Consider the following 144,179-nt stretch of genomic DNA (forward strand, 5'->3'; position numbering starts at 1 on the left):
ACCAATACAACGCCCACCCGGAAGAATATATAAAGCTAAACGAACCGTTCACTGGGTACTTATCCGTACGAAAAACCCTATTGATTTACCTGTTTTTACAAGGAAGTAAATGTGAAAAAAATATTTCTACATCCCATGGCCTTTCCCAACCATTTAAATTTTTCTCTTACAGGTCTAACACTTCCGAAAAACCAAAACAACGCCCACCCGGAATAATATATAAAGCTAAACGAACGGTTCACTGGGTACTTATCCGTACGAAAATCCCTATTGATTTTCCTGTTTTTACAAGGAAGTAAAATGTGAAAAAAATATTTCTACATCCCATGGCCTTTCCCAACCATTTAAATTTTTCTCTTACAGGTCTAACACTTCCGAAAAACCAATACAACGCCCACCCGGAAGAATATATAAAGCTAAACGAACCGTTCACTGGGTACTTATCCGTACGAAAAACCCTATTGATTTACCTGTTTTTACAAGGAAGTAAATGTGAAAAAAATATTTCTACATCCCATGGCCTTTCCCAACCATTTAAATTTTTCTCTTACAGGTCTAACACTTCCGAAAAACCAATACAACGCCCACCCGGAACAATATATAAAGCTAAACGAACCGTTCACTGGGTACTTATCCGTACGAAAATCCCTATTGATTTTCCTGTTTTTACAAGGAAGTAAAATGTGAAAAAAATATTTCTACATCCCATGGCCTTTCCCAACCATTTAAATTTTTCTCTTACAGGTCTAACACTTCCGAAAAACCAATACAACGCCCACCCGGAAGAATATATAAAGCTAAACGAACGGTTCACTGGGTACTTATCCGTACGAAAAACCCTATTGATTTGCCTGTTTTTACAAGGAAGTATATGTGAAAAAAATATTTCTACATCCCATGGCCTTTCCCAACCATTTAAATTTTTCTCTTACAGGTCTAACACTTCCGAAAAACCAAAACAACGCCCATCCGGAACAATATATAAAGCTAAACGAACCGTTCACTGGGCACTTATCCGTACGAAAATCCCTATTGATTTACCTGTTTTTAAAAGGAAATAAAATGTGAAAAAAATATTTCTACATCCCATGGCCTTTCCCAACCATTTAAATTTTTCTCTTACAGGTCTAACACTTCTGAAAAACCAATACAACGCCCACCCGGAACAATATATAAAGCTAAACGAACCGTTCACTGGGTAATTATCCGTACGAAAAACCCTATTGATTTACCTGTTTTTACAAGGAAGTAAATGTGAAAAAAATATTTCTACATCCCATGGCCTTTCCCAACCATTTAAATTTTTCTCTTACAAGTCTAACACTTCCGAAAAACCAATACAACGCCCACCCGGAACAATATATAAAGCTAAACGAACGGTTCACTGGGTACTTATCCGTACGAAAAACCCTATTGATTTGCCTGTTTTTACAAGGAAGTATATGTGAAAAAAATATTTCTACATCCCATGGCCTTTCCCAACCATTTAAATTTTTCTCTTACAAGTCTAACACTTCCGAAAAACCAATACAACGCCCACCCGGAACAATATATAAAGCTAAACGAACGGTTCACTGGGTACTTATCCGTACGAAAAACCCTATTGATTTGCCTGTTTTTACAAGGAAGTATATGTGAAAAAAATATTTCTACATCCCATGGCCTTTCCCAACCATTTAAATTTTTCTCTTACAGGTCTAACACTTCCGAAAAACCAAAACAACGCCCATCCGGAACAATATATAAAGCTAAACGAACCGTTCACTGGGCACTTATCCGTACGAAAATCCCTATTGATTTACCTGTTTTTAAAAGGAAATAAAATGTGAAAAAAATATTTCTACATCCCATGGCCTTTCCCAACCATTTAAATTTTTCTCTTACAGGTCTAACACTTCTGAAAAACCAATACAACGCCCACCCGGAACAATATATAAAGCTAAACGAACCGTTCACTGGGTAATTATCCGTACGAAAAACCCTATTGATTTACCTGTTTTTACAAGGAAGTAAATGTGAAAAAAATATTTCTACATCCCATGGCCTTTCCCAACCATTTAAATTTTTCTCTTACAAGTCTAACACTTCCGAAAAACCAATACAACGCCCACCCGGAACAATATATAAAGCTAAACGAACCGTTCACTGGGTACTTATCCGTACGAAAAACCCTATTGATTTACCTGTTTTTACAAGGAAGTATATGTGAAAAAAATATTTCTACATCCCATGGCCTTTCCCAACCATTTAAATTTTTCTCTTACAGGTCTAACACTTCTGAAAAACCAAAACAACGCCCACCCGGAACAATATATAAAGCTAAACGAACCGTTCACTGGGCACTTAACCGTACGAAAAACCCTATTGATTTACCTGTATTACAAGGAAATAAAATGTGAAAAAAATATTTCTACATCCCATGGCCTTTCCCAACCATTTAAATTTTTCTCTTACAGGTCTAATACTTCCGAAAAACCAAAACAACGCCCACCCGGAACAATATATAAAGCTAAACGAACGGTTCACTGGGTACTTATCCGTACGAAAATCCCTATTGATTTTCCTGTTTTTACAAGGAAGTAAAATGTGAAAAAAAATATTTCTACATCCCATGGCCTTTCCCAACCATTTAAATTTTTCTCTTACAGGTCTAACACTTCCGAAAAAACAATACAACGCCCACCCGGAACAATATATAAAGCTAAACGAACGGTTCACTGGGTACTTATCCGTACGAAAAACCCTATTGATTTACCTGTTTTTACAAGAAAGTAAATGTGAAAAAAATATTTCTACATCCCATGGCCTTTCCCAACCATTTAAATTTTTCTCTTACAGGTCTAACACTTCCGAAAAACCAATACAACGCCCACCCGGAAGAATATATAAAGATAAACGAACCGTTCACTGGGTACTTATCCGTATGAAAATCCCTATCGATTTTCCTGTTTTTACAAGGAAGTAAAATGTGAAAAAAATATTTCTACATCCCATGGCCTTTCCCAACCATTTAAATTTTTCTCTTACAGGTCTAACACTTCCGAAAAACTAATAAAACGCCCACCCGGAAGAATATATAAAGATAAACGAACCGTTCACTGGGTACTTATCCGTACGAAAATCCCTATTGATTTTCCTGTTTTTACAAGGAAGTAAAATGTGAAAAAAATATTTCTACATCCCATGGCCTTTCCCAACCATTTAAATTTTTCTCTTACAGGTCTAACACTTCCGAAAAACCAAAACAACGCCCACCCGGAACAATATATAAAGCTAAACGAACGGTTCACTGGGTACTTATCCGTACGAAAATCCCTATTGATTTTCCTGTTTTTACAAGGAAGTAAAATGTGAAAAAAATATTTCTACATCCCATGGCCTTTCCCAACCATTTAAATTTTTCTCTTACAGGTCTAACACTTCCGAAAAACCAATACAACGCCCACCCGGAAGAATATATAAAGCTAAACGAACCGTTCACTGGGTACTTATCCGTACGAAAAACCCTATTGATTTACCTGTTTTTACAAGGAAGTAAATGTGAAAAAAATATTTCTACATCCCATGGCCTTTCCCAACCATTTAAATTTTTCTCTTACAGGTCTAACACTTCCGAAAAACCAATACAACGCCCACCCGGAACAATATATAAAGCTAAACGAACCGTTCACTGGGTACTTATCCGTACGAAAATCCCTATTGATTTTCCTGTTTTTACAAGGAAGTAAAATGTGAAAAAAATATTTCTACATCCCATGGCCTTTCCCAACCATTTAAATTTTTCTCTTACAGGTCTAACACTTCCGAAAAACCAATACAACGCCCACCCGGAAGAATATATAAAGCTAAACGAACGGTTCACTGGGTACTTATCCGTACGAAAAACCCTATTGATTTGCCTGTTTTTACAAGGAAGTATATGTGAAAAAAATATTTCTACATCCCATGGCCTTTCCCAACCATTTAAATTTTTCTCTTACAGGTCTAACACTTCCGAAAAACCAAAACAACGCCCATCCGGAACAATATATAAAGCTAAACGAACCGTTCACTGGGCACTTATCCGTACGAAAATCCCTATTGATTTACCTGTTTTTAAAAGGAAATAAAATGTGAAAAAAATATTTCTACATCCCATGGCCTTTCCCAACCATTTAAATTTTTCTCTTACAGGTCTAACACTTCTGAAAAACCAATACAACGCCCACCCGGAACAATATATAAAGCTAAACGAACCGTTCACTGGGTAATTATCCGTACGAAAAACCCTATTGATTTACCTGTTTTTACAAGGAAGTAAATGTGAAAAAAATATTTCTACATCCCATGGCCTTTCCCAACCATTTAAATTTTTCTCTTACAAGTCTAACACTTCCGAAAAACCAATACAACGCCCACCCGGAACAATATATAAAGCTAAACGAACCGTTCACTGGGTACTTATCCGTACGAAAAACCCTATTGATTTACCTGTTTTTACAAGGAAGTATATGTGAAAAAAATATTTCTACATCCCATGGCCTTTCCCAACCATTTAAATTTTTCTCTTACAGGTCTAACACTTCTGAAAAACCAAAACAACGCCCACCCGGAACAATATATAAAGCTAAACGAACCGTTCACTGGGCACTTAACCGTACGAAAAACCCTATTGATTTACCTGTATTACAAGGAAATAAAATGTGAAAAAAATATTTCTACATCCCATGGCCTTTCCCAACCATTTAAATTTTTCTCTTACAGGTCTAATACTTCCGAAAAACCAAAACAACGCCCACCCGGAACAATATATAAAGCTAAACGAACGGTTCACTGGGTACTTATCCGTACGAAAATCCCTATGGATTTTCCTGTTTTTACAAGGAAGTAAAATGTGAAAAAAATATTTCTACATCCCATGGCCTTTCCCAACCATTTAAATTTTTCTCTTACAGGTCTAACACTTCCGAAAAAACAATACAACGCCCACCCGGAACAATATATAAAGCTAAACGAACGGTTCACTGGGTACTTATCCGTACGAAAAACCCTATTGATTTACCTGTTTTTACAAGAAAGTAAATGTGAAAAAAATATTTCTACATCCCATGGCCTTTCCCAACCATTTAAATTTTTCTCTTACAGGTCTAACACTTCCGAAAAACCAATACAACGCCCACCCGGAAGAATATATAACGATAAACGAACCGTTCACTGGGTACTTATCCGTATGAAAATCCCTATCGATTTTCCTGTTTTTACAAGGAAGTAAAATGTGAAAAAAATATTTCTACATCCCATGGCCTTTCCCAACCATTTAAATTTTTCTCTTACAGGTCTAACACTTCCGAAAAACTAATAAAACGCCCACCCGGAAGAATATATAAAGATAAACGAACCGTTCACTGGGTACTTATCCGTACGAAAATCCCTATTGATTTTCCTGTTTTTACAAGGAAGTAAAATGTGAAAAAAATATTTCTACATCCCATGGCCTTTCCCAACCATTTAAATTTTTCTCTTACAGGTCTAACACTTCCGAAAAACCAAAACAACGCCCACCCGGAATAATATATAAAGCTAAACGAACGGTTCACTGGGTACTTATCCGTACGAAAATCCCTATTGATTTTCCTGTTTTTACAAGGAAGTAAAATGTGAAAAAAATATTTCTACATCCCATGGCCTTTCCCAACCATTTAAATTTTTCTCTTACAGGTCTAACACTTCCGAAAAACCAATACAACGCCCACCCGGAAGAATATATAAAGCTAAACGAACCGTTCACTGGGTACTTATCCGTACGAAAAACCCTATTGATTTACCTGTTTTTACAAGGAAGTAAATGTGAAAAAAATATTTCTACATCCCATGGCCTTTCCCAACCATTTAAATTTTTCTCTTACAGGTCTAACACTTCCGAAAAACCAATACAACGCCCACCCGGAACAATATATAAAGCTAAACGAACCGTTCACTGGGTACTTATCCGTACGAAAATCCCTATTGATTTTCCTGTTTTTACAAGGAAGTAAAATGTGAAAAAAATATTTCTACATCCCATGGCCTTTCCCAACCATTTAAATTTTTCTCTTACAGGTCTAACACTTCCGAAAAACCAATACAACGCCCACCCGGAAGAATATATAAAGCTAAACGAACGGTTCACTGGGTACTTATCCGTACGAAAAACCCTATTGATTTGCCTGTTTTTACAAGGAAGTATATGTGAAAAAAATATTTCTACATCCCATGGCCTTTCCCAACCATTTAAATTTTTCTCTTACAGGTCTAACACTTCCGAAAAACCAAAACAACGCCCATCCGGAACAATATATAAAGCTAAACGAACCGTTCACTGGGCACTTATCCGTACGAAAAACCCTATTGATTTACCTGTTTTTACAAGGAAGTAAATGTGAAAAAAATATTTCTACATCCCATGGCCTTTCCCAACCATTTAAATTTTTTTCTTACAGGACTAACGCTTCCGAAAATCCAATACAACGCCCACCCGGAACAATATATAAAGCTAAACGAACCGTTCACTGGGTACATATCCGTACGAAAAACCCTATTGATTTACCTGTTTTTATAAGGAAGTAAAATGTCAAAAAAATATTTCTACATCCCATGGCCTTTCACAACCATTTAAATTTTTCCTCTTACAGGTCTAACACTTCCTAAAAACCAATACAACGCCCAACCGGAACAATATATAAAGCTAAACGAACCGTTCACTGGGTACTTATCCGTACGAAAATCCCTATTGATTTACCTGTTTTTAAAAGGAAATAAAATGTGAAAAAAATATTTCTACATCCCATGGCCTTTCCCAACCATTTAAATTTTTCTCTTACAGGTCTAACACTTCTGAAAAACCAATACAACGCCCACCCGGAACAATATATAAAGCTAAACGAACCGTTCACTTGGTAATTATCCGTACGAAAAACCCTATTGATTTACCTGTTTTTACAAGGAAGTAAATGTGAAAAAAATATTTCTACATCCCATTGCCTTTCCCAACCATTTAAATTTTTCTCTTACAGGTCTAACACTTCCGAAAAACCAATACAACGCCCACCCGGAACAATATATAAAGCTAAACGAACGGTTCACTGGGTACTTATCCGTACGAAAAACCCTATTGATTTACCTGTTTTTACAAGGAAGTATATGTGAAAAAAATATTTCTACATCCCATGGCCTTTCCCAACCATTTAAATTTTTCTCTTACAGGTCTAACACTTCCGAAAAACCAAAACAACGCCCACCCGGCACAATATATAAAGCTAAACGAACCGTTCACTGGGCACTTATCCGTACGAAAAACCCTATTGATTTACCTGTATTACAAGGAAATAAAATGTGAAAAAAATATTTCTACATCCCATGGCCTTTCCCAACCATTTAAATTTTTCTCTTACAGGTCTAATACTTCCGAAAAACCAAAACAACGCCCACCCGGAACAATATATAAAGCTAAACGAACGGTTCACTGGGTACTTATCCGTACGAAAATCCCTATTGATTTTCCTGTTTTTACAAGGAAGTAAAATGTGAAAAAAATATTTCTACATCCCATGGCCTTTCCCAACCATTTAAATTTTTCTCTTACAGGTCTAACACTTCCGAAAAAACAATACAACGCCCACCCGGAACAATATATAAAGCTAAACGAACGGTTCACTGGGTACTTATCCGTACGAAAAACCCTATTGATTTACCTGTTTTTACAAGAAAGTAAATGTGAAAAAAATATTTCTACATCCCATGGCCTTTCCCAACCATTTAAATTTTTCTCTTACAGGTCTAACACTTCCGAAAAACCAATACAACGCCCACCCGGAAGAATATATAAAGATAAACGAACCGTTCACTGGGTACTTATCCGTATGAAAATCCCTATCGATTTTCCTGTTTTTACAAGGAAGTAAAATGTGAAAAAAATATTTCTACATCCCATGGCCTTTCCCAACCATTTAAATTTTTCTCTTACAGGTCTAACACTTGCGAAAAACCAAAACAACGCCCACCCGGAATAATATATAAAGCTAAACAAACGGTTCACTGGGTACTTATCCGTACGAAAATCCCTATTGATTTTCCTGTTTTTACAAGGAAGTAAAATGTATAAAAAATATTTCTACATCCCATGGCCTTTCCCAACCATTTAAATTTTTCTCTTACAGGTCTAACACTTCCAAAAAACCAATACAACGCCCACCCGGAAGAATATATAAAGATAAACGAACCGTTCACTGGGTAATTATCCGTACGAAAATCCCTATTGATTTACCTGTTTTTAAAAGGAAATAAAATGTGAAAAAAATATTTCTACATCCCATGGCCTTTCCCAACCATTTAAATTTTTCTCTTACAGATCTAACACTTCTGAAAAACCAATACAACGCCCACCCGGAACAATATATAAAGCTAAACGAACCGTTCACTGGGTACTTATCCGTACGAAAAACCCTATTGATTTACCTGTTTTTACAAGGAAGTAAATGTGAAAAAAATATTTCTACATCCCATGGCCTTTCCCAGCCATTTAAATTTTTCTCTTACAGGTCTAACACTTCCAAAAAACCAATACAACGCCCACCCGGAACAATATATAAAGCTAAACGAACCGTTCACTGGGTACTTATCCGTACGAAAATCCCTGTTGATTTACCTGTTTTTAAAAGGAAATAAAATGTGAAAAAAATATTTCTACATCCCATGGCCTTTCCCAACCATTTAAATTTTTCTCTTACAGGTCTAACACTTCTGAAAAACCAATACAACGCCCACCCGGAACATTATATAAAGCTAAACGAACCGTTCACTGGGTACTTATCCGTACGAAAAACCCTATTGATTTACCTGTTTTTACAAGGAAGTAAATGTGAAAAAAATATTTCTACATCCCATGGCCTTTCCCAACCATTTAAATTTTTCTCTTACAGGTCTAACACTTCCGAAAAACCAATACAACGCCCACCCGGAACAATATATAAAGCTAAACGAACCGTTCACTGGGTACTTATCCGTACGAAAAACCCTATTGATTTACCTGTTTTTACAAGGAAATAAAATGTGAAAAAAATATTTCTACATCCCATGGCCTTTCCCAACCATTTAAAATTTTCTCTTACAGGTCTAACACTTCCGAAAAACCAAAACAACGCCCACCCGGAACAATATATAAAGCTAAACGAACGGTTCTCTGGGTACTTATCCGTACGAAAAACCCTATTGATTTACCTGTTTTTACAAGGAAGTTAATGTGAAAAAAATATTTCTACATCCCATGGCCTTTCCCAACCATTTAAATTTTTCTCTTACAGGTCTAACACTTCCGAAAAACCAATACAACGCCCACCCGGAACAATATATAAAGCTAAACGAACCGTTCACTGGGTAAGTATCCGTACGAAAAACCCTATTGATTTACCTGTTTTTACAAGGAAGTAAATGTGAAAAAAATATTTCTACATCCCATGGCCTTTCCCAACCATTTAAATTTTTCTCTTACAGGTCTAACACTTCCGAAAAACCAATACAACGCCCACCCGGAAGAATATATAAAGATAAACGAACCGTTCACTGGGTACTTATCCGTATGAAAATCCCTATCGATTTTCCTGTTTTTACAAGGAAGTAAAATGTGAAAAAAATATTTCTACATCCCATGGCCTTTCCCAACCATTTAAATTTTTCTCTTACAGGTCTAACACTTGCGAAAAACCAAAACAACGCCCACCCGGAATAATATATAAAGCTAAACAAACGGTTCACTGGGTACTTATCCGTACGAAAATCCCTATTGATTTTCCTGTTTTTACAAGGAAGTAAAATGTATAAAAAATATTTCTACATCCCATGGCCTTTCCCAACCATTTAAATTTTTGTCTTACAGGTCTAACACTTCCAAAAAACCAATACAACGCCCACCCGGAAGAATATATAAAGATAAACGAACCGTTCACTGGGTAATTATCCGTACGAAAATCCCTATTGATTTACCTGTTTTTAAAAGGAAATAAAATGTGAAAAAAATATTTCTACATCCCATGGCCTTTCCCAACCATTTAAATTTTTCTCTTACAGATCTAACACTTCTGAAATACCAATACAACGCCCACCCGGAACAATATATAAAGCTAAACGAACCGTTCACTGGGTACTTATCCGTACGAAAAACCCTATTGATTTACCTGTTTTTACAAGGAAGTAAATGTGAAAAAAATATTTCTACATCCCATGGCCTTTCCCAGCCATTTAAATTTTTCTCTTACAGGTCTAACACTTCCAAAAAACCAATACAACGCCCACCCGGAACAATATGTAAAGCTAAACGAACCGTTCACTGGGTACTTATCCGTACGAAAATCCCTATTGATTTACCTGTTTTTAAAAGGAAATAAAATGTGAAAAAAATATTTCTACATCCCATGGCCTTTCCCAACCATTTAAATTTTTCTCTTACAGGTCTAACACTTCTGAAAAACCAATACAACGCCCACCCGGAACAATATATAAAGCTAAACGAACCGTTCACTGGGTACTTATCCGTACGAAAAACCCTATTGATTTACCTGTTTTTACAAGGAAGTAAATGTGAAAAAAATATTTCTACATCCCATGGCCTTTCCCAACCATTTAAATTTTTCTCTTACAGGTCTAACACTTCCGAAAAACCAATACAACGCCCACCCGGAACAATATATAAAGATAAACGAACCGTTCACTGGGTACTTATCCGTACGAAAAACCCTATTGATTTACCTGTTTTTACAAGGAAATAAAATGTGAAAAAAATATTTCTACATCCCATGGCCTTTCCCAACCATTTAAATTTTTCTCTTACAGGTCTAACACTTCCGAAAAACCAAAACAACGCCCACCCGGAACAATATATAAAGCTAAACGAACGGTTCTCTGGGTACTTATCCGTACGAAAAACCCTATTGATTTACCTGTTTTTACAAGGAAGTAAATGTGAAAAAAATATTTCTACATCCCTTGGCCTTTCCCAACCATTTAAATTTTTCTCTTACAGGTCTAACACTTCCGAAAAACCAATACAACGCCCACCGGAACAATATATAAAGCTAAACGAACCGTTCACTGGGTACTTATCCGTACGAAAAACCCTATTGATTTACCTGTTTTTACAAGGAAGTATATGTGAAAAAAATATTTCTACATCCCATGGCCTTTCCCAACCATTAAAATTTTTCTCTTACAGGTCTAACACTTCCGAAAAACCAAAACAACGCCCACCCGGCACAATATATAGAGCTAAACGAACCGTTCACTGGGCACTTATCCGTACGAAAAACCCTATTGATTTACCTGTTTTTACAAGGAAGTAAAATGTGAAAAAAATATTTCTACATCCCATGGCCTTTCCCAACCATTTAAATTTTTCTCTTACAGGTCTAACACTTCCGAAAAAACAATACAACGCCCACCCGGAAGAATATATAAAGATAAACGAACCGTTCACTGGGTACTTATCCGTATGAAAATCCCTATCGATTTTCCTGTTTTTACAAGGAAGTAAAATGTGAAAAAAATATTTCTACATCCCATGGCCTTTCCCAACCATTTAAATTTTTCTCTTACAGGTCTAACACTTCCGAAAAAAACAATACAACGCCCACCCGGAACAATGTATAAAGCTAAACAAACCGTTCACTGGGCACTTATCCGTACGAAAAACCCTATTGATTTACCTGTTTTTAAAAGGAAATAAAATGTGAAAAAAATATTTTTACATCCCATGGCCTTTCCCAACCATTTAAATATTTTTCTTACAGGACTAACGCTTCCGAAAATCCAATACAACGCCCACCCGGAACAATATATAAAGCTAAACGAACCGTTCACTGGGTATATATCCGTACGAAAAACCCTATTGATTTACCTGTTTTTATAAGGAAGTAAAATGTGAAAAAAATATTTCTACATCCCATGGCCTTTCCCAACCATTTAAATTTTTCCTCTTACAGGTCTAACACTTCCAAAAAACCAATACAACGCCCACCCGGAACAATATATAAAGCTAAACGAACCGTTCACTGGGTACTTATCCGTACGAAAATCCCTATTGATTTACCTGTTTTTAAAAGGAAATAAAATGTGAAAAAAATATTTCTACATCCCATGGCCTTTCCCAACCATTTAAATTTTTCTCTTACAGGTCTAACACTTCTGAAAAACCAATACAACGCCCACCCGGAACAATATATAAAGCTAAACGAACCGTTCACTGGGTAATTATCCGTACGAAAAACCCTATTGATTTACCTGTTTTTACAAGGAAGTAAATGTGAAAAAAATATTTCTACATCCCATGGCCTTTCCCAACCATTTAAATTTTTCTCTTACAGGTCTAACACTTCCGAAAAACCAATACAACGCCCACCCGGAACAATATATAAAGCTAAACGAACCGTTCACTGGGTACTTATCCGTACGAAAAACCCTATTGATTTACCTGTTTTTACAAGGAAGTATATGTGAAAAAAATATTTCTACATCCCATGGCCTTTCCCAACCATTTAAATTTTTCTCTTACAGGTCTAACACTTCCGAAAAACCAAAACAACGCCCACCCGGAACAATATATAAAGCTAAACGAACCGTTCACTGGGCACTTATCCGTACGAAAAACCCTATTGATTTACCTGTATTACAAGGAAATAAAATGTGAAAAAAATATTTCTATATCCCATGGCCTTTCCCAACCATTAAAATTTTTCTCTTACAGGTCTAATACTTCCGAAAAACCAAAACAACGCCCACCCGGAACAATATATAAAGCTAAACGAACGGTTCACTGGGTACTTATCCGTACGAAAATCCCTATTGATTTTCCTGTTTTTACAAGGAAGTAAAATGTCAAAAAAATATTTCTACATCCCATGGCCTTTCCCAACCATTTAAATTTTTCTCTTACAGGTCTAACACTTCCGAAAAACCAATACAACGCCCACCCGGAACAATATATAAAGATAAACGAACCGTTCACTGGGTACTTATCCGTACGAAAAACCCTATTGATTTACCTGTTTTTACAAGGAAATAAAATGTGAAAAAAATATTTCTACATCCCATGGCCTTTCCCAACCATTTAAATTTTTCTCTTACAGGTCTAACACTTCCGAAAAACCAAAACAACGCCCACCCGGAACAATATATAAAGCTAAACGAACGGTTCTCTGGGTACTTATCCGTACGAAAAACCCTATTGATTTACCTGTTTTTACAAGGAAGTAAATGTGAAAAAAATATTTCTACATCCCATGGCCTTTCCCAACCATTTAAATTTTTCTCTTACAGGTCTAACACTTCCGAAAAACCAATACAACGCCCACCCGGAACAATATATAAAGCTAAACGAACCGTTCACTGGGTACTTATCCGTACGAAAAACCCTATTGATTTACCTGTTTTTACAAGGAAGTATATGTGAAAAAAATATTTCTACATCCCATGGCCTTTCCCAACCATTTAAATTTTTCTCTTACAGGTCTAACACTTCCGAAAAACCAAAACAACGCCCACCCGGCACAATATATAAAGCTAAACGAACCGTTCACTGGGCACTTATCCGTACGAAAAACCCTATTGATTTACCTGTTTTTACAAGGAAGTAAAATGTGAAAAAAATATTTCTACATCCCATGGCCTTTCCCAACCATTTAAATTTTTCTCTTACAGGTCTAACACTTCCGAAAAAACAATACAACGCCCACCCGGAAGAATATATAAAGATAAACGAACCGTTCACTGGGTACTTATCCGTATGAAAATCCCTATCGATTTTCCTGTTTTTACAAGGAAGTAAAATGTGAAAAAAATATTTCTACATCCCATGGCCTTTCCCAACCATTTAAATTTTTCTCTTACAGGTCTAACACTTCCGAAAAAAACAATACAACGCCCACCCGGAACAATGTATAAAGCTAAACAAACCGTTCACTGGGCACTTATCCGTACGAAAAACCCTATTGATTTACCTGTTTTTAAAAGGAAATAAAATGTGAAAAAAATATTTTTACATCCCATGGCCTTTCCCAACCATTTAAATATTTTTCTTACAGGACTAACGCTTCCGAAAATCCAATACAACGCCCACCCGGAACAATATATAAAGCTAAACGAACCGTTCACTGGGTATATATCCGTACGAAAAACCCTATTGATTTACCTGTTTTTATAAGGAAGTAAAATGTGAAAAAAATATTTCTACATCCCATGGCCTTTCCCAACCATTTAAATTTTTCCTCTTACAGGTCTAACACTTCCAAAAAACCAATACAACGCCCACCCGGAACAATATATAAAGCTAAACGAACCGTTCACTGGGTACTTATCCGTACGAAAATCCCTATTGATTTACCTGTTTTTAAAAGGAAATAAAATGTGAAAAAAATATTTCTACATCCCATGGCCTTTCCCAACCATTTAAATTTTTCTCTTACAGGTCTAACACTTCTGAAAAACCAATACAACGCCCACCCGGAACAATATATAAAGCTAAACGAACCGTTCACTGGGTAATTATCCGTACGAAAAACCCTATTGATTTACCTGTTTTTACAAGGAAGTAAATGTGAAAAAAATATTTCTACATCCCATGGCCTTTCCCAACCATTTAAATTTTTCTCTTACAGGTCTAACACTTCCGAAAAACCAATACAACGCCCACCCGGAACAATATATAAAGCTAAACGAACCGTTCACTGGGTACTTATCCGTACGAAAAACCCTATTGATTTACCTGTTTTTACAAGGAAGTATATGTGAAAAAAATATTTCTACATCCCATGGCCTTTCCCAACCATTTAAATTTTTCTCTTACAGGTCTAACACTTCCGAAAAACCAAAACAACGCCCACCCGGAACAATATATAAAGCTAAACGAACCGTTCACTGGGCACTTATCCGTACGAAAAACCCTATTGATTTACCTGTATTACAAGGAAATAAAATGTGAAAAAAATATTTCTATATCCCATGGCCTTTCCCAACCATTAAAATTTTTCTCTTACAGGTCTAATACTTCCGAAAAACCAAAACAACGCCCACCCGGAACAATATATAAAGCTAAACGAACGGTTCACTGGGTACTTATCCGTACGAAAATCCCTATTGATTTTCCTGTTTTTACAAGGAAGTAAAATGTCAAAAAAATATTTCTACATCCCATGGCCTTTCCCAACCATTTAAATTTTTCTCTTACAGGTCTAACACTTCCGAAAAACCAATACAACGCCCACCCGGAACAATATATAAAGATAAACGAACCGTTCACTGGGTACTTATCCGTACGAAAAACCCTATTGATTTACCTGTTTTTACAAGGAAATAAAATGTGAAAAAAATATTTCTACATCCCATGGCCTTTCCCAACCATTTAAATTTTTCTCTTACAGGTCTAACACTTCCGAAAAACCAAAACAACGCCCACCCGGAACAATATATAAAGCTAAACGAACGGTTCTCTGGGTACTTATCCGTACGAAAAACCCTATTGATTTACCTGTTTTTACAAGGAAGTAAATGTGAAAAAAATATTTCTACATCCCATGGCCTTTCCCAACCATTTAAATTTTTCTCTTACAGGTCTAACACTTCCGAAAAACCAATACAACGCCCACCCGGAACAATATATAAAGCTAAACGAACCGTTCACTGGGTACTTATCCGTACGAAAAACCCTATTGATTTACCTGTTTTTACAAGGAAGTATATGTGAAAAAAATATTTCTACATCCCATGGCCTTTCCCAACCATTTAAATTTTTCTCTTACAGGTCTAACACTTCCGAAAAACCAAAACAACGCCCACCCGGCACAATATATAAAGCTAAACGAACCGTTCACTGGGCACTTATCCGTACGAAAAACCCTATTGATTTACCTGTTTTTACAAGGAAGTAAAATGTGAAAAAAATATTTCTACATCCCATGGCCTTTCCCAACCATTTAAATTTTTCTCTTACAGGTCTAACACTTCCGAAAAAACAATACAACGCCCACCCGGAAGAATATATAAAGATAAACGAACCGTTCACTGGGTACTTATCCGTATGAAAATCCCTATCGATTTTCCTGTTTTTACAAGGAAGTAAAATGTGAAAAAAATATTTCTACATCCCATGGCCTTTCCCAACCATTTAAATTTTTCTCTTACAGGTCTAACACTTCCGAAAAAAACAATACAACGCCCACCCGGAACAATGTATAAAGCTAAACAAACCGTTCACTGGGCACTTATCCGTACGAAAAACCCTATTGATTTACCTGTTTTTAAAAGGAAATAAAATGTGAAAAAAATATTTTTACATCCCATGGCCTTTCCCAACCATTTAAATATTTTTCTTACAGGACTAACGCTTCCGAAAATCCAATACAACGCCCACCCGGAACAATATATAAAGCTAAACGAACCGTTCACTGGGTATATATCCGTACGAAAAACCCTATTGATTTACCTGTTTTTATAAGGAAGTAAAATGTGAAAAAAATATTTCTACATCCCATGGCCTTTCCCAACCATTTAAATTTTTCCTCTTACAGGTCTAACACTTCCAAAAAACCAATACAACGCCCACCCGGAACAATATATAAAGCTAAACGAACCGTTCACTGGGTACTTATCCGTACGAAAATCCCTATTGATTTACCTGTTTTTAAAAGGAAATAAAATGTGAAAAAAATATTTCTACATCCCATGGCCTTTCCCAACCATTTAAATTTTTCTCTTACAGGTCTAACACTTCTGAAAAACCAATACAACGCCCACCCGGAACAATATATAAAGCTAAACGAACCGTTCACTGGGTAATTATCCGTACGAAAAACCCTATTGATTTACCTGTTTTTACAAGGAAGTAAATGTGAAAAAAATATTTCTACATCCCATGGCCTTTCCCAACCATTTAAATTTTTCTCTTAAGGTCTAACACTTCCGAAAAACCAATACAACGCCCACCCGGAACAATATATAAAGCTAAACGAACCGTTCACTGGGTACTTATCCGTACGAAAAACCCTATTGATTTACCTGTTTTTACAAGGAAATAAAATGTGAAAAAAATATTTCTACATCCCATGGCCTTTCCCAACCATTTAAATTTTTCTCTTACAGGTCTAACACTTCCGAAAAAAACAATACAACGCCCACCCGGAACAATGTATAAAGCTAAACAAACCGTTCACTGGGCACTTATCCGTACGAAAAACCCTATTGATTTACCTGTTTTTAAAAGGAAATAAAATGTGAAAAAAATATTTCTACATCCCATGGCCTTTCCCAACCATTTAAATTTTTCTCTTACAGGTCTAACACTTCTGAAAAACCAATACAACGCCCACCCGGAACAATATATAAAGCTAAACGAACCGTTCACTGGGTAATTATCCGTACGAAAAACCCTATTGATTTACCTGTTTTTACAAGGAAGTAAATGTGAAAAAAATATTTCTACATCCCATGGCCTTTCCCAACCATTTAAATTTTTCTCTTACAGGTCTAACACTTCCGAAAAACCAATACAACGCCCACCCGGAACAATATATAAAGATAAACGAACCGTTCACTGGGTACTTATCCGTACGAAAAACCCTATAGATTTACCTGTTTTTACAAGGAAATAAAATGTGAAAAAAATATTTCTACATCCCATGGCCTTTCCCAACCATTTAAATTTTTCTCTTACAGGTCTAACACTTCCGAAAAACCAAAACAACGCCCACCCGGAACAATATATAAAGCTAAACGAACGGTTCTCTGGGTACTTATCCGTACGAAAAACCCTATTGATTTACCTGTTTTTACAAGGAAGTAAATGTGAAAAAAATATTTCTACATCCCATGGCCTTTCCCAACCATTTAAATTTTTCTCTTACAGGTCTAACACTTCCGAAAAACCAATACAACGCCCACCCGGAACAATATATAAAGCTAAACGAACCGTTCACTGGGTACTTATCCGTACGAAAAACCCTATTGATTTACCTGTTTTTACAAGGAAGTATATGTGAAAAAAATATTTCTACATCCCATGGCCTTTCCCAACCATTTAAATTTTTCTCTTACAGGTCTAACACTTCCGAAAAACCAAAACAACGCCCACCCGGCACAATATATAAAGCTAAACGAACCGTTCACTGGGCACTTATCCGTACGAAAAACCCTATTGATTTACCTGTTTTTACAAGGAAGTAAAATGTGAAAAAAATATTTCTACATCCCATGGCCTTTCCCAACCATTTAAATTTTTCTCTTACAGGTCTAACACTTCCGAAAAAACAATACAACGCCCACCCGGAAGAATATATAAAGATAAACGAACCGTTCACTGGGTACTTATCCGTATGAAAATCCCTATCGATTTTCCTGTTTTTACAAGGAAGTAAAATGTGAAAAAAATATTTCTACATCCCATGGCCTTTCCCAACCATTTAAATTTTTCTCTTACAGGTCTAACACTTCCGAAAAAAACAATACAACGCCCACCCGGAACAATGTATAAAGCTAAACAAACCGTTCACTGGGTACTTATCCGTACGAAAAACCCTATTGATTTACCTGTTTTTAAAAGGAAATAAAATGTGAAAAAAATATTTTTACATCCCATGGCCTTTCCCAACCATTTAAATATTTTTCTTACAGGACTAACGCTTCCGAAAATCCAATACAACGCCCACCCGGAACAATATATAAAGCTAAACGAACCGTTCACTGGGTATATATCCGTACGAAAAACCCTATTGATTTACCTGTTTTTATAAGGAAGTAAAATGTGAAAAAAATATTTCTACATCCCATGGCCTTTCCCAACCATTTAAATTTTTCCTCTTACAGGTCTAACACTTCCAAAAAACCAATACAACGCCCACCCGGAACAATATATAAAGCTAAACGAACCGTTCACTGGGTACTTATCCGTACGAAAATCCCTATTGATTTACCTGTTTTTAAAAGGAAATAAAATGTGAAAAAAATATTTCTACATCCCATGGCCTTTCCCAACCATTTAAATTTTTCTCTTACAGGTCTAACACTTCTGAAAAACCAATACAACGCCCACCCGGAACAATATATAAAGCTAAACGAACCGTTCACTGGGTAATTATCCGTACGAAAAACCCTATTGATTTACCTGTTTTTACAAGGAAGTAAATGTGAAAAAAATATTTCTACATCCCATGGCCTTTCCCAACCATTTAAATTTTTCTCTTAAGGTCTAACACTTCCGAAAAACCAATACAACGCCCACCCGGAACAATATATAAAGCTAAACGAACCGTTCACTGGGTACTTATCCGTACGAAAAACCCTATTGATTTACCTGTTTTTACAAGGAAGTATATGTGAAAAAAATATTTCTACATCCCATGGCCTTTCCCAACCATTTAAATTTTTCTCTTACAGGTCTAACACTTCCGAAAAACCAAAACAACGCCCACCCGGAACAATATATAAAGCTAAACGAACCGTTCACTGGGCACTTATCCGTACGAAAAACCCTATTGATTTACCTGTATTACAAGGAAATAAAATGTGAAAAAAATATTTCTATATCCCATGGCCTTTCCCAACCATTTAAATTTTTCTCTTACAGGTCTAATACTTCCGAAAAACCAAAACAACGCCCACCCGGAACAATATATAAAGCTAACCGAACGGTTCACTGGGTACTTATCCGTACGAAAATCCCTATTGATTTTCCTGTTTTTACAAGGAAGTAAAATGTCAAAAAAATATTTCTACATCCCATGGCCTTTCCCAACCATTTAAATTTTTCTCTTACAGGTCTAACACTTCCGAAAAAACAATACAACGCCCACCCGGAAGAATATATAAAGATAAACGAACCGTTCACTGGGTACTTATCCGTATGAAAATCCCTATCGATTTTCCTGTTTTTACAAGGAAGTAAAATGTGAAAAAAATATTTCTACATCCCATGGCCTTTCCCAACCATTTAAATTTTTCTCTTACAGGTCTAACACTTGCGAAAAACCAAAACAACGCCCACCCGGAATAATATATAAAGCTAAACGAACGGTTCACTGGGTACTTATCCGTACGAAAATCCCTATTGATTTTCCTGTTTTTACAAGGAAGTAAAATGTATAAAAAATATTTCTACATCCCATGGCCTTTCCCAACCATTTAAATTTTTCTCTTACAGGTCTAACACTTCTGAAAAAACAATACAACGCCCACTCGGAACAATATATAAAGCTAAACGAACGGTTCACTGGGTACATATCCGTACGAAAAACCCTATTGATTTACCTGTTTTTACAAGGAAGTAAATGTGAAAAAAATATTTCTACATCCCATGGCCTTTCCCAACCATTTAAAATTTTCTCTTACAGGTCTAACACTTCTGAAAAACCAATACAACGCCCACCCGGAAGAATACATAAATATAAACGAACCGTTCACTGGGTACTTATCCGTATGAAAATCCCTATCGATTTTCCTGTTTTTACAAGGAAGTAAAATGTGAAAAAAATATTTCTACATCCCATGGCCTTTCCCAACCATTTAAATTTTTCTCTTACAGGTCTAACACTTCCGAAAAAACAATACAATGCCCACCCGGAACAATGTATAAAGCTAAACAAACCGTTCACTGGGCACTTATCCGTACGAAAAACCCTATTGATTTTTCTGTTTTTATAAGGAAGTAAAATGTGAAAAAAATATTTCTACATCCCATGGCCTTTCCCAACCGTTTAAATTATTCTCTTACAGGTCTAACACTTCCAAAAAACAAATACAACGCCCACCCGGAACAATATATAAAGCTAAACGAACCGTTCACTGGGTAATTATCCGTACGAAAATCCCTATTGATTTACCTGTTTTTAAAAGGAAATAAAATGTGAAAAAAATATTTCTACATCCCATGGCCTTTCCCAACCATTTAAATTTTTCTCTTACATATCTAACACTTCTGAAAAACCAATACAACGCCCACCCGGAACAATATATAAAGCTAAACGAACCGTTCACTGGGTACTTATCCGCACAAAAAACCCTATTGATTTACCTGTTTTTACAAGGAAGTAAATGTGAAAAAAATATTTCTACATCCCATGGCCTTTCCCAGCCATTTAAATTTTTCTCTTACAGGTCTAACACTTCCAAAAAACCAATACAACGCCCACCCGGAACAATATATAAAGCTAAACGAACCGTTCACTGGGTACTTATCCGTACGAAAAACCCTATTGATTTACCTGTTTTTACAAGGAAGTATATGTGAAAAAAATATTTCTACATCCCATGGCCTTTCCCAACCATTTAAATTTTTCTCTTACAGGTCTAACACTTCCGAAAAACCAAAACAACGCCCACCCGGAACAATATATAAAGCTAAACGAACCGTTCACTGGGCACTTATCCGTACGAAAAACCCTATTGATTTACCTGTTTTTACAAGGAAGTAAAATGTGAAAAAAATATTTCTACATCCCATGGCCTTTCCCAACCATTTAAATTTTTCACTTACAGGTCTAACACTTCCGAAAAAACAATACAACGCCCACCCGGAAGAATATATAAAGATAAACGAACCGTTCACTGGGTACTTATCCGTATGAAAATCCCTATCGATTTTCCTGTATTTACAAGGAAGTAAAATGTGAAAAAAATATTTCTACATCCCATGGCCTTTCCCAACCATTTAAATTTTTCTCTTACAGGTCTAACACTTCCGAAAAAAACAATACAACGCCCACCCGGAACAATGTATAAAGCTAAACAAACCGTTCACTGGGCACTTATCCGTACGAAAAACCCTATTGATTTACCTGTTTTTAAAAGGAAATAAAATGTGAAAAAATATTTTTACATCCCATGGCCTTTCCCAACCATTTAAATTTTTCTCTTACAGGTCTAACACTTCTGAAAAACCAATACAACGCCCACCCGGAACAATATATAAAGCTAAACGAACCGTTCACTGGGTACTTATCCGCACGAAAAACCCTATTGATTTACCTGTTTTTACAAGGAAGTAAATGTGAAAAAAATATTTCTACATCCCATGGCCTTTCCCAGCCATTTAAATTTTTCTCTTACAGGTCTAACACTTCCAAAAAACCAATACAACGCCCACCCGGAACAATATATAAAGCTAAACGAACCGTTCACTGGGTACTTATCCGTACGAAAAACCCTATTGATTTACCTGTTTTTACAAGGAAGTATATGTGAAAAATATATTTCTACATCCCATGGCCTTTCCCAACCATTTAAATTTTTCTCTTACAGGTCTAACACTTCCGAAAAACCAAAACAACGCCCACCCGGAACAATATATAAAGCTAAACGAACCGTTCACTGGGCACTTATCCGTACGAAAAACCCTATTGATTTACCTGTTTTTACAAGGAAGTAAAATGTGAAAAAAATATTTCTACATCCCATGGCCTTTCCCAACCATTTAAATTTTTCTCTTACAGGTCTAACACTTCCGAAAAAACAATACAACGCCCACCCGGAAGAATATATAAAGATAAACGAACCGTTCACTGGGTACTTATCCGTATGAAAATCCCTATCGATTTTCCTGTTTTTACAAGGAAGTAAAATGTGAAAAAAATATTTCTACATCCCATGGCCTTTCCCAACCATTTAAATTTTTCTCTTACAGGTCTAACACTTCCGAAAAAAACAATACAACGCCCACCCGGAACAATGTATAAAGCTAAACAAACCGTTCACTGGGCACTTATCCGTACGAAAAACCCTATTGATTTACCTGTTTTTACAAGGAAGTAAATGTGAAAAAAATATTTTTACATCCCATGGCCTTTCCCAACCATTTAAATTTTTTTCTTACAGGACTAACGCTTCCGAAAATCCAATACAACGCCCACCCGGAACAATATATAAAGCTAAACGAACCGTTCACTGGGTATATATCCGTACGAAAAACCCTATTGATTTACCTGTTTTTATAAGGAAGTAAAATGTGAAAAAAATATTTCTACATCCCATGGCCTTTCCCAACCATTTAAATTTTTCCTCTTACAGGTCTAACACTTCCAAAAAACCAATACAACGCCCACCCGGAACAATATATAAAGCTAAACGAACCGTTCACTGGGTACTTATCCGTACGAAAATCCCTATTGATTTACCTGTTTTTAAAAGGAAATAAAATGTGAAAAAAATATTTCTACATCCCATGGCCTTTCCCAACCATTTAAATTTTTCTCTTACAGGTCTAACACTTCTGAAAAACCAATACAACGCCCACCCGGAACAATATATAAAGCTAAACGAACCGTTCACTGGGTAATTATCCGTACGAAAAACCCTATTCATTTACCTGTTTTTACAAGGAAGTAAATGTGAAAAAAATATTTCTACATCCCATGGCCTTTCCCAACCATTTAAATTTTTCTCTTACAGGTCTAACACTTCCGAAAAACCAATACAACGCCCACCCGGAACAATATATAAAGCTAAACGAACCGTTCACTGGGTACTTATCCGTACGAAAAACCCTATTGATTTACCTGTTTTTACAAGGAAGTATATGTGAAAAAAATATTTCTACATCCCATGGCCTTTCCCAACCATTTAAATTTTTCTCTTACAGGTCTAACACTTCCGAAAAACCAAAACAACGCCCACCCGGAACAATATATAAAGCTAAACGAACCGTTCACTGGGCACTTATCCGTACGAAAAACCCTATTGATTTACCTGTATTACAAGGAAATAAAATGTGAAAAAAATATTTCTATATCCCATGGCCTTTCCCAACCATTTAAATTTTTCTCTTACAGGTCTAATACTTCCGAAAAACCAAAACAACGCCCACCCGGAACAATATATAAAGCTAAACGAATGGTTCACTGCGTACTTATCCGTACGAAAATCCCTATTGATTTTCCTGTTTTTACAAGGAAGTAAAATGTGAAAAAAATATTTCTACATCCCATGGCCTTTCCCAACCATTTAAATTTTTCTCTTACAGGTCTAACACTTCCGAAAAAACAATACAACGCCCACCCGGAACAATATATAAAGCTAAACGAACGGTTCACTGGGTACTTATCCGTACGAAAAACCCTATTGATTTACCTGTTTTTACAAGGAAGTAAATGTGAAAAAAATATTTCTACATCCCATGGCCTTTCCCAACCATTTAAATTTTTCTCTTACAGGTCTAACACTTCCGAAAAACCAATACAACGCCCACCCGGAAGAATATATAAAGATAAACGAACCGTTCACTGGGTACTTATCCGTATGAAAATCCCTATCGATTTTCCTGTTTTTACAAGGAAGTAAAATGTTAAAAAAATATTTCTACATCCCATGGCCTTTCCCAACCATTTAAATTTTTCTCTTACAGGTCTAACACTTCCGAAAAACCAAAACAACGCCCACCCGGAACAATATATAAAGCTAAACGAACGGTTCACTGGGTACTTATCCGTACGAAAATCCCTATTGATTTTCCTGTTTTTACAAGGAAGTAAAATGTGAAAAAAATATTTCTACATCCCATGGCCTTTCCCAACCATTTAAATTTTTTTCTTACAGGTCTAACGCTTCCAAAAAACCAATACAACGCCCACCCGGAACAATATATAAATCTAAACGAACCGTTCACTGGGTACATATCAGTATGAAAATCCCTATTGATTTTCCTGTTTTTATAAGGAAGTAAAATGTGAAAAAAATATTTCTACATCCCATGGCCTTTCCCAACCATTTAAATTTTTCTCTTACAGGTCTAACACTTCTGAAAAACCAATACAACGCCCACCCGGAACAATATATAAAGCTAAACGAACCGTTCACTGGGTACTTATCCGTACGAAAAACCCTATTGATTTACCTTTTTTTACAAGGAAGTAAATGTGAAAAAAATATTTCTACATCCCATGGCCTTTCCCAACCCTTTAAATTTTTCTCTTACAGGTCTAACACTTCCAAAAAACCAATACAATGCCCACCCGGAACAATATATAAAGCTAAACGAACCGTTCACTGGGTACTTATCCGTACGAAAAACCCTATTGATTTACCTGTTTTTACAAGGAAGTAAATGTGAAAAAAATATTTCTACATCCCATGGCCTTTCCCAACCATTTACATTTTTCTCTTACAGGTCTAATACTTCCGAAAAACCGATACAATGCCCACCCGGAACAATATATAAAGCTAAACGAACCGTTCACTGGGTACTTATCCGTACGAAAAACCCTATTGATTTACCTGTTTTTACAAGGAAGTATATGTGAAAAAAATATTTCTACATCCCATGGCCTTTCCCAACCATTTAAATTTTTCTCTTACAGGTCTAACACTTCTGAAAAACCAAAACAACGCCCACCCGGAACAATATATAAAGCTAAACGAACCGTTCACTGGGCACTTATCCGTACGAAAAACCCTATTGATTTACCTGTTTTTACAAGGAAATAAAATGTGAAAAAAATATTTCTACATCCCATGGCCTTTCCCAACCATTTAAATTTTTCTCTTACAGGTCTAACACTTCCGAAAAACCAAAACAACGCCCACCCGGAACAATATATAAAGCTAAACAAACCGTTCACTGGGTACTTATCCGTACGAAAATCCCTATTGATTTTCCTGTTTTTATAAGGAAGTAAAATGTGAAAAAAATATTTCTACATCCCATGGCCTTTCCCAACCATTTAAATTTTTCTCTTACAGGTCTAACACTTCCGAAAAACCAATACAACGCCCACCCGGAAGAATATATAAAGATAAACGAACCGTTCACTGAGTACTTATCCGTATGAAAATCCCTATCGATTTTCCTGTTTTTACAAGGAAGTAAAATGTTAAAAAAATATTTCTACATCCCATGGCCTTTCCCAACCATTTAAATTTTTCTCTTACAGGTCTAACACTTCCGAAAAACCAAAACAACGCCCACCCGGAACAATATATAAAGCTAAACGAACGGTTCACTGGGTACTTATCCGTACGAAAATCCCTATTGATTTTCCTGTTTTTACAAGGAAGTAAAATGTGAAAAAAATATTTCTACATCCCATGGCCTTTCCCAACCATTTAAATTTTTTTCTTACAGGTCTAACGCTTCCGAAAAACCAATACAACGCCCACCCGGAACAATATATAAATCTAAACGAACCGTTCACTGGGTACATATCAGTATGAAAATCCCTATTGATTTTCCTGTTTTTATAAGGAAGTAAAATGTGAAAAAAATATTTCTACATCCCATGGCCTTTCCCAACCATTTAAATTTTTCTCTTACAGGTCTAACACTTCTGAAAAACCAATACAACGCCCACCCGGAACAATATATAAAGCTAAACGAACCGTTCACTGGGTACTTATCCGTACGAAAAACCCTATTGATTTACCTTTTTTTACAAGGAAGTAAATGTGAAAAAAATATTTCTACATCCCATGGCCTTTCCCAACCCTTTAAATTTTTCTCTTACAGGTCTAACACTTCCAAAAAACCAATACAATGCCCACCCGGAACAATATATAAAGCTAAACGAACCGTTCACTGGGTACTTATCCGTACGAAAATCCCTATTGATTTACCTGTTTTTAAAAGGAAATAAAATGTGAAAAAAATATTTCTACATCCCATGGCCTTTCCCAACCATTTAAATTTTTCTTTTACAGTTCTAACACTTCTGAAAAACCAATACAACGCCCACCCGGAACAATATATAAAGCTAAACGAACCGTTCACTGGGTACTTATCCGTACGAAAAACCCTATTGATTTACCTGTTTTTACAAGGAAGTAAATGTGAAAAAAATATTTCTACATCCCATGGCCTTTCCCAACCATTTAAATTTTTCTCTTATAGGTCTAACACTTTCAAAAAACCAATACAACGCCCACCCGGAACAATATATAAAGCTAAACGAACCGTTCACTGGGTACTTATCCGTACGAAAATCCCTATTGATTTACCTGTTTTTAAAAGGAAATAAAATGTGAAAAAAATATTTCTACATCCCATGGCCTTTCCCAACCATTTAAATTTTTCTCTTACAGGTCTAACACTTCTGAAAAAACAATACAACGCCCACCCGGAACAATATATAAAGCTAAACGAACGGTTCACTGGGTACTTATCCGTACGAAAAACCCTATTGATTTACCTGTTTTTACAAGGAAGTAAATGTGAAAAAAATATTTCTACATCCCATGGCCTTTCCCAACCATTTAAATTTTTCTCTTACAGGTCTAACACTTCTGAAAAAACAATACAACGCCCACCCGGAACAATATATAAAGCTAAACGAACGGTTCACTGGGTACATATCCGTACGAAAAACCCTATTGATTTACCTGTTTTTACAAGGAAGTAAATGTGAAAAAAATATTTCTACATCCCATGGCCTTTCCCAGCCATTTAAATTTTTCTCTTACAGGTCTAACACTTCCAAAAAACCAATACAACGCCCACCCGGAACAATATATAAAGCTAAACGAACCGTTCACTGGGTACTTATCCGTACGAAAAACCCTATTGATTTACCTGTTTTTACAAGGAAGTATATGTGAAAAAAATATTTCTACATCCCATGGCCTTTCCCAACCATTTAAATTTTTCTCTTACAGGTCTAACACTTCCGAAAAACCAAAACAACGCCCACCCGGAACAATATATAAAGCTAAACGAACCGTTCACTGGGCACTTATCCGTACGAAAAACCCTATTGATTTACCTGTTTTTACAAGGAAGTAAAATGTGAAAAAAATATTTCTACATCCCATGGCCTTTCCCAACCATTTAAATTTTTCTCTTACAGGTCTAACACTTCCGAAAAAACAATACAACGCCCACCCGGAAGAATATATAAAGATAAACGAACAGTTCACTGGGTACTTATCCGTATGAAAATCCCTATCGATTTTCCTGTTTTTACAAGGAAGTAAAATGTGAAAAAAATATTTCTACATCCCATGGCCTTTCCCAACCATTTAAATTTTTCTCTTACAGGTCTAACACTTCCGAAAAACCAATACAACGCCCACCCGGAAGAATATATAAAGCTAAACGAACCGTTCACTGGGCACTTATCCGTACGAAAAACCCTATTGATTTACCTCTTTTTACAAGGAAGTAAATGTGAAAAAAATATTTCTACATCCCATGGCCTTTCCCAACCATTTAAATTTTTCTCTTACAGGTCTAACACTTCCGAAAAACCAATACAACGCCCACCCGGAACAATATATAAAGATAAACGAACCGTTCACTGGGTACTTATCCGTACGAAAAACCCTATTGATTTACCTGTTTTTGCAAGGAAGTAAAATGTGAAAAAAATATTTCTACATCCCATGGCCTTTCCCAACCATTTAAAGTTTTCTCTTACAGGTCTAACACTTCCAAAAAACCAATACAACGCCCCCCCGGAACAATATATAAAGCTAAACGAACCGTTCACTGGGTAATTATCCGTACGAAAATCCCTATTGATTTACCTGTTTTTAAAAGGAAATAAAATGTGAAAAAAATATTTCTACATCCCATGGCCTTTCCCAACCATTTAAATTTTTCTCTTACAGGTCTAACACTTCTGAAAAACCAATACAACGCCCACCCGGAACAATATATAAAGCTAAACGAACCGTTCACTGGGTACTTATCCGTACGAAAAACCCTATTGATTTACCTGTTTTTACAAGGAAGTAAATGTGAAAAAAATATTTCTACATCCCATGGCCTTTCCCAGCCATTTAAATTTTTCTCTTACAGGTCTAACACTTCCAAAAAACCAATACAACGCCCACCCGGAACAATATATAAAGCTAAACGAACCGTTCACTGGGTACTTATCCGTACGAAAATCCCTATTGATTTACCTGTTTTTAAAAGGAAATAAAATGTGAAAAAAATATTTCTACATCCCATGGCCTTTCCCAACCATTTAAATTTTTCTTTTACAGGTCTAACACTTCTGAAAAACCAATACCACGTCCACCCGGAACAATATATAAAGCTAAACGAACCGTTCACTGGGTACATATCCGTACGAAAATCCCTATTGATTTACCTGTTTTTACAAGGAAGTAAATGTGAAAAAAATATTTCTACATCCCATGGCCTTTCCCAACCATTTAAATTTTTCTCTTACAGGTCTAATACTTCCGAAAAACCGATACAACGCCCACCCGGAACAATATATAAAGCTAAACGAACCGTTCACTGGGTACTTATCCGTACGAAAAACCCTATTGATTTACCTGTTTTTACAAGGAAGTATATGTGAAAAAAATATTTCTACATCCCATGGCCTTTCCCAACCATTTAAATTTTTCTCTTACAGGTCTAACACTTCTGAAAAACCAAAACAACGCCCACCCGGAACAATATATAAAGCTAAACGAACCGTTCACTGGGCACTTATCCGTACGAAAAACCCTATTGATTTACCTGTTTTTACAAGGAAATAAAATGTGAAAAAAATATTTCTACATCCCATGGCCTTTCCCAACCATTTAAATTTTTCTCTTACAGGTCTAACACTTCCGAAAAACCAATACAACGCCCACCCGGAAGAATATATAAAGATAAACGAACCGTTCACTGAGTACTTATCCGTATGAAAATCCCTATCGATTTTCCTGTTTTTACAAGGAAGTAAAATGTTAAAAAAATATTTCTACATCCCATGGCCTTTCCCAACCATTTAAATTTTTCTCTTACAGGTCTAACACTTCCGAAAAACCAAAACAACGCCCACCCGGAACAATATATAAAGCTAAACGAACGGTTCACTGGGTACTTATCCGTACGAAAATCCCTATTGATTTTCCTGTTTTTACAAGGAAGTAAAATGTGAAAAAAATATTTCTACATCCCATGGCCTTTCCCAACCATTTAAATTTTTTTCTTACAGGTCTAACGCTTCCGAAAAACCAATACAACGCCCACCCGGAACAATATATAAATCTAAACGAACCGTTCACTGGGTACATATCAGTATGAAAATCCCTATTGATTTTCCTGTTTTTATAAGGAAGTAAAATGTGAAAAAAATATTTCTACATCCCATGGCCTTTCCCAACCATTTAAATTTTTCTCTAACAGGTCTAACACTTCTGAAAAACCAATACAACGCCCACCCGGAACAATATATAAAGCTAAACGAACCGTTCACTGGGTACTTATCCGTACGAAAATCCCTATTGATTTACCTGTTTTTAAAAGGAAATAAAATGTGAAAAAAATATTTCTACATCCCATGGCCTTTCCCAACCATTTAAATTTTTCTCTTACAGGTCTAACACTTCTGAAAAAACAATACAACGCCCACCCGGAACAATATATAAAGCTAAACGAACGGTTCACTGGGTACTTATCCGTACGAAAAACCCTATTGATTTACCTGTTTTTACAAGGAAGTAAATGTGAAAAAAATATTTCTACATCCCATGGCCTTTCCCAACCATTTAAATTTTTCTCTTACAGGTCTAACACTTCTGAAAAACCAATACAACGCCCACCCAGAAGAATATATAAATATAAACGAACCGTTCACTGGGTACTTATCCGTATGAAAATCCCTATCGATTTTCCTGTTTTTACAAGGAAGTAAAATGTGAAAAAAATATTTCTACATCCCATGGCCTTTCCCAACCATTTAAATTTTTCTCTTACAGGTCTAACACTTCCGAAAAAACAATACAACGCCCACCCGGAACAATGTATAAAGCTAAACAAACCGTTCACTGGGCACTTATCCGTACGAAAAACCCTATTGATTTTCCTGTTTTTATAAGGAAGTAAAATGTGAAAAAAATATTTCTACATCCCATGGCCTTTCCCAACCATTTAAATTTTTCTCTTACAGGTCTAACACTTCCAAAAAACCAATACAACGCCCACCCGGAACAATATATAAAGCTAAACGAACCGTTCACTGGGCACTTATCCGTACGAAAAACCCTATTGATTTACCTGTTTTTACAAGGAAATAAAATGTGAAAAAAATATTTCTACATCCCATGGCCTTTCCCAACCATTTAAATTTTACTCTTACAGGTCTAACACTTCCGAAAAACCAAAACAACGCCCACCCGGAACAATATATAAAGCTAAACGAACGGTTCACTGGGTACTTATCCGTACGAAAATCCCTATTGATTTTCCTGTTTTTATAAGGAAGTAAAATGTGAAAAAAATATTTCTACATCCCATGGCCTTTCCCAACCATTTAAATTTTTCTCTTACAGGTCTAACACTTCCGAAAAACCAATACAACGCCCACCCAGAAGAATATATAAAGATAAACGAACCGTTCACTGAGTACTTATCCGTATGAAAATCCCTATCGATTTTCCTGTTTTTACAAGGAAGTAAAATGTGAAAAAAATATTTCTACATCCCATGGCCTTTCCCAACCATTTAAATTTTTCTCTTACAGGTCTAACACTTCCGAAAAACCAAAACAACGCCCACCCGGAACAATATATAAAGCTAAACGAACGGTTCACTGGGTACTTATCCGTACGAAAATCCCTATTGATTTTCCTGTTTTTACAAGGAAGTAAAATGTGAAAAAAATATTTCTACATCCCATGGCCTTTCCCAACCATTTAAATTTTTTTCTTACAGGTCTAACGCTTCCGAAAAACCAATACAACGCCCACCCGGAACAATATATAAATCTAAACGAACCGTTCACTGGGTACATATCGGTATGAAAATCCCTATTGATTTTCCTGTTTTTATAAGGAAGTAAAATGTGAAAAAAATATTTCTACATCCCATGGCCTTTCCCAACCATTTAAATTTTTCTCTTACAGGTCTAACACTTCTGAAAAACCAATACAACGCCCACCCGGAACAATATATAAAGCTAAACGAACCGTTCACTGGGTACTTATCCGTACGAAAAACCCTATTGATTTACCTTTTTTTACAAGGAAGTAAATGTGAAAAAAATATTTCTACATCCCATGGCCTTTCCCAACCCTTTAAATTTTTCTCTTACAGGTCTAACACTTCCAAAAAACCAATACAATGCCCACCCGGAACAATATATAAAGCTAAACGAACCGTTCACTGGGTACTTATCCGTACGAAAATCCCTATTGATTTACCTGTTTTTACAAGGAAGTAAAATGTGAAAAAAATATTTCTACATCCCATGGCCTTTCCCAACCATTTAAATTTTTCTTTTACTGTTCTAACACTTCTGAAAAACCAATACAACGCCCACCCGGAACAATATATAAAGCTAAACGAACCGTTCACTGGGTACTTATCCGTACGAAAAACCCTATTGATTTACCTGTTTTTACAAGGAAGTAAATGTGAAAAAAATATTTCTACATCCCATGGCCTTTCCCAACCATTTAAATTTTTCTCTTATAGGTCTAACACTTTCAAAAAACCAATACAACGCCCACCCGGAACAATATATAAAGCTAAACGAACCGTTCACTGGGTACTTATCCGTACGAAAATCCCTATTGATTTACCTGTTTTTAAAAGGAAATAAAATGTGAAAAAAATATTTCTACATCCCATGGCCTTTCCCAACCATTTAAATTTTTCTCTTACAGGTCTAACACTTCTGAAAAAACAATACAACGCCCACCCGGAACAATATATAAAGCTAAACGAACGGTTCACTGGGTACTTATCCGTACGAAAAACCCTATTGATTTACCTGTTTTTACAAGGAAGTAAATGTGAAAAAAATATTTCTACATCCCATGGCCTTTCCCAACCATTTAAATTTTTCTCTTACAGGTCTAACACTTCCAAAAAACCAATACAACGCCCACCCGGAACAATATATAAAGCTAAACGAACCGTTCACTTGGTAATTATCCGTACGAAAATCCCTATTGATTTACCTGTTTTTAAAAGGAAATAAAATGTGAAAAAAATATTTCTACATCCCATGGCCTTTCCCAACCCTTTAAATTTTTCTCTTACAGGTCTAACACTTCCAAAAAACCAATACAATGCCCACCCGGAACAATATATAAAGCTAAACGAACCGTTCACTGGGTACTTATCCGTACGAAAATCCCTATTGATTTACCTGTTTTTACAAGGAAGTAAAATGTGAAAAAAATATTTCTACATCCCATGGCCTTTCCCAACCATTTAAATTTTTCTTTTACAGTTCTAACACTTCCGAAAAACCAATACAACGCCCACCCGGAACAATATATAAAGCTAAACGAACGGTTCACTGGGTACTTATCCGTACGAAAATCCCTATTGATTTTCCTGTTTTTACAAGGAAGTAAAATGTGAAAAAAATATTTCTACATCCCATGGCCTTTCCCAACCATTTAAATTTTTTTCTTACAGGTCTAACGCTTCCGAAAAACCAATACAACGCCCACCCGGAACAATATATAAATCTAAACGAACCGTTCACTGGGTACATATCGGTATGAAAATCCCTATTGATTTTCCTGTTTTTATAAGGAAGTAAAATGTGAAAAAAATATTTCTACATCCCATGGCCTTTCCCAACCATTTAAATTTTTCTCTTACAGGTCTAACACTTCTGAAAAACCAATACAACGCCCACCCGGAACAATATATAAAGCTAAACGAACCGTTCACTGGGTACTTATCCGTACGAAAAACCCTATTGATTTACCTTTTTTTACAAGGAAGTAAATGTGAAAAAAATATTTCTACATCCCATGGCCTTTCCCAACCCTTTAAATTTTTCTCTTACAGGTCTAACACTTCCAAAAAACCAATACAATGCCCACCCGGAACAATATATAAAGCTAAACGAACCGTTCACTGGGTACTTATCCGTACGAAAATCCCTATTGATTTACCTGTTTTTACAAGGAAGTAAAATGTGAAAAAAATATTTCTACATCCCATGGCCTTTCCCAACCATTTAAATTTTTCTTTTACAGTTCTAACACTTCTGAAAAACCAATACAACGCCCACCCGGAACAATATATAAAGCTAAACGAACCGTTCACTGGGTACTTATCCGTACGAAAAACCCTATTGATTTACCTGTTTTTACAAGGAAGTAAATGTGAAAAAAATATTTCTACATCCCATGGCCTTTCCCAACCATTTAAATTTTTCTCTTATAGGTCTAACACTTTCAAAAAACCAATACAACGCCCACCCGGAACAATATATAAAGCTAAACGAACCGTTCACTGGGTACTTATCCGTACGAAAATCCCTATTGATTTACCTGTTTTTAAAAGGAAATAAAATGTGAAAAAAATATTTCTACATCCCATGGCCTTTCCCAACCATTTAAATTTTTCTCTTACAGGTCTAACACTTCTGAAAAAACAATACAACGCCCACCCGGAACAATATATAAAGCTAAACGAACGGTTCACTAGGTACTTATCCGTACGAAAAACCCTATTGATTTACCTGTTTTTACAAGGAAGTAAATGTGAAAAAAATATTTCTACATCCCATGGCCTTTCCCAACCATTTAAATTTTTCTCTAACAGGTCTAACACTTCTGAAAAACCAATACAACGCCCACCCGGAACAATATATAAAGCTAAACGAACCGTTCACTGGGTACTTATCCGTACGAAAATCCCTATTGATTTACCTGTTTTTAAAAGGAAATAAAATGTGAAAAAAATATTTCTACATCCCATGGCCTTTCCCAACCATTTAAATTTTTCTCTTACAGGTCTAACACTTCTGAAAAAACAATACAACGCCCACCCGGAACAATATATAAAGCTAAACGAACGGTTCACTGGGTACTTATCCGTACGAAAAACCCTATTGATTTACCTGTTTTTACAAGGAAGTAAATGTGAAAAAAATATTTCTACATCCCATGGCCTTTCCCAACCATTTAAATTTTTCTCTTACAGGTCTAACACTTCTGAAAAACCAATACAACGCCCACCCGGAAGAATATATAAATATAAACGAACCGTTCACTGGGTACTTATCCGTATGAAAATCCCTATCGATTTTCCTGTTTTTACAAGGAAGTAAAATGTGAAAAAAATATTTCTACATCCCATGGCCTTTCCCAACCATTTAAATTTTTCTCTTACAGGTCTAACACTTCCGAAAAAACAATACAACGCCCACCCGGAACAATGTATAAAGCTAAACAAACCGTTCACTGGGCACTTATCCGTACGAAAAACCCTATTGATTTTCCTGTTTTTATAAGGAAGTAAAATGTGAAAAAAATATTTCTACATCCCATGGCCTTTCCCAACCATTTAAATTTTTCTCTTACAGGTCTAACACTTCCAAAAAACCAATACAACGCCCACCCGGAACAATATATAAAGCTAAACGAACCGTTCACTGGGCACTTATCCGTACGAAAAACCCTATTGATTTACCTGTTTTTACAAGGAAATAAAATGTGAAAAAAATATTTCTACATCCCATGGCCTTTCCCAACCATTTAAATTTTACTCTTACAGGTCTAACACTTCCGAAAAACCAAAACAACGCCCACCCGGAACAATATATAAAGCTAAACGAACGGTTCACTGGGTACTTATCCGTACGAAAATCCCTATTGATTTTCCTGTTTTTATAAGGAAGTAAAATGTGAAAAAAATATTTCTACATCCCATGGCCTTTCCCAACCATTTAAATTTTTCTCTTACAGGTCTAACACTTCCGAAAAACCAATACAACGCCCACCCAGAAGAATATATAAAGATAAACGAACCGTTCACTGAGTACTTATCCGTATGAAAATCCCTATCGATTTTCCTGTTTTTACAAGGAAGTAAAATGTGAAAAAAATATTTCTACATCCCATGGCCTTTCCCAACCATTTAAATTTTTCTCTTACAGGTCTAACACTTCCGAAAAACCAAAACAACGCCCACCCGGAACAATATATAAAGCTAAACGAACGGTTCACTGGGTACTTATCCGTACGAAAATCCCTATTGATTTTCCTGTTTTTACAAGGAAGTAAAATGTGAAAAAAATATTTCTACATCCCATGGCCTTTCCCAACCATTTAAATTTTTTTCTTACAGGTCTAACGCTTCCGAAAAACCAATACAACGCCCACCCGGAACAATATATAAATCTAAACGAACCGTTCACTGGGTACATATCGGTATGAAAATCCCTATTGATTTTCCTGTTTTTATAAGGAAGTAAAATGTGAAAAAAATATTTCTACATCCCATGGCCTTTCCCAACCATTTAAATTTTTCTCTTACAGGTCTAACACTTCTGAAAAACCAATACAACGCCCACCCGGAACAATATATAAAGCTAAACGAACCGTTCACTGGGTACTTATCCGTACGAAAAACCCTATTGATTTACCTTTTTTTACAAGGAAGTAAATGTGAAAAAAATATTTCTACATCCCATGGCCTTTCCCAACCCTTTAAATTTTTCTCTTACAGGTCTAACACTTCCAAAAAACCAATACAATGCCCACCCGGAACAATATATAAAGCTAAACGAACCGTTCACTGGGTACTTATCCGTACGAAAATCCCTATTGATTTACCTGTTTTTACAAGGAAGTAAAATGTGAAAAAAATATTTCTACATCCCATGGCCTTTCCCAACCATTTAAATTTTTCTTTTACTGTTCTAACACTTCTGAAAAACCAATACAACGCCCACCCGGAACAATATATAAAGCTAAACGAACCGTTCACTGGGTACTTATCCGTACGAAAAACCCTATTGATTTACCTGTTTTTACAAGGAAGTAAATGTGAAAAAAATATTTCTACATCCCATGGCCTTTCCCAACCATTTAAATTTTTCTCTTATAGGTCTAACACTTTCAAAAAACCAATACAACGCCCACCCGGAACAATATATAAAGCTAAACGAACCGTTCACTGGGTACTTATCCGTACGAAAATCCCTATTGATTTACCTGTTTTTAAAAGGAAATAAAATGTGAAAAAAATATTTCTACATCCCATGGCCTTTCCCAACCATTTAAATTTTTCTCTTACAGGTCTAACACTTCTGAAAAAACAATACAACGCCCACCCGGAACAATATATAAAGCTAAACGAACGGTTCACTGGGTACTTATCCGTACGAAAAACCCTATTGATTTACCTGTTTTTACAAGGAAGTAAATGTGAAAAAAATATTTCTACATCCCATGGCCTTTCCCAACCATTTAAATTTTTCTCTTACAGGTCTAACACTTCCAAAAAACCAATACAACGCCCACCCGGAACAATATATAAAGCTAAACGAACCGTTCACTGGGTAATTATCCGTACGAAAATCCCTATTGATTTACCTGTTTTTAAAAGGAAATAAAATGTGAAAAAAATATTTCTACATCCCATGGCCTTTCCCAACCCTTTAAATTTTTCTCTTACAGGTCTAACACTTCCAAAAAACCAATACAATGCCCACCCGGAACAATATATAAAGCTAAACGAACCGTTCACTGGGTACTTATCCGTACGAAAATCCCTATTGATTTACCTGTTTTTACAAGGAAGTAAAATGTGAAAAAAATATTTCTACATCCCATGGCCTTTCCCAACCATTTAAATTTTTCTTTTACAGTTCTAACACTTCCGAAAAACCAATACAACGCCCACCCGGAACAATATATAAAGCTAAACGAACGGTTCACTGGGTACTTATCCGTACGAAAATCCCTATTGATTTTCCTGTTTTTACAAGGAAGTAAAATGTGAAAAAAATATTTCTACATCCCATGGCCTTTCCCAACCATTTAAATTTTTTTCTTACAGGTCTAACGCTTCCGAAAAACCAATACAACGCCCACCCGGAACAATATATAAATCTAAACGAACCGTTCACTGGGTACATATCGGTATGAAAATCCCTATTGATTTTCCTGTTTTTATAAGGAAGTAAAATGTGAAAAAAATATTTCTACATCCCATGGCCTTTCCCAACCATTTAAATTTTTCTCTTACAGGTCTAACACTTCTGAAAAACCAATACAACGCCCACCCGGAACAATATATAAAGCTAAACGAACCGTTCACTGGGTACTTATCCGTACGAAAAACCCTATTGATTTACCTTTTTTTACAAGGAAGTAAATGTGAAAAAAATATTTCTACATCCCATGGCCTTTCCCAACCCTTTAAATTTTTCTCTTACAGGTCTAACACTTCCAAAAAACCAATACAATGCCCACCCGGAACAATATATAAAGCTAAACGAACCGTTCACTGGGTACTTATCCGTACGAAAATCCCTATTGATTTACCTGTTTTTACAAGGAAGTAAAATGTGAAAAAAATATTTCTACATCCCATGGCCTTTCCCAACCATTTAAATTTTTCTTTTACAGTTCTAACACTTCTGAAAAACCAATACAACGCCCACCCGGAACAATATATAAAGCTAAACGAACCGTTCACTGGGTACTTATCCGTACGAAAAACCCTATTGATTTACCTGTTTTTACAAGGAAGTAAATGTGAAAAAAATATTTCTACATCCCATGGCCTTTCCCAACCATTTAAATTTTTCTCTTATAGGTCTAACACTTTCAAAAAACCAATACAACGCCCACCCGGAACAATATATAAAGCTAAACGAACCGTTCACTGGGTACTTATCCGTACGAAAATCCCTATTGATTTACCTGTTTTTAAAAGGAAATAAAATGTGAAAAAAATATTTCTACATCCCATGGCCTTTCCCAACCATTTAAATTTTTCTCTTACAGGTCTAACACTTCTGAAAAAACAATACAACGCCCACCCGGAACAATATATAAAGCTAAACGAACGGTTCACTAGGTACTTATCCGTACGAAAAACCCTATTGATTTACCTGTTTTTACAAGGAAGTAAATGTGAAAAAAATATTTCTACATCCCATGGCCTTTCCCAACCATTTAAATTTTTCTCTTACAGGTCTAACACTTCTGAAAAACCAATACAACGCCCACCCGGAAGAATATATAAATATAAACGAACCGTTCACTGGGTACTTATCCGTATGAAAATCCCTATCGATTTTCCTGTTTTTACAAGGAAGTAAAATGTGAAAAAAATATTTCTACATCCCATGGCCTTTCCCAACCATTTAAATTTTTCTTTTACAGGTCTAACACTTCCGAAAAAACAATACAACGCCCACCCGGAACAATGTATAAAGCTAAACAAACCGTTCACTGGGCACTTATCCGTACGAAAAACCCTATTGATTTTCCTGTTTTTATAAGGAAGTAAAATGTGAAAAAAATATTTCTACATCCCATGGCCTTTCCCAACCATTTAAATTTTTCTCTTACAGGTCTAACACTTCCAAAAAACCAATACAACGCCCACCCGGAACAATATATAAAGCTAAACGAACCGTTCACTGGGTAATTATCCGTACGAAAATCCCTATTGATTTACCTGTTTTTAAAAGGAAATAAAATGTGAAAAAAATATTTCTACATCCCATGGCCTTTCCCAACCATTTAAATTTTTCTCTTACAGGTCTAACACTTCTGAAAAACCAATACAACGCCCACCCGGAACAATATATAAAGCTAAACGAACCGTTCACTGGGTACTTATCCGTACGAAAAACCCTATTGATTTACCTGTTTTTACAAGGAAGTAAATGTGAAAAAAACATTTCTACATCCCATGGCCTTTCCCAGCCATTTAAATTTTTCTCTTACAGGTCTAACACTTCCAAAAAACCAATACAACGCCCACCCGGAACAATATATAAAGCTAAACGAACCGTTCACTGGGTACTTATCCGTACGAAAATCCCTATTGATTTACCTGTTTTTAAAAGGAAATAAAATGTGAAAAAAATATTTCTACATCCCATGGCCTTTCCCAACCATTTAAATTTTTCTTTTACAGGTCTAACACTTCTGAAAAACCAATACAACGCCCACACGGAACAATATATAAAGCTAAACGAACCGTTCACTGGGTACTTATCCGTACGAAAAACCTTATTGATTTACCTGTTTTTACAAGGAAGTAAATGTGAAAAAAATATTTCTACATCCCATGGCCTTTCCCAACCATTTAAATTTTTCTGTTAGAGGTCTAACACTTCCGAAAAACCAATACAACGCCCACCCGGAAGAATATATAAATATAAACGAACCGTTCACTGGGTACTTATCCGTATGAAAATCCCTATCGATTTTCCTGTTTTTACAAGGAAGTAAAATGTGAAAAAAATATTTCTACATCCCATGGCCTTTCCCAACCATTTAAATTTTTCTCTTACAGGTCTAACACTTCCGAAAAAACAATACAACGCCCACCCGGAACAATGTATAAAGCTAAACAAACCGTTCACTGGGCACTTATCCGTACGAAAAACCCTATTGATTTTCCTGTTTTTATAAGGAAGTAAAATGTGAAAAAAATATTTCTACATCCCATGGCCTTTCCCAACCATTTAAATTTTTCTCTTACAGGTCTAACACTTCCAAAAAACCAATACAACGCCCACCCGGAACAATATATAAAGCTAAACGAACCGTTCACTGGGTAATTATCCGTACGAAAATCCCTATTGATTTACCTGTTTTTAAAAGGAAATAAAATGTGAAAAAAATATTTCTACATCCCATGGCCTTTCCCAACCATTTAAATTTTTCTCTTACAGGTCTAACACTTCTGAAAAACCAATACAACGCCCACCCGGAACAATATATAAAGCTAAACGAACCGTTCACTGGGTACTTATCCGTACGAAAAACCCTATTGATTTACCTGTTTTTACAAGGAAGTAAATGTGAAAAAAATATTTCTACATCCCATGGCCTTTCCCAGCCATTTAAATTTTTCTCTTACAGGTCTCACACTTCCAAAAAACCAATACAACGCCCACCCGGAACAATATATAAAGCTAAACGAACCGTTCACTGGGTACTTATCCGTACGAAAATCCCTATTGATTTACCTGTTTTTAAAAGGAAATAAAATGTGAAAAAAATATTTCTACATCCCATGGCCTTTCCCAACCATTTAAATTTTTCTTTTACAGGTCTAACACTTCTGAAAAACCAATACAACGCCCACCCGGAACAATATATAAAGCTAAACGAACCGTTCACTGGGTACTTATCCGTACGAAAAACCCTATTGATTTACCTGTTTTTACAAGGAAGTAAATGTGAAAAAAATATTTCTACATCCCATGGCCTTTCCCAGCCATTTAAATTTTTCTCTTACAGGTCTAACACTTCCAAAAAACCAATACAACGCCCACCCGGAACAATATATAAAGCTAAACGAACCGTTCACTGGGTACTTATCCGTACGAAAATCCCTATTGATTTACCTGTTTTTAAAAGGAAATAAAATGTGAAAAAAATATTTCTACATCCCATGGCCTTTCCCAACCATTTAAATTTTTCTCTTACAGGTCTAACACTTCCGAAAAACCAATACAATGCCCACCCGGAACAATATATAAAGCTAAACGAACCGTTCACTGGGCACTTATCCGTACGAAAAACCCTATTGATTTACCTGTTTTTACAAGGAAGTAAAATGTGAAAAAAATATTTCTACATCCCATGGCCTTTCCCAACCATTTAAATTTTTCTCTTACAGGTCTAACACTTCCAAAAAACCAATACAACGCCAACCCGGAACAATATATAAAGCTAAACGAACCGTTCACTGGGTAATTATCCGTACGAAAATCCCTATTGATTTACCTGTTTTTAAAAGGAAATAAAATGTGAAAAAAATATTTCTACATCCCATGGCCTTTCCCAACCATTTAAATTTTTCTCTTACAGGTCTAACACTTCTGAAAAACCAATACAACGCCCACCCGGAACAATATATAAAGCTAAACGAACCGTTCACTGGGTACTTATCCGTACGAAAAACCCTATTGATTTACCTGTTTTTACAAGGAAGTAAATGTGAAAAAAATATTTCTACATCCCATGGCCTTTCCCAGCCATTTAAATTTTTCTCTTACAGGTCTAACACTTCCAAAAAACCAATACAACGCCCACCCGGAACAATATATAAAGCTAAACGAACCGTTCACTGGGTACTTATCCGTACGAAAATCCCTATTGATTTACCTTTTTTTAAAAGGAAATAAAATGTGAAAAAAATATTTCTACATCCCATGGCCTTTCCCAACCATTTAAATTTTTCTTTTACAGGTCTAACACTTCTGAAAAACCAATACCACGTCCACCCGGAACAATATATAAAGCTAAACGAACCGTTCACTGGGTACTTATCCGTACGAAAAACCCTATTGATTTACCTGTTTTTACAAGGAAGTAAATGTGAAAAAAATATTTCTACATCCCATGGCCTTTCCCAACCATTTAAATTTTTCTCTTACAGGTCTAATACTTCCGAAAAACCAATACAACGCCCACCCGGAACAATATATAAAGCTAAACGAACCGTTCACTGGGTACTTATCCGTATGAAAAACCCTATTGATTTACCTGTTTTTACAAGGAAGTATATGTGAAAAAAATATTTCTACATCCCATGGCCTTTCCCAACCATTTAAATTTTTCTCTTACAGGTCTAACACTTCTGAAAAACCAAAACAACGCCCACCCGGAACAATATATAAAGCTAAACGAACCGTTCACTGGGCACTTATCCGTACGAAAAACCCTATTGATTTACCTGTTTTTACAAGGAAATAAAATGTGAAAAAAATATTTCTACATCCCATGGCCTTTCCCAACCATTTAAATTTTACTCTTACAGGTCTAACACTTCCGAAAAACCAAAACAACGCCCACCCGGAACAATATATAAAGCTAAACGAACGGTTCACTGGGTACTTATCCGTACGAAAATCCCTATTGATTTTCCTGTTTTTATAAGGAAGTAAAATGTGAAAAAAATATTTCTACATCCCATGGCCTTTCCCAACCATTTAAATTTTTCTCTTACAGGTCTAACACTTCCGAAAAACCAATACAACGCCCACCCGGAAGAATATATAAAGATAAACGAACCGTTCACTGAGTACTTATCCGTATGAAAATCCCTATCGATTTTCCTGTTTTTACAAGGAAGTAAAATGTGAAAAAAATATTTCTACATCCCATGGCCTTTCCCAACCATTTAAATTTTTCTCTTACAGGTCTAACACTTCCGAAAAACCAAAACAACGCCCACCCGGAACAATATATAAAGCTAAACGAACGGTTCACTGGGTACTTATCCGTACGAAAATCCCTATTGATTTTCCTGTTTTTACAAGGAAGTAAAATGTGAAAAAAATATTTCTACATCCCATGGCCTTTCCCAACCATTTAAATTTTTTTCTTACAGGTCTAACGCTTCCGAAAAACCAATACAACGCCCACCCGGAACAATATATAAATCTAAACGAACCGTTCACTGGGTACATATCGGTATGAAAATCCCTATTGATTTTCCTGTTTTTATAAGGAAGTAAAATGTGAAAAAAATATTTCTACATCCCATGGCCTTTCCCAACCATTTAAATTTTTCTCTTACAGGTCTAACACTTCTGAAAAACCAATACAACGCCCACCCGGAACAATATATAAAGCTAAACGAACCGTTCACTGGGTACTTATCCGTACGAAAAACCCTATTGATTTACCTGTTTTTACAAGGAAGTAAATGTGAAAAAAATATTTCTACATCCCATGGCCTTTCCCAACCATTTAAATTTTTCTCTTATAGGTCTAACACTTTCAAAAAACCAATACAACGCCCACCCGGAACAATATATAAAGCTAAACGAACCGTTCACTGGGTACTTATCCGTACGAAAATCCCTATTGATTTACCTGTTTTTAAAAGGAAATAAAATGTGAAAAAAATATTTCTACATCCCATGGCCTTTCCCAACCATTTAAATTTTTCTCTTACAGGTCTAACACTTCTGAAAAAACAATACAACGCCCACCCGGAACAATATATAAAGCTAAACGAACGGTTCACTGGGTACTTATCCGTACGAAAAACCCTATTGATTTACCTGTTTTTACAAGGAAGTAAATGTGAAAAAAATATTTCTACATCCCATGGCCTTTCCCAACCATTTAAATTTTTCTCTTACAGGTCTAACACTTCTGAAAAACCAATACAACGCCCACCCGGAAGAATATATAAATATAAACGAACCGTTCACTGGGTACTTATCCGTATGAAAATCCCTATCGATTTTCCTGTTTTTACAAGGAAGTAAAATGTGAAAAAAATATTTCTACATCCCATGGCCTTTCCCAACCATTTAAATTTTTCTCTTACAGGTCTAACACTTCCGAAAAAACAATACAACGCCCACCCGGAACAATGTATAAAGCTAAACAAACCGTTCACTGGGCACTTATCCGTACGAAAAACCCTATTGATTTTCCTGTTTTTATAAGGAAGTAAAATGTGAAAAAAATATTTCTACATCCCATGGCCTTTCCCAACCATTTAAATTTTTCTCTTACAGGTCTAACACTTCCAAAAAACCAATACAACGCCCACCCGGAACAATATATAAAGCTAAACGAACCGTTCACTGGGTAATTATCCGTACGAAAATCCCTATTGATTTACCTGTTTTTAAAAGGAAATAAAATTTGAAAAAAATATTTCTACATCCCATGGCCTTTCCCAACCCTTTAAATTTTTCTCTTACAGGTCTAACACTTCCAAAAAACCAATACAATGCCCACCCGGAACAATATATAAAGCTAAACGAACCGTTCACTGGGTACTTATCCGTACGAAAATCCCTATTGATTTACCTGTTTTTACAAGGAAGTAAAATGTGAAAAAAATATTTCTACATCCCATGGCCTTTCCCAACCATTTAAATTTTTTTCTTACAGGTCTAACGCTTCCGAAAAACCAATACAACGCCCACCCGGAACAATATATAAATCTAAACGAACCGTTCACTGGGTACATATCGGTATGAAAATCCCTATTGATTTTCCTGTTTTTATAAGGAAGTAAAATGTGAAAAAAATATTTCTACATCCCATGGCCTTTCCCAACCATTTAAATTTTTCTCTTACAGGTCTAACACTTCTGAAAAACCAATACAACGCCCACCCGGAACAATATATAAAGCTAAACGAACCGTTCACTGGGTACTTATCCGTACGAAAAACCCTATTGATTTACCTTTTTTTACAAGGAAGTAAATGTGAAAAAAATATTTCTACATCCCATGGCCTTTCCCAACCCTTTAAATTTTTCTCTTACAGGTCTAACACTTCCAAAAAACCAATACAATGCCCACCCGGAACAATATATAAAGCTAAACGAACCGTTCACTGGGTACTTATCCGTACGAAAATCCCTATTGATTTACCTGTTTTTACAAGGAAGTAAAATGTGAAAAAAATATTTCTACATCCCATGGCCTTTCCCAACCATTTAAATTTTTCTTTTACAGTTCTAACACTTCTGAAAAACCAATACAACGCCCACCCGGAACAATATATAAAGCTAAACGAACCGTTCACTGGGTACTTATCCGTACGAAAAACCCTATTGATTTACCTGTTTTTACAAGGAAGTAAATGTGAAAAAAATATTTCTACATCCCATGGCCTTTCCCAACCATTTAAATTTTTCTCTTATAGGTCTAACACTTTCAAAAAACCAATACAACGCCCACCCGGAACAATATATAAAGCTAAACGAACCGTTCACTGGGTACTTATCCGTACGAAAATCCCTATTGGTTTACCTGTTTTTAAAAGGAAATAAAATGTGAAAAAAATATTTCTACATCCCATGGCCTTTCCCAACCATTTAAATTTTTCTCTTACAGGTCTAACACTTCTGAAAAAACAATACAACGCCCACCCGGAACAATATATAAAGCTAAACGAACGGTTCACTAGGTACTTATCCGTACGAAAAACCCTATTGATTTACCTGTTTTTACAAGGAAGTAAATGTGAAAAAAATATTTCTACATCCCATGGCCTTTCCCAACCATTTAAATTTTTCTCTTACAGGTCTAACACTTCTGAAAAACCAATACAACGCCCACCCGGAAGAATATATAAATATAAACGAACCGTTCACTGGGTACTTATCCGTACGAAAATCCCTATTGATTTACCTGTTTTTAAAAGGAAATAAAATGTGAAAAAAATATTTCTACATCCCATGGCCTTTCCCAACCATTTAAATTTTTCTCTTACAGCTCTAACACTTCTGAAAAACCAATACAACGCCCACCCGGAACAATATATAAAGCTAAACGAACCGTTCACTGGGTACTTATCCGTACGAAAATCCCTATTGATTTACCTGTTTTTACAAGGAAGTAAAATGTGAAAAAAATATTTCTACATCCCATGGCCTTTCCCAACCATTTAAATTTTTTTCTTACAGGTCTAACGCTTCCGAAAAACCAATACAACGCCCACCCGGAACAATATATAAATCTAAACGAACCGTTCACTGGGTACATATCGGTATGAAAATCCCTATTGATTTTCCTGTTTTTATAAGGAAGTAAAATGTGAAAAAAATATTTCTACATCCCATGGCCTTTCCCAACCATTTAAATTTTTCTCTTACAGGTCTAACACTTCTGAAAAACCAATACAACGCCCACCCGGAACAATATATAAAGCTAAACGAACCGTTCACTGGGTACTTATCCGTACGAAAAACCCTATTGATTTACCTTTTTTTACAAGGAAGTAAATGTGAAAAAAATATTTCTACATCCCATGGCCTTTCCCAACCCTTTAAATTTTTCTCTTACAGGTCTAACACTTCCAAAAAACCAATACAATGCCCACCCGGAACAATATATAAAGCTAAACGAACCGTTCACTGGGTACTTATCCGTACGAAAATCCCTATTGATTTACCTGTTTTTACAAGGAAGTAAAATGTGAAAAAAATATTTCTACATCCCATGGCCTTTCCCAACCATTTAAATTTTTCTTTTACAGTTCTAACACTTCTGAAAAACCAATACAACGCCCACCCGGAACAATATATAAAGCTAAACGAACCGTTCACTGGGTACTTATCCGTACGAAAAACCCTATTGATTTACCTGTTTTTACAAGGAAGTAAATGTGAAAAAAATATTTCTACATCCCATGGCCTTTCCCAACCATTTAAATTTTTCTCTTATAGGTCTAACACTTTCAAAAAACCAATACAACGCCCACCCGGAACAATATATAAAGCTAAACGAACCGTTCACTGGGTACTTATCCGTACGAAAATCCCTATTGGTTTACCTGTTTTTAAAAGGAAATAAAATGTGAAAAAAATATTTCTACATCCCATGGCCTTTCCCAACCATTTAAATTTTTCTCTTACAGGTCTAACACTTCTGAAAAAACAATACAACGCCCACCCGGAACAATATATAAAGCTAAACGAACGGTTCACTAGGTACTTATCCGTACGAAAAACCCTATTGATTTACCTGTTTTTACAAGGAAGTAAATGTGAAAAAAATATTTCTACATCCCATGGCCTTTCCCAACCATTTAAATTTTTCTCTTACAGGTCTAACACTTCTGAAAAACCAATACAACGCCCACCCGGAAGAATATATAAATATAAACGAACCGTTCACTGGGTACTTATCCGTACGAAAATCCCTATTGATTTACCTGTTTTTAAAAGGAAATAAAATGTGAAAAAAATATTTCTACATCCCATGGCCTTTCCCAACCATTTAAATTTTTCTCTTACAGCTCTAACACTTCTGAAAAACCAATACAACGCCCACCCGGAACAATATATAAAGCTAAACGAACCGTTCACTGGGTACTTATCCGTACGAAAAACCCTATTGATTTACCTGTTTTTACAAGGAAGTAAATGTGAAAAAAATATTTCTACATCCCATGGCCTTTCCCAGCCATTTAAATTTTTCTCTTACAGGTCTAACACTTCCAAAAAACCAATACAACGCCCACCCGGAACAATATATAAAGCTAAACGAACCGTTCACTGGGTACTTATCCGTACGAAAAACCCTATTGATTTACCTGTTTTTACAAGGAAGTAAATGTGAAAAAAATATTTCTACAACCCATGGCCTTTCCCAACCATTTAAATTTTTCTCTTACAGGTCTAACACTTCCGAAAAACCAATACAACGCCCACCCGGAACAATATATAAAGCTAAACGAACCGTTCACTGGGTACTTATCCGTACGAAAAACCCTATTGATTTACCTGTTTTTACAAGGAAGTATATGTGAAAAAAATATTTCTACATCCCATGGCCTTTCCCAACCATTTAAATTTTTCTCTTACAGGTCTAACACTTCTGAAAAACCAAAACAACGCCCACCCGGAACAATATATAAAGCTAAACGAACCGTTCACTGGGCACTTATCCGTACGAAAAACCCTATTGATTTACCTGTTTTTACAAGGAAATAAAATGTGAAAAAAATATTTCTACATCCCATGGCCTTTCCCAACCATTTAAATCTTTCTCTTACAGGTCTAACACTTCCGAAAAAACAATACAACGCCCATCCGGAACAATATATAAAGCTAAACGAACGGTTCACTGGGTACTTATCCGTACGAAAAACCCTATTGATTTACCTGTTTTTACAAGGAAGTAAATGTGAAAAAAATATTTCACCATCCCATGGCCTTTCCCAACCATTTAAATTTTTCTCTTACAGGTCTAACACTTCCGAAAAACCAATACAACGCCCACCCGGAACAATATATAAAGCTAAACGAACCGTTCACTGGGTACTTATCCGTACGAAAATCCGTATTGATTTACCTGTTTTTAAAAGGAAATAAAATGTGAAAAAAATATTTCTACATCCCATGGCCTTTCCCAACCATTTAAATTTTTCTTTTACAGGTCTAACACTTCCGAAAAACCAATACAACGCCCACCCGGAAGAATATATAAATATAAACGAACCGTTCACTGGGTACTTATCCGTATGAAAATCCCTATCGATTTTCCTGTTTTTACAAGGAAGTAAAATGTGAAAAAAATATTTCTACATCCCATGGCCTTTCCCAACCATTTAAATTTTTCTCTTAAAGGTCTAACACTTCCGAAAAAACAATACAACGCCCACCCGGAACAATGTATAAAGCTAAACAAACCGTTCACTGGGCACTTATCCGTACGAAAAACCCTATTGATTTTCCTGTTTTTATAAGGAAGTAAAATGTGAAAAAAATATTTCTACATCCCATGGCCTTTCCCAACCATTTAAATTTTTCTCTTACAGGTCTAACACTTCCAAAAAACCAATACAACGCCCACCCGGAACAATATATAAAGCTAAACGAACCGTTCACTGGGTAATTATCCGTACGAAAATCCCTATTGATTTACCTGTTTTTAAAAGGAAATAAAATGTGAAAAAAATATTTCTACATCCCATGGCCTTTCCCAACCATTTAAATTTTTCTCTTACAGGTCTAACACTTCTGAAAAACCAATACAACGCCCACCCGGAACAATATATAAAGCTAAACGAACCGTTCACTGGGTACTTATCCGTACGAAAAACCCTATTGATTTACCTGTTTTTACAAGGAAGTAAATGTGAAAAAAATATTTCTACATCCCATGGCCTTTCCCAGCCATTTAAATTTTTCTCTTACAGGTCTAACACTTCCAAAAAACCAATACAACGCCCACCCGGAACAATATATAAAGCTAAACGAACCGTTCACTGGGTACTTATCCGTACGAAAATCCCTATTGATTTACCTGTTTTTAAAAGGAAATAAAATGTGAAAAAAATATTTCTATATCCCATGGCCTTTCCCAACCATTTAAATTTTTCTTTTACAGGTCTAACACTTCTGAAAAACCAATACAACGCCCACCCGGAACAATATATAAAGCTAAACGAACCGTTCACTGGGTACTTATCCGTACGAAAAACCCTATTGATTTACCTGTTTTTACAAGGAAGTAAATGTGAAAAAAATATTTCTACATCCCATGGCATTTCCCAACCATTTAAATTTTTCTCTTATAGGTCTAACACTTTCAAAAAACCAATACAACGCCCACCCGGAACAATATATAAAGCTAAACGAACCGTTCACTGGGTACTTATCCGTACGAAAATCCCTATTGATTTACCTGTTTTTAAAAGGAAATAAAATGTGAAAAAAATATTTCTACATCCCATGGCCTTTCCCAACCATTTAAATTTTTCTCTTACAGGTCTAACACTTCTGAAAAAACAATACAACGCCCACCCGGAACAATATATAAAGCTAAACGAACCGTTCACTGGGTACTTATCCGTACGAAAAACCCTATTGATTTACCTGTTTTTACAAGGAAGTAAATGTGAAAAAAATATTTCTACATCCCATGGCCTTTCCCAACCATTTAAATTTTTCTCTTACAGGTCTAACACTTCTGAAAAACCAATACAACGCCCACCCGGAAGAATATATAAATATAAACGAACCGTTCACTAGGTACTTATCCGTACGAAAATCCCTATTGATTTACCTGTTTTTAAAAGGAAATAAAATGTGAAAAAAATATTTCTACATCCCATGGCCTTTCCCAACCATTTAAATTTTTCTCTTACAGCTCTAACACTTCTGAAAAACCAATACAACGCCCACCCGGAACAATATATAAAGCTAAACGAACCGTTCACTGGGTACTTATCCGTACGAAAAACCCTATTGATTTACCTGTTTTTACAAGGAAGTAAATGTGAAAAAAATATTTCTACATCCCATGGCCTTTCCCAGCCATTTAAATTTTTCTCTTACAGGTCTAACACTTCCAAAAAACCAATACAACGCCCACCCGGAACAATATATAAAGCTAAACGAACCGTTCACTGGGTACTTATCACTACGAAAATCCCTATTGATTTACCTGTTTTTAAAAGGAAATAAAATGTGAAAAAAATATTTCTACATCCCATGGCCTTTCCCAACCATTTAAATTTTTCTTTTACAGGTCTAACACTTCTGAAAAACCAAAACAACGCCCACCCGGAACAATATATAAAGCTAAACGAACCGTTCACTGGGCACTTATCCGTACGAAAAACCCTATTGATTTACCTGTTTTTACAAGGAAATAAAATGTGAAAAAAATATTTCTACATCCCATGGCCTTTCCCAACCATTTAAATTTTTCTCTTACAGGTCTAACACTTCCGAAAAACCAAAACAACGCCCACCCGGAACAATATATAAAGCTAAACGAACGGTTCACTGGGTACTTATCCGTACGAAAATCCCTATTGATTTTCCTGTTTTTATAAGGAAGTAAAATGTGAAAAAAATATTTCTACATCCCATGGCCTTTCCCAACCATTTAAATCTTTCTCTTACAGGTCTAACACTTCCGAAAAAACAATACAACGCCCATCCGGAACAATATATAAAGCTAAACGAACGGTTCACTGGGTACTTATCCGTACGAAAAACCCTATTGATTTACCTGTTTTTACAAGGAAGTAAATGTGAAAAAAATATTTCACCATCCCATGGCCTTTCCCAACCATTTAAATTTTTCTCTTACAGGTCTAACACTTCCAAAAAACCAATACAATGCCAACCCGGAACAATATATAAAGCTAAACGAACCGTTCACTGGGTACTTATCCGTACGAAAATCCCTATTGATTTACCTGTTTTTAAAAGGAAATAAAATGTGAAAAAAATATTTCTACATCCCATGGCCTTTCCCAACCATTTAAATTTTTCTTTTACAGTTCTAACACTTCTGAAAAACCAATACAACGCCCACCCGGAACAATATATAAAGCTAAACGAACCGTTCACTGGGTACTTATCCGTACGAAAATCCCTATTGATTTTCCTGTTTTTATAAGGAAGTAAAATGTGAAAAAAATATTTCTACATCCCATGGCCTTTCCCAACCATTTAAATCTTTCTCTTACAGGTCTAACACTTCCGAAAAAACAATACAACGCCCATCCGGAACAATATATAAAGCTAAACGAACGGTTCACTGGGTACTTATCCGTACGAAAAACCCTATTGATTTACCTGTTTTTACAAGGAAGTAAATGTGAAAAAAATATTTCACCATCCCATGGCCTTTCCCAACCATTTAAATTTTTCTCTTACAGGTCTAACACTTCCAAAAAACCAATACAATGCCAACCCGGAACAATATATAAAGCTAAACGAACCGTTCACTGGGTACTTATCCGTACGAAAATCCCTATTGATTTACCTGTTTTTAAAAGGAAATAAAATGTGAAAAAAATATTTCTACATCCCATGGCCTTTCCCAACCATTTAAATTTTTCTTTTACAGTTCTAACACTTCTGAAAAACCAATACAACGCCCACCCGGAACAATATATAAAGCTAAACGAACCGTTCACTGGGTACTTATCCGTACGAAAAACCCTATTGATTTACCTGTTTTTACAAGGAAGTAAATGTGAAAAAAATATTTCTACATCCCATGGCCTTTCCCAACCATTTAAATTTTTCTCTTACAGGTCTAACACTTCTGAAAAACCAATACAACGCCCACCCGGAAGAATATATAAATATAAACGAACCGTTCACTGGGTACTTATCCGTACGAAAATCCCTATTGATTTACCTGTTTTTAAAAGGAAATAAAATGTGAAAAAAATATTTCTACATCCCATGGCCTTTCCCAACCATTTAAATTTTTCTCTTACAGCTCTAACACTTCTGAAAAACCAATACAACGCCCATCCGGAACAATATATAAAGCTAAACGAACGGTTCACTGGGTACTTATCCGTACGAAAAACCCTATTGATTTACCTGTTTTTACAAGGAAGTAAATGTGAAAAAAATATTTCACCATCCCATGGCCTTTCCCAACCATTTAAATTTTTCTCTTACAGGTCTAACACTTCCAAAAAACCAATACAATGCCAACCCGGAACAATATATAAAGCTAAACGAACCGTTCACTGGGTACTTATCCGTACGAAAATCCCTATTGATTTACCTGTTCTTAAAAGGAAATAAAATGTGAAAAAAATATTTCTACATCCCATGGCCTTTCCCAACCATTTAAATTTTTCTCTTACAGGTCTAACACTTCTGAAAAACCAAAACAACGCCCACCCGGAACAATATATAAAGCTAAACGAACCGTTCACTGGGCACTTATCCGTACGAAAAACCCTATTGATTTACCTGTTTTTACAAGGAAATAAAATGTGAAAAAAATATTTCTACATCCCATGGCCTTTCCCAACCATTTAAATTTTTCTCTTACAGGTCTAACACTTCCCAAAACCCAATACAACGCCCACCCGGAACAATATATAAAGCTAAACGAACAGTTCACTGGGTACTTATCCGTACGAAAATCCCTATTGATTTTCCTGTTTTTACAAGGAAGTAAAATGTGAAAAAAATATTTCTACATCCCATGGTTTTTCCCAACCATTTAAATTTTTCTCTTACAGGTCTAACACTTCCGAAAAACCAAAACAACGCCCACCCGGAACAATATATAAAGCTAAACGAACGGTTCACTGGGTACTTATCCGTACGAAAATCCCTATTGATTTACCTGTTTTTACAAGGAAGTAAATGTGAAAAAAATATTTCTACAACCCATGGCCTTTCCCAACCATTTAAATTTTTCTCTTACAGGTCTAACACTTCCGAAAAACCAATACAACGCCCACCCGGAACAATATATAAAGCTAAACGAACCGTTCACTGGGTACTTATCCGTACGAAAAACCCTATTGATTTACCTGTTTTTACAAGGAAGTATATGTGAAAAAAATATTTCTACATCCCATGGCCTTTCCCAACCATTTAAATTTTTCTCTTACAGGTCTAACACTTCTGAAAAACCAAAACAACGCCCACCCGGAACAATATATAAAGCTAAACGAACCGTTCACTGGGCACTTATCCGTACGAAAAACCCTATTGATTTACCTGTTTTTACAAGGAAATAAAATGTGAAAAAAATATTTCTACATCCCATGGCCTTTCCCAACCATTTAAATTTTTCTCTTACAGGTCTAACACTTCCGAAAAACCAAAACAACGCCCACCCGGAACAATATATAAAGCTAAACGAACGGTTCACTGGGTACTTATCCGTACGAAAATCCCTATTGATTTTCCTGTTTTTATAAGGAAGTAAAATGTGAAAAAAATATTTCTACATCCCATGGCCTTTCCCAACCATTTAAATCTTTCTCTTACAGGTCTAACACTTCCGAAAAAACAATACAACGCCTATCCGGAACAATATATAAAGCTAAACGAACGGTTCACTGGGTACTTATCCGTACGAAAAACCCTATTGATTTACCTGTTTTTACAAGGAAATAAAATGTGAAAAAAATATTTCTACATCCCATGGCCTTTCCCAACCATTTAAATTTTTCTCTTAGAGGTCTAACACTTCCGAAAAACCAAAACAACGCCCACCCGGAACAATATATAAAGCTAAACGAACGGTTCACTGGGTACTTATCCGTACGAAAATCCCTATTGATTTTCCTGTTTTTATAAGGAAGTAAAATGTGAAAAAAATATTTCTACATCCCATGGCCTTTCCCAACCATTTAAATTTTTCTCTTACAGGTCTAACACTTCCGAAAAAACAATACAACGCCCACCCGGAACAATATATAAAGCTAAACGAACGGTTCACTGGGTACTTATCCGTACGAAAAACCCTATTGATTTACCTGTTTTTACAAGGAAGTAAATGTGAAAAAAATATTTCTACATCCCATGGCCTTTCCCAACCATTCAAATTTTTCTCTTACAGGTCTAACACTTCCGAAAAACCAATACAACGCCCACCCGGAAGAATATATAAAGATAAACGAACCGTTCACTGGGTACTTATCCGTATGAAAATCCCTATCGATTTTCCTGTTTTTACAAGGAAGTAAAATGTGAAAAAAATATTTCTACATCCCATGGCCTTTCCCAACCATTTAAATTTTTCTCTTACAGGTCTAACACTTCCGAAAATCCAATACAACGCCCACCCCGAACAATATATAAAGCTAAACGAACGGTTCACTGGGTACTTATCCGTACGAAAATCCCTATTGATTTTCCTGTTTTTACAAGGAAGTAAAATGTGAAAAAAATATTTCTACATCCCATGGCCTTTCCCAACCATTTAAATTTTTCTCTTACAGGTCTTACACTTCCGAAAAAACAATACAACGCCCACCCGGAACAATATATAAAGCTAAACGAACGGTTCACTGGGTACTTATCCGTACGAAAAACCCTATTGATTTACCTGTTTTTACAAGGAAGTAAAAGTGAAAAAAATATTTCTACATCCCATGGCCTTTCCCAACAATTTAAATTTTTCCCTTACAGGTCTAACACTTCCGAAAAACCAATACAACGCCCACCCGGAAGAATATATAAAGATAAACGAACCGTTCACTGGGTACTTATCCGTATGAAAATCCCTATCGATTTTCCTGTTTTTACAAGGAAGTAAAATGTGAAAAAAATATTTCTACATCCCATGGTTTTTCCCAACCATTTAAATTTTTCTCTTACAGGTCTAACACTTCCGAAAAACCAAAACAACGCCCACCCGGAACAATATATAAAGCTAAACGAACGGTTCACTGGGTACTTATCCGTACGAAAATCCCTATTGATTTACCTGTTTTTACAAGGAAGTAAATGTGAAAAAAATATTTCTACAACCCATGGCCTTTCCCAACCATTTAAATTTTTCTCTTACAGGTCTAACACTTCCGAAAAACCAATACAACGCCCACCCGGAACAATATATAAAGCTAAACGAACCGTTCACTGGGTACTTATCCGTACGAAAAACCCTATTGATTTACCTGTTTTTACAAGGAAGTATATGTGAAAAAAATATTTCTACATCCCATGGCCTTTCCCAACCATTTAAATTTTTCTCTTACAGGTCTAACACTTCTGAAAAACCAAAACAACGCCCACCCGGAACAATATATAAAGCTAAACGAACCGTTCACTGGGCACTTATCCGTACGAAAAACCCTATTGATTTACCTGTTTTTACAAGGAAATAAAATGTGAAAAAAATATTTCTACATCCCATGGCCTTTCCCAACCATTTAAATTTTTCTCTTACAGGTCTAACACTTCCGAAAAACCAAAACAACGCCCACCCGGAACAATATATAAAGCTAAACGAACGGTTCACTGGGTACTTATCCGTACGAAAATCCCTATTGATTTTCCTGTTTTTATAAGGAAGTAAAATGTGAAAAAAATATTTCTACATCCCATGGCCTTTCCCAACCATTTAAATCTTTCTCTTACAGGTCTAACACTTCCGAAAAAACAATACAACGCCTATCCGGAACAATATATAAAGCTAAACGAACGGTTCACTGGGTACTTATCCGTACGAAAAACCCTATTGATTTACCTGTTTTTACAAGGAAGTAAATGTGAAAAAAATATTTCACCATCCCATGGCCTTTCCCAACCATTTAAATTTTTCTCTTACAGGTCTAACACTTCCAAAAAACCAATACAATGCCAACCCGGAACAATATATAAAGCTAAACGAACCGTTCACTGGGTACTTATCCGTACGAAAATCCCTATTGATTTACCTGTTTTTAAAAGGAAATAAAATGTGAAAAAAATATTTCTACATCCCATGGCCTTTCCCAACCATTTAAATTTTTCTTTTACAGTTCTAACACTTCTGAAAAACCAATACAACGCCCACCCGGAACAATATATAAAGCTAAACGAACCGTTCACTGGGTACTTATCCGTACGAAAATCCCTATTGATTTTCCTGTTTTTATAAGGAAGTAAAATGTGAAAAAAATATTTCTACATCCCATGGCCTTTCCCAACCATTTAAATCTTTCTCTTACAGGTCTAACACTTCCGAAAAAACAATACAACGCCCACCCGGAACAATATATAAAGCTAAACGAACGGTTCACTGGGTACTTATCCGTACGAAAAACCCTATTGATTTACCTGTTTTTACAAGGAAGTAAATGTGAAAAAAATATTTCTACATCCCATGGCCTTTCCCAACCATTTAAATTTTTCTCTTACAGGTCTAACACTTCCGAAAAACCAATACAACGCCCACCCGGAAGAATATATAAAGATAAACGAACCGTTCACTGGGTACTTATCCGTATGAAAATCCCTATCGATTTTCCTGTTTTTAACAGGAAGTAAAATGTGAAAAAAATATTTCTACATCCCATGGCCTTTCCCAACCATTTAAATTTTTCTCTTACAGGTCTAACACTTCCGAAAATCCAATACAACGCCCACCCCGAACAATATATAAAGCTAAACGAACGGTTCACTGGGTACTTATCCGTACGAAAATCCCTATTGATTTTCCTGTTTTTACAAGGAAGTAAAATGTGAAAAAAATATTTCTACATCCCATGGCCTTTCCCAACCATTTAAATTTTTCTCTTACAGGTCTAACACTTCCGAAAAAACAATACAACGCCCACCCGGAACAATATATAAAGCTAAACGAACGGTTCACTGGGTACTTATCCGTACGAAAAACCCTATTGATTTACCTGTTTTTACAAGGAAGTAAAAGTGAAAAAAATATTTCTACATCCCATGGCCTTTCCCAACAATTTAAATTTTTCCCTTACAGGTCTAACACTTCCAAAAAACCAATACAACGCCCACCCGGAAGAATATATAAAGATAAACGAACCGTTCACTGGGTACTTATCCGTATGAAAATCCCTATCGATTTTCCTGTTTTTACAAGGAAGTAAAATGTGAAAAAAATATTTCTACATCCCATGGTTTTTCCCAACCATTTAAATTTTTCTCTTACAGGTCTAACACTTCCGAAAAACCAAAACAACGCCCACCCGGAACAATATATAAAGCTAAACGAACGGTTCACTGGGTACTTATCCGTACGAAAATCCCTATTGATTTTCCTGTTTTTACAAGGAAGTAAAATGTGAAAAAAATATTTCTACATCCCATGGCCTTTCCCAACCATTTAAATTTTTCTCTTACAGGTCTAACACTTCCGAAAAACCAATACAACACCCACCCGGAACCATATATAAAGCTAAACGAACGGCTCACTGGGTACTTATCCGTACGAAAAACCCTATTGATTTACCTGTTTTTACAAGGAAGTAAATGTGAAAAAAATATTTCTACATCCCATGGCCTTTCCCAACCATTTAAATTTTTCTCTTACAGGTCTAACACTTCTGAAAAACCAATACAACGCCCACCCGGAAGAATATATAAATATAAACGAACCGTTCACTGGGTACTTATCCGTATGAAAATCCCTATCGATTTTCCTGTTTTTACAAGGAAGTAAAATGTGAAAATAATATTTCTACATCGCATGGCCTTTCCCAACCATTTAAATTTTTCTCTTACAGGTCTAACACTTCCGAAAAAACAATACAACGCCCACCCGGAACAATGTATAAAGCTAAACAACCCGTTCACTGGGCACTTATCCGTACGAAAAACCCTATTGATTTACCTTTTTTTACAAGGAAATAAAATGTGAAAAAAATATTTCTACATCCCATGGCCTTTCCCAACCATTTAAATTTTTTTCTTACAGGTCTAACGCTTCCGAAAAACCAATACAACGCCCACCCGGAACAATATATAAAGCTAAACGAACCGTTCACTGGGTACATATCCGTACGAAAATCCCTATTGATTTTCCTGTTTTTATAAGGAAGTAAAATGTGAAAAAATATTTCTACATCCCATGGCCTTTCCCAACCATTTAAATTTTTCTCTTACAGGTCTAACACTTCCAAAAAACCAATACAACGCCCACCCGGAACAATATATAAAGCTAAACGAACCGTTCACTGGGTAATTATCCGTACGAAAATCCCTATTGATTTACCTGTTTTTAAAAGGAAATAAAATGTGAAAAAAATATTTCTACATCCCATGGCCTTTCCCAACCATTTAAATTTTTCTCTTACAGGTCTAACACTTCTGAAAAACCAATACAACGCCCACCCGGAACAATATATAAAGCTAAACGAACCGTTCACTGGGTACTTTTCCGTACGAAAAACCCTATTGATTTACCTGTTTTTACAAGGAAGTAAATGTGAAAAAAATATTTCTACATCCCATGGCCTTTCCCAGCCATTTAAATTTTTCTCTTACAGGTCTAACACTTCCAAAAAACCAATACAACGCCCACCCGGAACAATATATAAAGCTAAACGAACCGTTCACTGGGTACTTATCCGTACGAAAATCCCTATTGATTTACCTGTTTTTAAAAGGAAATAAAATGTGAAAAAAATATTTCTACATCCCATGGCCTTTCCCAACCATTTAAATTTTTCTCTTACAGGTCTAATACTTCTGAAAAACCAAAACAACGCCCACCCGGAACAATATATAAAGCTAAACGAACCGTTCACTGGGCAGTTATCCGTACGAAAAACCCTATTGATTTGCCTGTTTTTACAAGGAAATAAAATGTGAAAAAAATATTTCTACATCCCATGGCCTTTCCCAACCATTTAAATTTTTCTCTTAGAGGTCTAACACTTCCGAAAAACCAAAACAACGCCCACCCGGAACAATATATAAAGCTAAACGAACGGTTCACTGGGTACTTATCCGTACGAAAATCCCTATTGATTTTCCTGTTTTTATAAGGAAGTAAAATGTGAAAAAAATATTTCTACATCCCATGGCCTTTCCCAACCATTTAAATTTTTCTCTTACAGGTCTAACACTTCCAAAAAAACAATACAACGCCCACCCGGAACAATATATAAAGCTAAACGAACGGTTCACTGGGTACTTATCCGTACGAAAAACCCTATTGATTTACCTGTTTTTACAAGGAAGTAAATGTGAAAAAAATATTTCTACATCCCATGGCCTTTCCCAACCATTTAAATTTTTCTCTTACAGGTCTAACACTTCCGAAAAACCAATACAACGCCCACCCGGAAGAATATATAAAGATAAACGAACCGTTCACTGGGTACTTATCCGTATGAAAATCCCTATCGATTTTCCTGTTTTTACAAGGAAGTAAAATGTGAAAAAAATATTTCTACATCCCATGGCCTTTCCCAACCATTTAAATTTTTCTCTTACAGGTCTAACACTTCCGAAAAACCAAAACAACGCCCACCCGGAACAATATATAAAGCTAAACGAACGGTTCACTGGGTACTTATCCGTACGAAAATCCCTATTGATTTTCCTGTTTTTACAAGGAAGTAAAATGTGAAAAAAATATTTCTACATCCCATGGCCTTTCCCAACCATTTAAATTTTTTTCTTACAGGTCTAACGCTTCCGAAAAACCTATACAACGCCCACCCGAAACAATATATAAAGCTAAACGAACCGTTCACTGGGTACATATCCGTACGAAAATCCCTATTGATTTTCCTGTTTTTATAAGGAAGTAAAATGTGAAAAAAATATTTCTACATCCCATGGCCTTTCCCAACCATTTAAATTTTTCTCTTACAGGTCTAACACTTCTGAAAAACCAATACAATGCCCACCCGGAACAATATATAAAGCTAAACGAACCGTTCACTGGGTACTTATCCGTACGAAAAACCCTATTGATTTACCTGTTTTTACAAGGAAGTAAGTGTGAAAAAAATATTTCTACATCCCATGGCCTTTCCCAACCATTTAAATTTTTCTCTTACAGGTCTAACACTTCCAAAAAACCAATACAATGCCCACCCGGAACAATATATAAAGCTAAACGAACCGTTCACTGGGTACTTATCCGTACGAAAATCCCTATTGATTTACCTGTTTTTAAAAGGAAATAAAATGTGAAAAAAATATTTCTACATCCCATGGCCTTTCCCAACCATTTAAATTTTTCTTTTACAGGTCTAACACTTCTGAAAAACCAATACAACGCCCACCCGGAACAATATATAAAGCTAAACGAACCGTTCACTGGGTACTTATCCGTACGAAAAACCCTATTGATTTACCTATTTTTACAAGGAAGTAAATGTGAAAAAAATATTTCTACATCCCATGGCCTTTCCCAACCATTTAAATTTTTCTCTTACAGGTCTAACACTTCCGAAAAACCAATACAACGCCCACCCGGAACAATATATAAAGCTAAACGAACCGTTCACTGGGTACTTATCCGTACGAAAAACCCTATTGATTTACCTGTTTTTACAAGGAAGTATATGTGAAAAAAATATTTCTACATCACATGGCCTTTCCCAACCATTTAAATTTTTCTCTTACAGGTCTAACACTTCCGAAAAACCAAAACAACGCCCACCCGGAACAATATATAAAGCTAAACGAACGGTTCACTGGGTACTTATCCGTACGAAAATCCCTATTGATTTTCCTGTTTTTACAAGGAAGTAAAATGTGAAAAAAAATATTTCTACATCCCATGGCCTTTCCCAACCATTTAAATTTTTCTCTTACAGGTCTAACACTTCCGAAAAAACAATACAACGCCCACCCGGAACAATATATAAAGCTAAACGAACGGTTCACTGGGTACTTATCCGTACGAAAAACCCTATTGATTTACCTGTTTTTACAAGGAAGTAAATGTGAAAAAAATATTTCTACATCCCATGGCCTTTCCCAACCATTTAAATTTTTCTCTTACAGGTCTAACACTTCCGAAAAACCAATACAACGCCCACCCGGAAGAATATATAAAGATAAACGAACCGTTCACTGGGTACTTATCCGTATGAAAATACCTATCGATTTTCCTGTTTTTACAAGGAAGTAAAATGTGAAAAAAATATTTCTACATCCCATAGCCTTTCCCAACCATTTAAATTTTTCTTTTACAGGTCTAACACTTCTGAAAAACCAATACAACGCCCACCCGGAACAATATATAAAGCTAAACGAACCGTTCACTGGGTACTTATCCGTACGAAAAACCCTATTGATTTACCTGTTTTTACAAGGAAGTAAATGTGAAAAAAATATTTCTACATCCCATGGCCTTTCCCAACCATTTAAATTTTTCTCTTACAGGTCTAACACTTCTGAAAAACCAAAACAACGCCCACCCGGAACAATATATAAAGCTAAACGAACGGTTCACTGGGTACTTATCCGTACGAAAATCCCTATTGATTTTCCTGTTTTTACAAGGAAGTAAAATGTGAAAAAAATATTTCTACATCCCATGGCCTTTCCCAACCATTTAAATTTTTTTCTTACAGGTCTAACACTTCCGAAAAACCAATACAACGCCCACCCGGAACAATATATAAAGCTAAACGAACCGTTCACTGGGTACATATCCGTACGAAAATCCCCATTGATTTTCCTGTTTTTATAAGGAAGTAAAATGTGAAAAAAATATTTCTACATCCCATGGCCTTTCCCAACCATTTAAATTTTTTTCTTACAGGTCTAACGCTTCCGAAAAACCAATACAACGCCCACCCGGAACAATATATAAAGCTAAACGAACCGTTCACTGGGTACATATCCGTACGAAAAACCCTATTGATTTACCTGTTTTTACAAGGAAGTAAATGTGAAAAAAATATTTCTACATCCCATGGCCTTTCCCAGCCATTTAAATTTTTCTCTTACAGGTCTAACACTTCCAAAAAACCAATACAACGCCCACCCGGAACAATATATAAAGCTAAACGAACCGTTCACTGGGTACTTATCCGTACGAAAATCCCTATTGATTTACCTGTTTTTAAAAGGAAATAAAATGTGAAAAAAATATTTCTACATCCCATGGCCTTTCCCAACCATTTAAATTTTTCTTTTACAGGTCTAACACTTCTGAAAAACCAATACAACGCCCACCCGGAACAATATATAAAGCTAAACGAACCGTTCACTGGGTACTTATCCGTACTAAAAACCCTATTGATTTACCTGTTATTACAAGGAAGTAAATGTGAAAAAAATATTTCTACATCCCATGGCCTTTCCCAACCATTTAAATTTTTCTCTTACAGGTCTAACACTTCCGAAAAACCAATACAACGCCCACCCGGAACAATATATAAAGCTAAACGAACCGTTCACCGGGTACTTATCCGTACGAAAAACCCTATTGATTTACCTGTTTTTACAAGGAAGTATATGTGAAAAAAATATTTCTACATCCCATGGCCTTTCCCAACCATTTAAATTTTTCTCTTACAGGTCTAATACTTCTGAAAAACCAAAACAACGCCCACCCGGAACAATATATAAAGCTAAACGAACCGTTCACTGGGCACTTATCCGTACGAAAAACCCTATTGATTTACCTGTTTTTACAAGGAAATAAAATGTGAAAAAAATATTTCTACATCCCATGGCCTTTCCCAACCGTTTAAATTTTTCTCTTAGAGGTCTAACACTTCCGAAAAACCAAAACAACGCCCACCCGGAACAATATATAAAGCTAAACGAACGGTTCACTGGGTACTTATCCGTACGAAAATCCCTATTGATTTTCCTGTTTTTATAAGGAAGTAAAATGTGAAAAAAATATTTCTACATCCCATGGCCTTTCCCAACCATTTACATTTTTCTCTTACAGGTCTAACACTTCCGAAAAAACAATACAACGCCCACCCGGAACAATATATAAAGCTAAACGAACGGTTCACTGGGTACTTATCCGTACGAAAAACCCTATTGATTTACCTTTTTACAAGGAAGTAAATGTGAAAAAAATATTTCTACATCCCATGGCCTTTCCCAACCATTTAAATTTTTCTCTTACAGGTCTAACACTTCCGAAAAACCAATACAACGCCCACCCGGAACAATATATAAAGATAAATGAACCGTTCACTGGGTACTTATCCGTATGAAAATCCCTATCGATTTTCCTGTTTTTACAAGGAAGTAAAATGTGAAAAAAATATTTCTACATCCCATGGCCTTTCCCAACCATTTAAATTTTTCTCTTACAGGTCTAACACTTCCGAAAAACCAAAACAACGCCCACCCAGAACAATATATAAAGCTAAACGAACGGTTCACTGGGTACTTATCCGTACGAAAATCCCTATTGATTTTCCTGTTTTTACAAGGAAGTAAAATGTGAAAAAAATATTTCTACATCCCATGGCCTTTCCCAACCATTTAAATTTTTTTCTTACAGGTCTAACGCTTCCGAAAAACCAATACAACCCCCACCCGGAACAATATATAAAGCTAAACGAACCGTTCACTGGGTACATATCCGTACGAAAATCCCTATTGATATTCCTGTTTTTATAAGGAAGTAAAATGTGAAAAAAATATTTCTACATCCCATGGCCTTTCCCAACCATTTAAATTTTTTTCTTACAGGTCTAACACTTCCAAAAAACCAATACAATGCCCACCCGGAACAATATATAAAGCTAAACGAACCGTTCACTGGGTACTTATCCGTACGAAAATCCCTATTGATTTGCCTGTTTTTAAAAGGAAATAAAATGTGAAAAAAATATTTCTACATCCCATGGCCTTTCCCAACCATTTAAATTTTTCTTTTACAGGTCTAACACTTCTGAAAAACCAATACAACGCCCACCCGGAACAATATATAAAGCTAAACGAACCGTTCACTGGGTACTTATCCGTACGAAAAACCCTATTGATTTACCTATTTTTACAAGGAAGTAAATGTGAAAAAAATATTTCTACATCCCATGGCCTTTCCCAACCATTTAAATTTTTCTCTTACAGGTCTAACACTTCCGAAAAACCAAAACAACGCCCACCCGGAACAATATATAAAGCTAAACGAACGGTTCACTGGGTACTTATCCGTACGAAAATCCCTATTGATTTTCCTGTTTTTACAAGGAAGTAAAATGTGAAAAAAAATATTTCTACATCCCATGGCCTTTCCCAACCATTTAAATTTTTCTCTTACAGGTCTAACACTTCCGAAAAAACAATACAACGCCCACCCGGAACAATATATAAAGCTAAACGAACGGTTCACTGGGTACTTATCCGTACGAAAAACCCTATTGATTTACCTGTTTTTACAAGGAAGTAAATGTGAAAAAAATATTTCTACATCCCATGGCCTTTCCCAACCATTTAAATTTTTCTCTTACAGGTCTAACACTTCGAAAAACCAATACAACGCCCACCCGGAACAATATATAAAGCTAAACGAACGGTTCACTGGGTACATATCCGTACGAAAATCCCTATTGATTTTCCTGTTTTTATAAGGAAGTAAAATGTGAAAAAAATATTTCTACATCCCATGGCCTTTCCCAACCATTTAAATTTTTCTCTTACAGGTCTAACACTTCTGAAAAACCAATACAATGCCTACCCGGAACAATATATAAAGCTAAACGAACCGTTCACTGGGTACTTATCCGTACGAAAAACCCTATTGATTTACCTGTTTTTACAAGGAAGTAAGTGTGAAAAAAATATTTCTACATCCCATGGCCTTTCCCAACCATTTAAATTTTTCTCTTACAGGTCTAACACTTCCAAAAAACCAATACAATGCCCACCCGGAACAATATATAAAGCTAAACGAACCGTTCACTGGGTACTTATCCGTACGAAAATCCCTATTGATTTGCCTGTTTTTACAAGGAAATAAAATGTGAAAAAAATATTTCTACATCCCATGGCCTTTCCCAACCATTTAAATTTTTCTTTTACAGGTCTAACACTTCTGAAAAACCAATACAACGCCCACCCGGAACAATATATAAAGCTAAACGAACCGTTCACTGGGTACTTATCCGTACGAAAAACCCTATTGATTTACCTATTTTTACAAGGAAGTAAATGTGAAAAAAATATTTCTACATCCCATGGCCTTTCCCAACCATTTAAATTTTTCTCTTACAGGTCTAACACTTCCGAAAAACCAAAACAACGCCCACCCGGAACAATATATAAAGCTAAACGAACGGTTCACTGGGTACTTATCCGTACGAAAATCCCTATTGATTTACCTGTTTTTACAAGGAAGTAAATGTGAAAAAAATATTTCTACATCCCATGTCCTTTCCCAACCATTTAAATTTTTCTCTTACAGGTCTAACACTTCCGAAAAAACAATACAACGCCCACCCGGAACAATATATAAAGCTAAACGAACGGTTCACTGGGTACTTATCCGTACGAAAAACCCTATTGATTTACCTGTTTTTACAAGGAAGTAAATGTGAAAAAAATATTTCTACATCCCATGGCCTTTCCCAACCATTTAAATTTTTCTCTTACAGGTCTAACACTTCCGAAAAACCAATACAACGCCCACCCGGAACAATATATAAAGCTAAACGAACGGTTCACTGGGTACTTATCCGTACGAAAAACCCTATTGATTTACCTGTTTTTACAAGGAAGTAAATGTGAAAAAAATATTTCTACATCCCATGGCCTTTCCCAACCATTTAAATTTTTCTCTTACAGGTCTAACACTTCCGAAAAACCAATACAACGCCCACCCGGAAGAATATATAAAGATAAACGAACCGTTCACTGGGTACTTATCCGTATGAAAATCCCTATCGATTTTCCTGTTTTTACAAGGAAGTAAAATGTGAAAAAAATATTTCTACATCCCATGGCCTTTCCCAACCATTTAAATTTTTCTTTTACAGGTCTAACACTTCTGAAAAACCAATACAACGCCCACCCGGAACAATATATAAAGCTAAACGAACCGTTCACTGGGTACTTATCCGTACGAAAAACCCTATTGATTTACCTGTTTTTACAAGGAAGTAAATGTGAAAAAAATATTTCTACATCCCATGGCCTTTCCCAACCATTTAAATTTTTCTCTTACAGGTCTAACACTTCTGAAAAACCAAAACAACGCCCTCCCGGAACAATATATAAAGCTAAACGAACGGTTCACTGGGTACTTATCCGTACGAAAATCCCTATTGATTTTCCTGTTTTTACAAGGAAGTAAAATGTGAAAAAAATATTTCTACATCCCATGGCCTTTCCCAACCATTTAAATTTTTTTCTTACAGGTCTAACACTTCCGAAAAACCAATACAACGCCCACCCGGAACAATATATAAAGCTAAACGAACCGTTCACTGGGTACATATCCGTACGAAAATCCCTATTGATTTTCCTGTTTTTATAAGGAAGTAAAATGTGAAAAAAATATTTCTACATCCCATGGCCTTTCCCAACCATTTAAATTTTTTTCTTACAGGTCTAACGCTTCCGAAAAACCAATACAACGCCCACCCGGAACAATATATAAAGCTAAACGAACCGTTCACTGGGTACATATCCGTACGAAAAACCCTATTGATTTACCTGTTTTTACAAGGAAGTAAATGTGAAAAAAATATTTCTACATCCCATGGCCTTTCCCAGCCATTTAAATTTTTCTCTTACAGGTCTAACACTTCCAAAAAACCAATACAACGCCCACCCGGAACAATATATAAAGCTAAACGAACCGTTCACTGGGTACTTATCCGTACGAAAATCCCTATTGATTTACCTGTTTTTACAAGGAAGTAAAATGTGAAAAAAATATTTCTACATCCCATGGCCTTTCCCAAACATTTAAATTTTTCTCTTACAGGTCTAACACTTCTGAAAAACCAATACAACGCCCACCCGGAACAATATATAAAGCTAAACGAACCGTTCACTGGGTACTTATCCGTACGAAAAACCCTATTGATTTACCTATTTTTACAAGGAAGTAAATGTGAAAAAAATATTTCTACATCCCATGGCCTTTCCCAACCATTTAAATTTTTCTCTTACAGGTCTAACACTTCCGAAAAACCAAAACAACGCCCACCCGGAACAATATATAAAGCTAAACGAACGGTTCACTGGGTAATTATCCGTACGAAAATCCCTATTGATTTTCCTATTTTTACAAGGAAGTAAAATGTGAAAAAAAATATTTCTACATCCCATGGCCTTTCCCAACCATTTAAATTTTTCTCTTACAGGTCTAACACTTCCGAAAAAACAATACAACGCCCACCCGGAACAATATATAAAGCTAAACGAACCGTTCACTGGGTACTTATCCGTACGAAAAACCCTATTGATTTACCTATTTTTACAAGGAAGTAAATGTGAAAAAAATATTTCTACATCCCATGGCCTTTCCCAACCATTTAAATTTTTCTCTTACAGGTCTAACACTTCCGAAAAACCAAAACAACGCCCACCCGGAACAATATATAAAGCTAAACGAACGGTTCACTGGGTAATTATCCGTACGAAAATCCCTATTGATTTTCCTATTTTTACAAGGAAGTAAAATGTGAAAAAAAATATTTCTACATCCCATGGCCTTTCCCAACCATTTAAATTTTTCTCTTACAGGTCTAACACTTCCGAAAAAACAATACAACGCCCACCCGGAACAATATATAAAGCTAAACGAACGGTTCACTGGGTACTTATCCGTACGAAAAACCCTATTGATTTACCTGTTTTTACAAGGAAGTAAATGTGAAAAAAATATTTCTACATCCCATGGCCTTTCCCAACCATTTAAATTTTTCTCTTACAGGTCTAACACTTCCGAAAAACCAATACAACGCCCACCCGGAAGAATATATAAAGATAAACGAACCGTTCACTGGGTACTTATCCGTATGAAAATACCTATCGATTTTCCTGTTTTTACAAGGAAGTAAAATGTGAAAAAAATATTTCTACATCTCATGGCCTTTCCCAACCATTTAAATTTTTCTTTTACAGGTCTAACACTTCCGAAAAAACAATACAACGCCCACCCGGAACAATATATAAAGCTAAACGAACCGTTCACTGGGTACTTATCCGTACGAAAAACCCTATTGATTTACCTATTTTTACAAGGAAGTAAATGTGAAAAAAATATTTCTACATCCCATGGCCTTTCCCAACCATTTAAATTTTTCTCTTACAGGTCTAACACTTCCGAAAAACCAAAACAACGCCCACCCGGAACAATATATAAAGCTAAACGAACGGTTCACTGGGTAATTATCCGTACGAAAATCCCTATTGATTTTCCTATTTTTACAAGGAAGTAAAATGTGAAAAAAAATATTTCTACATCCCATGGCCTTTCCCAACCATTTAAATTTTTCTCTTACAGGTCTAACACTTCCGAAAAAACAATACAACGCCCACCCGGAACAATATATAAAGCTAAACGAACGGTTCACTGGGTACTTATCCGTACGAAAAACCCTATTGATTTACCTGTTTTTACAAGGAAGTAAATGTGAAAAAAATATTTCTACATCCCATGGCCTTTCCCAACCATTTAAATTTTTCTCTTACAGGTCTAACACTTCCGAAAAACCAATACAACGCCCACCCGGAAGAATATATAAAGATAAACGAACCGTTCACTGGGTACTTATCCGTATGAAAATACCTATCGATTTTCCTGTTTTTACAAGGAAGTAAAATGTGAAAAAAATATTTCTACATCTCATGGCCTTTCCCAACCATTTAAATTTTTCTTTTACAGGTCTAAAACTTCTGAAAAACCAATACAACGCCCACCCGGAACAATATATAAAGCTAAACGAACCGTTCACTGGGTACTTATCCGTACGAAAAACCCTATTGATTTACCTGTTTTTACAAGGAAGTAAATGTGAAAAAAATATTTCTACATCCCATGGCCTTTCCCAACCATTTAAATTTTTCTCTTACAGGTCTAACACTTCCGAAAAACCATAACAACGCCCACCCGGAACAATATATAAAGCTAAACGAACGGTTCACTGGGTACTTATCCGTACGAAAATCCCTATTGATTTTCCTGTTTTTACAAGGAAGTAAAATGTGAAAAAAATATTTCTACATCCCATGGCCTTTCCCAACCATTTAAATTTTTTTCTTACAGGTCTAACGCTTCCGAAAAACCAATACAACGCCCACCCGGAACAATATATAAAGCTAAACGAACCGTTCACTGGGTACATATCCGTACGAAAATCCCTATTGATTTTCCTGTTTTTATAAGGAAGTAAAATGTGAAAAAAATATTTCTACATCCCATGGCCTTTCCCAACCATTTAAATTTTTCTCTTACAGGTCTAACACTTCTGAAAAACCAATACAACGCCCACCCGGAACAATATATAAAGCTAAACGAACCGTTCACTGGGTACTTATCCGTACGAAAAACCCTATTGATTTACCTATTTTTACAAGGAAGTAAATGTGAAAAAAATATTTCTACATCCCATGGCCTTTCCCAACCATTTAAATTTTTCTCTTACAGGTCTAACACTTCCGAAAAACCAAAACAACGCCCACCCGGAACAATATATAAAGCTAAACGAACGGTTCACTGGGTAATTATCCGTACGAAAATCCCTATTGATTTTCCTATTTTTACAAGGAAGTAAAATGTGAAAAAAAATATTTCTACATCCCATGGCCTTTCCCAACCATTTAAATTTTTCTCTTACAGGTCTAACACTTCCGAAAAAACAATACAACGCCCACCCGGAACAATATATAAAGCTAAACGAACGGTTCACTGGGTACTTATCCGTACGAAAAACCCTATTGATTTACCTGTTTTTACAAGGAAGTAAATGTGAAAAAAATATTTCTACATCCCATGGCCTTTCCCAACCATTTAAATTTTTCTCTTACAGGTCTAACACTTCCGAAAAACCAATACAACGCCCACCCGGAAGAATATATAAAGATAAACGAACCGTTCACTGGGTACTTATCCGTATGAAAATACCTATCGATTTTCCTGTTTTTACAAGGAAGTAAAATGTGAAAAAAATATTTCTACATCTCATGGCCTTTCCCAACCATTTAAATTTTTCTTTTACAGGTCTAAAACTTCTGAAAAACCAATACAACGCCCACCCGGAACAATATATAAAGCTAAACGAACCGTTCACTGGGTACTTATCCGTACGAAAAACCCTATTGATTTACCTGTTTTTACAAGGAAGTAAATGTGAAAAAAATATTTCTACATCCCATGGCCTTTCCCAACCATTTAAATTTTTCTCTTACAGGTCTAACACTTCCGAAAAACCATAACAACGCCCACCCGGAACAATATATAAAGCTAAACGAACGGTTCACTGGGTACTTATCCGTACGAAAATCCCTATTGATTTTCCTGTTTTTACAAGGAAGTAAAATGTGAAAAAAATATTTCTACATCCCATGGCCTTTCCCAACCATTTAAATTTTTTTCTTACAGGTCTAACGCTTCCGAAAAACCAATACAACGCCCACCCGGAACAATATATAAAGCTAAACGAACCGTTCACTGGGTACATATCCGTACGAAAATCCCTATTGATTTTCCTGTTTTTATAAGGAAGTAAAATGTGAAAAAAATATTTCTACATCCCATGGCCTTTCCCAACCATTTAAATTTTTCTCTTATAGGTCTAACACTTCTGAAAAACCAATACAACGCCCACCCGGAACAATATATAAAGCTAAACGAACCGTTCACTGGGTACTTATCCGTACGAAAAACCCTATTGATTTACCTGTTTTTACAAGGAAGTAAATGTGAAAAAAATATTTCTACATCCCATAGCCTTTCCCAACCATTTAAGATTTTCTCTTACAGGTCTAACACTTCCAAAAAACCAATACAATGCCCACCCGGAACAATATATAAAGCTAAACGAACGGTTCACTGGGTACTTATCCGTACAAAAATCCCTATTGATTTTCCTGTTTTTACAAGGAAGTAAAATGTGAAAAAAATATTTCTACATCCCATGGCCTTTCCCAACCATTTAAATTTTTCTCTTACAGGTCTAACACTTCCGAAAAAACAATACAACGCCCACCCGGAACAATATATAAAGCTAAACGAACGGTTCACTGGGTACTTATCCGTACGAAAAACCCTATTGATTTACCTGTTTTTACAAGGAAGTAAATGTGAAAAAAATATTTCTACATCCCATGGCCTTTCCCAACCATTTAAATTTTTCTCTTACAGGTCTAACACTTCCGAAAAACCAATACAACGCCCACCCGGAAGAATATATAAAGATAAACGAACCGTTCACTGGGTACTTATCCATATGAAAATCCCTATCGATTTTCCTGTTTTTACAAGGAAGTAAAATGTGAAAAAAATATTTCTACATCCCATGGCCTTTCCAAACCATTTAAAATTTTTCTCTTACAGGTCTAACACTTCCGAAAAACCAAAACAAAACCCACCCGGAACAATATATAAAGCTAAACGAACGGTTCACTGGGTACTTATCCGTACGAAAATCCCTATTGATTTTCCTGTTTTTACAAGGAAGTAAAATGTGAAAAAAATATTTCTACATCCCATGGCCTTTCCCAACCATTTAAATTTTTTTCTTACAGGTCTAACGCTTCCGAAAAACCAATACAACGCCCACCCGGAACAATATATAAAGCTAAACGAACCGTTCACTGGGTACATATCCGTACGAAAATCCCTATTGATTTTCCTGTTTTTATAAGGAAGTAAAATGTGAAAAAAATATTTCTACATCCCATGGCCTTTCTCAACCATTTAAATTTTTCTCTTACAGGTCTAACACTTCCAAAAAACCAATACAACGCCCACCCGGAACAATATATAAAGCTAAACGAACGGTTCACTGGGTACTTATCCGTACGAAAAACCCTATTGATTTACCTGTTTTTACAAGGAAGTAAATGTGAAAAAAATATTTCTACATCCCATGGCCTTTCCCAACCATTTAAATTTTTCTCTTACAGGTCTAACACTTCCGAAAAACCAATACAACGCCCACCCGGAAGAATATATAAAGATAAACGAACCGTTCACTGGGTACTTATCCATATGAAAATCCCTATCGATTTTCCTGTTTTTACAAGGAAGTAAAATGTGAAAAAAATATTTCTACATCCCATGGCCTTTCCAAACCATTTAAAATTTTTCTCTTACAGGTCTAACACTTCCGAAAAACCAAAACAAAACCCACCCGGAACAATATATAAAGCTAAACGAACGGTTCACTGGGTACTTATCCGTACGAAAATCCCTATTGATTTTCCTGTTTTTACAAGGAAGTAAAATGTGAAAAAAATATTTCTACATCCCATGGCCTTTCCCAACCATTTAAATTTTTTTCTTACAGGTCTAACACTTCCAGAAAACCAATACAACACCCACCCGGAACAATATATAAAGCTAAACGAACGGTTCACTGGGTACTTATCAGTACGAAAATCCCTATTGATTTTCCTGTTTTTACAAGGAAGTAAAATGTGAAAAAAATATTTCTACATCCCATGGCCTTTTCCAACCATTTAAATTTTTTTCTTACAGGTCTAACGCTTCCGAAAAACCAATACAATGCCCACCCGGAACAATATATAAAGCTAAACGAACCGTTCACTGGGTACATATCCGTACGAAAATCCCTATTGATTTTCCTGTTTTTATAAGGAAGTAAAATGTGAAAAAAATATTTCTACATCCCATGCCCTTTCTCAACCATTTAAATTTTTCTCTTACAGGTCTAACACTTCCGAAAAACCAAAACAACGCCCACCCGGAACAATATATAAAGCTAAACGAACGGTTCACTGGGTACTTATCCGTACGAAAATCCCTATTGATTTTCCTGTTTTTACAAGGAAGTAAAATGTGAAAAAAATATTTCTACTTCCCATGGCCTTTCCCAACCATTTAAATTTTTTTCTTACAGGTCTAACGCTTCCGAAAAACCAATACAACGCCCACCCGGAACAATATATAAAGCTAAACGAACGGTTCACTGGGTACTTATCCGTACGAAAATCCCTATTGATTTTCCTGTTTTTACAAGGAGGTAAAATGTGAAAAAAATATTTCTACATCCCATGGCCTTTCCCAACCATTTAAATTTTTTTCTTACAGGTCTAACGCTTCCGAAAAACCAATACAATGCCCACCCGGAACAATATATAAAGCTAAACGAACCGTTCACTGGGTACATATCCGTACGAAAATCCCTATTGATTTTCCTGTTTTTATAAGGAAGTAAAATGTGAAAAAAATATTTCTACATCCCATGGCCTTTCTCAACCATTTAAATTTTTCTCTTACAGGTCTAACACTTCCGAAAAACCAAAACAACGCCCACCCGGAACAATATATAAAGCTAAACGAACGGTTCACTGGGTACTTATCCGTACGAAAATCCCTATTGATTTTCCTGTTTTTACAAGGAAGTAAAATGTGAAAAAAAATATTTCTACATCCCATGGCCTTTCCCAACCATTTAAATTTTTCTCTTACAGGTCTAACACTTCCGAAAAAACAATACAACGCCCACCCGGAACAATATATAAAGCTAAACGAACGGTTCACAGGGTACTTATCCGTACGAAAAACCCTATTGATTTACCTGTTTTTACAAGGAAGTAAATGTGAAAAAAATATTTCTACATCCCATGGCCTTTCCCAACCATTTAAATTTTTCTCTTACAGGTCTAACACTTCCGAAAAACCAATACAACGCCCACCCGGAAGAATATATAAAGATAAACGAACCGTTCACTGGGTACTTATCCGTATGAAAATACCTATCGATTTTCCTGTTTTTACAAGGAAGTAAAATGTGAAAAAAATATTTCTACATCCCATGGCCTTTCCCAACCATTTAAATTTTTCTTTTACAGGTCTAACACTTCTGAAAAACCAATACAACGCCCACCCGGAACAATATATAAAGCTAAACGAACCGTTCACTGGGTACTTATCCGTACGAAAAACCCTATTGATTTACCTGTTTTTACAAGGAAGTAAATGTGAAAAAAATATTTCTACATCCCATGGCCTTTCCCAACCATTTAAATTTTTTTCTTACAGGTATAACGCTTCCGAAAAACCAATACAACGCCCACCCGGAACAATATATAAAGCTAAACGAACCGTTCACTGGGTACATATCCGTACGAAAATCCCTATTGATTTTCCTGTTTTTATAAGGAAGTAAAATGTGAAAAAAATATTTCTACATCCCATGGCCTTTCCCAACCATTTAAATTTTTCTCTTACAGGTCTAACACTTCTGAAAAACCAATACAACGCCCACCCGGAACAATATATAAAGCTAAACGAACCGTTCACTGGGTACTTATCCGCACGAAAAACCCTATTGATTTACCTGTTTTAACAAGGAAGTAAATGTGAAAAAAATATTTCTACATCCCATGGCCTTTCCCAACCATTTAAGATTTTCTCTTACAGGTCTAACACTTCCAAAAAACCAATACAATGCCCACCCGGAACAATATATAAAGCTAAACAAACCGTTCACTGGGTACTTATCCGTACGAAAATCCCTATTGATTTACCTGTTTTTAAAAGGAAATAAAATGTGAAAAAAATATTTCTACATCCCATGGCCTTTCCCAACCATTTAAATTTTTCTTTTACAGGTCTAACACTTCTGAAAAACCAATACAACGCCCACCCGAAACAATATATAAAGCTAAACGAACCGTTCACTGGCTACTTATCCATACGAAAAACCCTATTGATTTACCTGTTTTTACAAGGAAGTAAATGTGAAAAAAATATTTCTACATCCCATGGCCTTTCCCAACCATTTAAATTTTTCTCTTACAGGTCTAACACTTCCGAAAAACCAATACAACGCCCGCCCGGAACAATATATAAAGCTAAACGAACCGTTCACTGGGCACTTATCCGTACGAAAAACCCTATTGATTTACCTGTTTTTACAAGGAAATAAAATGTGAAAAAAATATTTCTACATCCCATGGCCTTTCCCAACCATTTAAATTTTTCTCTTACAGGTCTAACACTTCCGAAAAACCAAAACAACGCCCACCCAGAACAATATATAAAGCTAAACGAACGGTTCACTGGGTACTTATCCGTACGAAAATCCCTATTGATTTTCCTGTTTTTACAAGGAAGTAAAATGTGAAAAAAATATTTCTACATCCCATGGCCTTTCCCATCCATTTAATTTTTTCTCTTACAGGTCTAACACTTCCGAAAAAACAATACAACGCCCACCCGGAACAATATATAAAGCTAAACGAACGGTTCACTGGGTACTTATCCGTAGGAAAAACCATATTGATTTTCCTGTTTTTACAAGGAAGTAAAATGTGAAAAAAATATTTCTACATCCCATGGCCTTTCCCAACCATTTAAAATTTTTCTCTTACAGGTCTAACACTTCCGAAAAACCAAAACAACGCCCACCCGGAACAATATATAAAGCTAAACGAACGGTTCACTGGGTACTTATCCGTACGAAAATCCCTATCGATTTTCCTGTTTTTACAAGGAAGTAAAATGTGAAAAAAATATTTCTACATCCCATGGCCTTTTCCAACCATTTAAATTTTTTTCTTACAGGTCTAACGCTTCCGAAAAACCAATACAATGCCCACCCGGAACAATATATAAAGCTAAACGAACCGTTCACTGGGTACATATCCGTACGAAAATCCCTATTGATTTTCCTGTTTTTATAAGGAAGTAAAATGTGAAAAAAATATTTCTACATCCCATGCCCTTTCTCAACCATTTAAATTTTTCTCTTACAGGTCTAACACTTCCGAAAAACCAAAACAACGCCCACCCGGAACAATATATAAAGCTAAACGAACGGTTCACTGGGTACTTATCCGTACGAAAATCCCTATTGATTTTCCTGTTTTTACAAGGAAGTAAAATGTGAAAAAAATATTTCTACTTCCCATGGCCTTTCCCAACCATTTAAATTTTTTTCTTACAGGTCTAACGCTTCCGAAAAACCAATACAACGCCCACCCGGAACAATATATAAAGCTAAACGAACGGTTCACTGGGTACTTATCCGTACGAAAATCCCTATTGATTTTCCTGTTTTTACAAGGAGGTAAAATGTGAAAAAAATATTTCTACATCCCATGGCCTTTCCCAACCATTTAAATTTTTTTCTTACAGGTCTAACGCTTCCGAAAAACCAATACAATGCCCACCCGGAACAATATATAAAGCTAAACGAACCGTTCACTGGGTACATATCCGTACGAAAATCCCTATTGATTTTCCTGTTTTTATAAGGAAGTAAAATGTGAAAAAAATATTTCTACATCCCATGGCCTTTCTCAACCATTTAAATTTTTCTCTTACAGGTCTAACACTTCCGAAAAACCAAAACAACGCCCACCCGGAACAATATATAAAGCTAAACGAACGGTTCACTGGGTACTTATCCGTACGAAAATCCCTATTGATTTTCCTGTTTTTACAAGGAAGTAAAATGTGAAAAAAAATATTTCTACATCCCATGGCCTTTCCCAACCATTTAAATTTTTCTCTTACAGGTCTAACACTTCCGAAAAAACAATACAACGCCCACCCGGAACAATATATAAAGCTAAACGAACGGTTCACAGGGTACTTATCCGTACGAAAAACCCTATTGATTTACCTGTTTTTACAAGGAAGTAAATGTGAAAAAAATATTTCTACATCCCATGGCCTTTCCCAACCATTTAAATTTTTCTCTTACAGGTCTAACACTTCCGAAAAACCAATACAACGCCCACCCGGAAGAATATATAAAGATAAACGAACCGTTCACTGGGTACTTATCCGTATGAAAATACCTATCGATTTTCCTGTTTTTACAAGGAAGTAAAATGTGAAAAAAATATTTCTACATCCCATGGCCTTTCCCAACCATTTAAATTTTTCTTTTACAGGTCTAACACTTCTGAAAAACCAATACAACGCCCACCCGGAACAATATATAAAGCTAAACGAACCGTTCACTGGGTACTTATCCGTACGAAAAACCCTATTGATTTACCTGTTTTTACAAGGAAGTAAATGTGAAAAAAATATTTCTACATCCCATGGCCTTTCCCAACCATTTAAATTTTTTTCTTACAGGTATAACGCTTCCGAAAAACCAATACAACGCCCACCCGGAACAATATATAAAGCTAAACGAACCGTTCACTGGGTACATATCCGTACGAAAATCCCTATTGATTTTCCTGTTTTTATAAGGAAGTAAAATGTGAAAAAAATATTTCTACATCCCATGGCCTTTCCCAACCATTTAAATTTTTCTCTTACAGGTCTAACACTTCTGAAAAACCAATACAACGCCCACCCGGAACAATATATAAAGCTAAACGAACCGTTCACTGGGTACTTATCCGCACGAAAAACCCTATTGATTTACCTGTTTTAACAAGGAAGTAAATGTGAAAAAAATATTTCTACATCCCATGGCCTTTCCCAACCATTTAAGATTTTCTCTTACAGGTCTAACACTTCCAAAAAACCAATACAATGCCCACCCGGAACAATATATAAAGCTAAACGAACCGTTCACTGGGTACTTATCCGTACGAAAATCCCTATTGATTTACCTGTTTTTAAAAGGAAATAAAATGTGAAAAAAATATTTCTACATCCCATGGCCTTTCCCAACCATTTAAATTTTTCTTTTACAGGTCTAACACTTCTGAAAAACCAATACAACGCCCACCCGAAACAATATATAAAGCTAAACGAACCGTTCACTGGCTACTTATCCATACGAAAAACCCTATTGATTTACCTGTTTTTACAAGGAAGTAAATGTGAAAAAAATATTTCTACATCCCATGGCCTTTCCCAACCATTTAAATTTTTCTCTTACAGGTCTAACACTTCCGAAAAACCAATACAACGCCCGCCCGGAACAATATATAAAGCTAAACGAACCGTTCACTGGGCACTTATCCGTACGAAAAACCCTATTGATTTACCTGTTTTTACAAGGAAATAAAATGTGAAAAAAATATTTCTACATCCCATGGCCTTTCCCAACCATTTAAATTTTTCTCTTACAGGTCTAACACTTCCGAAAAACCAAAACAACGCCCACCCAGAACAATATATAAAGCTAAACGAACGGTTCACTGGGTACTTATCCGTACGAAAATCCCTATTGATTTTCCTGTTTTTACAAGGAAGTAAAATGTGAAAAAAATATTTCTACATCCCATGGCCTTTCCCATCCATTTAATTTTTTCTCTTACAGGTCTAACACTTCCGAAAAAACAATACAACGCCCACCCGGAACAATATATAAAGCTAAACGAACGGTTCACTGGGTACTTATCCGTACGAAAAACCATATTGATTTTCCTGTTTTTACAAGGAAGTAAAATGTGAAAAAAATATTTCTACATCCCATGGCCTTTCCCAACCATTTAAATTTTTTTCTTACAGGTATAACGCTTCCGAAAAACCAATACAACGCCCACCCGGAACAATATATAAAGCTAAACGAACCGTTCACTGGGTACATATCCGTACGAAAATCCCTATTGATTTTCCTGTTTTTATAAGGAAGTAAAATGTGAAAAAAATATTTCTACATCCCATGGCCTTTCCCAACCATTTAAATTTTTCTCTTACAGGTCTAACACTTCCAAAAAACCAATACAACGCCCACCCGGAACAATATATAAAGCTAAACGAACCGTTCACTGGGTACTTATCCGCACGAAAAACCCTATTGATTTACCTGTTTTTACAAGGAAGTAAATGTGAAAAAAATATTTCTACATCCCATGGCCTTTCCCAACCATTTAAGATTTTCTCTTACAGGTCTAACACTTCCAAAAAACCAATACAACGCCCACCCGGAACAATATATAAAGCTAAACGAACCGTTCACTGGGTAATTATCCGTACGAAAATCCCTATTGATTTACCTGTTTTTAAAAGGAAATAAAATGTGAAAAAAATATTTCTATATCCCATGGCCTTTCCCAACCATTTAAATTTTTCTCTTACAGGTCTAACACTTCTGAAAAACCAATACAACGCCCACCCGGAACAATATATAAAGCTAAACGAACCGTTCACTGGGTACTTATCCGTACGAAAAACCCTATTGATTTACCTGTTTTTACAAGGAAGTAAATGTGAAAAAAATATTTCTACATCCCATGGCCTTTCCCAGCCATTTAAATTTTTCTCTTACAGGTCTAACACTTCCAAAAAACCAATACAACGCCCACCCGGAACAATATTTAAAGCTAAACGAACCGTTCACTGGGTACTTATCCGTACGAAAATCCCTATTGATTTACCTGTTTTTAAAAGGAAATAAAATGTGAAAAAAATATTTCTACATCCCATGGCCTTTCCCAACCATTTAAATTTTTCTTTTACAGGTCTAACACTTCTGAAAAACCAATACAACGCCCACCCGGAACAATATATAAAGCTAAACGAACCGTTCACTGGGTACATATCCGTACGAAAATCCCTATTGATTTTCCTGTTTTTATAAGGAAGTAAAATGTGAAAAAAATATTTCTACATCCCATGGCCTTTCCCAACCATTTAAATTTTTCTCTTACAGGTCTAACACTTCCAAAAAACCAATACAACGCCCACCCGGAACAATATATAAAGCTAAACGAACCGTTCACTGGGTACTTATCCGTACGAAAATCCCTATCGATTTTCCTGTTTTTACAAGAAAGTAAAATGTGAAAAAAATATTTCTACATCCCATGGCCTTTCCCAACCATTTAAATTTTTCTCTTACAGGTCTAACACTTCCGAAAAACCAATACAACGCCCACCCGGAACAATATATAAAGCTAAACGAACGGTTCACTGGGTACTTATCCGTACGAAAATCCCTATTGATTTTCCTGATTTACAAGGAAGTAAAATGTGAAAAAAATATTTCTACATCCCATGGCCTTTCTCAACCATTTAAATTTTTCTCTTACAGGTCTAACACTTCCAAAAAACCAATACAACGCCCACCCGGAACAATATATAAAGCTAAACGAACCGTTCACTGGGTACTTATCCGTACGAAAATCCCTATTGATTTACCTGTTTTTAAAAGGAAATAAAATGTGAAAAAAATATTTCTACATCCCATGGCCTTTCCCAAACATTTAAATTTTTCTTTTACAGGTCTAACACTTCTGAAAAACCAATACAACGCCCACCCGGAACAATATATAAAGCTAAACGAACCGTTCACTGGGTACTTATCCGTACGAAAAACCCTATTGATTTACCTGTTTTTACAAGGAAGTAAATGTGAAAAAAATATTTCTACATACCATGGCCTTTCCCAACCATTTAAATTTTTCTCTTACAGGTCTAACACTTCCGAAAAACCAATACAACGCCCACCCGGAACAATATATAAAGCTAAACGAACCGTTCACTGGGTACTTATCCGTACGAAAAACCCTATTGATTTACCTGTTTTTACAAGGAAGTAAATGTGAAAAAAATATTTCTACATCCCATGGCCTTTCCCAACCATTTAAATTTTTCTCTTACAGGTCTAACACTTCCGAAAAACCAATACAACGCCCACCCGGAACAATATATAAAGCTAAACGAACCGTTCACTGGGTACTTATCCGTACGAAAAACCCTATTGATTTACCTGTTTTTACAAGGAAGTAAATGTGAAAAAAATATTTCTACATCCCATGGCCTTTCCCAACCATTTAAATTTTTCTCTTACAGGTCTAACACTTCCGAAAAACCAATACAACGCCCACCCGGAACAATATATAAAGCTAAACGAACGGTTCACTGGGTACTTATCCGTACGAAAATCCCTATTGATTTTCCTGATTTACAAGGAAGTAAAATGTGAAAAAAATATTTCTACATCCCATGGCCTTTCTCAACCATTTAAATTTTTCTCTTACAGGTCTAACACTTCCAAAAAACCAATACAACGCCCACCCGGAACAATATATAAAGCTAAACGAACCGTTCACTGGGTACTTATCCGTACGAAAATCCCTATTGATTTACCTGTTTTTAAAAGGAAATAAAATGTGAAAAAAATATTTCTACATCCCATGGCCTTTCCCAAACATTTAAATTTTTCTTTTACAGGTCTAACACTTCTGAAAAACCAATACAACGCCCACCCGGAACAATATATAAAGCTAAACGAACCGTTCACTGGGTACTTATCCGTACGAAAAACCCTATTGATTTACCTGTTTTTACAAGGAAGTAAATGTGAAAAAAATATTTCTACATCCCATGGCCTTTCCCAACCATTTAAATTTTTCTCTTACAGGTCTAACACTTCCGAAAAACCAATACAACGCCCACCCGGAACAATATATAAAGCTAAACGAACCGTTCACTGGGTACTTATCCGTACGAAAAACCCTATTGATTTACCTGTTTTTACAAGGAAGTAAATGTGAAAAAAATATTTCTACATCCCATGGCCTTTCCCAACCATTTAAATTTTTCTCTTACAGGTCTAACACTTCCGAAAAACCAATACAACGCCCACCCGGAACAATATATAAAGCTAAACGAACGGTTCACTGGGTACTTATCCGTACGAAAATCCCTATTGATTTTCCTGATTTACAAGGAAGTAAAATGTGAAAAAAATATTTCTACATCCCATGGCCTTTCTCAACCATTTAAATTTTTCTCTTACAGGTCTAACACTTCCAAAAAACCAATACAACGCCCACCCGGAACAATATATAAAGCTAAACGAACCGTTCACTGGGTACTTATCCGTACGAAAATCCCTATTGATTTACCTGTTTTTAAAAGGAAATAAAATGTGAAAAAAATATTTCTACATCCCATGGCCTTTCCCAAACATTTAAATTTTTCTTTTACAGGTCTAACACTTCTGAAAAACCAATACAACGCCCACCCGGAACAATATATAAAGCTAAACGAACCGTTCACTGGGTACTTATCCGTACGAAAAACCCTATTGATTTACCTGTTTTTACAAGGAAGTAAATGTGAAAAAAATATTTCTACATCCCATGGCCTTTCCCAACCATTTAAATTTTTCTCTTACAGGTCTAACACTTCCGAAAAACCAATACAACGCCCACCCGGAACAATATATAAAGCTAAACGAACCGTTCACTGGGTACTTATCCGTACGAAAAACCCTATTGATTTACCTGTTTTTACAAGGAAGTAAATGTGAAAAAAATATTTCTACATCCCATGGCCTTTCCCAACCATTTAAATTTTTCTCTTACAGGTCTAACACTTCCGAAAAACCAATACAACGCCCACCCGGAACAATATATAAAGCTAAACGAACGGTTCATTGGGTACTTATCCGTACGAAAATCCCTATTGATTTTCCTGTTTTTACAAGGAAGTAAAATGTGAAAAAAATATTTCTACATCCCATGGCCTTTCCCAACCATTTAAATTTTTTTCTTACAGGTCTAACGCTTCCGAAAAACCAATACAACGCCCACCCGGAACAATATATAAAGCTAAACGAACCGTTCACTGGGTACATATCCGTACGAAAATCCCTATTGATTTACCTGTTTTTACAAGGAAGTAAATGTGAAAAAAATATTTCTACATCCCATGGCCTTTCCCAACCATTTAAGATTTTCTCTTACAGGTCTAACACTTCCAAAAAACCAATACAATGCCCACCCGGAACAATATATAAAGCTAAACGAACCGTTCACTGGGTACTTATCCGTACGAAAATCCCTATTGATATACCTGTTTTTAAAAGGAAATAAAATGTGAAAAAAATATTTCTACATCCCATGGCCTTTCCCAACCATTTAAATTTTTCTTTTACAGGTCTAACACTTCTGAAAAACCAAACCAACGCCCACCCGAAACAATATATAAAGCTAAACGAACCGTTCACTGGCTACTTATCCGTACGAAAAACCCTATTGATTTACCTGTTTTTACAAGGAAGTAAATGTGAAAAAAATATTTCTACATCCCATGGCCTTTCCCAACCATTTAAATTTTTCTCTTACAGGTCTAACACTTCTGAAAAACCAATACAACGCCCGCCCGGAACAATATATAAAGCTAAACGAACCGTTCACTGGGCACTTATCCGTACGAAAAACCCTATTGATTTACCTGTTTTTACAAGGAAATAAAATGTGAAAAAAATATTTCTACATCCCATGGCCTTTCCCAACCATTTAAATTTTTCTCTTACAGGTCTAACACTTCCGAAAAACCAAAACAACGCCCACCCGGAACAATATATAAAGCTAAACGAACGGTTCACTGGGTACTTATCCGTACGAAAATCCCTATTGATTTTCCTGTTTTTACAAGGAAGTAAAATGTGAAAAAAATATTTCTACATCCCATGGCCTTTCTCAACCATTTAAATTTTTCTCTTACAGGTCTAACACTTCCAAAAAACCAATACAACGCCCACCCGGAACAATATATAAATCTAAACGAACCGTTCACTGGGTACTTATCCGTACGAAAATCCCTATTGATTTACCTGTTTTTAAAAGGAAATAAAATGTGAAAAAAATATTTCTACATCCCATGGCCTTTCCCAACCATTTAAATTTTTCTCTTACAGGTCTAACACTTCCAAAAAACCAATACAACGCCCACCCGGAACAATATATAAAGCTAAACGAACCGTTCACTGGGTACTTATCCGTACGAAAATCCCTATTGATTTTCCTGTTTTTACAAGGAAGTAAAATGTGAAAAAAATATTTCTACATCCCATGGCCGTTCCCAACCATTTAAATTTTTCTCTTACAGGTCTAACACTTCCGAAAAAACAATACAACGCCCACCCGGAACAATATATAAAGCTAAACGAACGGTTCACTGGGTACTTATCCATACGAAAAACCCTATTGATTTACCTGTTTTTACAAGGAAGTAAATGTGAAAAAAATATTTCTACATCCCATGGCCTTTCCCAACCATTTAAATTTTTCTCTTACAGGTCTAACACTTCCGAAAAACAAATACAACGCCCACCCGGAACAATATATAAAGCTAAACGAACCGTTCACTGGGTACATATCCGGACGAAAATCCCTATTGATTTTCCTGTTTTTATAAGGAAGTAAAATGTGAAAAAATATTTCTACATCCCATGGCCTTTCCCAACCATTTAAATTTTTCTCTTACAGGTCTAACACTTCCAAAAAACCAATACAACGCCCACCCGGAACAATATATAAAGCTAAACGAACCGTTCACTGGGTAATTATCCGTACGAAAATCCCTATTGATTTACCTGTTTTTAAAAGGAAATAAAATGTGAAAAAAATATTTCTACATCCCATGGCCTTTCCCAACCATTTAAATTTTTCTCTTACAGGTCTAACACTTCTGAAAAACCAATACAACGCCCACCCGGAACAATATATAAAGCTGAACGAACCGTTCACTGGGTACTTATCCGTACGAAAAACCCTATTGATTTACCTGTTTTTTCAAGGAAGTAAATGTGAAAAAAATATTTCTACATCCCATGGCCTTTCCCAGCCATTTAAATTTTTCTCTTACAGGTCTAACACTTCCAAAAAACCAATACAACGCCACCCGGAACAATATATAAAGCTAAACGAACCGTTCACTGGGTACTTATCCGTACGAAAATCCCTATTGATTTACCTGTTTTTACAAGGAAGTAAATGTGAAAAAAATATTTCTACATCCCATGGCCTTTCCCAACCATTTAAATTTTTCTCTTACAGGTCTAACACTTCCGAAAAACCAATACAACGCCCACCCGGAAGAATATATAAAGATAAACGAACCGTTCACTGGGTACTTATCCATATGAAAATCCCTATCGATTTTCCTGTTTTTACAAGGAAGTAAAATGTGAAAAAAATATTTCTACATCCCATGGCCTTTCCCAACCATTTAAAATTTTTCTCTTACAGGTCTAACACTTCCGAAAAACCAAAACAACGCCCACCCGGAACAATATATAAAGCTAAACGAACGGTTCACTGGGTACTTATCCGTACGAAAATCCCTATCGATTTTCCTGTTTTTACAAGGAAGTAAAATGTGAAAAAAATATTTCTACATCCCATGGCCTTTCCCAACCATTTAAATTTTTTTCTTACAGGTCTAACGCTTCCGAAAAACCAATACAACGCCCACCCGGAACAATATAGAAAGCTAAACGAACCGTTCAATGGGTACATATCCGTACGAAAATCCCTATTGATTTTCCTGTTTTTATAAGGAAGTAAAATGTGAAAAAAATATTTCTACATCCCATGGCCTTTCTCAACCATTTAAATTTTTCTCTTACAGGTCTAACACTTCCAAAAAACCAATACAACGCCCACCCGGAACAATATATAAATCTAAACGAACCGTTCACTGGGTACTTATCCGTACGAAAATCCCTATTGATTTACCTGTTTTTAAAAGGAAATAAAATGTGAAAAAAATATTTCTACATCCCATGGCCTTTCCCAACCATTTCAATTTTTCTCTTACAGGTCTAACACTTCCAAAAAACCAATACAACGCCCACCCGGAACAATATATAAAGCTAAACGAACCGTTCACTGGGTACTTATCCGTACGAAAATCCCTATTGATTTTCCTGATTTTACAAGGAAGTAAAATGTGAAAAAAATATTTCTACATCCCATGGCCGTTCCCAACCATTTAAATTTTTCTCTTACAGGTCTAACACTTCTGAAAAACCAATACAACGCCCGCCCGGAACAATATATAAAGCTAAACGAACCGTTCACTGGGCACTTATCCGTACGAAAAACCCTATTGATTTACCTGTTTTTACAAGGAAATAAAATGTGAAAAAAATATTTCTACATCCCATGGCCTTTCCCAACCATTTAAATTTTTCTCTTACAGGTCTAACACTTCCGAAAAACCAAAACAACGCCCACCCGGAACAATATATAAAGCTAAACGAACGGTTCACTGGGTACTTATCCGTACGAAAATCCCTATTGATTTTCCTGTTTTTACAAGGAAGTAAAATGTGAAAAAAATATTTCTACATCCCATGGCCTTTCCCAACCATTTAAAATTTTTCTCTTACAGGTCTAACACTTCCGAAAAACCAAAACAACGCCCACCCGGAACAATATATAAAGCTAAACGAACGGTTCACTGGGTACTTATCCGTACGAAAATCCCTATCGATTTTCCTGTTTTTACAAGGAAGTAAAATGTGAAAAAAATATTTCTACATCCCATGGCCTTTCCCAACCATTTAAATTTTTTTCTTACAGGTCTAACGCTTCCGAAAAACCAATACAACGCCCACCCGGAACAATATAGAAAGCTAAACGAACCGTTCAATGGGTACATATCCGTACGAAAATCCCTATTGATTTTCCTGTTTTTATAAGGAAGTAAAATGTGAAAAAAATATTTCTACATCCCATGGCCTTTCTCAACCATTTAAATTTTTCTCTTACAGGTCTAACACTTCCAAAAAACCAATACAACGCCCACCCGGAACAATATATAAATCTAAACGAACCGTTCACTGGGTACTTATCCGTACGAAAATCCCTATTGATTTACCTGTTTTTAAAAGGAAATAAAATGTGAAAAAAATATTTCTACATCCCATGGCCTTTCCCAACCATTTAAATTTTTCTCTTACAGGTCTAACACTTCCAAAAAACCAATACAACGCCCACCCGGAACAATATATAAAGCTAAACGAACCGTTCACTGGGTACTTATCCGTACGAAAATCCCTATTGATTTTCCTGTTTTTACAAGGAAGTAAAATGTGAAAAAAATATTTCTACATCCCATGGCCGTTCCCAACCATTTAAATTTTTCTCTTACAGGTCTAACACTTCCGAAAAAACAATACAACGCCCACCCGGAACAATATATAAAGCTAAACGAACGGTTCACTGGGTACTTATCCATACGAAAAACCCTATTGATTTACCTGTTTTTACAAGGAAGTAAATGTGAAAAAAATATTTCTACATCCCATGGCCTTTCCCAACCATTTAAATTTTTCTCTTACAGGTCTAACACTTCCGAAAAACAAATACAACGCCCACCCGGAACAATATATAAAGCTAAACGAACCGTTCACTGGGTACATATCCGGACGAAAATCCCTATTGATTTTCCTGTTTTTATAAGGAAGTAAAATGTGAAAAAATATTTCTACATCCCATGGCCTTTCCCAACCATTTAAATTTTTCTCTTACAGGTCTAACACTTCCAAAAAACCAATACAACGCCCACCCGGAACAATATATAAAGCTAAACGAACCGTTCACTGGGTAATTATCCGTACGAAAATCCCTATTGATTTACCTGTTTTTAAAAGGAAATAAAATGTGAAAAAAATATTTCTACATCCCATGGCCTTTCCCAACCATTTAAATTTTTCTCTTACAGGTCTAACACTTCTGAAAAACCAATACAACGCCCACCCGGAACAATATATAAAGCTGAACGAACCGTTCACTGGGTACTTATCCGTACGAAAAACCCTATTGATTTACCTGTTTTTACAAGGAAGTAAATGTGAAAAAAATATTTCTACATCCCATGGCCTTTCCCAGCCATTTAAATTTTTCTCTTACAGGTCTAACACTTCCAAAAAACCAATACAACGCCACCCGGAACAATATATAAAGCTAAACGAACCGTTCACTGGGTACTTATCCGTACGAAAATCCCTATTGATTTACCTGTTTTTACAAGGAAGTAAATGTGAAAAAAATATTTCTACATCCCATGGCCTTTCCCAACCATTTAAATTTTTCTCTTACAGGTCTAACACTTCCGAAAAACCAATACAACGCCCACCCGGAAGAATATATAAAGATAAACGAACCGTTCACTGGGTACTTATCCATATGAAAATCCCTATCGATTTTCCTGTTTTTACAAGGAAGTAAAATGTGAAAAAAATATTTCTACATCCCATGGCCTTTCCCAACCATTTAAAATTTTTCTCTTACAGGTCTAACACTTCCGAAAAACCAAAACAACGCCCACCCGGAACAATATATAAAGCTAAACGAACGGTTCACTGGGTACTTATCCGTACGAAAATCCCTATCGATTTTCCTGTTTTTACAAGGAAGTAAAATGTGAAAAAAATATTTCTACATCCCATGGCCTTTCCCAACCATTTAAATTTTTTTCTTACAGGTCTAACGCTTCCGAAAAACCAATACAACGCCCACCCGGAACAATATAGAAAGCTAAACGAACCGTTCAATGGGTACATATCCGTACGAAAATCCCTATTGATTTTCCTGTTTTTATAAGGAAGTAAAATGTGAAAAAAATATTTCTACATCCCATGGCCTTTCTCAACCATTTAAATTTTTCTCTTACAGGTCTAACACTTCCAAAAAACCAATACAACGCCCACCCGGAACAATATATAATTCTAAACGAACCGTTCACTGGGTACTTATCCGTACGAAAATCCCTATTGATTTACCTGTTTTTAAAAGGAAATAAAATGTGAAAAAAATATTTCTACATCCCATGGCCTTTCCCAACCATTTAAATTTTTCTCTTACAGGTCTAACACTTCCAAAAAACCAATACAACGCCCACCCGGAACAATATATAAAGCTAAACGAACCGTTCACTGGGTACTTATCCGTACGAAAATCCCTATTGATTTTCCTGATTTTACAAGGAAGTAAAATGTGAAAAAAATATTTCTACATCCCATGGCCGTTCCCAACCATTTAAATTTTTCTCTTACAGGTCTAACACTTCCGAAAAAACAATACAACGCCCACCCGGAACAATATATAAAGCTAAACGAACGGTTCACTGGGTACTTATCCATACGAAAAACCCTATTGATTTACCTGTTTTTACAAGGAAGTAAATGTGAAAAAAATATTTCTACATCCCATGGCCTTTCCCAACCATTTAAATTTTTCTCTTACAGGTCTAACACTTCCGAAAAACAAATACAACGCCCACCCGGAACAATATATAAAGCTAAACGAACCGTTCACTGGGTACATATCCGGACGAAAATCCCTATTGATTTTCCTGTTTTTATAAGGAAGTAAAATGTGAAAAAATATTTCTACATCCCATGGCCTTTCCCAACCATTTAAATTTTTCTCTTACAGGTCTAACACTTCCAAAAAACCAATACAACGCCCACCCGGAACAATATATAAAGCTAAACGAACCGTTCACTGGGTAATTATCCGTACGAAAATCCCTATTGATTTACCTGTTTTTAAAAGGAAATAAAATGTGAAAAAAATATTTCTACATCCCATGGCCTTTCCCAACCATTTAAATTTTTCTCTTACAGGTCTAACACTTCTGAAAAACCAATACAACGCCCACCCGGAACAATATATAAAGCTAAACGAACCGTTCACTGGGTACTTATCCGTACGAAAAACCCTATTGATTTACCTGTTTTTACAAGGAAGTAAATGTGAAAAAAATATTTCTACATCCCATGGCCTTTCCCAGCCATTTAAATTTTTCTCTTACAGGTCTAACACTTCCAAAAAACCAATACAACGCCCACCCGGAACAATATATAAAGCTAAACGAACCGTTCACTGGGTACTTATCCGTACGAAAATCCCTATTGATTTACCTGTTTTTAAAAGGAAATAAAATGTGAAAAAAATATTTCTACATCCCATGGCCTTTCCCAACCATTTAAATTTTTCTCTTACAGGTCTAACACTTCCGAAAAACCAATACAACGCCCACCCGGAACAATATATAAAGCTAAACGAACCGTTCACTGGGTACTTATCCGTACGAAAAACCCTATTGATTTACCTGTTTTTACAAGGAAGTAAATGTGAAAAAAATATTTCTACATCCCATGGCCTTTCCCAACCATTTAAATTTTTCTCTTACAGGTCTAACACTTCCAAAAAACCAATACAACGCCCACCCGGAACAATATATAAAGCTAAACGAACCGTTCACTGGGTAATTATCCGTACGAAAATCCCTATTGATTTACCTGTTTTTAAAAGGAAATAAAATGTGAAAAAAATATTTCTACATCCCATGGCCTTTCCCAACCATTTAAATTTTTCTCTTACAGGTCTAACACTTCTGAAAAACCAATACAACGCCCACCCGGAACAATATATAAAGCTAAACGAACCGTTCACTGGGTACTTATCCGTACGAAAAACCCTATTGATTTACCTGTTTTTACAAGGAAGTAAATGTGAAAAAAATATTTCTACATCCCATGGCCTTTCCCAGCCATTTAAATTTTTCTCTTACAGGTCTAACACTTCCAAAAAACCAATACAACGCCCACCCGGAACAATATATAAAGCTAAACGAACCGTTCACTGGGTACTTATCCGTACGAAAATCCCTATTGATTTACCTGTTTTTAAAAGGAAATAAAATGTGAAAAAAATATTTCTACATCCCATGGCCTTTCCCAACCATTTAAATTTTTCTCTTACAGGTCTAACACTTCCGAAAAACCAATACAACGCCCACCCGGAACAATATATAAAGCTAAACGAACCGTTCACTGGGTACTTATCCGTACGAAAAACCCTATTGATTTACCTGTTTTTACAAGGAAGTAAATGTGAAAAAAATATTTCTACATCCCATGGCCTTTCCCAACCATTTAAATTTTTCTCTTACAGGTCTAACACTTCCGAAAAACCAATACAACGCCCACCCGGAACAATATATAAAGCTAAACGAACGGTTCACTGGGTACTTATCCGTACGAAAATCCCTATTGATTTTCCTGTTTTTACAAGGAAGTAAAATGTGAAAAAAATATTTCTACATCCCATGGCCTTTCCCAACCATTTAAATTTTTTTCTTACAGGTCTAACGCTTCCGAAAAACCAATACAACGCCCACCCGGAACAATATATAAATCTAAACGAACCGTTCACTGGGTACATATCCGTACGAAAATCCCTATTGATTTTCCTGTTTTTATAAGGAAGTAAAATGTGAAAAAAATATTTTTACATCCCATGGCCTTTCTCAACCATTTAAATTTTTCTCTTACAGGTCTAACACTTCCAAAAAACCAATACAACGCCCACCCGGACCAATATATAAAGCTAAACGAACCGTTCACTGGGTACTTATCCGTACGAAAATCCCTATTGATTTACCTGTTTTTAAAAGGAAATAAAATGTGAAAAAAAATATTTCTACATCCCATGGCCTTTCCCAAACATTTAAATTTTTCTTTTACAGGTCTAACACTTCTGAAAAACCAATACAACGCCCACCCGGAACAATATATAAAGCTAAACGAACCGTTCACTGGGTACTTATCCGTATGAAAAACCCTATTGATTTACCTGTTTTTACAAGGAAGTAAATGTGAAAAAAATATTTCTACATCCCATGGCCTTTCCCAACCATTTAAATTTTTCTCTTACAGGTCTAACACTTCCGAAAAACCAATACAACGCCCACCCGGAACAATATATAAAGCTAAACGAACCGTTCACTGGGTACTTATCCGTACGAAAAACCCTATTGATTTACCTGTTTTTACAAGGAAGTAAATGTGAAAAAAATATTTCTACATCCCATGGCCTTTCCCAACCATTTAAATTTTTCTCTTACAGGTCTAACACTTCCAAAAAACCAATACAACGCCCACCCGGAACAATATATAAAGCTAAACGAACCGTTCACTGGGTACTTATCCGTACGAAAATCCCTATTGATTTTCCTGTTTTTACAAGGAAGTAAAATGTGAAAAAAATATTTCTACATCCCATGGCCTTTCCCAACCATTTAAATTTTTTTCTTACAGGTCTAACGCTTCCGAAAAACCAATACAACGCCCACCCGGAACAATATATAAAGCTAAACGAACGGTTCACTGGGTACTTATCCATACGAAAAACCCTATTGATTTACCTGTTTTTACAAGGAAGCAAATGTGAAAAAAATATTTCTACATCCCATGGCCTTTCCCAACCATTTAAATTTTTCTCTTACAGGTCTAACACTTCCGAAAAACCAATACAACGCCCACCCGGAACAATATATAAAGCTAAACGAACCGTTCACTGGGTACATATCCGGACGAAAATCCCTATTGATTTTCCTGTTTTTATAAGGAAGTAAAATGTGAAAAAATATTTCTACATCCCATGGCCTTTCCCAACCATTTAAATTTTTCTCTTACAGGTCTAACACTTCCAAAAAACCAATACAACGCCCACCCGGAACAATATATAAAGCTAAACGAACCGTTCACTGGGTAATTATCCGTACGAAAATCCCTATTGATTTACCTGTTTTTAAAAGGAAATAAAATGTGAAAAAAATATTTCTACATCCCATGGCCTTTCCCAACCATTTAAATTTTTCTCTTACAGGTCTAACACTTCTGAAAAACCAATACAACGCCCACCCGGAACAATATATAAAGCTAAACGAACCGTTCACTGGGTACTTATCCGTACGAAAAACCCTATTGATTTACCTGTTTTTACAAGGAAGTAAATGTGAAAAAAATATTTCTACATCCCATGGCCTTTCCCAGCCATTTAAATTTTTCTCGTACAGGTCTAACACTTCCAAAAAACCAATACAACGCCCACCCGGAACAATATATAAAGCTAAACGAACCGTTCACTGGGTACTTATCCGTACGAAAATCCCTATTGATTTACCTGTTTTTAAAAGGAAATAAAATGTGAAAAAAATATTTCTACATCCCATGGCCTTTCCCAACCATTTAAATTTTTCTTTTACAGGTCTAACACTTCTGTAAAACCAATACAACGCCCACCCGGAACAATATATAAAGCTAAACGAACCGTTCACTGGGTACTTATCCGTACGAAAAACCCTATTGATTTACCTGTTTTTACAAGGAAGTAAATGTGAAAAAAATATTTCTACATCCCATGGCCTTTCCCAACCATTTAAATTTTTCTCTTACAGGTCTAACACTTCCGAAAAACCAATACAACGCCCACCCGGAACAATATATAAAGCTAAACGAACCGTTCACTGGGTACTTATCCGTACGAAAAACCCTATTGATTTACCTGTTTTTACAAGGAAGTAAATGTGAAAAAAATATTTCTACATCCCATGGCCTTTGCCAACCATTTAAATTTTTCTCTTACAGGTCTAACACTTCCGAAAAACCAATACAACGCCCACCCGGAACAATATATAAAGCTAAACGAACGGTTCACTGGGTACTTATCCGTACGAAAATCCCTATTGATTTTCCTGTTTTTACAAGGAAGTAAAATGTGAAAAAAATATTTCTTCATCCCATGGCCTTTCCCAACCATTTAAATTTTTTTCTTACAGGTCTAACGCTTCCGAAAAACCAATACAACGCCCACCCGGAACAATATATAAATCTAAACGAACCGTTCACTGGGTACATATCCGTACGAAAATCCCTATTGATTTTCCTGTTTTTATAAGGAAGTAAAATGTGAAAAAAACATTTCTACATCCCATGGCCTTTCTCAACCATTAAAATTTTTCTCTTACAGGTCTAACACTTCCAAAAAACCAATACAACGCCCACCCGGAACAATATATAAAGCTAAACGAACCGTTCACTGGGTACTTATCCGTACGAAAATCCCTATTGATTTACCTGTTTTTAAAAGGAAATAAAATGTGAAAAAAATATTTCTACATCCCATGGCCTTTCCCAAACATTTAAATTTTTCTTTTACAGGTCTAACACTTCTGAAAAACCAATACAACGCCCACCCGGAACAATATATAAAGCTAAACGAACCGTTCACTGGGTACTTATCCGTATGAAAAACCCTATTGATTTACCTGTTTTTACAAGGAAGTAAATGTGAAAAAAATATTTCTACATCCCATGGCCTTTCCCAACCATTTAAATTTTTCTCTTACAGGTCTAACACTTCCAAAAAACCAATACAACGCCCACCCGGAACAATATATAAAGCTAAACGAACCGTTCACTGGGTACTTATCCGTACGAAAAACCCTATTGATTTACCTGTTTTTACAAGGAAGTAAATGTGAAAAAATATTTCTACATCCCATGGCCTTTCCCAGCCATTTAAATTTTTCTCTTACAGTTCTAACACTTCCAAAAAACCAATACAACGCCCACCCGGAACAATATATAAAGCTAAACGAACCGTTCACTGGGTACTTATCCGTACGAAAATCCCTATTGATTTACCTGTTTTTAAAAGGAAATAAAATGTGAAAAAAATATTTCTACATCCCATGGCCTTTCCCAACCATTTAAATTTTTCTTTTACAGGTCTAACACTTCTGTAAAACCAATACAACGCCCACCCGGAACAATATATAAAGCTAAACGAACCGTTCACTGGGTACTTATCCGTACGAAAAACCCTATTGATTTACATGTTTTTACAAGGAAGTAAATGTGAAAAAAATATTTCTACATCCCATGGCCTTTCCCAACCATTTAAATTTTTCTCTTACAGGTCTAACACTTCCGAAAAACCAATACAACGCCCACCCGGAACAATATATAAAGCTAAACGAACCGTTCACTGGGTACTTATCCGTACGAAAAACCCTATTGATTTACCTGTTTTTACAAGGAAGTAAATGTGAAAAAAATATTTCTACATCCCATGGCCTTTGCCAACCATTTAAATTTTTCTCTTACAGGTCTAACACTTCCGAAAAACCAATACAACGCCCACCCGGAACAATATATAAAGCTAAACGAACGGTTCACTGGGTACTTATCCGTACGAAAATCCCTATTGATTTTCCTGTTTTTACAAGGAAGTAAAATGTGAAAAAAATATTTCTACATCCCATGGCCTTTCCCAACCATTTAAATTTTTTTCTTACAGGTCTAACGCTTCCGAAAAACCAATACAACGCCCACCCGGAACAATATATAAATCTAAACGAACCGTTCACTGGGTACATATCCGTACGAAAATCCCTATTGATTTTCCTGTTTTTATAAGGAAGTAAAATGTGAAAAAAATATTTCTACATCCCATGGCCTTTCTCAACCATTTAAATTTTTCTCTTACAGGTCTAACACTTCCAAAAAACCAATACAACGCCCACCCGGAACAATATATAAAGCTAAACGAACCGTTCACTGGGTACTTATCCGTACGAAAATCCCTATTGATATACCTGTTTTTAAAAGGAAATAAAATGTGAAAAAAATATTTCTACATCCCATGGCCTTTCCCAAACATTTAAATTTTTCTTTTACAGGTCTAACACTTCTGAAAAACCAATACAACGCCCACCCGGAACAATATATAAAGCTAAACGAACCGTTCACTGGGTACTTATCCGTATGAAAAACCCTATTGATTTACCTGTTTTTACAAGGAAGTAAATGTGAAAAAAATATTTCTACATCCCATGGCCTTTCCCAACCATTTAAATTTTTCTCTTACAGGTCTAACACTTCCGAAAAACCAATACAACGCCCACCCGGAACAATATATAAAGCTAAACGAACCGTTCACTGGGTACTTATCCGTACGAAAAACCCTATTGATTTACCTGTTTTTACAAGGAAGTAAATGTGAAAAAAATATTTCTACATCCCATGGCCTTTCCCAACCATTTAAATTTTTTTCTTACAGGTCTAACGCTTCCGAAAAACCAATACAACGCCCACCCGGAACAATATATAAAGCTAAACGAACCGTTCACTGGGTACATATCCGTACGAAAATCCCTATTGATTTTCTTGTTTTTATAAGGAAGTAAAATGTGAAAAAAATATTTCTACATCCCATGGCCTTTCTCAACCATTTAAATTTTTCTCTTACAGGTCTAACACTTCCAAAAAACCAATACAACGCCCACCCGGAACAATATATAAAGCTAAACGAACCGTTCACTGGGTACTTATCCGTACGAAAATCCCTATTGATTTACCTGTTTTTAAAAGGAAATAAAATGTGAAAAAAATATTTCTACATCCCATGGCCTTTCCCAACCATTTAAATGTTTCTTTTACAGGTCTAACACTTCTGAAAAACCAATACAACGCCCACCCGTAACAATATATAAAGCTAAACGAACCGTTCACTGGGTACTTATCCGTACGAAAAACCCTATTGATTTACATGTTTTTACAAGGAAGTAAATGTGAAAAAAATATTTCTACATCCCATGGCCTTTCCCAACCATTTAAATTTTTCTCTTACAGGTCTAACACTTCCAAAAAACCAATACAATGCCCACCCGGAACAATATATAAAGCTAAACGAACCGTTCACTGGGTACTTATCCGTACGAAAATCCCTATTGATTTACCTGTTTTTAAAAGGAAATAAAATGTGAAAAAAATATTTCTACATCCCATGGCCTTTCCCAACCATTTAAATTTTTCTTTTACAGGTCTAACACTTCTGAAAAACCAATACAACGCCCACCCGGAACAATATATAAAGCTAAACGAACCGTTCACTGGGTACTTATCCGTACGAAAAACCCTATTGATTTACCTATTTTTACAAGGAAGTAAATGTGAAAAAAATATTTCTACATCCCATGGCCTTTCCCAACCATTTAAATTTTTCTTTTACAGGTCTAACACTTCCGAAAAACCAATACAACGCCCACCCGGAACAATATATAAAGCTAAACGAACCGTTCACTGGGTACTTATCCGTACGAAAAACCCTATTGATTTACCAGTTTTTACAAGGAAGTATATGTGAAAAAAATATTTCTACATCCCATGGCCTTTCCCAACCATTTAAATTTTTCTCTTACAGGTCTAACACTTCCGAAAAACCAAAACACCGCCCACCCGGAATAATATATAAAGCTAAACGAACGGTTCACTGGGTACTTATCCGTACGAAAATCCCTATTGATTTTCCTGATTTACAAGGAAGTAAAATGTGAAAAAAAATATTTCTACATCCCATGGCCTTTCCCAACCATTTAAATTTTTCTCTTACAGGTCTAACACTTCCGAAAAAACAATACAACGCCCACCCGGAACAATATATAAAGCTAAACGAACGGTTCACTGGGTACTTATCCGTACGAAAAACCCTATTGATTTACCTGTTTTTACAAGGAAGTAAATGTGAAAAAAATATTTCTACATCCCATGGCCTTTCTCAACCATTTAAATTTTTTTCTTACAGGTCTAACGCTTCCGAAAAACCAATACAACGCCCACCCTTAACAATATATAAAGCTAAACGAACCGTTCACTGGGTACATATCCGTACGAAAATCCCTATTGATTTTCCTGTTTTTATAAGGAAGTAAAATGTGAAAAAAATATTTCTACATCCCATGGCCTTTCCCAACCATTTAAATTTTTCTCTTACAGGTCTAACGCTTCTGAAAAACCAATACAACGCCCACCCGGAACAATATATAAAGCTAAACGAACCGTTCACTGGGTACTTATCCGTACGAAAAACCCTATTGATTTACCTGTTTTTACAAGGAAGTAAATGTGAAAAAAATATTTCTACATCCCATGGCCTTTCCCAACCATTTAAGATTTTCTCTTACAGGTCTAACACTTCCAAAAAACCAATACAATGCCCACCCGGAAAAATATATAAAGCTAAACGAACCGTTCACTGGGTACTTATCCGTACGAAAATCCCTATTGATTTACCTGTTTTTAAAAGGAAATAAAATGTGAAAAAAATATTTCTACATCCCATGGCCTTTCCCAACCATTTAAATTTTTCTTTTACAGGTCTAACACTTCTGAAAAACCAATACAACGCCCACCCGAAACAATATATAAAGCTAAACGAACCGTTCACTGGGTACTTATCCGTACAAAAATCCCTATTGATTTTCCTGTTTTTACAAGGAAGTAAAATGTGAAAAAAATATTTCTACATCCCATGGCCTTTCCCAACCATTTAATTTTTTCTCTTACAGGTCTAACACTTCCGAAAAAACAATACAACGCCCACCCGGAACAATATATAAAGCTAAACGAACGGTTCACTGGGTACTTATCCGTACGAAAAACCCTATTGATTTACCTGTTTTTACAAGGAAGTATATGTGAAAAAAATATTTCTACATCCCATGGCCTTTCCCAGCCATTTAAATTTTTCTCTTACAGGTCTAACACTTCCAAAAAACCAATACAACGCCCACCCGGAACAATATATAAAGCTAAACCAACCGTTCACTGGGTACTTATCCGTACGAAAATCCCTATTGATTTACCTGTTTTTAAAAGGAATTAAATGTGAAAAAAATATTTCTACATCCCATGGCCTTTCCCAACCATTTAAATTTTTCTTTTACAGGTCTAACACTTCTGAAAAACCAATACAACGCCCACCCGGAACAATATATAAAGCTAAACGAACCGTTCACTGGGTACTTATCCGTACGAAAAACCCTATTGATTTACCTGTTTTTACAAGGAAGTAAATGTGAAAAAAATATTTCTACATCCCATGGCCTTTCCCAACCATTTAAATTTTTCTCTTACAGGTCTAACACTTCCGAAAAACCAATACAACGCCCACCCGGAACAATATATAAAGCTAAACGAACCGTTCACTGGGTACTTATCCATACGAAAATCCCTATTGATTTTCCTGTTTTTATAACGAAGTAAAATATGAAAAAAATATTTCTACATCCCATGGCCTTTCTCAACCATTTAAATTTTTCTCTTACAGGTCTAACACTTCCAAAAAACCAATACAACGCCCACCCGGAACAATATATAAAGCTAAACGAACCGTTCACTGGGTACTTATCCGTACGAAAATCCCTATTGATTTACCTGTTTTTAAAAGGAAATAAAATGTGAAAAAAATATTTCTACATCCCATGGCCTTTCCCAACCATTTAAATTTTTCTCTTACAGGTCTAACACTTCCAAAAAACCAATACAACGCCCACCCGGAACAATATATAAAGCTAAACGAACCGTTCACTGGGTACTTATCCGTACGAAAATCCCTATTGATTTACCTGTTTTTAAAAGGAAATAAAATGTGAAAAAAATATTTCTACATCCCATGGCCTTTCCCAACCATTTAAATTTTTCTCTTACAGGTCTAACACTTCTGAAAAACCAATACAACGCCCACCCGGAACAATATATAAAGCTAAACGAACCGTTCACTGGGTACTTATCCGTACGAAAAACCGTATTGATTTACCTGTTTTTACAAGGAAGTAAATGGAAAAAAATATTTCTACATCCCATGGCCTTTCCCAACCATTTAAATTTTTCTCTTACAGGTCTAACACTTCCGAAAAACCAATACAACGCCCACCCGGAACAATATATAAAGCTAAACGAACGGTTCACTGGGTACTTATCCGTACGAAAATCCCTATTGATTTTCCTGTTTTTACAAGGAAGTAAAATGTGAAAAAAATATTTCTACATCCCATGGCCTTTCCCAACCATTTAAATTTTTCTCTTACAGGTCTAACACTTCCGAAAAAACAATACAACGCCCACCCGGAACAATATATAAAGCTAAACGAACGGTTCACTGGGTACTTATCCGTACGTAAAACCCTATTGATTTACCTGTTTTTACAAGGAAGTAAATGTGAAAAAAATATTTCTACATCCCATGGCCTTTCCCAACCATTTAAATTTTTCTCTTACAGGTCTAACACTTCCGAAAAATTAATACAACGCCCACCCGGAAGAATATATAAAGATAAACGAACCGTTCACTGGGTACTTATCCGTACGAAAATCCCTATTGATTTACCTGTTTTTACAAGGAAGTAAATGTGAAAAAAATATTTCTACGTCCCATGGCCTTTCCCAACCATTTAAATTTTTCTCTTACAGGTCTAACACTTCCGAAAAACCAATACAACGCCCACCCGGAACAATATATAAAGCTAAACGAACGGTTCACTGGGTACTTATCCGTACGAAAATCCCTATTGATTTTCCTGTTTTTACAAGGAAGTAAAATGTGAAAAAAATATTTCTACATCCCATGGCCTTTCCCAACCATTTAAATTTTTCTCTTACAGGTCTAACGCTTCCGAAAAACCAATACAACGCCCACCCGGAACAATATATAAAGCTAAACGAACCGTTCACTGGGTACTTATCCGTACGAAAAACCCTATTGATTTACCTGTTTTTACAAGGAAGTAAATGTGAAAAAAATATTTCTACATCCCATGGCCTTTCCCAGCCATTTAAATTTTTCTCTTACAGGTCTAACACTTCCGAAAAACCAATACAACGCCCACCCGGAACAATATATAAAGCTAAACGAACCGTTCACTGGGCACTTATCCGTACGAAATACCCTATTGATTTACCTGTTTTTACAAGGAAGTAAAATGTGAAAAAAATATTTCTACATCCCATGGCCTTTCCCAACCATTTAAATTTTTCTCTTAAAGGTCTAACACTTCCGAAAAACCAATACAACGCCCACCCGGACCAATATATAAAGCTAAACGAACCGTTCACTGGGTACTTATCCGTACGAAAATCCCTATTGATTTACCTGTTTTTAAAAGGAAATAAAATGTGAAAAAAAATATTTCTACATCCCATGGCCTTTCCCAAACATTTAAATTTTTCTTTTACAGGTCTAACACTTCTGAAAAACCAATACAACGCCCACCCGGAACAATATATAAAGCTAAACGAACCGTTCACTGGGTACTTATCCGTATGAAAAACCCTATTGATTTACCTGTTTTTACAAGGAAGTAAATGTGAAAAAAATATTTCTACATCCCATGGCCTTTCCCAACCATTTAAATTTTTCTCTTACAGGTCTAACACTTCCGAAAAACCAATACAACGCCCACCCGGAACAATATATAAAGCTAAACGAACCGTTCACTGGGTACTTATCCGTACGAAAAACCCTATTGATTTACCTGTTTTTACAAGGAAGTAAATGTGAAAAAAATATTTCTACATCCCATGGCCTTTCCCAACCATTTAAATTTTTCTCTTACAGGTCTAACACTTCCAAAAAACCAATACAACGCCCACCCGGAACAATATATAAAGCTAAACGAACCGTTCACTGGGTACTTATCCGTACGAAAATCCCTATTGATTTTCCTGTTTTTACAAGGAAGTAAAATGTGAAAAAAATATTTCTACATCCCATGGCCTTTCCCAACCATTTAAATTTTTTTCTTACAGGTCTAACGCTTCCGAAAAACCAATACAACGCCCACCCGGAACAATATATAAAGCTAAACGAACGGTTCACTGGGTACTTATCCATACGAAAAACCCTATTGATTTACCTGTTTTTACAAGGAAGTAAATGTGAAAAAAATATTTCTACATCCCATGGCCTTTCCCAACCATTTAAATTTTTCTCTTACAGGTCTAACACTTCCGAAAAACCAATACAACGCCCACCCGGAACAATATATAAAGCTAAACGAACCGTTCACTGGGTACATATCCGGACGAAAATCCCTATTGATTTTCCTGTTTTTATAAGGAAGTAAAATGTGAAAAAATATTTCTACATCCCATGGCCTTTCCCAACCATTTAAATTTTTCTCTTACAGGTCTAACACTTCCAAAAAACCAATACAACGCCCACCCGGAACAATATATAAAGCTAAACGAACCGTTCACTGGGTAATTATCCGTACGAAAATCCCTATTGATTTACCTGTTTTTAAAAGGAAATAAAATGTGAAAAAAATATTTCTACATCCCATGGCCTTTCCCAACCATTTAAATTTTTCTCTTACAGGTCTAACACTTCTGAAAAACCAATACAACGCCCACCCGGAACAATATATAAAGCTAAACGAACCGTTCACTGGGTACTTATCCGTACGAAAAACCCTATTGATTTACCTGTTTTTACAAGGAAGTAAATGTGAAAAAAATATTTCTACATCCCATGGCCTTTCCCAGCCATTTAAATTTTTCTCTTACAGGTCTAACACTTCCAAAAAACCAATACAACGCCCACCCGGAACAATATATAAAGCTAAACGAACCGTTCACTGGGTACTTATCCGTACGAAAATCCCTATTGATTTACCTGTTTTTAAAAGGAAATAAAATGTGAAAAAAATATTTCTACATCCCATGGCCTTTCCCAACCATTTAAATTTTTCTTTTACAGGTCTAACACTTCTGTAAAACCAATACAACGCCCACCCGGAACAATATATAAAGCTAAACGAACCGTTCACTGGGTACTTATCCGTACGAAAAACCCTATTGATTTACCTGTTTTTACAAGGAAGTAAATGTGAAAAAAATATTTCTACATCCCATGGCCTTTCCCAACCATTTAAATTTTTCTCTTACAGGTCTAACACTTCCGAAAAACCAATACAACGCCCACCCGGAACAATATATAAAGCTAAACGAACCGTTCACTGGGTACTTATCCGTACGAAAAACCCTATTGATTTACCTGTTTTTACAAGGAAGTAAATGTGAAAAAAATATTTCTACATCCCATGGCCTTTGCCAACCATTTAAATTTTTCTCTTACAGGTCTAACACTTCCGAAAAACCAATACAACGCCCACCCGGAACAATATATAAAGCTAAACGAACGGTTCACTGGGTACTTATCCGTACGAAAATCCCTATTGATTTTCCTGTTTTTACAAGGAAGTAAAATGTGAAAAAAATATTTCTTCATCCCATGGCCTTTCCCAACCATTTAAATTTTTTTCTTACAGGTCTAACGCTTCCGAAAAACCAATACAACGCCCACCCGGAACAATATATAAATCTAAACGAACCGTTCACTGGGTACATATCCGTACGAAAATCCCTATTGATTTTCCTGTTTTTATAAGGAAGTAAAATGTGAAAAAAACATTTCTACATCCCATGGCCTTTCTCAACCATTAAAATTTTTCTCTTACAGGTCTAACACTTCCAAAAAACCAATACAACGCCCACCCGGAACAATATATAAAGCTAAACGAACCGTTCACTGGGTACTTATCCGTACGAAAATCCCTATTGATTTACCTGTTTTTAAAAGGAAATAAAATGTGAAAAAAATATTTCTACATCCCATGGCCTTTCCCAAACATTTAAATTTTTCTTTTACAGGTCTAACACTTCTGAAAAACCAATACAACGCCCACCCGGAACAATATATAAAGCTAAACGAACCGTTCACTGGGTACTTATCCGTATGAAAAACCCTATTGATTTACCTGTTTTTACAAGGAAGTAAATGTGAAAAAAATATTTCTACATCCCATGGCCTTTCCCAACCATTTAAATTTTTCTCTTACAGGTCTAACACTTCCGAAAAACCAATACAACGCCCACCCGGAACAATATATAAAGCTAAACGAACCGTTCACTGGGTACTTATCCGTACGAAAAACCCTATTGATTTACCTGTTTTTACAAGGAAGTAAATGTGAAAAAATATTTCTACATCCCATGGCCTTTCCCAGCCATTTAAATTTTTCTCTTACAGTTCTAACACTTCCAAAAAACCAATACAACGCCCACCCGGAACAATATATAAAGCTAAACGAACCGTTCACTGGGTACTTATCCGTACGAAAATCCCTATTGATTTACCTGTTTTTAAAAGGAAATAAAATGTGAAAAAAATATTTCTACATCCCATGGCCTTTCCCAACCATTTAAATTTTTCTTTTACAGGTCTAACACTTCTGTAAAACCAATACAACGCCCACCCGGAACAATATATAAAGCTAAACGAACCGTTCACTGGGTACTTATCCGTACGAAAAACCCTATTGATTTACATGTTTTTACAAGGAAGTAAATGTGAAAAAAATATTTCTACATCCCATGGCCTTTCCCAACCATTTAAATTTTTCTCTTACAGGTCTAACACTTCCGAAAAACCAATACAACGCCCACCCGGAACAATATATAAAGCTAAACGAACCGTTCACTGGGTACTTATCCGTACGAAAAACCCTATTGATTTACCTGTTTTTACAAGGAAGTAAATGTGAAAAAAATATTTCTACATCCCATGGCCTTTGCCAACCATTTAAATTTTTCTCTTACAGGTCTAACACTTCCGAAAAACCAATACAACGCCCACCCGGAACAATATATAAAGCTAAACGAACGGTTCACTGGGTACTTATCCGTACGAAAATCCCTATTGATTTTCCTGTTTTTACAAGGAAGTAAAATGTGAAAAAAATATTTCTACATCCCATGGCCTTTCCCAACCATTTAAATTTTTTTCTTACAGGTCTAACGCTTCCGAAAAACCAATACAACGCCCACCCGGAACAATATATAAATCTAAACGAACCGTTCACTGGGTACATATCCGTACGAAAATCCCTATTGATTTTCCTGTTTTTATAAGGAAGTAAAATGTGAAAAAAATATTTCTACATCCCATGGCCTTTCTCAACCATTTAAATTTTTCTCTTACAGGTCTAACACTTCCAAAAAACCAATACAACGCCCACCCGGAACAATATATAAAGCTAAACGAACCGTTCACTGGGTACTTATCCGTACGAAAATCCCTATTGATATACCTGTTTTTAAAAGGAAATAAAATGTGAAAAAAATATTTCTACATCCCATGGCCTTTCCCAAACATTTAAATTTTTCTTTTACAGGTCTAACACTTCTGAAAAACCAATACAACGCCCACCCGGAACAATATATAAAGCTAAACGAACCGTTCACTGGGTACTTATCCGTATGAAAAACCCTATTGATTTACCTGTTTTTACAAGGAAGTAAATGTGAAAAAAATATTTCTACATCCCATGGCCTTTCCCAACCATTTAAATTTTTCTCTTACAGGTCTAACACTTCCGAAAAACCAATACAACGCCCACCCGGAACAATATATAAAGCTAAACGAACCGTTCACTGGGTACTTATCCGTACGAAAAACCCTATTGATTTACCTGTTTTTACAAGGAAGTAAATGTGAAAAAAATATTTCTACATCCCATGGCCTTTCCCAACCATTTAAATTTTTTTCTTACAGGTCTAACGCTTCCGAAAAACCAATACAACGCCCACCCGGAACAATATATAAAGCTAAACGAACCGTTCACTGGGTACATATCCGTACGAAAATCCCTATTGATTTTCTTGTTTTTATAAGGAAGTAAAATGTGAAAAAAATATTTCTACATCCCATGGCCTTTCTCAACCATTTAAATTTTTCTCTTACAGGTCTAACACTTCCAAAAAACCAATACAACGCCCACCCGGAACAATATATAAAGCTAAACGAACCGTTCACTGGGTACTTATCCGTACGAAAATCCCTATTGATTTACCTGTTTTTAAAAGGAAATAAAATGTGAAAAAAATATTTCTACATCCCATGGCCTTTCCCAACCATTTAAATTTTTCTTTTACAGGTCTAACACTTCTGAAAAACCAATACAACGCCCACCCGTAACAATATATAAAGCTAAACGAACCGTTCACTGGGTACTTATCCGTACGAAAAACCCTATTGATTTACATGTTTTTACAAGGAAGTAAATGTGAAAAAAATATTTCTACATCCCATGGCCTTTCCCAACCATTTAAATTTTTCTCTTACAGGTCTAACACTTCCAAAAAACCAATACAATGCCCACCCGGAACAATATATAAAGCTAAACGAACCGTTCACTGGGTACTTATCCGTACGAAAATCCCTATTGATTTACCTGTTTTTAAAAGGAAATAAAATGTGAAAAAAATATTTCTACATCCCATGGCCTTTCCCAACCATTTAAATTTTTCTTTTACAGGTCTAACACTTCTGAAAAACCAATACAACGCCCACCCGGAACAATATATAAAGCTAAACGAACCGTTCACTGGGTACTTATCCGTACGAAAAACCCTATTGATTTACCTATTTTTACAAGGAAGTAAATGTGAAAAAAATATTTCTACATCCCATGGCCTTTCCCAACCATTTAAATTTTTCTTTTACAGGTCTAACACTTCCGAAAAACCAATACAACGCCCACCCGGAACAATATATAAAGCTAAACGAACCGTTCACTGGGTACTTATCCGTACGAAAAACCCTATTGATTTACCAGTTTTTACAAGGAAGTATATGTGAAAAAAATATTTCTACATCCCATGGCCTTTCCCAACCATTTAAATTTTTCTCTTACAGGTCTAACACTTCCGAAAAACCAAAACACCGCCCACCCGGAATAATATATAAAGCTAAACGAACGGTTCACTGGGTACTTATCCGTACGAAAATCCCTATTGATTTTCCTGATTTACAAGGAAGTAAAATGTGAAAAAAAATATTTCTACATCCCATGGCCTTTCCCAACCATTTAAATTTTTCTCATACAGGTCTAACACTTCCGAAAAAACAATACAACGCCCACCCGGAACAATATATAAAGCTAAACGAACGGTTCACTGGGTACTTATCCGTACGAAAAACCCTATTGATTTACCTGTTTTTACAAGGAAGTAAATGTGAAAAAAATATTTCTACATCCCATGGCCTTTCTCAACCATTTAAATTTTTTTCTTACAGGTCTAACGCTTCCGAAAAACCAATACAACGCCCACCCGGAACAATATATAAAGCTAAACGAACCGTTCACTGGGTACATATCCGTACGAAAATCCCTATTGATTTTCCTGTTTTTATAAGGAAGTAAAATGTGAAAAAAATATTTCTACATCCCATGGCCTTTCCCAACCATTTAAATTTTTCTCTTACAGGTCTAACGCTTCTGAAAAACCAATACAACGCCCACCCGGAACAATATATAAAGCTAAACGAACCGTTCACTGGGTACTTATCCGTACGAAAAACCCTATTGATTTACCTGTTTTTACAAGGAAGTAAATGTGAAAAAAATATTTCAACATCCCATGGCCTTTCCCAACCATTTAAGATTTTCTCTTACAGGTCTAACACTTCCAAAAAACCAATACAATGCCCACCCGGAAAAATATATAAAGCTAAACGAACCGTTCACTGGGTACTTATCCGTACGAAAATCCCTATTGATTTACCTGTTTTTAAAAGGAAATAAAATGTGAAAAAAATATTTCTACATCCCATGGCCTTTCCCAACCATTTAAATTTTTCTTTTACAGGTCTAACACTTCTGAAAAACCAATACAACGCCCACCCGAAACAATATATAAAGCTAAACGAACCGTTCACTGGGTACTTATCCGTACAAAAATCCCTATTGATTTTCCTGTTTTTACAAGGAAGTAAAATGTGAAAAAAATATTTCTACATCCCATGGCCTTTCCCAACCATTTAATTTTTTCTCTTACAGGTCTAACACTTCCGAAAAAACAATACAACGCCCACCCGGAACAATATATAAAGCTAAACGAACGGTTCACTGGGTACTTATCCGTACGAAAAACCCTATTGATTTACCTGTTTTTACAAGGAAGTATATGTGAAAAAAATATTTCTACATCCCATGGCCTTTCCCAGCCATTTAAATTTTTCTCTTACAGGTCTAACACTTCCAAAAAACCAATACAACGCCCACCCGGAACAATATATAAAGCTAAACCAACCGTTCACTGGGTACTTATCCGTACGAAAAACCCTATTGATTTACCTGTTTTTACAAGGAAGTAAATGTGAAAAAAATATTTCTACATCCCATGGCCTTTCCCAACCATTTAAATTTTTCTCTTACAGGTCTAACACTTCCGAAAAACCAATACAACGCCCACCCGGAACAATATATAAAGCTAAACGAACCGTTCACTGGGTACTTATCCATACGAAAATCCCTATTGATTTTCCTGTTTTTATAACGAAGTAAAATATGAAAAAAATATTTCTACATCCCATGGCCTTTCTCAACCATTTAAATTTTTCTCTTACAGGTCTAACACTTCCAAAAAACCAATACAACGCCCACCCGGAACAATATATAAAGCTAAACGAACCGTTCACTGGGTACTTATCCGTACGAAAATCCCTATTGATTTACCTGTTTTTAAAAGGAAATAAAATGTGAAAAAAATATTTCTACATCCCATGGCCTTTCCCAACCATTTAAATTTTTCTCTTACAGGTCTAACACTTCCAAAAAACCAATACAACGCCCACCCGGAACAATATATAAAGCTAAACGAACCGTTCACTGGGTACTTATCCGTACGAAAATCCCTATTGATTTACCTGTTTTTAAAAGGAAATAAAATGTGAAAAAAATATTTCTACATCCCATGGCCTTTCCCAACCATTTAAATTTTTCTCTTACAGGTCTAACACTTCTGAAAAACCAATACAACGCCCACCCGGAACAATATATAAAGCTAAACGAACCGTTCACTGGGTACTTATCCGTACGAAAAACCGTATTGATTTACCTGTTTTTACAAGGAAGTAAATGGAAAAAAATATTTCTACATCCCATGGCCTTTCCCAACCATTTAAATTTTTCTCTTACAGGTCTAACACTTCCGAAAAACCAATACAACGCCCACCCGGAACAATATATAAAGCTAAACGAACGGTTCACTGGGTACTTATCCGTACGAAAATCCCTATTGATTTTCCTGTTTTTACAAGGAAGTAAAATGTGAAAAAAATATTTCTACATCCCATGGCCTTTCCCAACCATTTAAATTTTTCTCTTACAGGTCTAACACTTCCGAAAAAACAATACAACGCCCACCCGGAACAATATATAAAGCTAAACGAACGGTTCACTGGGTTCTTATCCGTACGTAAAACCCTATTGATTTACCTGTTTTTAAAAGGAAGTAAATGTGAAAAAAATATTTCTACATCCCATGGCCTTTCCCAACCATTTAAATTTTTCTCTTACAGGTCTAACACTTCCGAAAAATTAATACAACGCCCACCCGGAAGAATATATAAAGATAAACGAACCGTTCACTGGGTACTTATCCGTACGAAAATCCCTATTGATTTACCTGTTTTTACAAGGAAGTAAATGTGAAAAAAATATTTCTACGTCCCATGGCCTTTCCCAACCATTTAAATTTTTCTCTTACAGGTCTAACACTTCCGAAAAACCAATACAACGCCCACCCGGAACAATATATAAAGCTAAACGAACGGTTCACTGGGTACTTATCCGTACGAAAATCCCTATTGATTTTCCTGTTTTTACAAGGAAGTAAAATGTGAAAAAAATATTTCTACATCCCATGGCCTTTCCCAACCATTTAAATTTTTCTCTTACAGGTCTAACGCTTCCGAAAAACCAATACAACGCCCACCCGGAACAATATATAAAGCTAAACGAACCGTTCACTGGGTACTTATCCGTACGAAAAACCCTATTGATTTACCTGTTTTTACAAGGAAGTAAATGTGAAAAAAATATTTCTACATCCCATGGCCTTTCCCAGCCATTTAAATTTTTCTCTTACAGGTCTAACACTTCCGAAAAACCAATACAACGCCCACCCGGAACAATATATAAAGCTAAACGAACCGTTCACTGGGCACTTATCCGTACGAAATACCCTATTGATTTACCTGTTTTTACAAGGAAGTAAAATGTGAAAAAAATATTTCTACATCCCATGGCCTTTCCCAACCATTTAAATTTTTCTCTTAAAGGTCTAACACTTCCGAAAAAACAATACAACGCCCACCCGGAACAATGTATAAAGCTAAACAAACCGTTCACTGGGCACTTATCCGTACGAAAAACCCTATTGATTTTCCTGTTTTTACAAGGAAGTAAAATGTGAAAAAAATATTTCTACATCCCATGGCCTTTCCCAACCATTTAAATTTTTCTCTTACAGGTCTAACACTTCCGAAAAAACAATACAACGCCCACCCGGAACAATATATAAAGCTAAACGAACGGTTCACTGGGTTCTTATCCGTACGTAAAACCCTATTGATTTACCTGTTTTTAAAAGGAAGTAAATGTGAAAAAAATATTTCTACATCCCATGGCCTTTCCCAACCATTTAAATTTTTCTCTTACAGGTCTAACACTTCCGAAAAATTAATACAACGCCCACCCGGAAGAATATATAAAGATAAACGAACCGTTCACTGGGTACTTATCCGTACGAAAATCCCTATTGATTTACCTGTTTTTACAAGGAAGTAAATGTGAAAAAAATATTTCTACGTCCCATGGCCTTTCCCAACCATTTAAATTTTTCTCTTACAGGTCTAACACTTCCGAAAAACCAATACAACGCCCACCCGGAACAATATATAAAGCTAAACGAACGGTTCACTGGGTACTTATCCGTACGAAAATCCCTATTGATTTTCCTGTTTTTACAAGGAAGTAAAATGTGAAAAAAATATTTCTACATCCCATGGCCTTTCCCAACCATTTAAATTTTTCTCTTACAGGTCTAACGCTTCCGAAAAACCAATACAACGCCCACCCGGAACAATATATAAAGCTAAACGAACCGTTCACTGGGTACTTATCCGTACGAAAAACCCTATTGATTTACCTGTTTTTACAAGGAAGTAAATGTGAAAAAAATATTTCTACATCCCATGGCCTTTCCCAGCCATTTAAATTTTTCTCTTACAGGTCTAACACTTCCGAAAAACCAATACAACGCCCACCCGGAACAATATATAAAGCTAAACGAACCGTTCACTGGGCACTTATCCGTACGAAATACCCTATTGATTTACCTGTTTTTACAAGGAAGTAAAATGTGAAAAAAATATTTCTACATCCCATGGCCTTTCCCAACCATTTAAATTTTTCTCTTAAAGGTCTAACACTTCCGAAAAAACAATACAACGCCCACCCGGAACAATGTATAAAGCTAAACAAACCGTTCACTGGGCACTTATCCGTACGAAAAACCCTATTGATTTTCCTCTTTTTATAAGGAAGTAAAATGTGAAAAAAATATTTCTACATCCCATGGCCTTTCCCAACCATTTAAATTTTTCTCTTACAGGTCTAACACTTCCAAAAAACCAATACAACGCCCACCCGGAACAATATATAAAGCTAAACGAACCGTTCACTGGGTAATTATCCGTACGAAAATCCCTATTGATTTACCTGTTTTTAAAAGGAAATAAAATGTGAAAAAAATATTTCTACATCCCATGGCCTTTCCCAACCATTTAAATTTTTCTCTTACAGGTCTAACACTTCTGAAAAACCAATACAACGCCCACCCGGAACAATATATAAAGCTAAACGAACCGTTCACTGGGTACTTATCCGTACGAAAAACCCTATTGATTTACCTGTTTTTACAAGGAAGTAAATGTGAAAAAAATATTTCTACATCCCATGGCCTTTCCCAGCCATTTAAATTTTTCTCTTACAGGTCTAACACTTCCAAAAAACCAATACAACGCCCACCCGGAACAATATATAAAGCTAAACGAACCGTTCACTGGGTACTTATCCGTACGAAAATCCCTATTGATTTACCTGTTTTTAAAAGGAAATAAAATGTGAAAAAAATATTTCTACATCCCATGGCCTTTCCCAACCATTTAAATTTTTCTTTTACAGGTCTAACACTTCTGAAAAACCAATACAACGCCCACCCGGAACAATATATAAAGCTAAACGAACCGTTCACTGGGTACTTATCCGTACGAAAAACCCTATTGATTTACCTGTTTTTACAAGGAAGTAAATGTGAAAAAAATATTTCTACATCCCATGGCCTTTCCCAACCATTTAAATTTTTCTCTTACAGGTCTAACACTTCCGAAAAACGAATACAACGCCCACCCGGAACAATATATAAAGCTAAACGAACCGTTCACTGGGTACTTATCCGTACGAAAAACCCTATTGATTTACCTGTTTTTACAAGGAAGTAAATGTGAAAAAAATATTTCTATATCCCATGGCATTTCCCAACCATTTAAATTTTTCTCTTACAGGTCTAACACTTCCGAAAAACCAAAACAACGCCCACCCCCAACAATATATAAAGCTAAACGAACGGTTCACTGGGTACTTATCCGTACGAAAAACCCTAGTGATTTACCTGTTTTTACAAGGAAGTAAATGTGAAAAAAATATTTCTACATCCCATGGCCTTTCCCAACCATTTAAATTTTTCTCTTACAGGTCTAACACTTCCGAAAAAACAATACAACGCCCACCCGGAACAATGTATAAAGCTAAACAAACCGTTCACTGGGCACTTATCCGTACGAAAAACCCTATTGATTTTCCTGTATTTATAAGGAAGTAAAATGTGAAAAAAATATTTCTACATCCCATGGCCTTTCCCAACCATTTAAATTTTTCTCTTACAGGTCTAACACTTCCAAAAAACCAATACAACGCCCACCCGGAACAATATATAAAGCTAAACGAACCGTTCACTGGGTAATTATCCGTACGAAAATCCCTATTGATTTACCTGTTTTTAAAAGGAAATAAAATGTGAAAAAAATATTTCTACATCCCATGGCCTTTCCCAACCATTTAAATTTTTCTCTTACAGGTCTAACACTTCTGAAAAACCAATACAACGCCCACCCGGAACAATATATAAAGCTAAACGAACCGTTCACTGGGTACTTATCCGTACGAAAAACCCTATTGATTTACCTGTTTTTACAAGGAAGTAAATGTGAAAAAAATATTTCTACATCCCATGGCCTTTCCCAGCCATTTAAATTTTTCTCTTACAGGTCTAACACTTCCAAAAAACCAATACAACGCCCACCCGGAACAATATATAAAGCTAAACGAACCGTTCACTGGGTACTTATCCGTACGAAAATCCCTATTGATTTACCTGTTTTTAAAAGGAAATAAAATGTGAAAAAAATATTTCTACATCCCATGGCCTTTCCCAACCATTTAAATTTTTCTTTTACAGGTCTAACACTTCTGAAAAACCAATACAACGCCCACCCGGAACAATATATAAAGCTAAAAGAACCGTTCACTGGGTACTTATCCTTACGAAAAACCCTATTGATTTACCTGTTTTTACAAGGAAGTAAATGTGAAAAAAATATTTCTACATCCCATGGCCTTTCCCAACCATTTAAATTTTTCTGTTACAGGTCTAACACTTCCGAAAAACCAATACAACGCCCACCCGGAAGAATATATAAATATAAACGAACCGTTCACTGGCTACTTATCCGTATGAAAATCCCTATCGATTTTCCTGTTTTTACAAGGAAGTAAAATGTGAAAAAAATATTTCTACATCCCATGGCCTTTCCCAACCATTTAAATTTTTCTCTTAAAGGTCTAACACTTCCGAAAAAACAATACAACGCCCACCCGGAACAATGTATAAAGCTAAACAAACCGTTCACTGGGCACTTATCCGTACGAAAAACCCTATTGATTTTCCTGTTTTTATAAGGAAGTAAAATGTGAAAAAAATATTTCTACATCCCATGGCCTTTCCCAACCATTTAAATTTTTCTCTTACAGGTCTAACACTTCCAAAAAACCAATACAACGCCCACCCGGAACAATATATAAAGCTAAACGAACCGTTCACTGGGTAATTATCCGTACGAAAATCCCTATTGATTTACCTGTTTTTAAAAGGAAATAAAATGTGAAAAAAATATTTCTACATCCCATGGCCTTTCCCAACCATTTAAATTTTTCTCTTACAGGTCTAACACTTCTGAAAAACCAATACATCGCCCACCCGGAACAATATATAAAGCTAAACGAACCGTTCACTGGGTACTTATCCGTACGAAAAACCCTATTGATTTACCTGTTTTTACAAGGAAGTAAATGTGAAAAAAATATTTCTACATCCCATGGCCTTTCCCAGCCATTTAAATTTTTCTCTTACAGGTCTAACACTTCCAAAAAACCAATACAACGCCCACCCGGAACAATATATAAAGCTAAACGAACCGTTCACTGGGTACTTATCCGTACGAAAATCCCTATTGATTTACCTGTTTTTAAAAGGAAATAAAATGTGAAAAAAATATTTCTACATCCCATGGCCTTTCCCAACCATTTAAATTTTTCTTTTACAGGTCTAACACTTCTGAAAAACCAATACAACGCCCACCCGGAACAATATATAAAGCTAAACGAACCGTTCACTGGGTACTTATCCGTACGAAAAACCCTATTGATTTACCTGTTTTTACAGGGAAGTAAATGTGAAAAAAATATTTCTACATCCCATGGCCTTTCCCAACCATTTAAATTTTTCTCTTACAGGTCTAACACTTCCGAAAAACCAAAACAACGCCCACCCGGAACAATATATAAAGCTAAACGAACCGTTCACTGGGTACTTATCCGTACGAAAATCCCTATTGATTTACCTGTTTTTAAAAGGAAATAAAATGTGAAAAAAATATTTCTACATCCCATGGCCTTTCCCAACCATTTAAATTTTTCTCTTACAGGTCTAACACTTCTGAAAAAACAATACAACGCCCACCCGGAACAATATATAAAGCTAAACGAACCGTTCACTGGGTACTTATCCGTACGAAAAACCCTATTGATTTACCTGTTTTTACAAGGAAGTAAATGTGAAAAAAATATTTCTACATCCCATGGCCTTTCCCAACCATTTAAATTTTTCTCTTACAGGTCTAACACTTCTGAAAAACCAATACAACGCCCACCCGGAAGAATATATAAATATAAACGAACCGTTCACTGGGTACTTATCCGTACGAAAATCCCTATTGATTTACCTGTTTTTAAAAGGAAATAAAATGTGAAAAAAATATTTCTACATCCCATGGCCTTTCCCAACCATTTAAATTTTTCTCTTACAGCTCTAACACTTCTGAAAAACCAATACAACGCCCACCCGGAACAATATATAAAGCTAAACGAACCGTTCACTGGGTACTTATCCGTACGAAAAACCCTATTGATTTACCTGTTTTTACAGGGAAGTAAATGTGAAAAAAATATTTCTACATACCATGGCCTTTCCCAGCCATTTAAATTTTTCTCTTACAGGTCTAACACTTCCAAAAAACCAATACAACGCCCTCCCGGAACAATATATAAAGCTAAACGAACCGTTCACTGGGTACTTATCACTACGAAAATCCCTATTGATTTACCTCTTTTTAAAAGGAAATAAAATGTGAAAAAAATATTTCTACATCCCATGGCCTTTCCCAACCATTTAAATTTTTCTTTTACAGGTCTAACACTTCTGAAAAACCAATACAACGCCCACCCGGAACAATATATAAAGCTAAACGAACCGTTCACTGGGTACTTATCCGTACGAAAAACCCTATTGATTTACCTGTTTTTACAAGGAAGTAAATGTGAAAAAAATATTTCTACAACCCATGGCCTTTCCCAACCATTTAAATTTTTCTCTTACAGGTCTAACACTTCCGAAAAACCAATACAACGCCCACCCGGAACAATATATAAAGCTAAACGAACCGTTCACTGGGTACTTATCCGTACGAAAAACCCTATTGATTTACCTGTTTTTACAAGGAAGTATATGTGAAAAAAATATTTCTACATCCCATGGCCTTTCCCAACCATTTAAATTTTTCTCTTACAGGTCTAACACTTCCAAAAAACCAATACAACGCCCACCCGGAACAATATATAAAGCTAAACGAACGGTTCACTGGGTACTTATCCGTACGAAAATCCCTATTGATTTACCTGTTTTTAAAAGGAAATAAAATGTGAAAAAAATATTTCTACATCCCATGGCCTTTCCCAACCATTTAAATTTTTCTCTTACAGGTCTAACACTTCTGAAAAACCAATACAACGCCCACCCGGAACAATATATAAAGCTAAACGAACCGTTCACTGGGTACTTATCCGTACGAAAAACCCTATTGATTTACCTGTTTTTACAGGGAAGTAAATGTGAAAAAAATATTTCTACATCCCATGGCCTTTCCCAACCATTTAAATTTTTCTCTTACAGGTCTAACACTTCCGAAAAACCAAAACAACGCCCACCCGGAACAATATATAAAGCTAAACGAACCGTTCACTGGGTACTTATCCGTACGAAAATCCCTATTGATTTACCTGTTTTTAAAAGGAAATAAAATGTGAAAAAAATATTTCTACATCCCATGGCCTTTCCCAACCATTTAAATTTTTCTCTTACAGGTCTAACACTTCTGAAAAAACAATACAACGCCCACCCGGAACAATATATAAAGCTAAACGAAACGTTCACTGGGTACTTATCCGTACGAAAAACCCTATTGATTTACCTGTTTTTACAAGGAAGTAAATGTGAAAAAAATATTTCTACATCCCATGGCCTTTCCCAACCATTTAAATTTTTCTCTTACAGGTCTAACACTTCTGAAAAACCAATACAACGCCCACCCGGAAGAATATATAAATATAAACGAACCGTTCACTGGGTACTTATCCGTACGAAAATCCCTATTGATTTACCTGTTTTTAAAAGGAAATAAAATGTGAAAAAAATATTTCTACATCCCATGGCCTTTCCCAACCATTTAAATTTTTCTCTTACAGCTCTAACACTTCTGAAAAACCAATACAACGCCCACCCGGAACAATATATAAAGCTAAACGAACCGTTCACTGGGTACTTATCCGTACGAAAATCCCTATTGATTTACCTGTTTTTACAGGGAAGTAAATGTGAAAAAAATATTTCTACATACCATGGCCTTTCCCAGCCATTTAAATTTTTCTCTTACAGGTCTAACACTTCCAAAAAACCAATACAACGCCCACCCGGAACAATATATAAAGCTAAACGAACCGTTCACTGGGTACTTATCACTACGAAAATCCCTATTGATTTACCTCTTTTTAAAAGGAAATAAAATGTGAAAAAAATATTTCTACATCCCATGGCCTTTCCCAACCATTTAAATTTTTCTTTTACAGGTCTAACACTTCTGAAAAACCAATACAACGCCCACCCGGAACAATATATAAAGCTAAACGAACCGTTCACTGGGTACTTATCCGTACGAAAAACCCTATTGATTTACCTGTTTTTACAAGGAAGTAAATGTGAAAAAAATATTTCTACAACCCATGGCCTTTCCCAACCATTTAAATTTTTCTCTTACAGGTCTAACACTTCCGAAAAACCAATACAACGCCCACCCGGAACAATATATAAAGCTAAACGAACCGTTCACTGGGTACTTATCCGTACGAAAAACCCTATTGATTTACCTGTTTTTACAAGGAAGTATATGTGAAAAAAATATTTCTACATCCCATGGCCTTTCCCAACCATTTAAATTTTTCTCTTACAGGTCTAACACTTCCAAAAAACCAATACAACGCCCACCCGGAACAATATATAAAGCTAAACGAACGGTTCACTGGGTACTTATCCGTACGAAAATCCCTATTGATTTACCTGTTTTTAAAAGGAAATAAAATGTGAAAAAAATATTTCTACATCCCATGGCCTTTCCCAACCATTTAAATTTTTCTCTTACAGGTCTAACACTTCTGAAAAAACAATACAACGCCCACCCGGAACCATATATAAAGCTAAACGAACCGTTCACTGGGTACTTATCCGTACGAAAAACCCTATTGATTTACCTGTTTTTACAAGGAAGTAAATGTGAAAAAAATATTTCTACATCCCATGGCCTTTCCCAACCATTTAAATTTTTCTCTTACAAGTCTAACACTTCTGAAAAACCAATACAACGCCCACCCGGAAGAATATATAAATATAAACGAACCGTTCACTGGGTACTTATCCGTATGAAAATCCCTATCGATTTTCCTGTTTTTACAAGGAAGTAAAATGTGAAAATAATATTTCTACATCGCATGGCCTTTCCCAACCATTTAAATTTTTCTCTTACAGGTCTAACACTTCCGAAAAAACAATACAACGCCCACCCGGAACAATGTATAAAGCTAAACAACCCGTTCACTGGGCACTTATCCGTACGAAAATCCCTATTGATTTACCTGTTTTTAAAAGGAAATAAAATGTGAAAAAAATATTTCTACATCCCATGGCCTTTCCCAACCATTTAAATTTTTCTTTTACAGGTCTAACACTTCTGAAAAACCAATACAACGCCCACCCGGAACAATATATAAAGCTAAACGAACCGTTCACTGGGTACTTATCCGTACGAAAAACCCTATTGATTTACCTGTTTTTACAAGGAAGTAAATGTGAAAAAAATATTTCTACAACCCATGGCCTTTCCCAACCATTTAAATTTTTCTCTTACAGGTCTAACACTTCCGAAAAACCAATACAACGCCCACCCGGAACAATATATAAAGCTAAACGAACCGTTCACTGGGTACTTATCCGTACGAAAAACCCTATTGATTTACCTGTTTTTACAAGGAAGTATATGTGAAAAAAATATTTCTACATCCCATGGCCTTTCCCAACCATTTAAATTTTTCTCTTACAGGTCTAACACTTCCAAAAAACCAATACAACGCCCACCCGGAACAATATATAAAGCTAAACGAACGGTTCACTGGGTACTTATCCGTACGAAAATCCCTATTGATTTACCTGTTTTTAAAAGGAAATAAAATGTGAAAAAAATATTTCTACATCCCATGGCCTTTCCCAACCATTTAAATTTTTCTCTTACAGGTCTAACACTTCTGAAAAAACAATACAACGCCCACCCGGAACCATATATAAAGCTAAACGAACCGTTCACTGGGTACTTATCCGTACGAAAAACCCTATTGATTTACCTGTTTTTACAAGGAAGTAAATGTGAAAAAAATATTTCTACATCCCATGGCCTTTCCCAACCATTTAAATTTTTCTCTTACAAGTCTAACACTTCTGAAAAACCAATACAACGCCCACCCGGAAGAATATATAAATATAAACGAACCGTTCACTGGGTACTTATCCGTATGAAAATCCCTATCGATTTTCCTGTTTTTACAAGGAAGTAAAATGTGAAAATAATATTTCTACATCGCATGGCCTTTCCCAACCATTTAAATTTTTCTCTTACAGGTCTAACACTTCCGAAAAAACAATACAACGCCCACCCGGAACAATGTATAAAGCTAAACAACCCGTTCACTGGGCACTTATCCGTACGAAAATCCCTATTGATTTACCTGTTTTTAAAAGGAAATAAAATGTGAAAAAAATATTTCTACATCCCATGGCCTTTCCCAACCATTTAAATTTTTCTCTTACAGGTCTAACACTTCTGAAAAACCAATACAACGCCCACCCGGAACAATATATAAAGCTAAACGAACCGTTCACTGGGTACTTTTCCGTACGAAAAACCCTATTGATTTACCTGTTTTTACAAGGAAGTAAATGTGAAAAAAATATTTCTACATCCCATGGCCTTTCCCAGCCATATAAATTTTTCTCTTACAGCTCTAACACTTCTGAAAAACCAATACAACGCCCACCCGGAACAATATATAAAGCTAAACGAACCGTTCACTGGGTACTTATCCGTACGAAAAACCCTATTGATTTACCTGTTTTTACAGGGAAGTAAATGTGAAAAAAATATTTCTACATACCATGGCCTTTCCCAGCCATTTAAATTTTTCTCTTACAGGTCTAACACTTCCAAAAAACCAATACAACGCCCACCCGGAACAATATATAAAGCTAAACGAACCGTTCACTGGGTACTTATCACTACGAAAATCCCTATTGATTTACCTCTTTTTAAAAGGAAATAAAATGTGAAAAAAATATTTCTACATCCCATGGCCTTTCCCAACCATTTAAATTTTTCTTTTACAGGTCTAACACTTCTGAAAAACCAATACAACGCCCACCCGGAACAATATATAAAGCTAAACGAACCGTTCACTGGGTACTTATCCGTACGAAAAACCCTATTGATTTACCTGTTTTTACAAGGAAGTAAATGTGAAAAAAATATTTCTACATCCCATGGCCTTTCCCAACCATTTAAATTTTTCTCTTACAGGTCTAACACTTCCGAAAAACCAAAACAACGCCCACCCGGAACAATATATAAAGCTAAACGAACCGTTCACTGGGTACTTATCCGTACGAAAATCCCTATTGATTTACCTGTTTTTAAAAGGAAATAAAATGTGAAAAAAATATTTCTACATCCCATGGCCTTTCCCAACCATTTAAATTTTTCTCTTACAGGTCTAACACTTCTGAAAAAACAATACAACGCCCACCCGGAACAATATATAAAGCTAAACGAACCGTTCACTGGGTACTTATCCGTACGAAAAACCCTATTGATTTACCTGTTTTTACAAGGAAGTAAATGTGAAAAAAATATTTCTACATCCCATGGCCTTTCCCAACCATTTAAATTTTTCTCTTACAGGTCTAACACTTCTGAAAAACCAATACAACGCCCACCCGGAAGAATATATAAATATAAACGAACCGTTCACTGGGTACTTATCCGTACGAAAATCCCTATTGATTTACCTGTTTTTAAAAGGAAATAAAATGTGAAAAAAATATTTCTACATCCCATGGCCTTTCCCAACCATTTAAAGTTTTCTCTTACAGCTCTAACACTTCTGAAAAACCAATACAACGCCCACCCGGAACAATATATAAAGCTAAACGAACCGTTCACTGGGTACTTATCCGTACGAAAAACCCTATTGATTTACCTGTTTTTACAGGGAAGTAAATGTGAAAAAAATATTTCTACATACCATGGCCTTTCCCAGCCATTTAAATTTTTCTCTTACAGGTCTAACACTTCCAAAAAACCAATACAACGCCCACCCGGAACAATATATAAAGCTAAACGAACCGTTCACTGGGTACTTATCACTACGAAAATCCCTATTGATTTACCTCTTTTTAAAAGGAAATAAAATGTGAAAAAAATATTTCTACATCCCATGGCCTTTCCCAACCATTTAAATTTTTCTTTTACAGGTCTAACACTTCTGAAAAACCAATACAACGCCCACCCGGAACAATATATAAAGCTAAACGAACCGTTCACTGGGTACTTATCCGTACGAAAAACCCTATTGATTTACCTGTTTTTACAAGGAAGTAAATGTGAAAAAAATATTTCTACAACCCATGGCCTTTCCCAACCATTTAAATTTTTCTCTTACAGGTCTAACACTTCCGAAAAACCAATACAACGCCCACCCGGAACAATATATAAAGCTAAACGAACCGTTCACTGGGTACTTATCCGTACGAAAAACCCTATTGATTTACCTGTTTTTACAAGGAAGTATATGTGAAAAAAATATTTCTACATCCCATGGCCTTTCCCAACCATTTAAATTTTTCTCTTACAGGTCTAACACTTCTGAAAAACCAAAACAACGCCCACCCGGAACAATATATAAAGCTAAACGAACCGTTCACTGGGCACTTATCCGTACGAAAAACCCTATTGATTTACCTGTTTTTACAAGGAAATAAAATGTGAAAAAAATATTTCTACATCCCATGGCCTTTCCCAACCATTTAAATTTTTCTCTTACAGGTCTAACACTTCCGAAAAACCAAAACAACGCCCACCCGGAACAATATATAAAGCTAAACGAACGGTTCACTGGGTACTTATCCGTACGAAAATCCCTATTGATTTTCCTGTTTTTATAAGGAAGTAAAATGTGAAAAAAATATTTCTACATCCCATGGCCTTTCCCAACCATTTAAATCTTTCTCTTACAGGTCTAACACTTCCGAAAAAACAATACAACGCCCATCCGGAACAATATATAAAGCTAAACGAACGGTTCACTGGGTACTTATCCGTACGAAAAACCCTATTGATTTACCTGTTTTTACAAGGAAGTAAATGTGAAAAAAATATTTCACCATCCCATGGCCTTTCCCAACCATTTAAATTTTTCTCTTACAGGTCTAACACTTCCAAAAAACCAATACAATGCCAACCCGGAACAATATATAAAGCTAAACGAACCGTTCACTGGGTACTTATCCGTACGAAAATCCCTATTGATTTACCTGTTTTTAAAAGGAAATAAAATGTGAAAAAAATATTTCTACATCCCATGGCCTTTCCCAACCATTTAAATTTTTCTTTTACAGTTCTAACACTTCTGAAAAACCAATACAACGCCCACCCGGAACAATATATAAAGCTAAACGAACCGTTCACTGGGTACTTATCCGTACGAAAATCCCTATTGATTTTCCTGTTTTTATAAGGAAGTAAAATGTGAAAAAAATATTTCTACATCCCATGGCCTTTCCCAACCATTTAAATCTTTCTCTTACAGGTCTAACACTTCCGAAAAAACAATACAACGCCCATCCGGAACAATATATAAAGCTAAACGAACGGTTCACTGGGTACTTATCCGTACGAAAAACCCTATTGATTTACCTGTTTTTACAAGGAAGTAAATGTGAAAAAAATATTTCACCATCCCATGGCCTTTCCCAACCATTTAAATTTTTCTCTTACAGGTCTAACACTTCCAAAAAACCAATACAATGCCTACCCGGAACAATATATAAAGCTAAACGAACCGTTCACTGGGTACTTATCCGTACGAAAATCCCTATTGATTTACCTGTTTTTAAAAGGAAATAAAATGTGAAAAAAATATTTCTACATCCCATGGCCTTTCCCAACCATTTAAATTTTTCTTTTACAGTTCTAACACTTCTGAAAAACCAATACAACGCCCACCCGGAACAATATATAAAGCTAAACGAACCGTTCACTGGGTACTTATCCGTACGAAAAACCCTATTGATTTACCTGTTTTTACAAGGAAGTAAATGTGAAAAAAATATTTCTACATCCCATGGCCTTTCCCAACCATTTAAATTTTTCTCTTACAGGTCTAACACTTTCAAAAAACCAATACAACGCCCACCCGGAACAATATATAAAGCTAAACGAACCGTTCACTGGGTACTTATCCGTACGAAAATCCCTATTGATTTACCTGTTTTTAAAAGGAAATAAAATGTGAAAAAAATATTTCTACATCCCATGGCCTTTCCCAACCATTTAAATTTTTCTCTTACAGGTCTAACACTTCCCAAAACCCAATACAACGCCCACCCGGAACAATATATAAAGCTAAACGAACAGTTCACTGGGTACTTATCCGTACGAAAAACCCTATTGATTTACCTGTTTTTACAAGGAAGTAAATGTGAAAAAAATATTTCTACATCCCATTGCCTTTCCCAACCATTTAAATTTTTCTCTTACAGGTCTAACACTTCTGAAAATCCAATACAACGCCCACCCCGAACAATATATAAAGATAAACGAACCGTTCACTAGGTACTTATCCGTCCGAAAATCCCTATCGATTTTCCTGTTTTTACAAGGAAGTAAAATGTGAAAAAAATATTTCTACATCCCATGGCCTTTCCCAACCATTTAAATTTTTCTCTTACAGGTCTAACACTTCCGAAAATCCAATACAACGCCCACCCCGAACAATATATAAAGCTAAACGAACGGTTCACTGGGTACTTATCCGTACGAAAATCCCTATTGATTTTCCTGTTTTTACAAGGAAGTAAAATGTGAAAAAAATATTTCTACATCCCATGGCCTTTCCCAACAATTAAAATTTTCTCTTACAGGTCTAACACTTCCGAAAAAACAATACAACGCCCACCCGGAACAATATATAAAGCTAAACGAACGGTTCACTGGGTACTTATCCGTACGAAAAACCCTATTGATTTACCTGTTTTTACAAGGAAGTAAAATGTGAAAAAAATATTTCTACATCCCATGGTTTTTCCCAACCATTTAAATTTTTCTCTTACAGGTCTAACACTTCCGAAAAACCAAAACAACGCCCACCCGGAACAATATATAAAGCTAAACGAACGGTTCACTGGGTACTTATCCGTACGAAAATCCCTATTGATTTTCCTGTTTTTATAAGGAAGTAAAATGTGAAAAAAATATTTCTACATCCCATGGCCTTTCCCAACCATTTAAATTTTTCTCTTACAGGTCTAACACTTCCAAAAAAACAATACAACGCCCACCCGGAACAATATATAAAGCTAAACGAACCGTTCACTGGGTACTTATCCGTATGAAAATCCCTATCGATTTTCCTGTTTTTACAAGGAAGTAAAATGTGAAAATAATATTTCTACATCGCATGGCCTTTCCCAACCATTTAAATTTTTCTCTTACAGGTCTAACACTTCCGAAAAAACAATACAACGCCCACCCGGAACAATGTATAAAGCTAAACAACCCGTTCACTGGGCACTTATCCGTACGAAAATCCCTATTGATTTACCTGTTTTTAAAAGGAAATAAAATGTGAAAAAAATATTTCTACATCCCATGGCCTTTCCCAACCATTTAAATTTTTCTCTTACAGGTCTAACACTTCTGAAAAACCAATACAACGCCCACCCGGAACAATATATAAAGCTAAACGAACCGTTCACTGGGTACTTTTCCGTACGAAAATCCCTATTGATTTTCCTGTTTTTAAAAGGAAATAAAATGTGAAAAAAATATTTCTACATCCCATGGCCTTTCCCAACCATTTAAATTTTTCTTTTACAGGTCTAACACTTCTGAAAAACCAATACAACGCCCACCCGGAACAATATATAAAGCTAAACGAACCGTTCACTGGGTACTTATCCGTACTAAAAACCCTATTGATTTACCTGTTTTTACAAGGAAGTAAATGTGAAAAAAATATTTCTACATCCCATGGCCTTTCCCAACCATTTAAATTTTTCTCTTACAGGTCTAACACTTCCGAAAAAACAATACAACGCCCACCCGGAACAATATATAAAGCTAAACGAACCGTTAACTGGGTACTTATCCGTACGAAAAACCCTATTGATTTACCTGTTTTTACAAGGAAGTATATGTGAAAAAAATATTTCTACATCCCATGGCCTTTCCCAACCATTTAAATTTTTCTCTTACAGGTTTAATACTTCTGAAAAACCAAAACAACGCCCACCCGCAACAATATATAAAGCTAAACGAACCGTTCACTGGGCACTTATCCGTACGAAAAACCCTATTGATTTGCCTGTTTTTACAAGGAAATAAAATGTGAAAAAAATATTTCTACATCCCATGGCCTTTCCCAACCATTTAAATTTTTCTCTTAGAGGTCTAACACTTCCGAAAAACCAAAACAACGCCCACCCGGAACAATATATAAAGCTAAACGAACGGTTCACTGGGTACTTATCCGTACGAAAATCCCTATTCATTTTCCTGTTTTTATAAGGAAGTAAAATGTGAAAAAAATATTTCTACATCCCATGGCCTTTCCCAACCATTTAAATTTTTCTCTTACAGGTCTAACACTTCCAAAAAAACAATACAACGCCCACCCGGAACAATATATAAAGCTAAACGAACGGTTCACTGGGTACTTATCCGTACGAAAAACCCTATTGATTTACCTGTTTTTACAAGGAAGTAAATGTGAAAAAAATATTTCTACATCCCATGGCCTTTCCCAACCATTTAAATTTTTCTCTTACAGGTCTAACACTTCCGAAAAACCAATACAACGCCCACCCGGAAGAATATATAAAGATAAACGAACCGTTCACTGGGTACTTATCCGTATGAAAATCCCTATCGATTTTCCTGTTTTTACAAGGAAGTAAAATGTGAAAAAAATATTTCTACATCCCATGGCCTTTCCCAACCATTTAAATTTTTCTCTTACAGGTCTAACACTTCCGAAAAACCAAAACAACGCCCACCCGGAACAATATATAAAGCTAAACGAACGGTTCACTGGGTACTTATCCGTACGAAAATCCCTATTGATTTTCCTGTTTTTACAAGGAAGTAAAATGTGAAAAAAATATTTCTACATCCCATGGCCTTTCCCAACCATTTAAATTTTTTTCTTACAGGTCTAACGCTTCCGAAAAACCAATACAACGCCCACCCGAAACAATATATAAAGCTAAACGAACCGTTCACTGGGTACATATCCGTACGAAAATCCCTATTGATTTTCCTGTTTTTATAAGGAAGTAAAATGTGAAAAAAATATTTCTACATCCCATGGCCTTTCCCAACCATTTAAATTTTTCTCTTACAGGTCTAACACTTCTGAAAAACCAATACAACGCCCACCCGGAACAATATATAAAGCTAAACGAACCGTTCACTGGGTACTTATCCGTACGAAAAACCCTATTGATTTACCTGTTTTTACAAGGAAGTAAGTGTGAAAAAAATATTTCTACATCCCATGGCCTTTCCCAACCATTTAAATTTTTCTCTTACAGGTCTAACACTTCCAAAAAACCAATACAATGCCCACCCGGAACAATATATAAAGCTAAACGAACCGTTCACTGGGTACTTATCCGTACGAAAATCCCTATTGATTTACCTGTTTTTAAAAGGAAATAAAATGTGAAAAAAATATTTCTACATCCCATGGCCTTTCCCAACCATTTAAATTTTTCTTTTACAGGTCTAACACTTCTGAAAAACCAATACAACGCCCACCCGGAACAATATATAAAGCTAAACGAACCGTTCACTGGGTACTTATCCGTACGAAAAACCCTATTGATTTACCTATTTTTACAAGGAAGTAAATGTGAAAAAAATATTTCTACATCCCATGGCCTTTCCCAACCATTTAAATTTTTCTCTTACAGGTCTAACACTTCCGAAAAACCAATACAACGCCCACCCGGAACAATATATAAAGCTAAACGGACCGTTCACTGGGTACTTATCCGTACGAAAAACCCTATTGATTTACCTGTTTTTACAAGGAAGTATATGTGAAAAAAATATTTCTACATCACATGGCCTTTCCCAACCATTTAAATTTTTCTCTTACAGGTCTAACACTTCCGAAAAACCAAAACAACGCCCACCCGGAACAATATATAAAGCTAAACGAACGGTTCACTGGGTACTTATCCGTACGAAAATCCCTATTGATTTTCCTGTTTTTACAAGGAAGTAAAATGTGAAAAAAAAATATTTCTACATCCCATGGCCTTTCCCAACCATTTAAATTTTTCTCTTACAGGTCTAACACTTCCGAAAAAACAATACAACGCCCACCCGGAACAATATATAAAGCTAAACGAACGGTTCACTGGGTACTTATCCGTACGAAAAACCCTATTGATTTACCTGTTTTTACAAGGAAGTAAATGTGAAAAAAAATATTTCTACATCCCATGGCCTTTCCCAACCATTTAAATTTTTCTCTTACAGGTCTAACACTTCCGAAAAACCAATACAACGCCCACCCGGAAGAATATATAAAGATAAACGAACCGTTCACTGGGTACTTATCCGTATGAAAATACCTATCGATTTTCCTGTTTTTACAAGGAAGTAAAATGTGAAAAAAATATTTCTACATCCCATGGCCTTTCCCAACCATTTAAATTTTTCTTTTACAGGTCTAACACTTCTGAAAAACCAATACAACGCCCACCCGGAACAATATATAAAGCTAAACGAACCGTTCACTGGGTACTTATCCGTACGAAAAACCCTATTGATTTACCTGTTTTTACAAGGAAGTAAATGTGAAAAAAATATTTCTACATCCCATGGCCTTTCCCAACCATTTAAATTTTTCTCTTACAGGTCTAACACTTCTGAAAAACCAAAACAACGCCCACCCGGAACAATATATAAAGCTAAACGAACGGTTCACTGGGTACTTATCCGTACGAAAATCCCTATTGATTTTCCTGTTTTTACAAGGAAGTAAAATGTGAAAAAAATATTTCTACATCCCATGGCCTTTCCCAACCATTTAAATTTTTTTCTTACAGGTCTAACACTTCCGAAAAACCAATACAACGCCCACCCGGAACAATATATAAAGCTAAACGAACCATTCACTGGGTACATATCCATACGAAAATCCCTATTGATTTTCCTGTTTTTATAAGGAAGTAAAATGTGAAAAAAATATTTCTACATCCCATGGCCTTTCCCAACCATTTAAATTTTTTTCTTACAGGTCTAACGCTTCCGAAAAACCAATACAACGCCCTCCCGGAACAATATATAAAGCTAAACGAACCGTTCACTGGGTACATATCCGTACGAAAAACCCTATTGATTTACCTGTTTTTACAAGGAAGTAAATGTGAAAAAAATATTTCTACATCCCATGGCCTTTCCCAGCCATTTAAATTTTTCTCTTACAGGTCTAACACTTCCAAAAAACCAATACAACGCCCACCCGGAACAATATATAAAGCTAAACGAACCGTTCACTGGGTACTTATCCGTACGAAAATCCCTATTGATTTACCTGTTTTTAAAAGGAAATAAAATGTGAAAAAAATATTTCTACATCCCATGGCCTTTCCCAACCATTTAAATTTTTCTTTTACAGGTCTAACACTTCTGAAAAACCAATACAACGCCCACCCGGAACAATATATAAAGCTAAACGAACGGTTCACTGGGTACTTACCCGTACGAAAATCCCTATTGATTTTCCTGTTTTTATAAGGAAGTAAAATGTGAAAAAAATATTTCTACATCCCATGGCCTTTCCCAACCATTTAAATTTTTCTCTTACAGGTCTAACACTTCCGAAAAAACAATACAACGCCCACCCGGAACAATATATAAAGCTAAACGAACGGTTCACTGGGTACTTATCCGTACGAAAAACCCTATTGATTTACCTGTTTTTACAAGGAAGTAAATGTGAAAAAAATATTTCTACATCCCATGGCCTTTCCCAACCATTTAAATTTTTCTCTTACAGGTCTAACACTTCCAAAAAACCAATACAACGCCCACCCGGAACAATATATAAAGCTAAACGAACCGTTCACTGGGTACTTATCCGTACGAAAATCCCTATTGATTTGCCTGTTTTTAAAAGGAAATAAAATGTGAAAAAAATATTTCTACATCCCATGGCCTTTCCCAACCATTTAAATTTTTCTTTTACAGGTCTAACACTTCTGAAAAACCAATACAACGCCCACCCGGAACAATATATAAAGCTAAACGAACCGTTCACTGGGTACTTATCCGTACGAAAAACCCTATTGATTTACCTATTTTTACAAGGAAGTAAATGTGAAAAAAATATTTCTACATCCCATGGCCTTTCCCAACCATTTAAATTTTTCTCTTACAGGTCTAACACTTCCGAAAAACCAAAACAACGCCCACCCGGAACAATATATAAAGCTAAACGAACGGTTCACTAGGTACTTATCCGTACGAAAATCCCTATTGATTTTCCTGTTTTTACAAGGAAGTAAAATGTGAAAAAAAATATTTCTACATCCCATGGCCTTTCCCAACCATTTAAATTTTTCTCTTACAGGTCTAACACTTCCGAAAAAACAATACAACGCCCACCCGGAACAATATATAAAGCTAAACGAACGGTTCACTGGGTACTTATCCGTACGAAAAACCCTATTGATTTACCTGTTTTTACAAGGAAGTAAATGTGAAAAAAATATTTCTACATCCCATGGCCTTTCCCAACCATTTAAATTTTTCTCTTACAGGTCTAACACTTCCGAAAAACCAATACAACGCCCACCCGGAAGAATATATAAAGATAAACGAACCGTTCACTGGGTACTTATCCGTATGAAAATACCTATCGATTTTCCTGTTTTTACAAGGAAGTAAAATGTGAAAAAAATATTTCTACATCCCATGGCCTTTCCCAACCATTTAAATTTTTCTTTTACAGGTCTAAAACTTCTGAAAAACCAATACAACGCCCACCCGGAACAATATATAAAGCTAAACGAACCGTTCACTGGGTACTTATCCGTACGAAAAACCCTATTGATTTACCTGTTTTTACAAGGAAGTAAATGTGAAAAAAATATTTCTACATCCCATGGCCTTTCCCAACCATTTAAATTTTTCTCTTACAGGTCTAACACTTCCGAAAAACCAAAACAACGCCCACCCGGAACAATATATAAAGCTAAACGAACGGTTCACTGGGTACTTATCGGTACGAAAATCCCTATAGATTTTCCTGTTTTTACAAGGAAGTAAAATGTGAATAAAATATTTCTACATCCCATGGCCTTTCCCAACCATTTAAATTTTTTTCTTACAGGTCTAACGCTTCCGAAAAACCAATACAACGCCCACCCGAAACAATATATAAAGCTAAACGAACCGTTCACTGGGTACATATCCGTACGAAAATCCCTATTGATTTTCCTGTTTTTATAAGGAAGTAAAATGTGAAAAAAATATTTCTACATCCCATGGCCTTTCCCAACCATTTAAATTTTTCTCTTACAGGTCTAACACTTCTGAAAAACCAATACAACGCCCACCCGGAACAATATATAAAGCTAAACGAACCGTTCACTGGGTACTTATCCGTACGAAAAACCCTATTGATTTACCTGTTTTTACAAGGAAGTAAACGTGAAAAAAATATTTCTACATCCCATGGCCTTTCCTAACCATTTAAGATTTTCTCTTACAGGTCTAACACTTCCAAAAAACCAATACAATGCCCACCCGGAACAATATATAAAGCTAAACGAACGGTTCACTGGGTACTTATCCGTACAAAAATCCCTATTGATTTTCCTGTTTTTACAAGGAAGTAAAATGTGAAAAAAATATTTCTACATCCCATGGCCTTTCCCAACCATTTAAATTTTTCTCTTACAGGTCTAACACTTCCGAAAAAACAATACAACGCCCACCCGGAACAATATATAAAGCTAAACGAACGGTTCACTGGGTACTTATCCGTACGAAAAACCCTATTGATTTACCTGTTTTTACAAGGAAGTAAATGTGAAAAAAATATTTCTACATCCCATGGCCTTTCCCAACCATTTAAATTTTTCTCTTACAGGTCTAACACTTCCGAAAAACCAATACAACGCCCACCCGGAAGAATATATAAAGCTAAACGAACCGTTCACTGGGTACTTATCCGTACGAAAAACCCTATTGATTTACCTATTTTTACAAGGAAGTAAATGTGAAAAAAATATTTCTACATCCCATGGCCTTTCCCAACCATTTAAATTTTTCTCTTACAGGTCTAACACTTCCGAAAAACCAATACAACGCCCACCCGGAAGAATATATAAAGATAAACGAACCGTTCACTGGGTACTTATCCATATGAAAATCCCTATCGATTTTCCTGTTTTTACAAGGAAGTAAAATGTGAAAAAAATATTTCTACATCCCATGGCCTTTCCAAACCATTTAAAATTTTTCTCTTACAGGTCTAACACTTCCGAAAAACCAAAACAAAACCCACCCGGAACAATATATAAAGCTAAACGAACGGTTCACTGGGTACTTATCCGTACGAAAATCCCTATTGATTTTCCTGTTTTTACAAGGAAGTAAAATGTGAAAAAAATATTTCTACATCCCATGGCCTTTCCCAACCATTTAAATTTTTTTCTTACAGGTCTAACGCTTCCGAAAAACCAATACAACGCCCACCCGGAACAATATATAAAGCTAAACGAACCGTTCACTGGGTACATATCCGTACGAAAATCCCTATTGATTTTCCTGTTTTTATAAGGAAGTAAATGTGAAAAAAATATTTCTACATCCCATGGCCTTTCTCAACCATTTACATTTTTCTCTTACAGGTCTAACACTTCCAAAAAACCAATACAACGCCCACCCGGAACAATATATAAAGCTAAACGAACGGTTCACTGGGTACTTATCCGTACGAAAAACCCTATTGATTTACCTGTTTTTACAAGGAAGTAAATGTGAAAAAAATATTTCTACATCCCATGGCCTTTCCCAACCATTTAAATTTTTCTCTTACAGGTCTAACACTTCCGAAAAACCAATACAACGCCCACCCGGAAGAATATATAAAGATAAACGAACCGTTCACTGGGTATTTATCCATATGAAAATCCCTATCGATTTTCCTGTTTTTACAAGGAAGTAAAATGTGAAAAAAATATTTCTACATCCCATGGCCTTTCCAAACCATTTAAAATTTTTCTCTTACAGGTCTAACACTTCCGAAAAACCAAAACAAAACCCACCCGGAACAATATATAAAGCTAAACGAACGGTTCACTGGGTACTTATCCGTACGAAAATCCCTATTGATTTTCCTGTTTTTACAAGGAAGTAAAATGTGAAAAAAATATTTCTACATCCCATGGCCTTTCGCAACCATTTAAATTTTTTTCTTACAGGTCTAACGCTTCCGAAAAACCAATACAACGCCCACCCGGAACAATATATAAAGCTAAACGAACCGTTCACTGGGTACATATCCGTACGAAAATCCCTATTGATTTTCCTGTTTTTATAAGGAAGTAAAATGTGAAAAAAATATTTCTACATCCCATGGCCTTTCTCAACCATTTAAATTTTTCTCTTACAGGTCTAACACTTCCAAAAAACCAATACAAGGCCCACCCGGAACAATATATAAAGCTAAACGAACGGTTCACTGGGTACTTATCCGTACGAAAATCCCTATTGATTTTCCTGTTTTTACAAGGAAGTAAAATGTGAAAAAAATATTTCTACATCCCATGGCCATTTCCAACCATTTAAATTTTTTTCTTACAGGTCTAACGCTTCCGAAAAACCAATACAATGCCCACCCGGAACAATATATAAAGCTAAACGAACCGTTCACAGGGTACATATCCGTACGAAAATCCCTATTGATTTTCCTGTTTTTATAAGGAAGTAAAATGTGAAAAAAATATTTCTACATCCCATGCCCTTTCTCAACCATTTAAATTTTTCTCTTACAGGTCTAACACTTCCGAAAAACCAAAACAACGCCCACCCGGAACAATATATAAAGCTAAACGAACGGTTCACTGGGTACTTATCCGTACGAAAATCCCTATTGATTTTCCTGTTTTTACAAGGAAGTAAAATGTGAAAAAAAATATTTCTACATCCCATGGCCTTTCCCAACCATTTAAATTTTTCTCTTACAAGTCTAACACTTCCGAAAAAACAATACAACGCCCACCCGGAACAATATATAAAGCTAAACGAATGGTTCACTGGGTACTTATCCGTACGAAAAACCCTATTGATTTACCTGTTTTTACAAGGAAGTAAATGTGAAAAAAATATTTCTACATCCCATGGCCTTTCCCAACCATTTAAATTTTTCTCTTACAGGTCTAACACTTCCGAAAAACCAATACAACGCCCACCCGGAAGAATATATAAAGATAAACGAACCGTTCACTGGGTACTTATCCATATGAAAATCCCTATCGATTTTCCTGTTTTTACAGGGAAGTAAAATGTGAAAAAAATATTTCTACATCCCATGGCCTTTCCCAACCATTTAAAATTTTTCTCTTACAGGTCTAACACTTCCGAAAAACCAAAACAACGCCCACCCGGAACAATATATAAAGCTAAACGAACGGTTCACTGGGTACTTATCCGTGCGAAAATCCCTATTGATTTTCCTGTTTTTACAAGGAAGTAAAATGTGAAAAAAATATTTCTACATCCCATGGCCTTTCCCAACCATTTAAATTTTTTTCTTACAGGTCTAACACTTCCGAAAAACCAAAACAACGCCCACCCGGAACAATATATGAAGCTAAACGAACGGTTCACTGGGTACTTATCCGTATGAAAATACCTATCGATTTTCCTGTTTTTACAAGGAAGTAAAATGTGAAAAAAATATTTCTACATCCCATGGCCTTTCCCAACCATTTAAATTTTTCTTTTACAGGTCTAACACTTCTGAAAAACCAATACAACGCCCACCCGGAACAATATATAAAGCTAAACGAACCGTTCACTGGGTACTTATCCGTACGAAAAACCCTATTGATTTACCTGTTTTTACAAGGAAGTAAATGTGAAAAAAATATTTCTACATCCCATGGCCTTTCCCAACCATTTAAATTTTTTTCTTACAGGTATAACGCTTCCGAAAAACCAATACAACGCCCACCCGGAACAATATATAAAGCTAAACGAACCGTTCACTGGGTACTTATCCGTACGAAAAACCCTATTGATTTTCCTGTTTTTACAAGGAAGTAAAATGTGAAAAAAATATTTCTACATCCCATGGCCTTTCCCAACCATTTAATTTTTTCTCTTACAGGTCTAACACTTCCGAAAAACCAAAACAACGCCCACCCGGAACAATATATAAAGCTAAACGAACGGTTCACTGGGTACTTATCCGTACGAAAATCCCTATCGATTTTCCTGTTTTTACAAGGAAGTAAAATGTGAAAAAAATATTTCTATATCCCATGGCCTTTCCCAACCATTTAAATTTTTTTCTTACAGGTCTAACGCTTCCGAAAAACCAATACAACGCCCACCCGGAACAATATATAAAGCTAAACGAACCGTTCAATGGGTACATATCCGTACGAAAATCCCTATTGATTTTCCTGTTTTTATAAGGAAGTAAAATGTGAAAAAAATATTTCTACATCCCATGGCCTTTCTCAACCATTTAAATTTTTCTCTTACAGGTCTAACACTTCCAAAAAACCAATACAACGCCCACCCGGAACAATATATAAAGCTAAACGAACCGTTCATTGGGTACTTATCCGTACGAAAATCCCTATTGATTTACCTGTTTTTAAAAGGAAATAAAATGTGAAAAAAATATTTCTACATCCCATGGCCTTTCTCAACCATTTAAATTTTTCTCTTACAGGTCTAACACTTCCAAAAAACCAATACAACGCCCACCCGGAACAATATATAAAGCTAAACGAACCGTTCACTGGGTACTTATCCGTACGAAAATCCCTATTGATTTACCTGTTTTTAAAAGGAAATAAAATGTGAAAAAAATATTTCTACATCCCATGGCCTTTCCCAGCCATTTAAATTTTTCTCTTACAGGTCTAACACTTCCAAAAACCAATACAACGCCCACCCGGAACAATATATAAAGCTAAACGAACCGTTCACTGGGTACTTATCCGTACGAAAAACCCTATTGATTTACCTGTTTTTACAAGGAAGTAAATGTGAAAAAAATATTTCTACATCCCATGGCCTTTCCCAGCCATTTAAATTTTTCTCTTACAGGTCTAACACTTCCAAAAACCAATACAACGCCCACCCGGAACAATATATAAAGCTAAACGAACCGTTCACTGGGTACTTATCCGTACGAAAATCCCTATTGATTTACCTGTTTTTAAAAGGAAATAAAATGTGAAAAAAATATTTCTACATCCCATGGCCTTTCCCAACCATTTAAATTTTTCTTTTACAGGTCTAACACTTCTGAAAAACCAATACAACGCCCACCCGGAACAATATATAAAGCTAAACGAACCGTTCACTGGGTACTTATCCGTACGAAAAACCCTATTGATTTACCTGTTTTTACAAGGAAGTAAATGTGAAAAAAATATTTCTACATCCCATGGCCTTTCCCAACCATTTAAATTTTTCTCTTATAGGTCTAACACTTCCGAAAAACCAATACAACGCCCACCCGGAACAATATATAAAGCTAAACGAACCGTTCACTGGGTACTTATCCGTACGAAAAACCCTATTGATTTACCTGTTTTTACAAGGAAGTAAATGTGAAAAAAATATTTCTACATCCCATGGCCTTTCCCAACCATTTAAATTTTTCTCTTACAGGTCTAACACTTCCGAAAAACCAATACAACGCCCACCCGGAACAATATATAAAGCTAAACGAACGGTTCACTGGGTACTTATCCGTACGAAAATCCCTATTGATTTTCCTGTTTTTACAAGGAAGTAAAATGTGAAAAAAATATTTCTACATCCCATGGCCTTTCCCAACCATTTAAATTTTTTTCTTACAGGTCTAACGCTTCTGAAAAACCAATACAACGCCCACCCGGAACAATATATAAAGCTAAACGAACCGTTCACTGGGTACATATCCGTACGAAAATCCCTATTGATTTTCCTGTTTTTATAAGGAAGTAAAATGTGAAAAAAATATTTCTACATCCCATGGCCTTTCTCAACCATTTAAATTTTTCTCTTACAGGTCTAACACTTCCAAAAAACCAATACAACGCCCACCCGGAACAATATATAAAGCTAAACGAACCGTTCACTGGGTACTTATCCGTACGAAAATCCCTATTGATATACCTGTTTTTAAAAGGAAATAAAATGTGAAAAAAATATTTCTACATCCCATGGCCTTTCCCAACCATTTAAATTTTTCTCTTACAGGTCTAACACTTCCGAAAAACCAAAACAACGCCCACCCGGAACAATATATGAAGCTAAACGAACGGTTCACTGGGTACTTATCCGTACGAAAAACCATATTGATTTACCTGTTTTTACAAGGAAGTAAATGTGAAAAAAATATTTCTACATCCCATGGCCTTTCCCAACCATTTAAATTTTTCTCTTACAGGTCTAACACTTCCGAAAAACCAATACAACGCCCACCCGGAAGAATATATAAAGATAAACGAACCGTTCACTGGGTACTTATCCATATGAAAATCCCTATCGATTTTCCTGTTTTTACAAGGAAGTAAAATGTGAAAAAAATATTTCTACATCCCATGGCCTTTCCCAACCATTTAAAATTTTTCTCTTACAGGTCTAACACTTCCGAAAAACCAAAACAACGCCCACCCGGAACAATATATAAAGCTAAACGAACGGTTCACTGGGTACTTATCCGTACGAAAATCCCTATCGATTTTCCTGTTTTTACAAGGAAGTAAAATGTGAAAAAAATATTTCTACATCCCATGGCCTTTCCCAACCATTTAAATTTTTTTCTTACAGGTCTAACGCTTCCGAAAAACCAATACAACGCCCACCCGGAACAATATATAAAGCTAAACGAACCGTTCAATGGGTACATATCCGTACGAAAATCCCTATCGATTTTCCTGTTTTTATAAGGAAGTAAAATGTGAAAAAAATATTTCTACATCCCATGGCCTTTCTCAACCATTTAAATTTTTCTCTTACAGGTCTAACACTTCCAAAAAACCAATACAACGCCCACCCGGAACAATATATAAAGCTAAACGAACCGTTCACTGGGTACTTATCCGTACGAAAATCCCTATTGATTTACCTGTTTTTAAAAGGAAATAAAATGTGAAAAAAATATTTCTACATCCCATGGCCTTTCTCAACCATTTAAATTTTTCTCTTACAGGTCTAACACTTCCAAAAAACCAATACAACGCCAACCCGGAACAATATATAAAGCTAAACGAACCGTTCACTGGGTACTTATCCGTACGAAAATCCCTATTGATTTACCTGTTTTTAAAAGGAAATAAAATGTGAAAAAAATATTTCTACATCCCATGGCCTTTCCCAACCATTTAAATTTTTCTCTTACAGGTCTAACACTTCCAAAAAACCAATACAACGCCCACCCGGAACAATATATAAAGCTAAACGAACCGTTCACTGGGTACTTATCCGTACGAAAATCCCTATTGATTTTCCTGTTTTTACAAGGAAGTAAAATGTGAAAAAAATATTTCTACATCCCATGGCCGTTCCCAACCATTTAAATTTTTCTCTTACAGGTCTAACACTTCCGAAAAAACAATACAACGCCCACCCGGAACAATATATAAAGCTAAACGAACCGTTCACTGGGTACTTATCCGTACGAAAATCCCTATTGATTTTCCTGTTTTTACAAGGAAGTAAAATGTGAAAAAAATATTTCTACATCCCATGGCCTTTCCCAACCATTTAAATTTTTTTCTTACAGGTCTAACGCTTCCGAAAAACCAATACAACGCCCACCCGGAACAATATATAAAGCTAAACGAACCGTTCACTGGGTACATATCCGTACGAAAATCCCTATTGATTTTCCTGTTTTTATAAGGAAGTAAAATGTGAAAAAAATATTTCTACATCCCATGGCCTTTCTCAACCATTTAAATTTTTCTCTTACAGGTCTAACACTTCCAAAAAACCAATACAACGCCCACCCGGAACAATATATAAAGCTAAACGAACCGTTCACTGGGTACTTATCCGTACGAAAATCCCTATAGATTTACCTGTTTTTAAATGGAAATAAAATGTGAAAAAAATATTTCTACATCCCATGGCCTTTCCCAACCATTTAAATTTTTCTCTTACAGGTCTAACACTTCCGAAAAACCAAAACAACGCCCACCCGGAACAATATATGAAGCTAAACGAACGGTTCACTGGGTACCTATCCGTACGAAAAACCATATTGATTTACCTGTTTTTACAAGGAAGTAAATGTGAAAAAAATATTTCTACATCCCATGGCCTTTCCCAACCATTTAAATTTTTCTCTTACAGGTCTAACACTTCCGAAAAACCAATACAACGCCCACCCGGAAGAATATATAAAGATAAACGAACCGTTCACTGGGTACTTATCCATATGAAAATCCCTATCGATTTTCCTGTTTTTACAAGGAAGTAAAATGTGAAAAAAATATTTCTACATCCCATGGCCTTTCCCAACCATTTAAAATTTTTCTCTTACAGGTCTAACACTTCCGAAAAACCAAAACAACGCCCACCCGGAACAATATATAAAGCTAAACGAACGGTTCACTGGGTACTTATCCGTACGAAAATCCCTATCGATTTTCCTGTTTTTACAAGGAAGTAAAATGTGAAAAAAATATTTCTACATCCCATGGCCTTTCCCAACCATTTAAATTTTTTTCTTACAGGTCTAACGCTTCCGAAAAACCAATACAACGCCCACCCGGAACAATATATAAAGCTAAACGAACCGTTCAATGGGTACATATCCGTACGAAAATCCCTATCGATTTTCCTGTTTTTATAAGGAAGTAAAATGTGAAAAAAATATTTCTACATCCCATGGCCTTTCTCAACCATTTAAATTTTTCTCTTACAGGTCTAACACTTCCAAAAAACCAATACAACGCCCACCCGGAACAATATATAAAGCTAAACGAACCGTTCACTGGGTACTTATCCGTACGAAAATCCCTATTGATTTACCTGTTTTTAAAAGGAAATAAAATGTGAAAAAAATATTTCTACATCCCATGGCCTTTCTCAACCATTTAAATTTTTCTCTTACAGGTCTAACACTTCCAAAAAACCAATACAACGCCCACCCGGAACAATATATAAAGCTAAACGAACCGTTCACTGGGTACTTATCCGTACGAAAATCCCTATTGATTTACCTGTTTTTAAAAGGAAATAAAATGTGAAAAAAATATTTCTACATCCCATGGCCTTTCCCAACCATTTAAATTTTTCTCTTACAGGTCTAACACTTCCAAAAAACCAATACAACGCCCACCCGGAACAATATATAAAGCTAAACGAACCGTTCACTGGGTACTTATCCGTACGAAAATCCCTATTGATTTTCCTGTTTTTACAAGGAAGTAAAATGTGAAAAAAATATTTCTACATCCCATGGCCGTTCCCAACCATTTAAATTTTTCTCTTACAGGTCTAACACTTCCGAAAAAACAATACAACGCCCACCCGGAACAATATATAAAGCTAAACGAACGGTTCACTGGGTACTTATCCATACGAAAAACCCTATTGATTTACCTGTTTTTACAAGGAAGTAAATGTGAAAAAAATATTTCTACATCCCATGGCCTTTCCCAACCATTTAATTTTTTCTCTTACAGGTCTAACACTTCCGAAAAACCAATACAACGCCCACCCGGAACAATATATAAAGCTAAACGAACTGTTCACTGGGTACATATCCGGACGAAAATCCCTATTGATTTTCCTGTTTTTATAAGGAAGTAAAATGTGAAAAAATATTTCTACATCCCATGGCCTTTCCCAACCATTTAAATTTTTCTCTTACAGGTCTAACACTTCCAAAAAACCAATACAACGCCCACCCGGAACAATATATAAAGCTAAACGAACCGTTCACTGGGTAATTATCCGTACGAAAATCCCTATTGATTTACCTGTTTTTAAAAGGAAATAAAATGTGAAAAAAATATTTCTACATCCCATGGCCTTTCCCAACCATTTAAATTTTTCTCTTACAGGTCTAACACTTCTGAAAAACCAATACAACGCCCACCCGGAACAATATATAAAGCTAAACGAACCGTTCACTGGGTACTTATCCGTACGAAAAACCCTATTGATTTACCTGTTTTTACAAGGAAGTAAATGTGAAAAAAATATTTCTACATCCCATGGCCTTTCCCAGCCATTTAAATTTTTCTCTTACAGGTCTAACACTTCCAAAAAACCAATACAACGCCCACCCGGAACAATATATAAAGCTAAACGAACCGTTCACTGGGTACTTATCCGTACGAAAATCCCTATTGATTTACCTGTTTTTAAAAGGAAATAAAATGTGAAAAAAATATTTCTACATCCCATGGCCTTTCCCAACCATTTAAATTTTTCTCTTACAGGTCTAACACTTCTGAAAAACCAATACAACGCCCACCCGGAACAATATATAAAGCTAAACGAACCGTTCACTGGGTACTTATCCGTACGAAAAACCCTATTGATTTACCTGTTTTTACAAGGAAGTAAATGTGAAAAAAATATTTCTACATCCCATGGCCTTTCCCAGCCATTTAAATTTTTCTCTTACAGGTCTAACACTTCCAAAAAACCAATACAACGCCCACCCGGAACAATATATAAAGCTAAACGAACCGTTCACTGGGTACTTATCCGTACGAAAATCCCTATTGATTTACCTGTTTTTAAAAGGAAATAAAATGTGAAAAAAATATTTCTACATCCCATGGCCTTTCCCAACCATTTAAATTTTTCTTTTACAGGTCTAACACTTCTGTAAAACCAATACAACGCCCACCCGGAACAATATATAAAGCTAAACGAACCGTTCACTGGGTACTTATCCGTACGAAAAACCCTATTGATTTACCTGTTTTTACAAGGAAGTAAATGTGAAAAAAATATTTCTACATCCCATGGCCTTTCCCAACCATTTAAATTTTTCTCTTACAGGTCTAACACTTCCGAAAAACCAATACAACGCCCACCCGGAACAATATATAAAGCTAAACGAACCGTTCACTGGGTACTTATCCGTACGAAAAACCCTATTGATTTACCTGTTTTTACAAGGAAGTAAATGTGAAAAAAATATTTCTACATCCCATGGCCTTTCCCAACCATTTAAATTTTTCTCTTACAGGTCTAACACTTCCGAAAAACCAATACAACGCCCACCCGGAACAATATATAAAGCTAAACGAACGGTTCACTGGGTACTTATCCGTACGAAAATCCCTATTGATTTTCCTGTTTTTACAAGGAAGTAAAATGTGAAAAAAATATTTCTACATCCCATGGCCTTTCCCAACCATTTAAATTTTTTTCTTACAGGTCTAACGCTTCCGAAAAACCAATACAACGCCCACCCGGAACAATATATAAATCTAAACGAACCGTTCACTGGGTACATATCCGTACGAAAATCCCTATTGATTTTCCTGTTTTTATAAGGAAGTAAAATGTGAAAAAAATATTTCTACATCCCATGGCCTTTCTCAACCATTTAAATTTTTCTCTTACAGGTCTAACACTTCCAAAAAACCAATACAACGCCCACCCGGAACAATATATAAAGCTAAACGAACCGTTCACTGGGTACTTATCCGTACGAAAATCCCTATTGATTTACCTGTTTTTAAAAGGAAATAAAATGTGAAAAAAATATTTCTACATCCCATGGCCTTTCCCAAACATTTAAATTTTTCTTTTACAGGTCTAACACTTCTGAAAAACCAATACAACGCCCACCCGGAACAATATATAAAGCTAAACGAACCGTTCACTGGGTACTTATCCGTATGAAAAACCCTATTGATTTACCTGTTTTTACAAGGAAGTAAATGTGAAAAAAATATTTCTACATCCCATGGCCTTTCCCAACCATTTAAATTTTTCTCTTACAGGTCTAACACTTCCGAAAAACCAATACAACGCCCACCCGGAACAATATATAAAGCTAAACGAACCGTTCACTGGGTACTTATCCGTACGAAAAACCCTATTGATTTACCTGTTTTTACAAGGAAGTAAATGTGAAAAAAATATTTCTACATCCCATGGCCTTTCCCAACCATTTAAATTTTTTTCTTACAGGTCTAACGCTTCCGAAAAACCAATACAACGCCCACCCGGAACAATATATAAAGCTAAACGAACGGTTCACTGGGTACTTATCCATACGAAAAACCCTATTGATTTACCTGTTTTTACAAGGAAGTAAATGTGAAAAAAATATTTCTACATCCCATGGCCTTTCCCAACCATTTAAATTTTTCTCTTACAGGTCTAACACTTCCGAAAAACCAATACAACGCCCACCCGGAACAATATATAAAGCTAAACGAACCGTTCACTGGGTACATATCCGGACGAAAATCCCTATTGATTTTCCTGTTTTTATAAGGAAGTAAAATGTGAAAAAATATTTCTACATCCCATGGCCTTTCCCAACCATTTAAATTTTTCTCTTACAGGTCTAACACTTCCAAAAAACCAATACAACGCCCACCCGGAACAATATATAAAGCTAAACGAACCGTTCACTGGGTAATTATCCGTACGAAAATCCCTATTGATTTACCTGTTTTTAAAAGGAAATAAAATGTGAAAAAAATATTTCTACATCCCATGGCCTTTCCCAACCATTTAAATTTTTCTCTTACAGGTCTAACACTTCTGAAAAACCAATACAACGCCCACCCGGAACAATATATAAAGCTAAACGAACCGTTCACTGGGTACTTATCCGTACGAAAAACCCTATTGATTTACCTGTTTTTACAAGGAAGTAAATGTGAAAAAAATATTTCTACATCCCATGGCCTTTCCCAGCCATTTAAATTTTTCTCTTACAGGTCTAACACTTCCAAAAAACCAATACAACGCCCACCCGGAACAATATATAAAGCTAAACGAACGGTTCACTGGGTACTTATCCGTACAAAAATCCCTATTGATTTTCCTGTTTTTACAAGGAAGTAAAATGTGAAAAAAATATTTCTACATCCCATGGCCTTTCCCAACCATTTAAATTTTTTTCTTACAGGTCTAACGCTTCCGAAAAACCAATACAACGCCCACCCGGAACAATATATAAAGCTAAACGAACGGTTCACTGGGTACTTATCCATACGAAAAACCCTATTGATTTACCTGTTTTTACAAGGAAGTAAATGTGAAAAAAATATTTCTACATCCCATGGCCTTTCCCAGCCATTTAAATTTTTCTCTTACAGGTCTAACACTTCCAAAAAACCAATACAACGCCCACCCGGAACAATATATAAAGCTAAACGAACCGTTCACTGGGTACTTATCCGTAAGAAAATCCCTATTGATTTACCTGTTTTTAAAAGGAAATAAAACGTGAAAAAAATATTTCTACATCCCATGGCCTTTCCCAACCATTTAAATTTTTCTTTTGCAGGTCTAACACTTCTGTAAAACCAATACAACGCCCACCCGGAACAATATATAAAGCTAAACGAACCGTTCACTGGGTACTTATCCGTACGAAAAACCCTATTGATTTACCTGTTTTTACAAGGAAGTAAATGTGAAAAAAATATTTCTACATCCCATGGCCTTTCCCAACCATTTAAATTTTTCTCTTACAGGTCTAACACTTCCGAAAAACCAATACAACGCCCACCCGGAACAATATATAAAGCTAAACGAACCGTTCACTGGGTACTTATCCGTACGA

The sequence above is a fragment of the Paroedura picta genome, chromosome 2 (assembly GCF_049243985.1).
Source record: "Paroedura picta isolate Pp20150507F chromosome 2, Ppicta_v3.0, whole genome shotgun sequence".
Taxonomy (NCBI): Eukaryota; Metazoa; Chordata; class Lepidosauria; order Squamata; family Gekkonidae; genus Paroedura; species Paroedura picta.